A 132709-nucleotide genomic window follows, 5' to 3' on the forward strand; every position below is an offset into this window, starting at 1 on the left:
TTTAAACATCCACAAATCTCACCTCTTCCCATGAGATTTCGAGATAATTGAATCAAAATTTTATATGAAATCTCTACAAATCAACTAAACTCCACAAAAATCCATGAATTTATAAATCCATTAAAATCTTTCAAATTTTCAATTGAATACATCTCTTGCCTTGCTAAGAAAATATATGAGCATTATTATATGTATCTCATAACACAAACATCGCTGTCGTTGCAAGGGACCGCAGATATTATACAAGCATTATGTGAACCAAACATAAAAAAGGTTCATACGCCGACGTGGACTTAGCGACTTTAGCTACAGCGGATGTCTACGATGCACAAACACGGAGGATTACCCCCACACCCCGTATCTGACACGTGGGATACGATACGCGATGGATACGTAGTTAACTGCTGGGATACTTGTAGCAGACTGTTGGGATAAGAGTATCTGACTTTTCGGGTACGTAGTTGCACTTCATCCGGAGAAAGTAGGGATAATTGAGATATAACCGTGATATTGACCTAAAATTTGAAACGATTCCGTGTATAAAATTTGGGATCTACCTTTTTATTTCTTCACTCGAACTTCAGAAATCAGACTCTAGTTGAAGACCTTCATCCGTTCACCACCGTCTACAACTGCTTGTCGTTTGGTTTGCAACTGCTGGTGGGTAACTTGGTTTCGAATTCGACGCTTTCCTTTCTATGCTTTTCTTATTGCTCCCTTTGTTATATAAGTTATAATATACCGTATAAAGCCGGCAGAATAGTGATTTTTGGTGTCACAAACTTCATAAAAAATATAAATGGACATAAATGTCCCTCAAATAAAAAATTTCAAAAACAGCCCAAAATAATGCATCAAATCTTATGTATAAAGCAGGCAGGCTTTTGAATAGTGATTTTTGCTGTCAGTAGCTTCACAAAAAAATAAAAATAAAAAAAAAATTCACAAATTCACAAGATAAAAAGCAGCCATATTCCCGGGAAGCACGCGGTCACAAATTCACTTTTCGCATCGTGGAGGTTTCCTTTTTATGGCGACGCCAAGCTGCTTGCAAAGCATAAGCTGCCCTTGGTTTCCATTGCTCCACGTTAAAGCTAGTATTAAGGCTCGAGTGGCGGCGTTGCTCTTTGGTGAAAAGCCACCAGAATTTAGAGACTACCGTCTTCAACTGCTGCGCCCTTAGAACAAACACTTCAACTTCCGTTTGCGCCTTGATAGTTTCAGTTGACAAGGGGAAGTTAGATAAGCTGGCACAGTTGATCAGCACCCAATCGAAAAGCTCTTCTCCATAGAAGTCACCTTTGCCAAGAAATCTTACCCTAGCAGTAGCAGAGGCGGTGTAAGTCAATAGCTTACCGCGGGTGACGAAGAGCATCTCAGCAAGTGGCTCTCCCTCGTAAAAAATGATGCTGTTCTTCGCGTACTGCACCGGCGTGAGATATTTGCAGATGGCGAACAACAGTTGCTCGTCCATGGTTCGAAGTATTGGCACTTCTCTGAGTGGACCTGAGCAGAGATGCCATTTTATATCCTTACAAAGTTCAACGGGAAGAAGGTGAAGAAAATTCTCAACGCGTATGTTTTTTTTCAGTTTGTGTTTCATGGATTGCCAAATCCGCGCCTTAAGACTCCGGGGAAGTGAATGGTAATACATCCACAATTCTATTTCTTGTTCCTTCAATCTCAGTTCCTCCGATCTTGCAACTTTTGACAGCAAATATTTCTGTGTGACAAGTGATAACAAAAGGCTGCTCCTCACGTTTATATAAGTAAATTAGAATATCTGATAAACCAATGCGCAAACAGTCATTTGATAATTAGATAAAGAGCTAGGAGGGAATGGTTTAGCACCAACCTGCAGATTTCCAGCAAGAATTGCAATTAGCACCAAGCCAGATATCGAAACAACAAGTGAAAAGTATATCTCCCATACGTGGATTGTAGAGGGCTTGAGGCTTTGGCCGAGGGAACTGCATAACACGATACAACTAAACATATAAGAGGAGATTCTCAAAAATTGTTGAATCCAGAAGCGGTATAAAAGAGATTCGCTTAAAAGTAGGATAATTTGGATAAGCAAAACCTTAGATTTTGTATCCCCCACCAGAAGCAGTAAGAAATCCTTTTTACAAAAGGAGTTGAATCCAGAACTATAGAGTCAAGGGCATCAGTGTATATTCCAAAATTCGCTGTGTTTTTAGAGCAAGAGTCGTCTGCCAATGTTATAGCTCCAAATGTGTCATCGCAATATAAATAACAGTGCGCACAGGCTTCTCGCCAGCACGTTGCTATTCTTCCTAGTGAGAAAAAATACCAAAAGGCTCCAGTAACCTACGTACAGAACCAGCAAATTGGAATATAGAAGAACAAAAGCGTTTCAGAATGTTGAAGAACTGATTAGAAAGGAAAATGATAGGGAGACAATCTTTTTAGACCATATTTTGTAAAACACATGATGTGGCGGTTAATGATTGAATTCCTTCTATACATCAAAATGGTCTCTCTAGCATCACCCGGTTAGAAATGGTTATGGAACTTACATGACCAGCAAGCATAAAAAGAAAGAGATCAGGCCATGCAGATTCGGCGAAGATGCTAGAACCCCTTAGAGCTACTTTTAACAAAGAGCCGATTCGAAAAGCCCTTAGCAGATATTGAAACCCAAACATCAAGATCAATAGATTTGTTTCACCGGAAACCGTCGAGTTATTTCGTTTGGGAAAGACAGAAAAAACTAGCTCCTGGACAGATCAGAGCAAGCATATAAGTTAGCATACCTTGTAAATATTATAGCTTAACTATATATAAAACGGTTTTCCATACCTGTGGAAATGGAAGAATCATAAGCCCGTCGAGTAGTAGGTCTATCGCATATTTCCGTGCTCTTGCCCGAGTCTTTGCAACCGATTCGCCTCGTCGAGAGGCTTGAAAAGAATGAGCAGCAATGAATACACGGTATTGAAAAATGATATGAAATACATAAACGAAATCGATGCTGAAACGCAGAAGCGCAATTACGGTCCCCAATGTTTTGTCCAGGGTAAAGCATTTCTGCTCGTTGTTAACCGTAAGGAGGTAAAAGAACAAAGGATCAGTTGAGAGAGCGATAACACAGAAAACTAAAAGTATCTGATTCCACCTCTGCAGGACGAACTCCCATAAATCAAGAAGCTTTTTCTTGGGGAATTTTTTCGGTGCTTCCCTACTATTCTCCGGAAATTTTTCTGCAGCATTTTCTTCCAAGTCATAGTGATGTAGCCTGAGTACAACATATTACAAACAGAAATTGGCTTAGAACTTTTTCCCATAACTCCAAAATGGAAAACATAATAAGGACAGCATTCGCTTACCGTGGAATTGGAACCACCATTGCCATTTGCCAGTGCCACAAAATTTAACCTAGCAGATTATTTGCCGGGTTAAAGAAAGGAAAAGACTCGAAAACTAGGGATGAAGAAAGAAGCAAAAAGATCAAGTGTCAGAAAGGTTTCATGAAAATCGGGTGAGTTCCAAGAAATGCAATATGTTGGAAGTAAAGCAGCAGCAACGGCGACCCTAAGAAGTGCTAAAAAACCGACAAGTTCCTTCCAGTCAACAGAGCCATTCAAAGGCATGGATCCAGTTCACATAGATATTTTCAAAGAAACTTCGCGGAGATTTCATTCCTCACAAGTCAACAGATAAAGTCAACAAATAGAGTCAACAAATAAAGGCAACCGGTCTTCTGAGTCTAATGACATTAAATATTCAAATGTGGTTTCATCTGAAATTTTTTTGAATGAGTCTTATCTCATTGCCATTTGCCATTTTTTTGAATGTGGCAAACATAAAAAGGACAGCATTTGCTTACCGTGGAATTTGAACCTCCATTGCCATTTGCCAGCGCCACAAAATTTAACCTAGCAGATTATTTGCCGGGTTAAAGAAAGGAAAAGACTCGAAAACTAAGATGAAGAAAGAAACAAAAAGATCAAGTGTCAGAAATGTTTCATGAAAACCGGTTGAGTTCCAAGAAATGCAATATGTTGGAAGTAGGAAGCAGCAGCAACAGCGACCCTAAGAAGTGCTAAAACCGACAAGTTCCTTCCAGTCAACCGAGCCATTCAAGGTCATGGATCCTGTTCACACAGATATTCTCAAAGAAACTTCGCGGAGATTTCATTCCTCACAAGTCAACAAATAGAGTCAACCAGTCTCCTGAGTCTGATGACATTAATTATCGTTTAATTTTCAAATGTGGTTTCATCTGAAATTTTTTTGAATAAGTCTTATCTCACAAGAAGTTGATTAGTCTAAGGCATATTTCAGACGTTTGTTGTACGTTAAACAGTCTGTAGCTTTCTTTGCTTTTCTGTTTGTATTTTTGAATTTCGACATGTAAAAAGGGTTTTCAAATGCACAGCAGAAACTAGATCTTCTGCAAATGCACAGCAGCGGAAACCAGATCTTCTGCATATCATCTAAACATAAACCGGTCCACCAGCGGAAACCAGATCTTCTGCAAATGCACAGCAGAAATCGAAAATCACCAAAAGATGCCAATGTAACTAACAAAATTTCGAGTAAATCGATTAATCGAGCCTCTCCGATTGAGCTAAAGTTAATTCCATAAACAAGCAACAAGAAGATGAGAAATAAAAACAACATTTTCTAGTTTCTATCACTTTCCTCCTCAGCTTTCTCGGCAACCAAACGGGAAGTTAATTGACAAGCACCGAGTCGGATCGGATCGGCTTGAATAAACCGGGCGCAGACGGCGAGGATCCGAATCTAAAAGTGTGATCCAATCAGCTCCATGCGTGCACAGGTATGTTTAAAGTACAATTTTCTCGCTCTAAAAACCTGATAGAATATGGAACCCTAAAGAGAGAAAGTAAGAGAGAGACTAAGTAAGTGAGCGGGATTCAGGAAGTGGATACAGAGAGGAGAGAAAGAGAGACAGATGCTTTTTGTAGCTTGTCAGTGAATAGAGGTGGCTACGTCGTGGCTTTCATGCATCCATTTTAGAAGAAATTTTTAATTCTGACGGAACCCAAATAGTACAACATGACGTGGTGACCACGTGTTTTAATAAGAACGGAGAGAAATTTTATTTTTAAGTCATTAACTTTTGAGCATACATATCCCACCATTTGTTTATAGAAACATGATGTACCATCCCGTGTACCGGTTACATTGAAAAATCTCTCCCACTTTAGGAGTCATATGTTGCATCCGCATCCACGAGGGGTTTTGAGACTTGTAATACTAGTATGCCACGTGTTTTTCTACTTTGCTCTCCGGGTATGAAAGATTTTCCAATGTGATCGGTACACGTGATGATACATCATGACATGTCCCGACCCTGATATTGCTCAAATACCAGGATAAACATGTGCTGGCCGACACCCGATGATGACGAAGGCCATTAATTGATACAAAAGCTAAGAATGAGAAATAAATAAGGGTTATGAATTGAAATACAATGAATTAACAACTTAGGAACGTGTTCAGAGCATACAGCTAATTAGAACACTAAAAGAAATAATATAAAATTGAATGAATAAAGGAGTGGGTCCTACACCGAGAGGGCTCGAAGATGCCGATGCTGAAGTGCCTTGACACTGGGATTGTATGCCTCGATTCTAAGACCTGAATGGGGGCGCAAAACAAAGGTGAGTGGACCAGGTTCATATATACAATAATAATAAAACAGTTATCAAGATACTAACCCCCACAGTTTATATAAAGAAAACTACTAGCATAATAAGTGATAGGTTTGCTGAAAACCCTAGCATGCCAAAAACATCTCAAAAGACATATCGCAGAAAAACATCGCAGAAATCAAAATATCAATCGTCTCACAAATCGTCTCGTAAGCGCGGTGTGCTGCTAGTAAGATAACTGAATAAATATAACTCTTGGCCTTATGACAGCACCGTGGTCTCTGCACCCGTAGCCAGAGATTACCAACTCCCCGCCCAATGCTTGCTCCATGTCCCTCAGCTCGTAGCTAGGGATTATTTCTCCCGACCTAACTGCCAACACTAGATCCTCGCCCCAGGCGGCATAGTGTCCACTAGGTACATACAAATAGTTACGCCTCTCAAAAATAACCACTTCATAGTATAAAGTCATACATCATCTATACTATAAAGAGGGATTTCTAAAACATGTTCTAGCATCCTATCGTCATCCATCAGATAGTCTACTGGTTCATGGTTTTTATAGAATATACGATATATCAAACTATAGCTCAATGTAGGCTAATAATTAATTCCTCACAAAAAATGAGACAATAAACAACATATGCCATAAACATGCTTAACATAAAATTAGTTCATAAAACTCGTAAGGCATACTATTCATTTATGCAATTAAACTATGAAATCATGTAATTTTATATATGCTTGATCTGATGACTTGGTCTTATATATGCTTCTTCTTTGTACACCTCTCCTTAGTTGTCAATCGGTAACTGACCTCGATTGGATACTTCCGTTGGAAGGCGAATGCGGTTCAGATTTCAGAAAAAGATGTAAAAGGTACCCGGGAATGCTCTTATTTTTGTATAACCGATTAGAATGGATTCATACTAGGGGTTTTGGAACAAGTACATTTATGTCATTGATCCGTCAAAAAACATTGACATCTGATAACGGGTATTGTATTTGATGTTGTGGATTGTGATTAGAAATTGCAACCAACATTTGCCATATCCCATCTATACAGGGAAAATTATGCTGTTTTGATTAAAATTACAGCTTATTATCCTGGTTCATGAGTTTTTGTTTTGCAAAACAACGAGAGAAGTGTCATCTGAGCTTGAGTTTAAAAGGTAAAATAATAATCATGGAGTGTTTAAGTTGTGGATTGCTTTGGCGGATAAGAGATCAAAAAGGCCACCATTGCAGCAAACAATGCAATAACTTCGGTTAGAGCAAAGCCTAAAATGGCATAACCAAATGATTGTTAGCCAACGATGGTACAGAGCCTTAAAGAAAGATGGGGTGCTAAGTAAGCAGTTGTCAGACACCGCACGGAATGGATAATGAGCATAAAGTGAGCGACAAGACGAGTGGAAGTACGAAGATGTAAACGAGAAAAGTTGCAACAGAGAAGTGAGTGGAAGGGAAGGGTGATAAAGCATGCTTACAAGGTGTTGCAGCAGGGATCAGGATCCTCTCCTAATCTAAGGATGAGGATCCTCATGATCAATTGATGTGGACCGTTGGATGAAAATTCAATGGTTATAATTATTATAATTTTAAAGGGATCCTTTGTTTGTAACCGTTGGATTTTCATCCAACGGCCTACATCTCTTGGTCATGAGGATCCTCATCCTTAGATTATGAGAGGATCCTGGTCCTTGCGGAAGGAATAGCGGATCCTCACAACCAGGTGTTTTATCTTCGGTGTATTCAATTGAGATTTTGAAGGATTTTAATTCTTTTAATGAATCTAGCGGTATTCAATCAGAATTTTGAGTGATTCTCTGAAATTCAAGGTGTATTCAATTAGAATTTTTAAAAAGTTTATAACATTTAGGTGTATTCAATTAGAAATTAATTTTAAAGAATTTGAGAAAGTTGAGGAATTAGAGGGAATTTGAGAGATTTCGTAGTGTATTTTAAACATCCACAAATCTCATCTCTTCCCATGAGATTTCGAGATAATTGAATCAAAATTTTATACAGAATCTCTACAAATCAATTAAACTCCATAAAAATCTATAAATTTATAAATCTATTAAAGTCTCTCAAATTCTCAATTGAATACACTGCATCTCTTACCTTGCTGAGAAAATATATGAGCATTATTATATGTATCTCATGACACAAACATCGTTTTCGTTGCAAGGGACCGCAGATATTATACAAGCATTCTGTGAACCAAACATAAAAAAGGGTCATGCGCAGACGTGGACTTTGCCACTTTAGCTACAGCGGATGTCTACGATGCACAAACACGGAGGATTACCCCCACATCCCGTATCTGACACGCAGGATACGATACGCGATGGATACGTAGTTGACTGTTGGGATACTTGTAGCAGACTGTCGGGATACGAATATCTGACTTTCTAGGTACGTAGTTGCACTTAATCCGAAGAAAATAGGGATAATTGAGATATAACCGTGATATTGATAAAAAATTTGAAATGATTCCGTGTATAAAATTTGGGATCTACCTTTTTATTTCTTCACTCGAACTTCAGAAATCAGACTCTAGTTGAAGAACTTCATCCGTTCACCACCGTCTACAACTGCTCGTCGTCTGGTCTGCAGCTGCTGGCGGGTAACTTGGTTTCAAATTCGACGCTTTCCTTTCTATGCTTTTCTTGTTGCTCTCTTTGGTTATATAAGTTCTAATATACTGTATAAAGCCGGCAGAATAGTGATTTTTGATGTCACAAGCTTCATAAAAAAAAATAAACATAAATGTCCCTCAAATAAAAAATTATGTATAAAGCCAGCAGGCTTTTGAATAGTGATTTTTGCTGTCACAAGCTTCACAAAAAAATAAAAATAAAAAAAAATTTACAAATTCACAAGATAAAAAGCAGCCATATTCCCGGGAAGCACGCGGTCACAAATTCACTTTTCGCATCGTGGAGGTTTCCTTTTTATGGCGACGCCAAGCTGCTTGCAAAGCATAAGCTGCCCTTGGTTTCCATTGCTCCACGTTAAAGCTAGTATTAAGGCTCGAGTGGCTGCGTTGCTCCTTGGTGAAAAGCCACCAGAATTTAAAGACTACCGTCTTCAATTGCTGCGCCCTTAGAACAAACACTTCAACTTCCGTTTGCGCCTTGACAGTTTCAGTTGAAAAGGGGAAGTTAGATAAGCTGGCACAGTTGATCAGCACCCAATCGAAAAGCTCTTCTCCATAGAAGTCACCTTTGCCAAGAAATCTTACCCTAGCAGTAGCAGAGGCGGTGTAAGTCAATAGCTTACCGCGGGTGACGAAGAGCATCTCAGCAAGTGGCTCTCCCTCATGAAAAATGATGCTGTTCTTCGCGTACAGAACCGGCGTGAGATATTTGCAGATGGCGAACAACAGTTGCTCGTCCATGGTTCGAAGTATTGGCACTTCTCTGAGTGGACCTGAGCAGAGATGCCATTTTATATCCTTACAAAGTTCCACGGGAAGAAGGCGAAGAAAATTCTCAACGCGTATGTTTTTTTTCAGTTTGTGTTTCATGGATTGCCAAATCCGCGCCTTAAGACTCCGGGGAAGTGAATGGTAATACATCCACAATTCTATTTCTTGTTCCTTCAATCTCATTTCCTCCGATCTCGCAACTTTTGACAGCAAATATTTCTGTGTGACAAGTGTTAACAAAAGGCTGCTCATCACGTTTACATAAGCAAATTAGAATATCTGATAAACCAATGCGCAAACAGTCATTTGATAATTAGATAAAGAGCTAGGAGGGAATGGTTTAGCACCAACCTGCAGATTTCCAGCAACAATTGCAATTAGCACCAAGCCAGATATCGAAACAACAAGTGAAAAGTATATCTCCCATACGTGGATTGTAGAGGGCTTGAGGCTTTGGCCGATGGAACTACATAACACGATACAACTAAACATATAAGAGGAGATTCTCAAAAATTGTTGAATCCAGAAGCGGTATAAAAGAGATTCGCTCAAAAGTAGGATAATTTGGATAAGCAAAACCTTAGATTTTGTATCCCCCACCAGAAGCAGTAAGAAATCCTTTTTACAAAAGGAGTTGAATCCAGAACTATAGAGTCAAGGGCATCAGTGTATATTCCAAAATTCGTTGTGTTTTTAGAGCAAGAGTCGTCTACCAATGGTTTAGTTCCAAATGTGTCATCGCAATATAAATAACAGTGCGCACAGGCTTCTCGCCAGCATGTTGCTATTCTTCCTAGTGAGAAAAAATACCAAAAGGCTCCAGTAACCTACGTACAGAACCAGAAAATTGGAATATAGAAGAACAAAAGCGTTTCAGAATGTTGAAGAACTGATTAGAAAGGAAAATGATAGGGAGACAATCTTTTTAGACCATATTTTGTAAAACACATGATGTGGCGGTTGATGATTGAATTCCTTCTATACATCAAAATGGTCTCTCTAGCATCACCCGGTTAGAAATGGTTATGGAACTTACATGACCAGCGAGCATAAAAAGAAAGAGATCAGGCCATGCAGATTCGGCGAAGATGCTAGAACCCCTTAGAGCTACTTTTAACAAAGAGCCGATTCGAAAAGCCCTTAGCAGATATTGAAACACAAACATCAAGATCAATAGATTTGTTTCACCGGTAACCGTCGAGTTATTTCGTTTGGGAAAGACAGAAAAAACTAGCTCCTGGACAGATCAGAGCAAGCATATAAGTTAGCATACCTTGTAAATATTATAGCTTAACTATATATATAACGGTTTTCCATACCTGTGGAAATGGAAGAATCATAAGCCCGTCGAGTAGTAGGTCTATCGACAAATATTTCCGTGCTCTTGCCCGAGTCTCTGCAACCGATTCGCCTCGTCGAGAGGCTTGAAAAGAATGAGCAGCAATGCATACACGGTATTGAAAAATGATATTGAATACATAAAAGAAATCGATGCTGAAACGCAGAAGCGCAATTACGGTCCCCAATGTTTTGTCCAGGGTAAAGCATTTCTGCTCGTTGTTAACCGTAAGGAGGTAAAAGAACAAAGGATCAGTTGAGAGAGCGATAACACAGAAAACTAAAAGTATCTGATTCCACCTCTGCAGGACGAACTCCCATAAATCAAGAAGCTTTTTCTTGGGGAATTTTTTCGGTGCTTCCCTAATATTCTTCGGAAATGTTTCTGCAGCATTTTCTTCCAAGTCATAGTGATGTAGCCTGAGTACAACATATTACAAACAGAAATTGGCTTAGAACTTTTTCCCATAACTCCAAAATGGAAAACATAAAAAGGACAGCATTCGCTTACCGTGGAATTGGAACCACCATTGCCATTTGCCAGTGCCACAAAATTTAACCTAGCAGATTATTTGCCGGGTTAAAGAAAGGAAAAGACTCGAAAACTAGGGATGAAGAAAGAAGCAAAAAGATCAAGTGTCAGAAAGGTTTCATGAAAACCGGTTGAGTTCCAAGAAATGCAATATGTTGGAAGTAGGAAGCAACAGCAACGGCGACCCTAAGAAGTGCGAAAGCCGACAAGTTCCTTCCAGTCAACGGAGCCATTCAAGGGCATGGATTCAGTTTAAACAGATATTTTCAAAGAAACTTCGCGGAGATTTCATTCCTCACAAGTCAACAGATAAAGTCAACAAATAGAGTCAACAAATAAAGGCAACCGATCTTCTGAGTCTAATGACATTAAATATTCAAATGTGGTTTCATCTGAAATTTTTTTGAATGAGTCTAAGGCATATTTCAAACGTTTGTTGTACGTTAAACAGTCTGTAGCTTTCTTTGCTTTTCTGTTTGTATTTTTGAATTTCGACATGTAAAAAGGGTTTTCAAATGCACAGCAGAAACCAGAGCTTCTGCAAATGCACAGCAGCGGAAACCAGATCTTCTGCATATCATCTAAACATAAACCGGTCCACCAGCGGAAACCAGATCTTCTGCAAATGCACAGCAGCGGAAACCAGATCTTCTGCATATCATCTAAACATAAACCGGTCCACCAGCGGAAACCAGATCTTCTGCAAATGCACAGCAGAAATCGAAAATCACCAAAAGATGCCAATGTAACTAACAAAATTTAGACTAAATCGATTAATCCAGCCTCTCCGATTGAGCTAAAGTTAATTCCATGAACAAGCAACAAGAAGATGCGAAATAAAAACAACATTTTCTAGTTTCTATCACTTACCTCCTCAGCTTTCTCGGCAACCAAACAGGAAGTTAATTGACAAGTTCACAAACAGAAAACACATAACATCCACGGCCAACCAAATGCAGATCAAGAGCTAAATTCAATCAAATTTTGCGATGAAATTAAGGAGAAAACGTTGAATTGATTACAGAATTGCGGATTGGAAATCTTCGAGTTGGAGCACCAAGTCGGATCGGATCGGATTGAATAAACCGGGCGCAGACGGCGAGGATCCGAATCTAAAAGTGTGATCCAATCAGCTCCATGCAGAAGAGCCTTAGTCTATTGGAGCGCTAGCGCTTTACTAATATAATATCAAGTAAAGGGTATGTTTAAAGTACAATTTTCTCGCTCTAAAAATCTGATAGAATATGGAACCCTAAAGAGAGAAAGTAAGAGAGCGACGAAGTGAGCGAGATTCAGGAGGTGGATAGAGAGAGGAGAGAAAGAGAGACAGATGCATTTTGTAGCTTGTCAGTGAATAGAGGTGGCCACGTGGCGGCTTTCATGCATCCATTTTAGGAGAAATTTTTAATTCGGACAGGAACACAAGTAGTACATAATGTGGTGATCACGTGTTTTAATAAGAATGAAGAGAAATTTTATTTTTTAAGTTATTAACCTTTGAGCATACATATCCCACCATTTGTTTATTGACACATGATGTACCATCCGTGTACCGGTCACATTAAAAAATCTCTCCCACTTTAGGAGTCATATGTTGCTGCCTCATCCACGAGGGGTTTTGAGACCCGTAATACTAGTATGCCACGTGTTTTTCTACTTTGCTCTCCGGGTATGAAAGATTTTTCAATGTGATCGATACACGTGGTGATACATCATGTGTTACTGTATAAATGATTGGCTTATAACTTTTTCCCATAACTCCAAAATGGCAAACATAAAAAGGACAGCATTTACTTAGAGCACTTCCACCGTGTGCTCCAGCCCTAGGGACAGGCGCAGGAACAGGGCCAAAGAGCCTGAGTGATGAAGTCCAGCGTGTGCTGGTGCGCGAGCCCGAGCAGGCCCGAGCGAGAGGCCATGCAGGAATCGACAGCCCAAGAGCCTGAGGGCTGTGTGATGTGTGGCCGATGTACGGCATCGGTGCATGCGCCGACCTTGACATCCCCCCGTTCTCCTTCCCCCTCATTTGACTTGAATCTACACACCCAAACCCTCAATTCGAACGAAAAACATCAACTATGCAGAATCAATTTCAAAAAAATTAAATTAAACTAAATTTTCCAATAAAACTGCCGTTCTAAAACCACCGTATATGGGATCAAATTCGATCGGCAGTAAATAAATCAAACAAGAAATTTAAAAAAAAAAAAAAGAATCATCAGATTGAACTCACTATTCAGGAATCATGGCTAGGACTTAGAACGAGTCGCGAAAAATTAGGGAGAAATTCTAGTCCCGACAAGCAGTTGCCGCTATGTCACATCCCGACCCGGGCAAAACCGTTTCCTGGGCCCGCTCCACCACGTAGCACGATATTGTCAGCTTTGGGCCCTGACCACGCCCTCACGATTTTGTTTTTGGGAATTCACGAGTAACTTCCCAGTGGGTCACCCATCATGGGATTGCTTTAGCCCCCTTCTCGCTTAACTCTAACGGAACCCGAAGCCAGTGAGCTCCCAAAAGGCCTCGTGTTAGGTAGGGATGAGAATATACATATAAGGATCACTCCTCTGGACGATGTGGGATGTCACACGCTATGTGTAGAGAGAAGGGTAGTGGAAGAGGAAAGGAAAAGAATGAAAGCAGAGAAGAGGAGAGGAAGACGAAGATTAGGGAAGAAGGAGAAATCGAGGAGGGAGGAATGAAGCAGAGAAGAGGAGAGATGATGATAGTGGAATGAGGGAAAAAGGTAAACGAGGGGGAAAAAGGAAAGAGAGATAGAAATAAAAGAGAGAGATAGGAAGAAGAACCGGTCAAACAAAAAAAAAAGGGAAAGGGTGATGGGGATGTTTGATGGATTGGGTGAGAAAAAAATTAATATTTTATTACCTATTGCCAGAGCTATTCAAGTGCAACGGTGGAGATGCAAAAGACTATTACTGTTTATTAAGGGCAGTTATTGTTCACTAAGGGCAGTTACTATTCACTAGGTGGATTAAATAATGTATTGCCTAGGGGAGGGTTCCCACACTGGAACTGCTCTAACCATGAAATTTGAACCTCCATTGCCATTTGCCAGCGCCACAAAATTTAACCTAGCATTATTTGCCGGGTTAAAGAAAGGAAGAGACTCAGAAACTAGGATGAAGAAAGAAGCAAAAAGATCAAGTGTCAGAAAGGTTTCATGAAAACCGTTTGAGTTCCAAGAAATGCAACATGTTGTAAGTAGAAAGCAGCAGCAACGGCGACCCTAAAAAGTGCTAAGACCGACAAGTTCCTTCAAGTCAACAAAGCCATTAAAGGGCATGGATCCAATTCACACAGATATTCTCAAAGAAACTTCGAGGAGATTTCATTCCTCACAAGGCAACCAATAAAGTCAACCAGAGTCTGATGGCTTGAGCTTATGACATTAATTATCATTTAATTTTCAAAGGGTATTTATCATTTATAGTCAAAATTTAGCACAAAAATTCATTAATGTTAGTTTTTATAAAACAATTCAAAAATTCATTTGAATAGACCCAAATACCCTCAAAATTAAAGCTTAATTACACCTAAAACCAAAACCTAATTAAGCATCGTTGTTCCCCAGTAACATTGCCATATTGAGATCCAGAAGCAACAACATCAATTTTCTTAGACTTTGGATTTGAATCGTCATATATATGATTCTCCTCACGGAAGAAGCCAATCACCATAAAATCGATCTAAAATATTCTCATCTTCTAATGCACTTGTCTGGAGTGAATTTTGTAACATCCCACATCGCCCAGGGGAGTGATCCTTAAATGTATATTCTCATCCTACCTAGCACGAGGCCTTTTGGGAGCTCACTGGCTTCTGGTTCCATAAGAACTCCGAAGCTAAGCGAGAAGAGGGCTAGAGCAATCCCATGATAGGTAACCCACTGGGAAGTTGCTCGTAAATTTCCAAAAACAAAACCGTGAGGGAATGGTAAGCCCAAAGCGGACAATATCGTGCTACGGTGGTGGAGCGGGCCCAGGAAGTGGTCCCTTCCGGGCCGGGATGTGACAATTGGTATCAGAGCCTAACCCTAGCCGTGTGTGTGCCGACGAGGACGTCGGGCCCCTAAGGGGGGTGGACTGTAGCATCCCACATCGTCCAGGGGAGTGATCCTTAAATGTATATTCTCATCCCTACCTAGCACGAGGCCTTTTAGGAGCTCACTGACTTCGGGTTTCGTAGGAACTCCAAAGTTAAGCGAGAAGGAGGCTAGAGCAATCCCATGATCGGTGGTCCACTGGGAAGTTGCTCGTGAGTTCCCAAAAACAAAACCGTGAGGGAATGATAAGCCCAAAGCAGACAATATCGTGCTACGGTGGTGGAGCGGGCCGGGAAAGTGATCCGCTTCGGGCTGGGATGTGACAAATTTCCCTTAATTAAATGCCTAATTTGGGTAACCCTCTACTTAAAGAGATCATATGCAGAATGCATAAGAACATGTAATCGCAGTTTCATAAAAAAAAAAAAAAAATTACCTACCGAATACTATTTATAAAATATCCAGAAGTTAATAGTTCTAACAAAATTTTCTAAGAAATATCAATTAATTATCACACAAGAATATTCAAAATTTGTAGTTATGTGAAATTTTTATCATGATCTTCGTTGTAGGCTTGTAAATTAAGAAAGGAAATTTGATAATTTGATTGACTTAATTTCCATTAGAATAAATACCTCTTTATTAAATGTTTAATTTCATCAGGCTCCTCTTTCTATCTTTTTGGATTCGAATTGAGATATGAAAATAATTAAACCCTAAAATGAAAAAGAACACAAATAGATCTCTTTGGCGTTTGTTTTTCATTTTGAGGGTAATTTGGTATATTTGTGACAGGTCATGCCGAAATATTTGTATCGATGACGTGACGGCCAGCACGTCTTGATTTTAGTCGGGGTGTGTCAGTTTACGTGATGCCCAGCACGCCTTGATTTCGGTCGGGGTGTGTCAATATTGATGTGAGGTTTTGGTTATAAATGATAGTTTTTATAAAAGCACCTCACCAAACCAGTACTTCCTCTCTCTCTGTCTTTGTCCAAACGCTTGTCTCAAAGTCTATAATTTATTTAATCATGAGGAGGGTAGGCCGACGGAGTGTTCAAATCACTTGACTCGGAGACCCACCGACTCACTTATTGCCCTACGCATTTCCCAGAACCTTCGTCTTCTTCTTCTTCTTCCTCTTTAATCAATCTCTCTCTATGTCACTGATTGAATATCGAGCATTAAAAGCTATCTGGGTCTTGGAAGATAATCATAAGGAGAAGCTTCTGTTTGGGTTGTTCTGCCATGGACAATCTGCTCTCTTGGTCACTCTCAGACTTTATTGTTTGGTGAGTTATTGTATTTTCGCCGCTTTTGTTGTTGGGTTTTCTTCAATTTGTTGTTTCTGTTCCTTTTTTCTTTTGTTTCAATAACAAGGTTTTACCCAAGGTTTTAAAAAATGCTAGGCGTTAATCAGGCGTCAGGTTAGGGCCTAGTGTTTAGGCAGCTAGGCCGGTTCTAGGCAAATTTAAGTAAATCTGTTATATTTTTGGTAAATAAATATGAATATATATAATTAATTCATAAATTATAAAATAGAATTACTTGTATATTATGAAGTACTGAAACATAATGAAAATATGAGCAACAAACATATAATGTGTGTTCATTTAAGTATTCAATAAGTCTCTTACAATTTATTAAAAAAATGCGAAATTAAGTTATCTATTTTTTTTCTAAGTGAGTCACAACCTAGGCGGGTGTCTAGGTAGGTCTAGGCGGGCTAGGTGGGTGCTTAAGCGGGTGCCTCACTAGGTCTAGGCGCTCCTTTCTAAATTTTCAAATGCCTATGCATTAATCAGGATGGTGGTCAACCTGTCTAGTGTCTAGGCGGGGATTTTTAGAACGGTGGTTTTACCTCAAAGATTGGATTTTTAGTTTTTGAAATGTAAAAGATTTAGTTTTTCTGGTCTTTTTTGGAAAGGACTATGAAATTGGAAATCCAAAAATATCAATTATTTTTGTTGAAATTCGTTGGCTTTTGGTTCAAATTTTGAATGCAAGAGGTCCTGTTGTTCCATTTGTGACAATATTTTTTATTTACTTACTATATTTTGTTGTTAGCATTGATTTTATGAATGTATGAAAAAAATGGATGCTAAATTGGGGAGATATTACTCAAACGAAGATATTTTTGTATGGATATCCAGCGTTAGTGCGATTTCTGCTTTTTGAATTGGGGCAAACTGCAATTTGATATTGCTGTTGGACCCCAGATAAAGTTTCCTCTTTTATTAACGCATTTAGGAGAGTAATTCTACGAAACATCTTGTGAAATTACAGAAGTTTCTATGTTGAACTCATTTTGCTTCACTTTGAATCGTTGTCTAGGGACTACTTTTGGAAACTTGGTGCTGCACGAGGAAGCTCTTCGGGTTATTCAAACGTTTGGAGGTTAACTTTCCGTTTGAAGATTCTATCGAAAACAAATTGTAGTCATGAATTTTCAGCAAGAGAAGTACGTGAAGGGCCATTCCTTCAGAAGTGGAATAAGATATTTGTATTGGTATGTATTATTGCCGTCTCCCTTGATCCCTTGTTCTTTTACATCCCTGTGATCGATGATAAGAAAATGTGCCTTGGTTTGGACAGGAAGATGGAGATAACAGCTAGTGTTCTGCGTTCATTCGCAAATATATTTTGTATTGTTCACATAATTTTCCAGTTTTGTACTGGATTTATCGCTCCTTCTCGAGTGTTTGGAAGAGGTGTTTTAGTTGAAGATGCTTGGGCTATTGCAAGGAGGTATCACTCGTCATACTTCCTAATTGACATTCTTGCAGTCCTTCCTCTCCCACAAGTTAGCTAACCCTTCCGACTTTGCATGAGGTGCAATAATTTACTGTTCGGTTTCGATTTAGTGCTTTTCTTCCCACCCTTAAGCAGTGGTGATGTCACCCTTAGACGTTTGATCTAAAAGTATATCAAGATAAAAGCACATAAAAGATGATTCCAACCCCTCCCTTTCCACCCAAACAAAAAGTGATCAGCGTGTAGTAAATTAGGAGAGATCCATGTGCCGAAATACGAGTACATACATCATATATCAGTATACAAGCAGAAGCAAATAAGTACAACCTCGATAATTTAATATCTGATAAATTAATACCCGTTAAATCTTGGTTAACAAATATATAGAATTGTTAGTTTGTAAAGCGAAAAATTAATAAAAAATACAATATTTAAGAAAATAAGAAATACCTTGATAAATTCAATGTTTGCTAGATTAATAGATTTTCCATGGTTCCAAGGCTATTAATTTATGGAGGTTTAATTGTAGGCCTTTTTTTTTAGAATACATATATATTGAGTGGGGATGTAATATCCACACACCTTTTTTTACTTCTCACACACTCTTCTAATTTTCGACTGTCAGATCGGATAAATTGAAGAAGATTAATAGACAAAAATTAACAAATGGTGTGTGAGAAATAAAAAGGGATGTGTGGATAGCACATCCCTATTGAGTGTGACATGAATGCACATAACTCATTGCACCCAATATGTCTATAACAATACCATATTAGAATATGCATGATTATCTCCGGCACATTTGTTTCATGAAATAACGATTGAGATTTAACTTATTAAGATCTAGTTAAATCTTAACCGTTTCTTTTTGTCTTTTGATGCTTATGAGAGCAAAGTGTTGTGCCTCGTTACCTCACCAAGATATAGACCCACAGTTAAACAGAATAAAATACAAGAAATAAAGACACTGAGAAATTTACGAGGTTCGGCAAAAACCTGCCTATGTCGTCGGAGGGATATTGATCTTCACTATGAGAATAATGGTACAAGTACATATGAATTAAATTGACATAATCCAATCCCGAATCTCTTGTACACCCACTCATAGAATTTTTCCAAAAGCCTCACTCTACCCCTAAGAGTTCTTTCACCAGAGATCTTTCACTCTAACTCTCTTAATTTCTCTCAACCCATGTTCAACCTTTCCATGGGAGAGCCGGATGCTCACCCCCTTGGATACTTCCATGACGCTTACTCTCTCACTCGGCAAGCATGCCTAACACAAGCATTTCCTTGCATTAAATAAAGGACAAGGATTATCTGTCCTCTAACTTTCGGTGCCCTCTCGTACCCTCTTGTTTTGTGTGGTCACGGTTAAGCCACGTTAATATTTTATATTATTATTATTTTTTTATAAAGATAATAATACAAAAATGAATAGTAATATAAAATGTTGATATGACTTAACCGTGACCACACAAATAAAAAAATACAAAATGACACCGAAAGTGAAAAGGCCGACTCGTTGTCTTTAAATAAAGGCCAAGTCATCACATTTCTAACAAAATGCTCCCAAAGTCAAAAAGCAAACCTACTTTTGCTTTTCCTTTGTAGCACTTGTCACTTTCAATGCAGTCCACAGACATGTGATATTTCCACCAAAAGCAAACACACAAAGTCACAAATCATCCACTACCGAAAGCACACGGGTTAATTCATTGTTGCCAGCTCAAGATATGAGCCAATCACAACACAAAGTTCATTAAAATACATATGAGCATCCATTCTAAAATCAATTAGTGGTAAGAGGCACATGAAAAATAACGTTTTGAATAACCTTATTGCTACAATTTCTATTGAGTGTTCATCATCCTCTGGCTGTGGCGTCTATGGAGTACCTAAAGTTATACTTCTTACTTCTAAAGTTCGATGGGGCAAATTCTCAATGGTCTATCAAATGTTGACATATAATGAGAAGTGTGATTTGAGAGAAACCAACCTACAACACGGGAAGAGAGTTTCAAACACGAAACTTCGGGTGCTTGAGCGAATAACCAATGATTCTTTACTTAACCCTATATAGAAATAAAGTCTACTTGTTACAAAGTAGCAGTACAATGGAGAGCTTCTCAATAATTAACTTCTCCTTCGCACCTCGTTTCCTTTTTATGGCGACGCCAAGCTGCTTGCAAAGCATAAGCTGCCCTTGGTTTCCATTGCTCCACGTTAAAGCTAGTATTAAGGCTCGAGTGGCGGCGTTGCTCTTTGGTGAAAAGCCACCAGAATTTAGAGACTACCGTCTTCAACTGCTGCGCCCTTAGAACAAACACTTCAACTTCCGTTTGCGCCTTGATAGTTTCAGTTGACAAGGGGAAGTTAGATAAGTTGGCACAGTTGATCAGCACCCAATCGAAAAGCTCTTCTCCATAGAAGTCACCTTTGCCAAGAAATCTTACCCTAGCAGTAGCAGAGGCGGTGTAAGTCAATAGCTTACCGCGTGTGACGAAGAGCATCTCAGCAATTGGCTCTCCCTCATGAAAAATGATGCTGTTCTTTGCGTATAGCACCGGCGTGAGATGTTTGCAGATAGCTTCCAACAGCTGTTCGTCCATGGTTTGAAGTATTGGCACTTCTCTGAGTGGACCTGAGCAGAGATGCCATTTTATATCCTTACAAAGTTCGACGGGTAGAAGGTGAAGAAAATTCTCCACGTCAATGCGTATATTTTCTTTCAGTTTGTGTTTCACGGATTGCCAAATCCGTGCCTTTAGACTCCGAGGAAGTGAATGGAAATACATCCACATTTCTATTTCTGGTTTCTTCAATCTCATTTTCTCCGATCTTGCAATTTTTGACAGCACATATTCCTGTGTGACAAGTGATAACCAAAAGGCTGCTCATCAGGTTTACATAAGTAAATTAGATTATCTGATAAACCGATGCGCAATCAGTCATTTGATAATTAGATAAAGAACTAGGAGGGAATGGTTTAGCACCAACCTGCAGATTTCCAGCAAGAATTGCAAGTAGCACCAAGCCTGTTATCGAAACAGCAAGTGAAAAGTATATCTCCCATACGTAGATAGTTGTGGGTTTGAGGCTTTGGCCGAGGGAGCTGCAATAACACGATACAACTAAACATATAAGAGGATATTCTCAAAAGCGCTTAATCCAGAAGCAGTAAGAAATCCTTAGATTCTCTCAATAGTAGGATAATTTGGATAAGTAATAACCTTAGATTTTGTATCCCCCACCAGAAGCAGTAAGAAATCCTTTTTACAAAAGGAGTTGAATCCAGAACTATAGATTCAAGGGCATCATAGTATATTCCAAAATTCATTGTGTTTGCAGAGCAAGAGTTGTATACGGGTGCGTTAGCTGCAAATGAATAGCAGTGCGCACCTCCATGATATTCGCAGGCTTCTCCCCAGCACTTCGTTATTCTTTTTATAGAAAAAAAATACCAGAAGGCTCCAGTCACCTACGTACAGAACCAGAAAATTCGTATACAGAACAACAAAAGCGTTTCAGATGTCGAAGGACTGATTAGAAAGGAAAGTGACAGGAGACCATCTTTGTTTTAAACAATATTTTAAAAACCATATGATTGGCGGTTGATGGTTGGATTCCATCTTTATATCAAAATGGTCTCTCAAGCATCACCCGAATTAGAAATGGTTATGGAACTTACATGACCGGCGAGCATAAAAAGAAAGAGATCAGCCCATGCAGATTCGGCAAGGATGCTAGAACCCCTTAGAGCTACTTTTAACGAAAAGCCCATTCTAAAAAACCTTAGCAGATATTGAAGGACAAACATATTTCTCCATATACTTGCGACAAAGAAAGCCCTCGAATGTTTAATTTTTGAAATGACAGCAAAAATTAGCACCTGGACAGATCAGAGCAAGCTTATAAGCTAGCATACCTTGTAAATATTATAGTTCAACTATATATAAAATGGCTTTCCATACCTGTGGAAGTGGAAGAATTATAAGCATGTCGACCAGTAGGTACATCAACAAATATTTCCGTGCTCTTGCCCGAGTCTCTGCAGCCGATTCGCCTTGTCGGGAGGTTTGAAAAGAATGAGCAACATTGCTTGCACGGAATTGAAAAATGATATGAAATATATAAAAGAAATCGATGCTGAAACGCAGAAGCGCAGTTACGGTCGCCAATGTTTTGTCCAGGGTAAGGCAATTCTGTTCGTTGTTAACCGTAAGGAGGTACAAGAACAAAGGATCGGTTGAGAGTGCGATAACACAGAAAACTAAAACTATCTGATTCCACCTCTGCAGGACTAGCTCTGGTAAATCAAGAATCTTTTTCTTGGGCAATTTTTTCAGTGCTTCCCTAATATTCTTTGGGAATTTTTCTGCGGCATTTTCTTCTAAGTCACAGTGATGTAGCCTGAATTATACAACATTTACAAACAGCAATTGGCTTAGAACTTTTACCCTAAAAATTCAAAATGGCAAACATAAAAAGGATAGCTTTCGCTTACCGCGGAATTTGAACCTCCATGGCCATTTGCCAGTGCCTCAAATTCTAACCTAGCAGATTATTTGCCGGGATAAAGAAAAGAAACGACTCGAAAACTAGGGAAGAAGAAAAAGGAAAAATGATCAAGTGTCAGAAGAGTTCCAAGAAATGCAATAGTTGGAAGTCAAGGGAGCCGGCCAAGGCCATGGATCCAATTCATACACGCATTGTCAAAGAAATCTCCAGGAGCTTTCATTTTCACAAGTCAACCAATCAAGTCAACTAGGTAGGGTGGGCACAGTGCAGCTTAATCTAGCTTTACCCTAAAATTGGAACCAGAATCAGAAAATACCAACAATTCGGTTTGGTAAGGTTCTGTTTAAGTTTGTTACTAAAATAGCTCTGGTTTGGTTTACTACAGCTCTAATTCAGTTTATGTAGGTTTACGGTTCTAAATACTAAATCATTTGAATCTTGCAAACATACATTTAAAGCACATAAAAAAGTCGAAGAATTTTATGGTAAAATATAGTAATTGGATCACACAACGAAGAACATGCATGATTAATCATAAAGAATGGTGACCTACAATTGAAGGAGATTTAAAAGTTAAATGGCACCAAAACTTTAAGTTAATGAATATATTCATATCAACAATTCACAAAACAAAAACACATAACTAACAAATTTAGCTCACCAAACCTATTATGGTTTACTAATTTAACAATCTAGAAACGAAGACGGAAGCACTTTTATTAAGAAACACGATCAAACAGTTACAATTCAGAAAATTTTCAAATCCTAATTAATTATTTATATTCAAGGTTCGGTTCTAAGTGGTTCCGCGAATATGAAAACCGAAATCGGAACTGCATTGAACAGTTCGGTCTAGTTCTTGAACCTAAGTTAACTTTTTTTTGTCAACTCGATTCGATTTCTCGGTTCCACGATTTTTATACCCACCCCTACAACCTGTCTAATGATTCTGATGATTTGAGCTTATGCTTCTTCTTTCTATGCCCTCTTCTCGGTTGCCAATCGATGATTGACCTTGATTTGGCTACTTTGGTGGGACTGGGAGCGAGGTGATAGCGGGGACTGTATTTGATGTTGTCGATTGTGATTAGAAATTGCAACCGACAGTTGCCATGTCTCCCCTCATAATTTAGATAAATTTAGCACAAATTAGCTATCATTTGTCCAAAGATAAAAATTTTAAATTTAAATTTGCATAGCTCATGAGTATATAATTGAAAAAAGTGATCATCAAATTCATTTTCTTCTTAGAGCATCTCCAACTGATGCATTAAAACAACATTATTTCTTCCAACCGAAATGTTATAAGTTGACTTGGATTGGTTGCATTGGACATCAAATGCTTTTAATTCAAGTTATCCAATACACGTAGCATTTAACTATTACGTATCACCAAAGTAGGACTGCCAAAATCATATATAAATAATAATTAAAGAAAATGCTATTTAACAAGATTATAAAACTTGCTTAATACAGATTTTGGGCTTAACCAAATTAGCTACAGTGTACTTTTTCTTTTGCACCTAAACTAAGTTTTTGTTGGCCATATCAGTAATTAGTGAACTGCATTCTCTCTGGATCCCTTCCATCCGGATCCTCGAGATCCTTCAATTCTAGAGCTAGGAGAGTTGGAGAAGAGGGAAGAAAAAGGAAGAAGATGAACATTAGAAGGTGAAAGAAGATAAACATAGGACGATGAAGACAAAAGAAGATGAACAAGGGATTAATTCTTAGCCGTTTGATTTTCGATTGAATAGATGAGATTGAAAGATCCAAAGAATCCAGATGGAAGGGATTCGAAGAAAATCCTAATCCCATATTAGTCAATTGTGGCTCTCTCAAGGACAATTATCTATAATTCCAACCAAGACATGTTTATAATAACGACTAATCACCATTGCTCACGCAATACTCTCCAAGATGGATTTAAAATATAAAAAACTAGATTTTAATCTTTAAATAAGATGAAGTTAGAAAAATGTCTTATACACTATTTAATATAAAAAAAAATGAAATACCGAGACTAACTACTCTATGTACTACGAAATATGTAGATATAAAATCTGTTTGATATAAAGTAGCAGCAGAATGGAGTACTTCTCAATAATTAACGTCTCCTTCGCACAATCAAGGTTTTCTTTTTATGGCGACGCAATGCTGCTTGCAAAGCATAAGCTGCCCTTGGTTTCCATTGCTCCACGCTAAAGCTAGTATTAACGCTCGAGTGGCGGCGTAGCTCTTTGGTGAAAAGCCACCAGAATTTAAAGACCACCGTCTTCAATTGCTGCGACCTTAGAACAAACACTTCAACTTCCGTTTGCCCCTTGACAGTATCAGTTGACAAGGGGAAGTTAGATAAGCTGGCACAGTTGATCAGCACCCAATCGAAAAGCTCGTCTCCGTAGAAGTCACCTTTGCCAAGAAATCTTACCCTAGCAGTAGCAGAGGCGGTGTAAGTCAATAGCTTACCGCGCGTGACGAAGAGCATTTCAGCAAGTGGCTCTCCCTCATGAAAAATGATGCTGTTCTTGTGACAACCCCATTTCACTTGACATCAAATATGTCAAAAATCGACACGAACACTCAAAGATTAATGTTATGTAGGTAGTTATCAGTAAACACACAAGATTTTCCGCACCTAAAATGAACATCAGTCTCCCTCCCCGTATTTCCCCATCATCATCACACTCCCTTCACTAAATAAATGAATATGAGAGTACAGAAGAGCCAACTTCACTGGTGTTTCAAGGATTCATACAGTCGACCACAAATAGTGAGATAAGATTTTGTTGTTGTTGAGAACACAGAAGAAGAGTCGACATCGCACACCGTCTACAAAAAGATTTCTCCAATTTTTGTTATTGAAGAGCGCGAGCTGAAATTCTCCATGCTCAGAAACAATAATCCAAATCAATTCAGGCATCCAATGTACGTAGCACGAACCTCAAAACTCATATAAAATAATAATTTAAAAAAAATCTTAATGAAACACTTATGGTATTATTCATTTTTAACAAAAATGACATTTTTACCTTGAAAAATCATTTCTGATACTATTCATTTACATCTTTATTTTGTCATTTTCGTTATAACCTAAAATTTTTGAAGACTTTTCATTAGTTTTTCTTAAAAAAATGCTATTTAGGAAGATAATAAAAATTGCCTACGCAGATTTTGGGCTTAATCATATTACTACAACTGTATTCTGTATACTCTTTCTTTTGCGCTTGAACTATGATTCTTGCTGGCATTCCTCTCATTTGGATCTAGAAATAGAGTTGGAGAAGAGAGAAAAGAAAGAAGATAAACATGAAAATGTGAACATGAAAGAAGATGAACATGAAAAGGTGAAGATGGGAAAACATGAATAAGAAATTAATTCTTGGCCGTTCAATTTTAGGTTAAATGGGTTGGAAATTTTTTTTTTTCTTTCGTTCATGTCTTAATATAGGAATTTATACATCTTCCATAAAGGAGCCGAATGAAATCAAAGTTTCACGTTTAACTTTGAATTAGAGACGCTAAAAATGGTAAATTAACTTTGACTATTACCCCTAGCCTTCCAAGCTAACAATGCGGATTCGATTACTGCTACCCGCTTTTGCTTTATTTTTTATTAAATTAATAAGATAAGAAATAAGAAAATAATTAAAGGATTTGGAGAATCCAGATAAAAGAGATGCGAAGAGCATCCTAGTCCCATATTAGTGAGTTGTGGCTCTCTCTAATACAAATTATCGACAATTCCAACCAAAAAATGTTTATATATAATATCGACTACCATCATTACTCGCACAGTACTTTTCAAGTGGGATTTAAAATACTAAATATTTGTAATAATTGCCTAATAGAAAGACAATTTTTGATTCAAACGTACAAACCTGATTGAAAAGATATTATTCTGGTATAACCAAAAGAACAAAAAAAATATTCCAAGTGGGATTTTCTATTCCAATTTCAGAAATAGAAAGCCAGAAAATAATTGGGAGAGATTTGGAGTGCAAATTTATGATACTCCTACATTCTTACAAATTTTAAAAAGAATAATTTTGTTAGTGTGACGCTATCCACCCACCTATTTTATCCCTCACACACTCATTGTTAATTTATATCATTTGATATTCTTCAATTATTTGTTCCGAAGATTCAAAATCAAAAAATCCGTGTAGAATGTTAAAAAAAAAAAAATGTAAATATCACCACACTTTAATTAAATAAAGATAAATTAATAAAACAATCGAAAGAAAACAACCTCACCCAACGTAGATTTTTCAAATAAAAATAAAATATTTAAAATACCAATAATTTGAGAAAAAAAATTGTCACGTGCATTAGAGTTTGAGGAGAGGCTAGTAAAAAAATAAATTCTAAATTCCAAAAAAAAGAAAAAAAAAAAGAAGAAAACAACGGTTGAAACAGGAAATAAAAAAGGGACTTTTGGATCTACCTCCAAAAACATAGATAGTTTTTGGGACTGAGTCCAGTTATCTAATTACATATTTTGATATCAATTCTGCCCATTCAGATAAAAATATTTAATTTCTTTAAATTTTTTTTTATCATTTATTCAGTTTTTAAAATTTGAATATTTAAATACTCAAACTAAAATATTATCTAGTAACTACCTACTATTTATGAAGAAAACAAAACCGATATAATCTAATAACTACCTATTGTATTGGAAGAAAAATTATGGGAACCTACATGGCGGAACATAGAAATATAAGTATGATATAATATACCTCTATTAAAGGAATGAATTTGGAGGGAAGAACACAAAAATATTATCCATAAAAAAAAGACAAAAAAAGAGGAGGATTGATTCCATTGATCTAACGAAGGGAATTGCCTGGAAGAAGGAAATAAGAAGGGATGAGACTGGGGGTTGAGGTGATTGTATGGCTATAACTAATCCTACAATTAAGGGATTAGTTAAACCACAAATAATTATTGCACCTATTTCATTGAAGTTGACTAATCCTACTAATGACTGACAAAATTTGATGAATATCAAGTTATCCCAATAAAAAAAGATAAAAAGCAGCCATACTCCCGGGAAGCACGCGGGCACAAATTCACTTTTCGGTCATCGGCGAACGTACGCACCGTTGCGAATAGTAACCGCAGAGAGAGAGCACAAAATATTTTAGTTCACGGGAGTGGGACCCAGGCCACAAGACTTTGTTCGTCTGCCTAATCACAAACTTTGTTGGACTTCCTCTCTCTCCCCGTCTCTGTCCGAACGCCTGTCTCAAAATCTATAATTGAATCACGACGGAGTGGTCGAGTCACTTGACCCGGAGACCCACTGACTCACTTCCTACGCATTTCCGAGAACCTTCGTCTTCTTCTTCTTTTGCTTCTTCTTCCTCTCTAATCAGTTTCTCTCTCTCTCTCTCTCTCTCTCTCACTGATTGAATATTGAGCATTAAAGCACGAAAAGCTATCTGGGTATTGGGAGATAATCACAAGGAGAAGCTTTGGTTTGGGTTCTTCCGCCGTGGACAATCTGTTCTCTTAGTGGCTCTCAGACTTTATTGTTTGGTGAGTTCTTATATATCAGCAGTTTTTGTTGTTAGGCTTTCCTCAATTTGCTACTTTTGTTCCTTTTTTCTTTTGGTTTCAGTGGCATGGTTTTCCCTCCAAAGATTGAATTTTTAGTCTTTGGAATGTTAAAGATTTAGTTTTTTGGTCTTTTTTGGAAAGGATATGAAATTGGAAATCCAAAAATATCAGTTTTTTTTTGTTGAAATTCTTTGGCTTTTGGTTCAAATTTTGAATGCAAGAGGTCCCGTTGGTCCATTTGTGACCATATTTTTTATTTACTTGATTATATTTTGTTGTTAGCATTGAATTTATGAATGTATGAAAAAAAAAAATGGATGCTAAATTTAGGGAGATATTGTTCAAATGAAGGTATTTTTGTATGGATATTGAGCGTTAGTGCGATTTGTGCTTTTTGAATTGGGGCAAACAGCACTTTGATATTGCTCTTGGACCTCAGATAAAGTTCCCCCTTTTATTAACGCGTTTAGGCGAGTAATTCTACGAAACATCTTGTGAAATTACCGAAGTTTCTATGCTGAACTCATTTTGCTTCACTTTGAATCGTTGTCTAGGGACTGCTTTTGGGAACTTGGTGGTGCACGAGGAAGCTCTTCGGATTATTCAAACGTTCGGAGGTTAACTTTCGGTTTGGAGATTCTATCGAAAACAAGTTGTAGTCATGAATTTTCAGCAAGAGAGGTTCGTCAGGTTAGTTTGACGATTTGTACTATAACCTTACATACATGATATCATGTTGACTAGTTTGCAACTATACAGCAATTTCCTGGCTTTTGGATCCAAATAGGTCAGGACTTTGATGTTTGTTGTCCTGCTACTATGAAGTACTTGCCGGGAGTTTTATATCACGGTGGCGATGGGATGCTAATAATGTGCCACCACTGTTGCTAATATCACTTCTTTCACTGGTTCTGTCCGCACATTGGCACATAATTCCACCACCCTGTCCCTGTCCCTTCGTTCGGAATTATGTTTAACTGTTGTATGTAATGCTAGATGCTTGGAAATCTCCTTGCGTGTTATTTAAATTGGAAATATAATGTCTTGTTTCAGGTTTCAGGATTGGACTGCAGAGAAAAATGTTGAGCCATTATATTCTCCAGATGATGACATGCCACCAGGGAAGTTCAGAAGAACGATTAACTCGGTGTCAGTCAAATTCCAAAGAAGCTTGGAATCTGGTTCTGAGCGGATTAAGAAGTCATGGAATTCTTATTCAATTGACAGTGTTGTTGGCAACAGCTTTGGTAGTGGAATTCTTGATCCTCAAGGGCCATTCCTTCAGAAGTGGAATAAGATATTTGTATTGGCATGTATTATTGCCGTCTCCCTTGATCCCTTGTTCTTTTATATCCCTGTCATCGATGATAAGAAAAAGTGCCTTGGTTTGGACAGGAAGATGGAGATAACAGCTAGTGTTTTGCGTTCATTCACAGATATATTTTATATTGTTCACATAATTTTCCAGTTTCGTACTGGATTTATTGCTCCTTCTTCTCGAGTGTTTGGAAGAGGTGTTTTAGTTGAAGATGCTTGGGCTATTGCAAGGAGGTATCTCTCATCATACTTCCTAATTGACATTCTTGCAGTCCTTCCTCTCCCACAAGTAAGCTAACCCTTCCTAACTTTTATGAGGTGCATTAATTTACTGTTCAGTTACTCATCTAATATGGCGGGTTGAGGGGTATCTTTATGCACAATCTGTACTCTCTCTGCACATAATGTGTAATCATTTTGGCCCAATATTGTGTATACTTTTGGTGTTGCGTATATTACTTAATTGTATGTAGTATCTGCTACTTTAAATTCGGCATATAGTGTGGTTAGTGGTCGTTGACGCCTTGTTTAGATTAGAATGTTTGTGCATCATTTTGATTCCGCTTTGGACCCCTAATGATACTATGAAATATGTCCAGGTGGTTATTCTAATTTTCATTCCAAAATTGGGAGGCTCAAAAACGTTGAATACAAAGAATTTGTTGAAGTTTGTTGTTCTGTTCCAGTATTTTCCAAGGTTTATACGGATATATCCATTGTATAGAGAAGTCACAAGGGCTTCTGGTATACTTACCGAAACTGCTTGGGCAGGAGCTGCATTTAATCTTTTTCTTTACATGCTCGCCAGTCATGTAAGTTTGATCATGATATTCATAGCTACAATACAATTTTCCTTCTTCATTGAATCTTCTGATTTTCAAGTGATATGCTGCTCTTAGGTACTGGGAGCTTTTTGGTACTTGTTCTCTATAGAACGTGAAACCAAGTGCTGGAAAGCAGCATGTGGGAACAATACAACCATATGCTCGCTCAAGGATTTACACTGTGATACCGTGAGCTTCAATGCTTTTAGTAAGATCAAATTCTTAAATTCTTCCTGCCCGATACAAGATGAAGATAAAACACAGTTTGATTTTGGAATATTCCTTGATGCCCTTCAATCTGGTATTGTTGAGTCAAGCACAGATTTTCCTCAGAAATTCTTTTACTGCTTTTGGTGGGGCCTACGGAATTTGAGGTGTGCCTATACAACTTGTCTTTGTCTGCATTCTTAGGGTCTTCTGATGACGAGCTCAGTAGAGTTGACTTATAAAACGAGTATTTTATACTTGATACAGTATCTTTATTTCATATTGATTCTCGATATTTTCATTTTGCAGTTCACTTGGTCAGAACCTTGCAACCAGTACATATGTATGGGAAATCTGCTTTGCAGTCTTCATTTCTATCGCTGGGTTGGTGCTATTTTCATTTCTCATCGGAAATATGCAGGTTGGTACTTAATGTTGTGCCTGTAGTTTTACAGGATTGACATATCGTTTCTGTTTCTGTCGTGAGGTTCTGATGAACTTTAAATTTTTGAAACAGACATATTTGCAATCTACAACCACAAGATTGGAGGAAATGAGGGTGAAAAGGAGAGATGCAGAACAATGGATGTCCCACCGCTTGCTACCTGAGAATTTGAGAGAGCGCATCAGGCGGTATGAACAATATAAATGGCAAGAAACCAGAGGTGTTGATGAAGAGAATTTGATATGTAATCTTCCCAAGGATCTTAGAAGGGACATAAAGCGCCATCTCTGTTTGGCTCTGCTTATGAGAGTAAGTTTCTCCACCATTGTTGTTGTCATCTTAATGTGCATTTGAACCACTAGATATTGATTCTTACTCTTTCCTTGACTGCATTAAAGGTGCCAATGTTCGAGAAAATGGATGAACAACTGCTCGATGCAATGTGTGACCGTCTCAAGCCGGTACTATATACAGAGGAAAGCTATATCGTTAGGGAGGGAGACCCAGTGGATGAAATGCTCTTTATTATGCGGGGCAGGCTATTGACTATGACCACGAATGGTGGAAGAACCGGTTTCTTCAACTCTGAATATCTCAAGGCTGGTGACTTTTGCGGCGAAGAACTTTTGACATGGGCTCTTGATCCCCACACATCAGCTAATCTTCCAATCTCAACCAGAACTGTCCAAGCCCTTAGTGAAGTCGAAGCCTTTGCTTTAAAAGCGGATGACTTGAAGTTCGTAGCCTCTCAGTTCAGGCGACTCCACAGCAAGCAGCTCCGGCACACATTCAGGTTCTACTCACAGCAGTGGAGGACTTGGGCAGCTACTTTTATACAAGCAGCGTGGCGCCGTCATATGAAGAAGAAGCTAGAAGAGTCTCTGCAGGAAGAGGAGAATAGGCTGCAAGATGCACTGGCCAAGGCTGGGGTCAGCTCCCCAAGTCTAGGGGCCACCATTTATGCCTCACGTTTTGCTGCTAATATACTGCGTACTATACGGCGTAGTGGTACGCGGAAGGCAAGGGTGCCAGAGAGACTACCGGCGATGCTACTTCAGAAGCCGGCGGAGCCTGATTTTACTGCTGAAGAGCAGTAGTAGGTATATAGTGGTTTTGATTAAGTTATATGATCAGTCGTCTTCTTGTTGTAAAATGTAACCGAGAAACCGTTTTAAGCGTTAAAAAGGAAGGAAGAAAAGTGTAGCAGCATAATGGTAGAGAGCCACATTTTGTTGAGTGTACCAACAACTGTAAAATGTGTGTTGTATATGGCAATGTCCGATTCTATTTTTCTCATTTTACGGAATATGAGAGAAAGGATTACATTTTTCTTTCGTTTTATTGAAATTTTTTTACCTTTGGTCCGTCACTATTTATACTTGCTTAGCATCTAGGAGCAATTGGATGACGCCGCATCTGAGCCTCTCGATTTCTTTGTTCTGTAATCAAGAGCCTTCCCTTTCACCTTTTACATCCTTGTCTGAATTCTTAAGTCCCCTTCGTCCTTCCACCCGCATATCCGATCGCCTTCGATTATCGATTGGTAATCGAGGAGGGGTTTGCAAAGAGCCAAGAGGATAAGTCTTGGTACACAGGAGCTCAATATTGAAGGTTCCTGCACTAGTTGCATTTCTTGACTTGAAAGGCCGTTGCAGTTGACTTGAAGCCTTCGTCTTTCTCTCTCTCTCTCTCTCTCTCTCTCTCTCTCTCTATGGTTTGAGCTTTTTATCCACAAACTGTCGTCTCTCTTCCTGCGGATAATTTAGTATAATTATTCTATCATTGGGACGTGGGTTTGAAGAGGATATTGATGGATTATATTAGGGGAGCTGGAGAAACAATGACCGCTTACCATGAAGTTTTGGGTTCCAAGAGGAGTCGACTTGGCCCGCAGGAGATCCGAAGGTTGAATGATGTGTATCTAATTTTTTGTGTAATTGCGCTCTCACTGGATCCGTTATTCTGTTATATCCTTGTTTTTAATGTTCAGAAGAAGTGCCTTAGATTGGACACAACACTGGGGACTCCAGTCGTTGTTTTGCGGTTCCTCGTCGATTTCTTATATATAATCCATCTGGTTTTTCAATTCCGTGCTGCTATTCGTAGTCTTTCTTCTCAAGCTTCTGGAAGAGTTGAGTTGTTTAAAGAGATGCGGGCAATTGCATGGAGATATTTGATCTTCTACTTCCCGGCAGACGTATTTGTGATTCTTCCACTGCCACAGGTCAGGAATTTCATCTCCCTTCACCTTTAGGTATATTATATGACTGCATTTGTGGACTCATAAGCTTTGCATCAACGTGTTCAGGTCCTCATTTTTGCTATTGTTCCAAAACTAAATGCTTCAAGGGTTTTGGGTGCAACAAAATCATTGAACTTCATAGTTGTCTTTCAATATGTGCTGAGGCTCCTTCGCATCTGTTCCTTATTGAAAAAAGTTACCAGTAATTCGGGCATCCTCGCTGGAACTGCATGGGTTAATCTCTTTCTATACATGCTTGCTAGTCATGTAAGTCCCGTAACCATTTCCCATGTTTTCTTGCAGAATTTATGCTTTACCAATGTATTATTAGGAAATTTGTGCAGATTCTGACAATCCAGTGTGGTTTGTTGGCCCTGTAGGTTGTTGGAGCCTTTTGGTACCTGTTTTCTATAGAAAGGAACGTAAGTTGCTGGAGTGAAGCATGTCAAAATCATACCGGTGTACATTGTTCTTTATTTTGTGATGACACCTTCGGAGCTAGATCATTTCCAAACGACTCTTGCTCTACAAAGATACCAAGCTCCACACCTTTTAATTTTGGAATATACGCTGACGCCCTTGAATCCGGTGTTGTGAACGACTCAGCAGATTTCATAGAAAAGATTTCTTACTGCGTTTGGTGGGGACTGCAAAATTTGAGGTTCAACATTTCATCCTATCGCATTTGTTCGTTAAGGATTTTTGTCTGCACTATTTAGACTAGCTTCTCATATGTTTAAGCCTTATATTCTGCAGCTCCCTCGGTCAAGGCCTCAAAACGAGTACATATGTTTGGGAAGTCTACTACGCAGTTTTCGTTTCACTTTCTGGGTTGGTACTGTTGTCATCTCTAATTGGAAATATGCAGGTAGGTGGTATTTAGTCCATGTAATCGCTCTCAGTTATGTGGCATACATAATGTCCCTCCAATTCTTTAGTCTAATCTCTAACGACCAATTCGTCATGCATATATTGTTTGGATATACGTATAAACCAAACTTGTATGACACGTTTGTTTAACGTTGTTTAGGATATGATCGATTAATAAGTGTATCTTGTTGTGGATCACAGACATATTTGCAGTTGAAAACTGCAAGATTGGCGGATATGAGATCTAAGGAGGAAGAGAGAGAATATTGGATGGCCTCTTATGCTCTTCCCCCTCATCTCAAGAAGCGTATTCGGGAATACCAAAGAGACCAATGGCAAGACAACACAGGAGTTAGCATGGAGAATTTTTTTCTGAGTCTTCCCAGGGAACTCAGGAGTGATACAAAGCGCCATGTCTGTTTGCCTCTGCTTATGAGAGTGAGTTTCTTCACCATTATGTTATTGTCATCTTAGTATGTCTTTCAAACTACTAGATATGGATTCTTACTTTTTCCTTGACTGCATTAAAGGTGCCTATATTTGAGATTATGGATGAACGTGTAAGAACCTGTCCCGGGATTTACGTAAGAAAATGGGTATTTTTGTATTTTCACTAAGTTTGGGGGATACCTTTCCTTTTAAAATTGTTTTTGAACCTTAATTGGTGAGCCCAAGGGGCCCACCCCCTGTTTTTGTCCCCCGGTTCCTTTCCCTTTCCCTTTCTTTTGTTTTTTTCTGAAAAGTCTCTCTTCTCTCTTCTCTCTTCTCTCTTTCTTCCTCTGTGCTCTCTCCTTTCCCCCCCTCTCGGTCCGACAAGAACACACCCACACACACACACACACACACACACACACCCATGCCCACGCCTATAACTCTTTTCTAACCCCGTGGATGTGTTTTGGGACGTCAAACCACGAAGAAACCACCTCGGGAGACATTTCCCAGTTTTCCGGCGAGCACCGCCCCTTTTCGAGGCGATTTCCGGCCAAACCACGGCGAGTTGGCCCGCGTGCGAGGTATCAATCTCTTCGTCTCGCTGAGTACTACAACTTTCCTTTTTGTTTCACCTAATTTCATTGAGTATTGAAGAAGTTATGCTCATTTGAATCTTACCCAGTTTCCGGCGGACACCCGTGGCTTCCAAGCTGTTTTCCGGCCAACTCCGGCCACAATGACGGGAACCAAGGGTATATTTCGATTCCTTACCTTCGGGGCTTCAATTTGGTATATTGAATGACATGTTTTGGTTGAGTTTTGAGCTCCAACGGAGCTTGGGAATTCTCCGGCCGAAATCCGGCCTTCTCCCTCTTTGGACTCCGGCGAACACCCAAGGCCTTTGGGCCTTTCCTGCCAAGCCCAAGACCCTGGGCAGCCCAAACCCATTACCCTTTGTAATTAGGCCTTTGGGCCGTTTGTTTTAGGGCCTCTGGCCCGTTAACCCTAAACCCTTAGGCCCAACCCGGATCCAACCCAAGTCCAAATCCAATACCCAAACCCTAAAGCCTGACCCGTTGACCCATTGACCCGGACCCTGACCCGTTGACCCTGACCCGGACATGACCCGTTGACCGTTGACCCGGTCAACGGTCAACGTTGACTTTGACCTCGGGGGTTGACTTTTTGGGTTTTCTTGCGGGACCCCCCCTAGGCTAATTTCGACGTCCTGAACCCGTTTCCGATGTCCGTTTTCCCAAATTCAATCGTTTGAATAGAGTTTGACTAAATGTACCGTTTATGTGCTTAGGGGCAATTATCTGTGGCGTTTCCTTCTTCGCTAGATGACGTGGCTTTTCGACGGCTAAGTATTGTGAGTGGACCCCTTCTAAAAATGCATGTTTTAATAGTAGAACTGCATACATGAAAAGCATGACTTTACGATTATGTTTTATGAAACGTTTTACGAGATAACATGCTTACTGAGGCTAGTTTGAATTATTACTATTTTTCCTATAACCCATGTTCTTATAGAATATCTGATGGATGACGATATGATATTTAGAACATGTTTAGAACACCTCTTTATAGTATAGATGATGGATGACTTTATACTATGAAGTTGATTTTCAATATATGTATGTTCACTGGTTTTGTACTTACCTAGTGGTCCTTTCCGCTACGGGACGTAGGGATAGATCCGGTCCGTCCCGGGCGACGGTTTGGTGTTGGCATAGGGCCTGAAGTGTGTTTTCCTCTGACTGTCTGCTCAGAGACGGGGAGCCGGCAAGGGGCCTGAAGTGTATTTTCCTCTGACTGTGTGCTCAGAGACGGGGAGCCGGCATGGGGCCTGAAGTGTTATATCGGACATTCACTAGTGTTTATTAGTTATGCGATTTATGATTTGAAACAGTGCATGACATGCTAGGTTTAGGAAAACCTATGTTTATCATCATATATATGTGTTTTCATAAAACCTGGGGGTTAGTATGTTGATAACTGTTTTATTATATTATATATATCAACTTGGTCCACTCATGTTTGTTTTGCGCCCCCTTCAGGACTTAGAATCGAGGCATACAATCCCGACGTCCAGGCACATTCGCATCGGCATCTTCGAGTCCTCTTGGTGTAGGACCCACTCCTTGGTTTCATTCAATTTTATATTATTTTCTTTTAGTGTTTTAGATTAGCGGTGTGCTCTGAACACGGTCCTTATTTGCATATTCATTATTCTTTTATATTTATAAACCTTATTTATCCTTTATTTTCAGCATTTGCACTTAATAAATGGCTCTCGTCACCCTCGGGTGTCGGCCAGCACGTGCCTATCCTGGTATTCGGGGAATATCGGGGTCGGGGCGTGTCAGAACGACTGCTCAATGCAATGTGTGACCGTCTCAAGCCGGTACTATATACAGTGGCAACTCATATTGTTCGGGAGGGAGACCCAGTGGATGAAATGCTCTTCATTATGCGGGGCAGGCTATTGGCTATGACCGTAATTGGTGGAAGAACCGGTTTTTTCAACTCTGAATATCTCAAGGCCGGTGACTTTTGCGGCGAAGAACTTTTGACATGGGCTCTTGATCCCCACACATCAGTTAATCTTCCAACCTCGACCAGAACTGTCCAATCCCTTAGTGAAGTTGAAGCCTTTGCTTTAAAAGCGGATGACTTGAAGTTCGTAGCCTCTCAGTACAGGCGACTCCACAGCAAGCAGCTCCGGCACACATTCAGGTTCTACTCACAGCAGTGGAGGACTTGGGCAGCTACTTTTATACAAGCAGCGTGGCGCCGCCATATGAAGAAGAAGCTAGAAGAGTCTCTGCAGGAAGAGGAGAATAGGCTGCAAGATGCACTGGCCAAGGCTGGGGTCAGCTCCCCAAGTCTAGGGGCCACCATTTATGCCCCACGTTTTGCTGCTAATACACCGTGTAGTGGTACGCGGAAGGCAAGGGTGCCAGAGAGACTACCGGCCATACTACTTCAGAAGCCGGCAGAGCCTGATTTTACTGCTGAAGAGCAATAATAGGTATGTAGAGGTTTCGATTAAGTTATATGATCGGTCGTCGTCTTCTTGTAAAATGTAATCCAGAAACTGTTTTAATTGATAAAAAGGAAAAAAAGTGTAACAGCATAATGGTAGAGAGCCACATTTTGTTGAGTGTACCAACTTCTGTAAAATGTGTGTTGCATATGGCAATGTCCGATTCTTTTTTCTTTTTTCTTCTCATTTTATGGAATATGAGAGAAAGGATTACATTTTCCCTTCGTTTTACTGAAATTTTTTTTACCCTTGGTCGGTCAGATATCGGACTTGCTTAGCATCTAGCAGATATTGGATGACGCCGCATCTGAGCCTCTCGATTTCGTGGTTCTGTAAATAAGAATCTTCCCTTTCACCTTTTACATCCCTTTCTGAATTCTTTGTTAGAATGAGCATGAGATAGAGAAGTTTTAGGGACCGGCTTTTACATCCCTTTCTGAATTCTTTGTTAGAATGAGTATGAGATAGAGAAGTTTTAGGGACCGGCTTTTACATCCCTTTCTGAATTCTTTGTTAGAATGAGCATGAGATAGAGAAGTTTTAGGGACCGGCTATGGGTATTTAGTTTGGTAGAAAAGTATTATTGATAAGAGGATTGCTAGTCCTTAATGAAAAAAGGTTTTGCATAGCATTAGGATCAGTTCTTATGGAACAAGTAAAGCAAGTATTTGTTTTCTATAAGGATTTTAATAGGGAATTCTTTTCTGGTATGGAAAAGAATATATATATATATAGTGGCTTCTTCTCTCACAGGATACACGCTCATATTGAGACTTAAACCTATTGTAAGTTGAGTTCTTGATTTTCTGCAAGAGAGAAGAAGGTTCACTGAAAGCTTAGCTCTATGGCTTCTAGTTCGGGAACTTCTGCAGGTATGTTTTCTTCTTGGTTCACTCACACACAAATTCTGGTTAGTTCTTATTAGGTTGTTGTTCAAGTTTTAATCTTGGTTTGTGTGTTAATTCTTACATTCTCAAGTCGCCTTCGTCCTTCCACCCGTGCATTCAGTCGAGGTCGATTATCGATTGGTAATCGAGGAGAGCGGTTTACAAAGAACCAAGAGGAGAAGCCTTGGTCCACAGGAGCTCAGTATTGAAGGATCCTGCACTAATTACATTTATCGACTTGCAAGGCCGGTGCAGTTGACTTGAAGTCTTCGTCTTCTCTCCCTCTCTCTCTATGGTTTGAGCTTTTTATCCACAAACTGTCTTCTTTCTCCCTGCAGATAACTACTAGATTAAGATTTCTGGTAATGGCGGTCAGATGAATTTAGTATAACTATTCTATCGTTTGTAGCTAAAAAAGAATAGTTTCATAATATAGCTAGAGTTTTGGGACGTGGGTTTGAAGAGGATATTGATATTCTGAATCAGAAAGATTCATATCTGAAAGAGGTTGACAATAAGTTCTTTCAAAATTGACTATCTGTCCCTCTGTTAGAAGTGTTCCAGAAATGTTGGAGAACGAGTAAATAGCTCTACGAACAAATGGATCGGATCAAATTGGAAAATGTAAAGATTTGTACAAGTTATCCCTTTCATCACCATTTTATGGAAAATCGTTAGGTATGAATATGTTAGACACCTGTAGGGATTATATTAAGAGAGTTGGAGAAACAATGACCTCTTACCATGGAGTTTTGGGTTCCAAGAGGAGTCGACTTCTTCCGCAGGAGATCCGAAGGTTGAATGATGTATATCTAACTTTTTGTGTAATTGCGCTCTCACTGGATCCGTTGTTCTTTTATATCCTTGTTTTTAATGTTCAGAAGAAGTGCCTTAGATTGGACACAACACTGGGGACTCCAGTTGTTGTTTTGCGGTTCCTCGTTGACTTCTTTTATATAATCCATATGGTTTTTCAATTCCGTGCTGCTATTGTCAGTCTTTCTTCTCAAGCTTCTGGAAGAGTTGAGTTGTTTAAAGAGATGCGGGCAATTGCATGGAGATATTTGTTCTTCTACTTCCCGGCAGACGTATTTATGATTCTTCCACTCCCACAGGTCAGGAATTTCATCTCCCTTCACCTATAGTTATATTATATGACTGCATTTGTGGACTCCTTAGCTTTGCATCAATGTGTTCAGATCCTCTTTTTTGCTATTGTTCCAAAACTAAATTCTTCAAGGGTTTTGGGTGCAACAAAAACATTGAACTTCATAGTTGTCTTTCAATATGTGCTGAGGTTCCTTCGCATATGTTCCTTATTGAAAAAAAGCTACAAGTAATTCGGGCATCCTCGCTGGAACTGCATGGGTTAATCTCTTTCTATACATGCTCACTAGTCATGTAAGTCCCGTAACCATTTCCCATGTTTTCTTACAGAATTGATGCTTTACCAATGTATAATTAGGAAATTTGTGCAGATTCTGACGATCCTTTGTTGGCCCTGTAGGTTGTCGGAGCCTTTTGATATTTGTTTTCTATAGAAAGGAACGTAACTTGCTGGAGCGAAGCATGTAAAAATCATGCCAGTGTGATACGAAGCGATATGTTTGCATGGGTGCAATTCAAAGTGACCGATGGCAAGAAAACACAGGAGTTAGCATGGAGAATTTTTTTCTGAGTCTTCCCAGGGATCTCAGGAGTGATACGAAGCGATATGTTTGCATGGGTGCAATCCTTAAAGTGAGTTCTTTTCAATTGTCCAAATATGATCAGTTTTCATCCAGAATTTCCTAACTTACATTCCGAACAAAACAAAGGGACGTGAGCGTCATCGAGACTGAGTCTGTTTAGTGTAAGTGTTGGGTTAGATTTTGTGACTGTTTCTTGATTATATTTCATTTAACTTTGAAGGTGCCATTCTTTGAAAATATGGAGAAACGACTGTTGAATATACTGTATGACAGTCTGAAGCCAATTCTCTATTCGGAGGGAAGCTACATTGTTCGGGAAGGAGATCCAGTGGAATCGTTGGTGTTGATAATGCGAGGTACGGTATTGAGTTCCACCGTGAGTGATGGAAGACACTCCAGTTCTGCAGATCTCAAGGTTGGTGACTTCTGTTGAGAAGAACTTCTCACATGGTTTTTTGATCCCAGCGCATCATTGTTTAATCTTCCCAACTCCACACGAACTGCCCGTGCTAGTTGTGAAGTTGAAGCGTTTACTTTAAAAGCAGAGGACCTGAAGTTTGTAGCCAGCCAGTTCAGAAGGTCTGCTGGCAAGCGGGCACAGCACACATTTAGGTTTTATTCACGGCAGTGGCGGACTTGGGGAGCATGTTATATACAGGGAGCTTGGCGGCACTATTGCAAGAAAAAACTCAGAAAATTCTCTGCGGAAAGAGGAGAATAGGTTGCAAGATTCACTGGCCGAGGCTGGTGGTGGCTCCCCAGCTCTAGGTTCCGCCATTTATGCCTTTGCGTTTTGCGGCAAATGCACTTTCATGGACGTAATAGTGACCACCGCAGGCCCACGCTAGTTGAGAAGCCAGCTGATTTAAACGATTCCGAGTAAAAACAGCCAATAAGCTAGTTATGTGTGGAACAAATGAATCAACGACAGCCTCCGGCATTAGCATGGAGATATTGTTGAACGACTTACAAACATGGTACGGAAAATGTGTTAAGAGTAGCACTTATGCATTTTGTTGGAGTGCACCAACTTCTGTGAAGTGTTTTGTATACGGCAATGTCCGATTGTTATTCAATCTCCTTGGCCGGCCGGACTCAACAGTCGTTTGTCTAATTCCGTTCTTTGCGAAACCAGAAAAGTAAATGACTTGTTAAAGCATCTCGATCGGTCATGAATTCTGAACGTTCGTCGTGGATTTGTAAGTTTCTTCGCTGAAACGTTGTTCGGTTTGAAGCTCGGTCAGCATAGACTTTGCTTAAATTTGCTTGCATGGTTTTATAATTCATTTGGTATACTGTTGGTAACTGGATGGTACCTTCCTGGCGTTAGCTAGCAAGGAAATCAAAAGACCATTTTAAGAGGTAATACCTACATTTGGAGCTTTAGCAACCAAATTGTCATACTGATATTGTCTCCCAACGTGGACATTACATCTCTCAATCGGCAGATGTGGGGGTTTTAAACAAAAGGTTTGGACGTTATTAAAAGTGAAACCATACACTTACACTTGTTAGATCGACGTCCATGTCGTAGTGTGTCCATAGGCATCGTCTATGTCATGTCATTAATCAATGCATTCTGTTTGAACGACTTAGTTAAAATTTCTAATTTATGCATTCTTTTTTGTTCATAATATGAATTTAAAATTATATTACAATGATAATAATTAATTACCAATTACTAAGATATAAATTCTTACATACATATGAAAAGAATTCAAGTTTACGTATAGCATCCTTAATCTATAACGAACTTGAATCACATATGATGGTGTTAAGAGTTAGACCGAAATGAATCTTTGAGTCCTCTCAATCCCCAAAAATGGATTATCAGTGTGGCTTTATTCACACCCACTTCCTCTTTCTTTCTAGAATAATATGGAAAATTGTCTCTAATTTTTTTTTTAAAAAAAAAAACAATAATTATAAACAAGAGCGGGTGGTTAAATGAAAAATTAAAAGTTAAAAACCTCCAATTAATTAAATAACAGATGGTAACAATTAGAACCGTAATTAAGCACATTTTAATGTGAATTAATGTCCACTACATCGTTAATCGTTCAGTAGCCTCCTATCCTATCCTCTCGTCAAATTTTCTGGTTCTTTGGGCCATTCATGTTCGTACATTTATTGAGAGAATATTTTTTGCTTACCATCCTTAAGTGATGGTGATTTCACCGTTTTATTTATCACCATTTGATGAATTTAAATTTTGAGATCTGTAAAGTGGATAGACACAAATCTTAAAATTTAAACTAATTCAACGATGATAAGTAAGGTGATGAGCATTAACACCACTTGAGTATAGTGAACAAAATCGCACCCCATTTATTTATGCATGCATTGTTAAATCGCTATCCTATATGCCTCCGCATGCATACACGGTCCATCACCTCTGCCATAGGTATCCAAACGTATGTATCCACCTCATCTCCACGTTCGGTGTAAAACTCATTCACATTACTCACCATTCAGTATCAAAACCATCCACGTTACGTACACATTCGATATCAAAATCATTCCCATTACTAATATGCAACACTCAAATTCATAATTAAGCCATAACCAAGTCAATTATTCTTGAACATTATATTCATAATTAAGGCATGGTGCGGCCCCTTTTGTGATTGGTAATTGCTCACAAATAAAATTTCCCACTTAGTAAGTACCCCTTTTGAGAGCGTCTGCACGAACTTTAATTCTCATCCCATCTCTCCTTCCCGATTCAATCAAATTTATACTCTCTTCTCTCTTCTGGTTAGTTCTCCACTCTCTCTAGTGATTCTATAAGCTCTCCAAAACTCTCCAATGGCGGATTCCATTTTCTCCCAATATCTGGTTCTAAAAATTGAGACCGACCCACATGAGTTTAACTCCTCCATACCGTACTACCAGGACCCATGTCAGGATCAAAGGTAAGATGATCAAAACATATATACTTTTTTATTTTGCCTTTTGGTGTTCCATTTATTTGAAGAATGCCATATATATATGTGTGTGTGTGTGTTAATTTGTGTGTATGTATATGTTTTATGGTTATTAGAACATGGGTTATTTACTTTTTCAGTGCTGCGTTAGAAAGTCTACGGCTTGAAAATTTCAATCAGTTTACTTCACCCCCATTGCCGTTGCAATACAATCCCAACCAACTTCCACAAATGGGTTCTCAAGATTTTGAGGATTTAGGCATCTGGGACTATATTTTGGACGATGCTGCTCTTCCATCACCTTTTGATTACGAGGTGGTTGATGAAAATCCCCTGACAACAATGGAGGAATCCATCGTCTGTTCGAACAGTGTTTCGGGTGATTCGGGTGATGTTTTCAGGATGTTTGATTGGGGATGGAAAGTTGGGGGAAATACGATGGGGAAGGCATGAAAAAAAATGGGAGTTGCTCTAAGAGAATGTCTGCTGCTCCATTGGAATTGGACGAGATTCAGAAGTATTTCGACGTGCCGATAACTCAGGCGGCCAGGAATTGAAGGTGGGATTCAGAAGTCTTTTTTTAGAATTTCTTTCAAAATCTTCCTAGATCTTCCTCTATTCGTTCGATCTTGAATCATTGTCTCGTAATTCACATTCTTACAAATTTTAAAAAGAATAATTTTGTTAGTATGATTAGGCAGACGAACAAAGTCTTGTGGCCTGGGTCCCACTCCCGTGAACTAAAATATTTTGTGCTCTCTCTCTCTCTCTCTCTCTGCGGTTACTATTCGCAACGGTGCGTACGTTCGCCGATGACCGAAAAGTGAATTTGTGCCCGCGTGCTTCCCGGGAGTATGGCTGCTTTTTATCTTTTTTTATTGGGAGAACTTGACACATTTTTCTTTCGTTTTACTGAAATTTTTTTACCTTTGGTGCGTCAATATTGATACCTGCTTAGCATCTAGGAGCAATTGGATGACGCCGCATCTGAGCCTCTCGATTTCGTTGTTCTGTAAATACGAGCCTTCCCTTTCACCTTTTACATCCTTGTCTGAATTCTTAAGTCGCCTTCGTCCTTCCACCTGCATATCCGGTCGCCTCCGATTATCGATTGGTAATCGAGGAGGGGTTTACAAAGAGCCAAGAGGATAAGTCTTGATACCAAAATTGTCACACCCCAAAACTAGAGATGTGAGATTTAAAAAAAATAAATAAAAAAAATAAAAACAAAGTGGTTAATCAAGGATGTAAAACAATATCATCTTAAGATGATGTCAACGAAAATTTATATTTCACAATTCCATTTAATCAAACTAGAAAAATCCATTTAAAGAAATAGAGTTGAAGATCTCATGGTAATACAAACTACAAAAGTGACCTGAACCGTAAAATTCACCAAAAATACTCATTCAACCAAAACGAGTGAAAATTTCCAGATCCAAAGTAGACACATAAAACTAAGTTGTGTCAAAATTTCATTGATTTTCGAGTTCGGGAAGTAGAAAAAAATTTCTGTTTTCCTGTAAAAACAATTTCAGCAGCACCAAATTACTTTGTAAATAAAACTGTCTATATTCCAAAGAGTAAAATTCTGAACCTTGCCAAAAAGTCACCTACGTAGGATATACACACCCACGGTTTTAAGCATAACCAAGTTGATATTGGTTCTTCCATAGGAGCTCAATTGTTAGGACCACATTTTTTTAGGGCCTATTAGCTCTTTCTCTCAGCCCATACCCGTTAACCCACAACTATGTTTTGCTCAAGGCCCAGCCTGTTTGGAGCTAGGGTTTCCCTTTCAGTTGAATATAAATAATGTAATGTACGCTGTTAGGGCATGGATGAATGAAAATGTGTCTCCTTTCCTTTTAAATCTCATTTCTCTTTTACTATCCCTGCACTGTTCCTTCAATTTCTAGCTTTCTGCTATCTGAGACTAATTGGGCGTACTAATTGGTATCAGAGCCCGTCGATTTGATGGGCAAAAACACCCAAGTCGCTACCTCTTTCGATCCAAATGCGGTCGTTGCCGCTATGGATATGCGCCAGGAACTCCTTCGCACCCAGGTGGAGGGTCTCTCGGATTCCATTGAAGCCCTTGAAACACAACACCAGAACCTCCAAAAATCATTCAACCTCATGACCACCTCTAATGCAACCTTCCAAAACACAGTAACCTCCCAGTTTGCAGCGTTTCAAACCCTCATGCTTGACGAATTTCGTCTTCTCAAATCTGGGCTTCCTTCCCTCCACACCACCACTGCCGCACCCACCACAACCCCAACTCCTACCCCATCTCCACTGACTACTAGACCAACCACACCCATACCCACCACCTCTATCCGTTCCCTCTTTGCACCGCCGTCAATTACACACACAGGCTTGGGTCTTTCTAACCCCCTTCCCCAGCAATGCTCCGCCGCCCCCATACTTATTATCCACCTGCCCCACTCCGTCCCCCTCAACTATAACCAGTCAACCGGTTTTTTTCCCGGTAACCCTCCCCACCATCCTCTCTTTTTTTCCCAAAACCCTCTTTCCCCAATCCCATCTCAACCCCACTCATTCCAGGTTTTACCTTCACCAACGCCATTTAACTCCCACACTCAACCACACATCATACCCACCTCACATCACCAACCATCTCATTTTAAACCAATCAAAATGGAGTTACCACGTTTTAATGGGGATGACCCAAATGGGTGGTTGGCCATGGCTAAAAGATACCCTGACTATTATGAGGTTCCACCGAATCAGTGGGTTTTGGTGGTTGTTTGTAATTTTGGGGCGGACGCCTCGATTTGGATGCGAAGGTTCGAACAACGGTACGGATGAGAGAACTGGAGTCTCTTTGTCGACCTATTGCTTCAACGTTTTGGGGGTGGTGATCGAGCTAATATTGAATCACAGCTCACTCACATTCAACAAAAAGGCACCGTGGATGAAGGGGTCCGTTGTTTTTCGGCCGATACACTAACCAAGTGGTCCTTTCTTCTTCCATGGGCTGAGTGGTGGTATAACACAACTTTACAATCTGCCATCAAGATGTCACCATTTCAAGCTCTATACGGGGTTCCTCCTCCGGCCATTCACACCTATCTACCTGGAACCACTGCAATGCACTCAGTTGATGTGGCTTTACAAGACAGAGACAGGTTGCTTCGCCTTTTATGAACTAACTTGCAACTCGGTCAAAATCGCATGAAACAAATTTATGACAAGGGCTGAACAGAGCGTGAATTCATGGTGGGTGATTGGGTCTACCTAAAGTTGCAACCCTATCGTCGATAATATGTTGCTCCGTGCAAATCCAACAAACTTGCCCCCAAGTTTTATGGACCATTTCAAGTACGGGAACGTATTGGTTCTGTGGCTTACAAACTCGATCTCCCACATACTTCTAAGATACATCTGGTTTTTCACGTCTCCTTGCTTAAGAAGAAAATTGGTGATCATATTTCCCCAAACGCGACTTTACCACCACTTGACCCCTCGGGGCTTCTACATTGGCAACCAGAAAAAGTACTTGACGGAGGCATGTTCAAGAAGAAGAATGCTGCAATCACCAAATGGCTCATCAAATGGACAGGACTGCCCATCACTGATGCTACTTGGGAAGTCGCCGACGACATCATTGCTCGTTATCCTGATTTTCAGGCCTGAGGACATGCCTTTTCTCTAACCGCCCCGGGGGCGGGGGCGGGGGCGCCCGGGGGGGGGGGGGAGAGAAGTTGTTAGGACCACATTGTTTAGGGGCCTATTAGCTCTTTCTCTCAGCCCGTACATGTTAACCCGCAACTATGTTTTGCTCAAGGCCCAACCTGTTTGGAGCTAGGGTTTCCTTTTCAGTTGAATATAAATAATGTAATGTACGCTATTAGGGCATGGATGAATGAAAATGTGTCTCCTTTCCTTTTAAATCTCATTTCTGCACTATTTACATTTCTTGACTTGAAAGGCCGGTGCAGTTGACTTGAAGTCTTCGTCTTCTCTCTCTCTCTCTCTCTCTCTATGGTTTGAGCTTTTTATCCACAAACTGTCGTCTTTCTTCCTGCAGATAATTTAGTATAATTATTCTATCGTTTGTCCGAAAAAAGCTAAAAAAGAATAGTTCCATAACATAGCTAGAGTTTTGGGACATGGGTTTGAAGAGGATATTGATGGATTATATTAGGAGAGTTGGAGAAACAATGACCTCTTACCATGAAGTTTTGGGTTCCAAGGGGAGTCGACTTGGCCCGCAGGAGATCCGAAGGTTGAATGATGTGTATCTAATTTTTTGTGTAATTGCGCTCTCACTGGATCCGTTATTCTGTTATATCCTTGTTTTTAATGTTCAGAAGAAGTGCCTTAGATTGGACACAACACTGGGGACTCCAGTCGTTGTTTTGCGGTTCCTTGTCGATTTCTTATATATAATCCATATGGTTTTTCAATTCCGTGCTGCTATTGTTAGTCTTTCTTCTCAAGCTTCTGGAAGAGTTGAGTTGTTTAAAGAGATGCGGGCAATTGCATGGAGATATTTGTTCTTCTACTTCCCGGCAGACGTATTTGTGATTCTTCCACTGCCACAGGTCAGGAATTTCATCTCCCTTCACCTTTAGGTATATTATATGACTGCATTTGTGGACTCATAAGCTTTGCATCAACGTGTTCAGGTCCTCATTTTTGCTATTGTTCCAAAACTAAATGCTTCAAGGGTTTTGGGTGCAACAAAATCATTGAACTTCATAGTTGTCTTTCAATATGTGCTGAGGCTCCTTCGCATCTGTTCCTTATTGAAAAAAGTTACCAGTAATTCGGGCATCCTCGCTGGAACTGCATGGGTTAATCTCTTTCTATACATGCTTGCTAGTCATGTAAGTCCCGTAACCATTTCCCATGTTTTCTTGCAGAATTGATGCTTTACCAATGTATTATTAGGAAATTTGTGCAGATTCTGACAATCCAGTGTGGTTTGTTGGCCCTGTAGGTTGTTGGAGCCTTTTGGTACCTGTTTTCTATAGAAAGGAACGTAAGTTGCTGGAGTGAAGCATGTCAAAATCATACCGGTGTACATTGTTCTTTATTTTGTGATGACACCTTCGGAGCTAGATCATTTCCAAACGACTTTTGCTCTACAAAGATGCCAAGCTCCACACCTTTTAATTTTGGAATATACGCTGAAGCCCTTGAATCCGGTGTTGTGAACGACTCAGCAGATTTCATAGAAAAGATTTCTTACTGCTTTTGGTGGGGACTGCAAAATTTGAGGTTCAACATTTCATCCTATCGCATTTGTTCGTGAAGGATTTTTGTCTACACTATTTAGACTAGCTTCTCATATGTTTGAGCCTTATATTCTGCAGCTCCCTTGGTCAAGGCCTCAAAACGAGTACATATGTTTGGGAAGTCTACTACGCAGTTTTCGTTTCACTTTCTGGGTTAGTACTGTTGTCATCTCTAATTGGAAATATGCAGGTAGGTGGTATTTAGTCCATGTAATCGCTCTCAGTTATGTGGCATACATAATGTCCCTCCAATTCTTTAGTCTAATCTCTAACAACCAATTCGTCATGCATATATTGTTTGGATATACGTGCAAACTAAACTTGTATGACACATTTGTTTAACGTTGTTTAGGATATGATCGATTAATAAGTGTATCTTGTTGTGGATCACAGACATATTTGCAGTTGAAAACTGCAAGATTGGCGGATATGAGATCCAAGGAGCAAGAGAGAGAATATTGGATGGCCTTTTATACACTTCCCCCTCATCTCAAGAAGCGTATTCGGGAATACCAAACAGACCAATGGCAAGAAAACACAGGAGTTAGCATGGAGAATTTTTTTCTGAGTCTTCCCAGGGATCTCAGGAGTGATACGAAGCGCCAAGTCTGTTTGCCTCTGCTTAGGAGAGTGAGTTTCTTCACCATTATGTTATTGTCATCTTAGTATGTCTTTCAAACCACTAGATATGGATTCTTAATTTTTCCTTGACTGCATTAAAGGTGCCTATGTTTGAGAAAATGGATGAACGACTATTCTATGCAATGTGTGACCGTCTCAAGCCGATACTATATACAGTGGCAACTTATATTGTTCGGGAGGGAGACCCAGTGGATGAAATGCTCTTCATTATGCGGGGCAGACTATTGACTAAAACCATAATTGGTGGAAGAACATGTTTTTTCAACTCTGCATATCTCGAGGCCGGTGGCTCTTGATCCCCACACATCAGTTAATCTTCCAATCTCGACCAGAACTGTCCAATCCCTTAGTGACGTTGAAGCCTTTGCTTTAAAAGCAGATGACTTGAAGTTCGTAGCCTCCCAGTTCAGGCGACTTCACAGCAAGCAGCTCCGGCACACATTCAGGTTCTACTCACAGCAGTGGAGGACTTGGGCAGCTACTTTTATACAAGCAGCGTGGCACCGCCATATGAAGAAGAAGCTAGAAGAGTCTCTGCAGGAAGAGGAGAATAGGCTGCAAGATGCACTGGCCAAGGCTGTGGTCAGCTCCCCAAGTCTAGGGGCCACCATTTATGCCTCACGTTTTGCTGCTAATGTACTGCGTAATATACGGCGTAGTGGTACGCGGAAGGCAAGGATGCCAGAGAGACTACCGGCCATGCTACTTCAGAAGCCGGCGGAGCCTGATTTTACTGCTGAAGAGCAATAATAGGTATGTAGAGGTTTCGATTAAGTTATATGATTGGTCGTCGTCTTCTTGTAAAATGTAATCGAGAAACTGTTTTAATTGATAAAAAGGAAGAAAAGTGTAACAGCATAATGGTCAGGAGCCACATTTTGTTGAGTGTACCAACTTCTGTAAAATGTGTGTTGCATATGGCAATGTCCCATTCTTTTTTTTTTTTTTTTTTCTTCTTCTCATTTTACGGAATATGAGAGAAAGGATTACATTTTTCCTTCGTTTTACTGAATTTTTTTTACCCTTGGTCAGTCGATATCGGACTTGCTTAGCATCTAGCAGATATTGGATGACGCCGCATCTGAGCCTCTCGATGTCATGGTTCTGTAAATAAGAATCTTCCCTTTCACCTTTTACATCCCTTTCTGAATTCTTTGTTAGAATGAGTATGAGATAGAGAAGTTTTAGGGACCGGCTTTTACATCCCTTTCTGAATTCTTTGTTAGAATGAGTATGAGATAGAGAAGTTTTAGGGACCGGCTTTTACATCCCTATCTGAATTCTTTGTTAGAATGAGCATGAGATGGAGAAGTTTTAGGGACCGGCTATGGGTATTTAGTTTGGTAGAAAAGTATTATTGATAAGAGGATTGCTAGTCCTCAATGAAGAAAGGTTTTGCATAGCATTAGGATCAGTTCTTATGGAACAAGTAAAGCAAGTATTTGTTTTCTATAAGGATTTTAATAGGGAATTCTTTTCTGGTATGGAAAAGATTATATATATATAGTGGCCTCTTCTCTCACAGGATACACGCTCATATTGTAAGTTGAGTTCTTGATTTTCTGCAAGAGAGAAGAAGGTTCACTGAAAACTTAGCTCTATGGCTTCTAGTTCGGGAACTTCTGCAGGTATGTTTTCTTCTTGGTTCACTCACACACAAATTCTGGTTAGTTCTTATTAGCTTGTTGTTCAAGTTTTAATCTTGGTTTGTGTGTTAATTCTTACATTCTCAAGTCGCCTTCGTCCTTCCACCCGTGCATTCAGTCGAGGTCGATTATCGATTGGTAATCGAGGAGAGGGGTTTACAAAGAACCAAGAGGAGAAGCCTTGGTCCACAGGAGCTCAGTATTGAAGGATCCTGCACTAATTACATTTCTCGACTTGCAAGGCCGGTGCAGTTGACTTGAAGTCTTCGTCTTCTCTCCCTCTCTCTCTATGGTTTGAGCGTTTTATCCACAAACTGTCTTCTTTCTCCCTGCAGATAACTACTAGATTAAGATTTCTGGTAATGGCGGTCAGATGAATTTAGTATAACTATTCTATCGTTTGTCCGAAAAAAGCTAAAAAAGAATAGTTTCATAATATAGCTAGAGTTTTGGGACATGGGTTTGAAGAGGATATTGATATTCTGAATCAGAAAGATTCATATCTGAAAGAGGTTGACAATAAGTTCTTTCAAAATTGACTATCTGTCCCTCTGTTAGAAGTGTTCCAGAAATGTTGGAGAACGAGTAAATAGCTCTACGAACGAATGGATCGGATCAAATTGGAAAATGTAAAGATTTGTACAAGTTATCACTTTCATCACCATTTTATGGAAAATCGTTAGATATGAATATGTTAGACACCTGTAGGGATTATATTAAGAGAGTTGGAGAAACAATGACCTCTTACCATGGAGTTTTGGGTTCCAAGAGGAGTCGACTTGGCCCGCAGGAGATCCGAAGGTTGAATGATGTATATCTAACTTTTTGTGTAATTGCGCTCTCACTGGATCCGTTGTTCTTTTATATCCTTGTTTTTAATGTTCAGAAGAAGTGCCTTAGATTGGACACAACACTGGGGACTCCGGTCGTTGTTTTGCGGTTCCTCGTCGATCTGTTTTATATAATCCATATGGTTTTTCAATTCCGTGCTGCTATTGTCAGTCTTTCTTCTCAAGCTTCTGGAAGAGTTGAGTTGTTTAAAGAGATGCGGGCAATTGCATGGAGATATTTGTTCTTCTACTTCCCGGCAGACGTATTTATGATTCTTTCACTGCCACAGGTCAGGAATTTCATCCCCCTTCACCTTTAGTTATATTATATGACTGCATTTTAACAAAAATGATTAGTTACGCATATTCATAATTAAAATCAACATAATTGTATTAAACAAGAAAAAGAATGAAAACACTTTGTAGAATAAAATCTGAAAATCTCTAAACCTTGCCCAAAATCTTCTCTCCAGAAGTTGCATGCGTTCTACCCCGAAAAAATCCTAGGTTTGACAAAAGGCTTATTTATACAACTTTGATTAAAATCCTCCTAGTAAAAGGTCTTCGAATAAAATTAGGAAACCTAAAAACTTGAAATAAAATAGGAAACATAATCATAAATTAACTTGGTAAATTCGCCTAGAAATCTGCACAGCCACGTTTTGGACCCAAATCAGCTCCAAAACTGGCCCTAAATAGCTGGATTTAAAGTTTGAACTATTCCGAACACTTCTCCAAGAGGCCACGAACCCATCTGAAGTCATCTTGGGCTCTAAAAATGTAATTTAAGCCCAGAAACGTCACTTTCCAACAACGCACACTGCTCCTTCATTTAATCTCCAGAAAATAGCAGCTTGGTAGAAATTGCTGAGATTTTGACACGAACAAGCTAAGGAACACCCCAAACGCCCTCCAATTTGAATCACTCCAAAATTCGTCCGTTTGGTCACGTTTTACTCCAAAGAAAGTTGAATGTCCTATATTGAGAATATAAAGCAAAGTATCAAAATTCTACCAAAATAATTACCAAATTATACTAAAAATAGGGTGAAATATATAATATAATATTGACTCATCACATTTGTGGACTCATTAGCTTTGCATAAATGTGTTCAGGTCCTCTTTTTTGCTATTGTTCCAAAACTAAATGCTTCAAGGGTTTTGGGTGCAACAAAATCATTGAACTTCACAGTTGTCTTTCAATATGTGCTGAGGTTCCTTCGCATATGTTCCTTATTGAAAAAAACTACAAGCAATTCGGGCATCCTCGCTGGAACTGCATGGGTTAATCTCTTTCTATTCATGCTCGCTAGTCATGTAAGTCCCGTAACCATTTCCCATGTTTTCTTGCAGAATTGTTGCTTTACCAATGTATAATTAGGAAATTTGTGCAGATTCTGACGATCCTTTGTTGGCCCTGTAGCTTGTCGGAGCCTTTTGGTATTTGTTTTCTATAGAAAGGAACGTAACTTGCTGGAGTGAAGCATGTAAAAATCATGCCGGAGTGATACGAAGCGATATGTTTGCATGGGTGCAATCCAAAGTCACCGATGGCAAGAAAGCACGGGAGTTAGCATGGAGAATTTTTTTCTGACTCTTCCCAGGGATCTCAGGAGTGATACAAAGCGATATATTTGCATGGGTGCAATCCTTAAAGTGAGTTCTTTTCAATTGTCCCAATATGATCAGTTTTCATTCGGAATTTCCTAACTTACATTCCGAACAAAACATAGGGACGTGAGCATCATCGAGACTGAGTCTGTTTAGTGTAAGTGTTGGGTTAGATTTTGTGACTGTTTCTTGATTATATTTCATTTAATTTTGAAGGTGCCATTCTTTGAAAATATGGAGGAACGACTGTTGAATATACTGTATGACAGTCTGAAGCCAATTCTCTATTCCGAGGGAAGCTACATTGTTCGGGAAGGAGATCCAGTGGAATCGTTGGTATTGATAATGCGAGGTACGGTATTGAATACGACCGTGAGTGATGGAAGGCACTCCAGTTCTGCAGATCTCAAGGTTGGTGACTTCTGTTGCGAAGAACTTCTCATATGGTTTGTTGATCCCAGCGCATCCTTGTTTAATCTTCCCAACTCCACACGAACTTCCCGTGCTTGTTGTGAAGTGGAAGCGTTTACTTTAAAAGCAGAGGACCTGAAGTTTGTAGCCACCCCGTGTTGGAATTAAATGAAATTTGGTTTTGATCTAATGGTTGAGAAGTAAGGAACCAACAGTTAAGTGGATGCTTAGTCTCATAGGACAAGTGTATGCTTAGATTTCTGTTTTATGAATCAAGGGCTGATATAGCTTGCAAGGAAAGTGTTGTGTTGATATTTTAATGAAAATATCTGTGATTGCTCTCACAGAGAGCTCTGCACATTTTCTCTGAAACCCTTCTTCTCCTCTTTGAAGTTCCCCGAAAATACCAACTTCAAATTAAACACAGAATTTATCATGGCCTCAGAGCTTAGGTTCTGATCAATCTCAGAACTGGGCATTTTGTGTGCTTCGTACTTCTGAAAAGAAAAAAAAAAGGAGGGAAACTCAATCCCAAATTTTTTGAAAACCTCATCTGTTCTTACAAGGTCTCATATGGCTACTTCGAGCAGTAGAGGAGATCTGAGGGCTCCTATCTTTAACGGGTCCAACTACGATTTTTGGTCCATCAAGATGAAGACCATATTCAAATCATATGATCTCTGGAATTTGGTGGACAAGGGTATTGAAAGCGCAGAATCTGGAGATGAGTCTAGTGATGAAGATCAAAAGTCGGTGAAGAGCTCAGTGAAGATTAATGAAACCAGAGATGCAAAAGCTCTTGGTATCATTCAAGGGGCAGTGTCTGACGAGATCTTTCCTCGAATCTCAAACTTTGAAACCTCCAAGACTGCGTGGGATGTTCTTCAACAAGAATTTCGTGGTGACAAAAAGGTTAGATCTGTCAAACTACAATGTTTAAGGAGAGATTTTGAGTACACTAGGATGAATGATGGTGAAGCTCTATCTGCTTATTTAACAAGGATGATTGACATTGTGAATCAAATGAAAACTCTTGGTGAAGAACTATCAAACCAAAGATTAGTGCAGAAAATACTTATTAGCCTGCCTAAATCCTATGATTCCATCGCATCTATTATAGAAGAAACTAAGGACCTTGACTCTATTGAGGTTCAGGATGTGATTGGCACATTGAAAGGATATGAGCAGAGGTTAAACGTGCACTCTGAAAGCTTAGCTGAAAAGGCTTTTTCTAGCCTAAGTGTGACTGAGAGAGATAGCAGTTACAAGGCTCAGCGGAACAACTCAAATCAAAAGAAATTCTGGAAAGGAAAAGGGAAGAAATGGGACAACAAGCATACTCCACAATCAAAATCAGAAACTAGCAGTGATTCTACTTAAACCAAGTGTAAAATCTGTGACAAATTACACTATGGTGTTTGCTGGTTCAAGGGAAAACCCAAATGCACCAAGTGTGATAAGTTTGGTCATCTAGCAAAAGATTGTAATCCAAGAAGGAACCAAGCTGTCAACTATGCACATAGAGCAGAAGAAGAGGAAGTAAATGTCTTTTATGCTTGTAATGTTGCAAGAATTGAAAATAAGAGAGGAATCTGGTACGTTGACAGTGGATGCAGTAATCATATGACTGCATATGAATCCCTGTTAATCAACATTGACAGAAGCTTCAATTGCAGAGTTAAAATGGGGAATGGACAACTTGTGGAAGCCACTGGAAAAGGAACTCTTGTTCTAGAGACAAAGGGTGGAAGAAGATTCATCAAGGATGTGATATTTGTACCTGGCCTTGATGAAAATCTCCTTAGTGTGGGACAAATGATTGCTCATGGCTATTTCTTACTCTTTGGGGACGATATGATGGAGATATTTGACTACAGAAGTCTCCAAAACTTGGTAGCACAAGTTGGCATGACTGAAAACAAAAGTTTTCCACTTATGCTAGATTACAATGACTCAATTGCTCTAAAAGCAAGCGTTGCAGAAAATTCTTGGTTATGGCACAAGAGGTTTGGACATCTCAACTTTCACAGTTTAAAGAGATTGGAGAGATTACAAATGGTGACTGGTCTTCTTGAGTTACAAGAAACTAAAGAACCTTGTGAAGGTTGCATACTGGGGAAGCATCACAGGGACTCTTTCGAAACTGGAAATGCATGGAGAGCAAGCCAACCTCTAGAACTCATTCACACAGATGTGTGTGGTCCAATGAAAACACCTACACTCAGTGGGAATAGATACTTTCTGTTATTCATTGATGACTGCACCAGGATGGTTTGGGTATACTTTATGAGAAACAAGAGTGAAGTTTTTACAATCTTCAAGAAATTCAAAGTGATGGTTGAACTTCAGAGTGGTCTCAAGATCAAAAGACTAAGAAGTGACAGAGGTGGTGAGTTCACTTCAATTGAGTTCCAAGAATTCTGTGAAGGGGCAGGATTACAGAAGCAATTGATTGTGGCCTACACACCACAACAGAATGGTGTAGCTGAGAGGAAGAACAGAACTGAGGTTGAAATGACCAAGTCAATGCTGCATGATAAGAAAATGCCACTTTCCTTTTGGGGTGAGGCAGTCAATACATCTGTGTATCTTCTAAACAGGTGTCCAACTAAAGCACTTGAGAAGAAAACACCATTTGAGGCATTTAGTGGCAGAAAACCAAGTGTGAAGCACTTGAAGTGGTTCGGATCAATCTGCTATGCACAGATACCATCTCAGTTAAGACACAAGCTTGAAATCAATAGTATTAAGTGTGTCCTTGTAGGCTATGGAAGCTGTGAAAAGGGCTATAGGCTCTACAATATTGAGTCACATAAAGTAATTATCTCAAGAAATGTGGTGTTCAAAGAAAATGAAGCATGGAATTGGGAAACCAAGAACATTGACACCATCTCATTTCCATTAACAATGGAAAAAGCACAAGCTGATGTGCAAATTGAGAATGATCCTGTTATACAAGGTGGAAGACAAAACGATTTTTCAACACCAACACAAGGATCTCAGTCCACTACTTCAAATGCAGAAGGATAAGAACTGCAGGGTTCCTCCCCAAGAACAACTCCATTAAAAATAAAGAGTTTAGATGAGATCTATGCAATCTGTAACTACTGTATTGCTGAACCAGAGAGTTTTGAAGAAGCTGAAATGGATCAATCTTGGCAAAAAGCAATGAGTGAAGAAATTGCTATGATTGAGAAAAACTCTACCTGGAAATTAGTAAATAGACCAAGTGATAAACCTGTGATAGGTGTGAAATGGATCTACAAGACCAAACTGAATTTGGATGAATCTATAAAGAAGAACAAAACAAGATTGGTTGCCAAAGGCTACTCACAACAACCGGGGGTAAATTTCAATGAAACCTTTGCCCTAGTGGCAAGGTTAGACATCATCAGAATCTTGGTTGCTCTTGCTGCTCAAAAGGGATGGAAACTTCATCAATTAGATGTTAAATCAGCCTTTCTAAATGGCACTCTAGAAAAAGAAGTGTACATGGATCAACCACAAGGTTTTGAAGTTCCAAATGAAGAAAAAAAGTGTGTATAAGTAAACAAGGCTCTGTATGGACTCAAACAAGCCCCCAGGGCTTGGTACAGTGAGATAGACTTCTATTTCAACAACTGAGGATTTAACAAAAGTCCTAGTGAAGCCACCTTGTATAGAAAAACTGGTGAGAATTCTGATATGCTTATTGTGTCTATATATGTTGATGATGTGGTCCTTACTGGCAATTGTGAAGAAATGATTGAAGAATTCAGAAAAGACATGATGAGACAATATGAGATGATAGATCTTGGCTTGTTGCATCACTTATTGGGAATTGGAGTAATACAAGATGTTACTGGAATCTTCATACATCAACAGAAGTATGCACAATCATTGCTTGGAAGATTCAATCTGGAAGGATGCAAATCTATGGCAACACCATTGATCACAAATGAGAAACCTTGTAAAATGGATGGTTCTGAACCTGCTGATGAAAGCCTATACAGAAAAATGGTTGGGAGTCTACTTTACTTGACTGCCACAAGGCCTAACATTATGTATGCAACCAGTCTCTTATCAAGGTTCATGCACAATCTCACAAGAATTCACATGGGAACTGCTAAGAGAGTACTCATGTATATCTCAGGGACCTTGGATTATGGAATCAAGTATGAGAGGCAGAAGAAGCAATCCTAGTAGGCTTCTGTGACAATGATTGGGGTGGCAATGAAGATGACATGAGAAGTACTTCAGGATATGCATTTGCATTTGGTTTTGGAATATTTTCTTGGGCCTCTGTCAAGCAACAAAGTGTTGCACTGTTTACGGCTGAGGCAGAGTATGTGAGTGCTGCAATGGCTACCTCTCAAGCTATATGGTTGAGGTTTATGTTAAAGGATTTTGGTGAAATGCAAGCGGATGCTACACCACTTATGTGTGACAACACATCAGCAATAGCCATGACTAAGAATCCTATCTTTCACCAGAAAACTAAACATATCAAAAGGAAGTTTCATTTCATAAGGGAAGCATTGCAGGAGAATACCATTGAACTAATCTACTGCAAATCTCAGGATCAAATAGCAGACATCTTCACCACAGCTCTACCAAAAGAAAGATTTGTCTATCTCAGAGAAATGCTTGGGATCAAAACCAAAATTCATTTAAAGGGGAGTGTTGGAATTAAATGAAATTTGGTTTTGATCTAATGGTTGAGAAGGAAGGAACCAACAGTTAAGTGGATGCTTAGTCTCATAGGACAAGTGTATGCTTAAATTTCTGTTTTATGAATCAAGGGCTGATATAGCTTGTAAGGAAAGTGTTGTGTTGATATTTTAATGAAAATATCTGTGATTGCTCTCACAGAGAGCTCTGCACATTTTCTCTGAAACCCTTCTTCTCCTCTTTGAAGTTCCCCGAAAATACCAACTTCAAATTAAACACAGAATTTATCACCCCGTTCAGAAGGTCTGCTGGCAAGCGGGCACAGCACACATTTAGGTTTTATTCACGGCAGTGGAGGACTTGGGGAGCATGTTATATACAGGGAGCTTGGCGGCGCTATTGCAAGAAAAAACTCAGAAAAGTCTCTGCGGAAAGAGGAGAATAGGTTGCAAGATTCACTGGCCGAGGCTGGTGGTGGCTCCCCAGCTCTAGGTTCGGCCATTTATGCCTTGCGTTTTGCGGCTAATGCACTTAGTCATGTACGGAATAGTGACCACCGCAGGCCCAAGCTAGTTGAGAAGCCAGCTGATTTAAACGATTCCGAGTAAAAACAGCTAATAAGCTAGTTAGGTGTGGAACAAATGAATCAACGACAGCCTCCGGCATTAGCATGGAGATATTGTTGAACGACTTACAAACATGGTACGGAAAATGTGTTAAAGAGTTGCACTGTTGCATTTTGTTTAAGTGTACCAATTTCTGTTAAGTGTTTTGTATACGGCAATGTCCGATTGTTTTTCATTCTCCTTGATCGGCCGGACTCACGCAGTCCTTTGTCTATTTTCGTTCTTTGCGAAACCAGAAAATCAAATGACTTGTTAAAGCATCTCGATCGGTCATGAATTTTGAACGTTCGTCGTGGATTTGTAAGTTTCTCCGCTGAAACGTTGTTCGGTTTGAAGCTCGGTCAGCATAAACTTTGCTTAAATTTGGTTGCACGGTTTTATAATTCATTTGGTATAGTGTTGGTAACTGGATGGTACCTTCCTGGCGTTAGCTAGCAAGGAAATCAAAAGACCATTTTAAGAGGTAATACCTACATTTGGAGCTTTAGCAACCAAACTGTCATACCGATATTGTCTCCCAACGTGGACATTACATCTCTCAATCGGCAGATGTGAGGGTTTTAAACAAAAGGTTTGGATGTTATTAAAAGTGAAACCATACACTTACACTTGTTAGATCAACGTCTATGTCGTAGTGTGTCCATAGGCATCGTCTATGTCATGTCATTAATCAATGCATTCTGTTTGAACGACTTAGTTAAAATTTCTAATTTATGCATTCTTTTTTGTTCATAATATGAATTTTAAATTATAATACAATGATAATAATTAATTACCAATTACTAAGATATAAATTCTTACATACATATGGAAAGAATTCAAGTTTACGTATAGCATACTTAATCTATAACGAACTTGAATCACATATGATGGTGTTGAGAGTCAGACCGAAATGAACCTTTGAGTCTTCTCAATCCCTAAAAGTGGATTATCGGCATGGCTTTATCACACACACTCCCTCTTTCTTTCTAGAATAATATAGAAAATTGTCTCTAATTTAATAAATAAATAAAAAAACAATAATAATAAACAAGAGCGGGTGGTTAAATGAAAAATTAAAAGTAAAAAACCTCCAAGTAATTAATTAACAGATGGTAACAATTAGAACCGTAATTAAGCACATTTTAATGTGAATTAATGTCCACTACATCGTTAATCGTTCAGTAGCCTCCTATCCTATCCTCTCGTCAAATTTTCTGGTTCTTTGGGCCATTCATGTTCATACATTTATTGAGAGAATATTTTTTGCTTACCATCCTTAAGTGATGGTGATTTCACCGTTTTATTTATCACCATTTGATGAATTTAAATTTTGAGATTTGTAAAGTGGATAGACACAAATTTTAAAATTTAAACTAATTCAACAATGATAAGTAGGGTGATGAGCATTAACACCACTTAAGTATAGTGAACAAAAGCGCACCCCATTTATTTATGCATGCATTGTTAAATCGCTATCCTATATGCATCCGCATGCATACACGGTCCATCACCTCTGCCATAGGTATCCAAACGTATGTATCCACCTCATCTCCACGTTCGGTGTAAAACTCATTCACATTACTCACCATTCAGTATCAAAACCATCCACGTTACGTACACATTCGATATCAAAATCATTCCCATTACTAATATGCAACACTCAAATTCATAATTAAGCCATAACCAAGTCAATTATTCTTGAAAATTATATTCATAATTAAGGCATGGTGCGGCCCCTTATTTTGTGGTTGGTAATTGCTCGCAAATAAAATTTCCCATTTAGTAAGTACCCCTTTTGAGAGCGTCTGCACGAACTTTAATTCTCATCCCATCTCTCCTTCCCGATTCAATCAAATTTATACTCTCTTCTCTTCTGGTTAGTTCTCCACTCTCTCTAGTGATTCTATAAGCTCACCAAAACTCTCCAATGGCGGATTCCATTTTCTCCCAATATCTGGTTCCAAAAATTGAGACCGACCCACATGAGTTTAACTCCTCCATACCGTACTACCAGGACCCATGTCAGGATCAAAGGTAAGATGATCAAAACATATATACTTTTTTATTTTGCGTTTTGGTCTTCCATTTATTTGAAGAATGCCATATATATATATATATATATATATGTTTGTGTGTGTGTGTGTGTGTGTGTGTGTGTGTTAATTTGTGTGGATGTATATGTTTTATGGTTATTAGAACATGGGTTATTTACTTTTTCAGTGCTGCGTTAGAAAGTCTACGGCTTGAAAATTTCAATCAGTTTACTTCACCCCCATTGCCGTTGCAATACAATCCCAACCAACTTCCACAAATGGGTTCTCAAGATTTTGAGGATTTAGGCATCTGGGACTATATTTTGGACGATGCTGCTCTTCCATCACCTTTTGATTACGAGGTGGTTGATGAAAATCCCCTGACAACAATGGCGGAATCCATCGTCTGTTCGAACAGTGTTTCGGGTGATTCGGGTGATGTTTTCAGGATGCTTGATTGGGGGATGGAAAGTTGGGGGAAATACGATGGGGAAGGCATGACAAAAAATGGGAGTTGCTCTAAGAGAATGTCTGCTGCTCCATTGGAATTGGACGAGATTCAGAAGTATTTCGACGTGCCGGTAACTCAGGCGGCCAAGGAATTGAAGGTGGGATTAACGGTTTTGAAGAGGAGGTGCAGGGAACTGAATATCATGAGGTGGCCGCACAGAAAGCTCAGGAGCTTGAATGCTCTCATTGAAAATGTTAAGGTACGTTTGCATGTTCATGTTGTCAACTTGTCATATGATATTTAGTGCCTTTTCCTTCTAATTTATAGGAATTTTGTATTATATATGTCAAAATATTCTATGCTAATGATTGAAACTAAAGCCTTAGTTGTAGTTCATTTTTTGTCCAATGCTGCCGATTTCCCTCGAAACGGGAAGGACTTCGGTGTCATCGTAGTATAGTTTCATGTTAGTATATTTTACTTGTCATGAGACAAGAGATATACTGTAAAGGATTTTCCTCAATACATTTCTTTAAACGGTGACTAGGTTTCCATTGTTTCAATGATGCAATTGCGTGATTACTTAGTTTATGGACCAAATGTTAAAAGGGGGTTTGAAATTGCTTTTTTTAGGTCTTAAAAAATCTCCGATATATCCTACATATTAAGAAACATGTGATGCGATGAGAATGACTCAAAAAATAGATTTATGATGCTTGACCCGGACTGTGATGATAAGTTTCGTTTTGGGAAGTTATATTAGTGTAGGGATTGACTGTTGAAATGCATGATGCAGGGGATGGGATTGACGAATGAGCTGAGGATGCTGGAGGAGCACAAGATGATTTTAGAGCAGCTGCCGGACATGGAGTTGCCGGAGAGAGCCAAGAGGCTGAGGCAGGCTTGCTTCAAAGCCAACTACAAGAAGAAGAGGACTTTGTGTTTGACTGCCGGTCCATGATTTAGTCTAGCTTTAGCTTATATGCACAAAATTATAGAGTAGATGAGAAAATCAGGACATGTTATATGGGTAGAACATGTTGTGAGGATGAATCCCACCTCTTCGGGACAAGTGACGAGATCGGTATCTTTTCGATTCAAAAACGTCTAAAGCTTAATTTGTGTTGATGTGATCTTGAACTTTGTGTCTAGGTATTTTTTTTTTTTTTTTAAATTACTCGTTTCCTTGCTTGATGTTGGGACCTAGAAATTGCGTTTCATTCTTTTACTATTTTGATGTTGTGGTCAATCTAGCTCAGTTGAATGAGAGCATTTGTCTATGTACTTGAGGTACTATGTACGAATTCCCTTCACGTAACTTAGATAAATTTAGTGTAGATTATCCTATTGTTTATCAAAAAACAAAAAAACAAAAATCAATGCCACCTGCTAAACCACATAATTCTACCATACATCACTATAGTTTCTAACTGCCTTTGTACTGTTAGACGTGATGGATTTACCATTTCCTTTTAGGTGTAGAATGATAATTTCCGTTAGATGTAAAAACGCTTGACGTACACACTAATCTCCTGCGTTTGTTTAACCATATGTCGTTCATTCCTAAGTTTAAACTGAATTTCTCACCTAAAATATATCTGTCTTTAATTACTTATCTCTTGTTGCAGTATACCCTTTCTCTCTCTTATCATATGATTAGTCAAACATAAGCGTTAAAAGAAGTTTATCTCCTAAATAAGGAAATTTATGACGAGAAAAAGTTTAGTAATTAATTTAACAAAAAAAAAAATAGAGTAGATGCTCAGAAAATTTTGAAAAGGTGAGCAAATTGTTGGTGCACTGACAATTATAGAGAGTTATAGAAGACTGATGAAGCTTATGAATTTTAGACTATTTTCACTATTTTCAATTTTCTGATGTATTTACGCAAATTTTTCAACAAGTAGGAAATGGATCGCCGGATCGGGTTGATCGAACGGTTGCGAAGGGCTTTCTTTAGGAGACCATTTTTCTCATTTTTTCTTGCCTGCGTCTCCATGGGACCACCTGCTTAAAGCTTTCGCAAATGCTTGCCTGCAATTATAAAAAAAAAGTAATACTAATTAATTTTTTTAGGCAAAAATACTAATTAAATTTTGTGAGCTTAGCAATTATGAGTGACAAATAATCACATTTAGGTAACTGATTACAATATAATACCAAATGTGATTATTTTGTAATCAATTAAACGAATAAAGAAAAGTAACGAATTTTAAAATAATCATCATTACAAGTATTAATTTAGCAGAAAATGGGAAGATAATGCGCACAATGCTAATATTTGGAGAGATTTTTTATTGTATCGGAAATGCGGCGTGAAACACTAAGTGTTATAATTTAATTGATTGTAAACTAGAAAAAAAATTTCAACCAATTGTAATATGATACTTGGTGTTTTGGGTTGTATTTCTAGCACATGAAAAAAATTTCCAACATTTGACAAGCATTTTTAATCTTATGAAGAAATTAAAAATCAAAGAGTGTGACATCAAACATTTTGCCCACAAAGAGATGATTATTATATGGTAATACGTTATATTTTGACCTATTGATTTAATTTTTTTTTTTTTTGTTGATAACGATGCATAAGTTCCAAAAAAAAAATATATATATAGTATAGATAATATCATTTGTTAAGAAAAAAATATATATCAAGAGACCACGAAACTTTAGTTATATATACAACTAGCAATCGAGACTAGGAAAAAAACATTATATCAATATATTGTTTGTTAGTTTCTAACAACACTAGGAAAACTGACTCAAATTCATCATACGAATACTTGGTTACTTACCCACATACGTGACCTTGTGTTGGAATCATTCAAGAAACTGGCTCTCCTCCCAACTCTTGTGATATTCACCTTCGTTTCACCACCGCCACCGCCGCCACTAGCCGGAGGCAAAAAGTCAAAGCCGCCCTGGCCAACGACCTCCTTGCTCTTCCTAAAACTTCCCCACCTCATAGACCCAAAACCGCCGGCGCCCCTCCTACAACTCTCCTTGCTCAACCTCTTACTGATCCCAAAAGCATCAGGGCTCCTAACTCTGAACGAAAAAGACATAGTCCGCCCAACGTCAGGCCCGTCCAACACGGTGATCGGGGAGGGCATGTTGGTAGTTTTGGCCGCCTCGCTCAGCAACCTCGGAGGCAGCTCCAAGGATCTGGCGCACTTGGGTTTGGATTCTGCGCTGCCACCGCAGTTCCTCGGCTTTCCTGGAGCTTCCTCCCACTGGAATGGAATCGAGGCGGAGGTTTGGAGCGGCGGAGTTAGCATCCCCGGCGACTCCGGCGACTGGGAAGGAAGCGAGAACAGCGACAGCTTCGGTGTTATGCTTATTTCCGAGACCATATTGATACCTCTTATCGATTCTCTCTCAGAATTTTTTCTCAAAAACGATCTGTCTTCGATAAACAGAGACAGAGGATTCTCGAAAAACTCTGAGCTTCGTTTTCTATTAAGGTGGAGAGATGGGATGGGTGAGTTTATATATATGTGTGTGTATTGAGAGAGAGAGAGAGAGGGGGGGGAGGGGGGAGGGAGGTGTATGGAAAGACCTAAATACACCGTAGTCAGTGAGGTTTAGGGTCCCACCCTGGAAAATCTTGGTGTTTTGGATTGACGTGGATAACGACCATCAAAGTAAATAGGGTTCAAGTAAGTCGGTATGAATTTGGATGCAAAATAGGGTCGAATTTTGCATTTCATAGTTGAGTGATGTTTTTCTTAAATTCTAGGTTCGAATTTTGCGTATATCGAATTTAATAAATCATGCTAAAATTTTAAATTGAACAAATCTGAGTGGGAACTCCCTTCTCCTTTTAGTCAGTTTTGTGACGTGAAATTTGAAATATTTGGAAGAGAGCTCTTTATCAAGCTTTAGCCAGTCAAAAGGTACACAAAGGTGGCACAAATGCATGCCTTGAAACTTCATTTTCTAAAATATTGGGGCAGAGAAACACAAAAGGAAAAAAAAAAAAAAAAAAACAAGAAACAATACCGAAAACTATTATTAAGTAGCAAAAAAAAAAAAAAAAAAACACTTGTATCAGTATAGTCACGTGATAAGTGAGACAGTGACACGAAACTAAGAGAGATATGTGGCTTGATAAGTCGTACTCATTAATCAAGCTGCATGAGGCTTTTGCCACAATGACTGCATTTTTTTATTCAAAAAAAGAGACCATCTTGTAGTTTTGTCGTTGCAGTACTCCACCCTTCCGACAGTCAAAAAGACTTACATAGGTATTTTTCGCCTCTTCAGACCACCACTGCATTTATCTGCTCGTTTATACATTCCTGCCGACATATTATGGGGGTAAAAACATAACAGAAATATTGCATCTTGTTCCGACCAAAAAAAGGACGCATTGCAATTGACTTTTATTGTTCTTGTATACATATTTATTAGGTCACTTGTTCTGCCTTATTATTGGTTGAGAAAAGTAAATAATACTTGCTAGCTGGCTCTGAAGTTCTAGTAACAAGTTTTTTAAGAACACTTGTTTACCGTGTTGTTTTATGATTATTGAGCAGTAGTGATTTACGCACTCTCGTCTTATGTTCTTCTTCTACATTCGTTTTCTTGTTTTTATTCTTCAATTCATCTTTGATACATTCAATACAAAGGCTAAAAAGAGCAATGTGGGTGAGAAAATGAATGTGCAAAAGTTGTTTTCCTTTGTAGTTCTAGTTTCTCCCAGCAGGGAAGTGCCAGCAAGCAAAGAGTCATACTTAAACATGATGTTTTTTTAGTATGGAATAAGTGTTGGACTTTATTTTTAAATACATAGTTGTAGCTAATTTGAAGGGTGTGTTTATGATAGAGGGGAAGAAAAGCCAAGCCACTACCTGCGCATTAGGTCTTTAATTTCGTTTTTCTTTTTCCAATTGTCTAAGCATGTTTCTAATACTTCTACTTTATTAAATTGTATCTTTTCTTTTGCAGATGTAAATGAAGCCAAGTTAACTAAACTAAAATAATGTATTCCTTATTTGCATTAAAATTGAATCACTCACTTTATAATTTAGATTAAATAAGAATACCGCTCGAATACTTGTGCCCACCAAATAAATACAAACTACATTTTTCGTCTTTTTTATTTACTTTTATTAAGAGTAAGGGAAAAAATTCAATACTATTACAATAGTTTAGGAAATGACGCATGAGTAGAACTCAACACCCTATTCATTAGGATATTAAACCACATGTTTGCAGAGGTTTCTATACCTAGCAACTCAAATTATTGGCTCCCTAAACGACGAAACAACATGTGTTTACTATTTTGGAATAGAAAAATAATAAGCATCAAGAAAAAGATTGTTTTTGATGAATGATGAGGAGAGTACAATTCAACAGAGAGAGAGAGAGAGAGAGAGAGAGAGAGAGAGAGAGAAATAATGCAGGTCATTGACAAGAGAGCAACCTTCTCCTTCACAAGATAGGTTGATGATCAGCTGATGACCAAAGCTTTTAATCAGCAGAGCCCCAACACAACCACCCCAATTCAAAATTGTAGTGCAAATTGGGAACACATGTAGATGTTGATTCATTCGGCCTGACTGAGACATCCCCAAGCCCCATCCCACCCATTAATGGCTGCCTCTCTAACTTCTATAACTGAGTGAGAGCTGTGAGCATTTCACTTTTTATACATTAAAAACCATGGGATTGAAACCCCTAACAAGTTCACCTCAAAGCTTCATGAGGTATTGTTTGGGATTGAATTTGAAATGGTTGAAAACGCTTTTGAACCACCAACATAGTTTTATTAGTTGTAGAAACGCTTTCTGAAGAATCACCTGCACTTTCAAGGGATTTTTGACAAAGCACTTGGATGTTTAATAACAATTTCGACATGTTTCCCATGAAAGAACCTATATATGAGCAAAAAATTCCTACAATAGCAATCCCTTACCAGCACTTAATTAGTTGTGACAACTACCGATTTCTTGTAACGTGTTAGCTTCGCAGGACAAAGATCAGCAGGCATTGGATTCGGCTGATGCCGGAATAAATGAGCACAATGACCATAATTTGTTGCGACAAATAGTAGCAAACAGTACTATAGTAGCGTGAAAACCCAACAAAACTAGTCCAACAATTTGACATTTAACCAATTCGTTTTTTTTTTTAATAAAGGAAACGAAGCTCTTCAAGGTCCCCAGATTGAACTTGAAGGAGACAAGCTATGGAGTTTGGAGGATGATCAATGTTTTGTCAGGTTAATTAGTAAATTTAGACGAAAAATAGCCAGTTAATCATAGTTTAGTGGTAATAATCATATGTGTTTATCACTTTTTTACCCATCAAAAGCTTGATATGCAGAGATATTTGGTCAGTCAAAATCATAGTACAAGAAAGTTAAATTCCTAGCATTTCTTCTGCATTAAAATTATATATGTTGTTTGTCTATGAAGTAGAATTCTCTCTCGGAATAGAATTCTCTCTACTCCTCTTTTCTCACTTTTTTTTTTTCTTTTTCTTTCACTCTCTACAAAGAAGTCAACACAAGATGTTGACGTGACTTAATCGAAGTCCTTACGTTTTTTCATCACTACCTCCTCAAATGTATCATCCCATCACCAGCCAAGTTCCCCTCAAGATCTCCAGTAATTCGCGCTATTGAACTTCCTGGAAGAGAGTTCTAATGAAATCGGAAGCAGTTCATGTCGAAGCTTGCAGACGTATCTAGCTCTTCCGCAACACCGGCAAGTCCAGAAGAAATCTTGGGTTGGATTTTCCAGTGAAGCTAGTAACGATGTGCTAGTTTCAATATTCACTTCAGTTTTCGACCTTTTTGATCCCGTTTAGATCCTAAATTTTCACAGAACTACAACGAGATGGTATTGATGTTTAGTCGGAAACTGTTACGAATTCTTGCTGAACTTTCACTATCTCATGGTTAAAAGAAGAGTAATATTATTCATATCATATTTTTATACCATATTTTTATAATGTAGACATTCATCATTTGAAAAATTTGCAAAACCTAACAAAATGAAGGAGAAAGACTCATTGTGTACCACAATCACTATTTAATTAACTAATTTTTCTTAATTATTAGTTTCTTAAATAATGAACTAAATTTAAAAATCTGATTAATTCAAATGATGTGACCATCCACATCAAATGTCATCTAAGGTGATATGAAAATATGGTACAAAAATATAGTAAGAATAACATTTATGTTAAAAGAATGAATTGAAAATTAAAAATAATTTGTTACAAAACGACCTTGATGGTTCTATGAATGTCATGTTCATTTCATAACAACATGCATATTGAGTCTCTACGTGATCAATTTTCTAAGAAAGTTGTAGAGTGATATTATTCATACATTTATTTTTACCTCTTACATATTTTTAAATTTTCAACTGTCGAATCAAATGAGTTAAAATTTGTTTTGTTTGACCCGGAACTAGGCTTGAGATCCACTATAGACAACCCGTGCACCGCTCCACATCCAATTCAGCCCCACGCTAACTTACGCCGGAGGCGCGTATCTCTCACTATAAATTCCTCCCATCTCATTTCCCGAAATTTCTTAATTTTTCCATCTTCTTCTCCAGAATTCGATTCCCAAATCTGGAAACCCTATTTTTTCAAATTCGCGATTCAACCGCCCTAACATTTCTGGAAATTAGCAATTCGAAGCTTAAACTAAAACCACACCAGAAGAAGCCCCTATTCAAATTTCATGGGAAAGTTGAACATGGAGGACATGCCTCTGCCGGCACTTTTCGAGCAAGCTCGGAAGATCCACCTGGGGGCGACGGATTCCGGGGACGGTGTCGATCAGGTACACTTATCTACACCATAAGTTCATAGTCTCGCTCATTTTTTTCAAAAAGTTTTAATTTTCGTTTTTGTTTTGTAATTAATTTAATTGATTTGGGGATTACTGGTAGGAGGAGATTAGGAAGGGGTGCAGAGCTTTGGAGAAGTGCGATGAAATGATAAGCAATCTGGGTTTGTTCTCGGCCAATGAGACCAAGGAGGATATCAGCACCACCAATCTCAAATATCTTCTGGTAATTCTTTTGGGTATTTGTTTTTATAGTCGAAAACTTTGAATGATTGTGAAAAATCGGCATTTAGTAATCATCTGATGGAATAGTTTGGAAAGTTTGGATTTTTGGTTTGAATGTAATGAGCTCACTTGTGAGGGGTTTTGATCACAGGTGCCGTATTACCTCGGGGAGTTAATCGAAAAAGTTGCGCAGGATGACAGGATATCGATTCTTAAGGCTTCCCAGGCTAAGTTAAAGGTGAAGCATTTTCATTAGTTACTTGATGATAAAGCAATACTACATCGGGCATGTTTTGCTAGTCAATGTCTCTGTATGAGAATATGTGTTGATTGGTTGGTTTGAGATTTATGTTTCTGTTAAAACTAACTAGGATTGGTGTGTGTTGTAGGAGTTTATTTCAATTTGCGAGACAATGGAACTTGTTCCAAAAGAGGAGTTAGAAGCATCTGCAAAACATGGCCCAAATTCACATGTTGATCGAAGGGCTCTAAAGGTACTGTAGTTTTCTTGTCGTCTTTTTTTAGAAAGCATGAAAATCCTAGCTCAAATTTCATGGATACTCATGACTTTAATTATTGCATTTTGTTGTGCTGCCAACTGTTTCACATGTTGCGGGGCAGAAAATGTGAAAGTATAGATGTTGTAATTTGTTACTTACGCTACTTGCATCTGTATCCAGATTGCTCGATTTAAAAGGCAGAGAGCTGCAGAATCAAAATTGCTGGAAATTAAGGAGCGGAAAGAGCGAAGGGGGCGTTCAACTAAAGCATCTGCCTTGTCAACTCCTGTTGAGGCAGGAGAGGAAGATGTGCTGGATGATGACGGAGAGGAGGAGCGGGAGGTTTGTAGATTTCTTGTTAGATATCCTCTTTACTGAAATGTTAATTGGTTCTACATCAGAATGTTCTCAAAAGTTTAAAGTCTAATTACATCGGTTAAAAGAAAAAAAATAAAAAAACTCTCTAATTGGAACCCTTGTTTTTGTAGGCTTGGTTTACTACAATCTCTTTGGCAGTTAGTAAGGTTAGTTTACAGCTTAAAGTAATCCTCCTAAGGCAATTGTTTTTATTCACGTCAATTCATACTCATGTCTTTTTGCCATGCAATCATGTTCAGGCTTTTGATCTGTTGGAGATGCTAAAGAAAGAGGAAGAAATGCTTGTAGCTTTTAAGGAAAGGCAATCAAAGGTATTTAATATTAACACTCTAACTTAAGAACTTTTATTGTGTTATTATTAGTGTTGGTCTTTGAGTTTCATTATCCTTTCATGAATTTTCAATTTTTAGTCATAATTAGGAGAGATAAAAATTTCTGGAGCAGCGTGCTAAATGTTATAGAAAAAAGCTGCATGTCTCGCAACTAGACCTATTTCTTTACGTGGTAGATGGTTTGTCAGTAAACTTAACACTATTTAGTAAAAAAAGCTCTGTTCTAAAAGCTTTTGTTTTTGTCATGTATTTCAGGATGGTGGCAAGCAATTTTATCAAGATGTTCTTGATGATCGTGCCAAGAGGGCCGAAGCTTGGCATCGTGATGCTGCAACCCGCGTGCAGTATAGTAGACCGGCAGAGCCTATCACCTGTGCAACTTTTGCTCAAGACGTTCTAGAAGGCAGAGCCAGGGTTTCAGAGATGCATGAACACAAACATCAGCCACTAATATTTGGACCAGCAAGTCTTATAGGTGGAAACCCAACAAGTGAGAGGGAAAGGATGGCGGCTCAGGTTTTCCAGCCCAGTCATAGGTAAATCTCCATGTTCTGTTACTTTGATGTGCCAAGTCTAATTTATCACGAGCACAAATGATGGAAATATCTGGTTTTCGTGTTTGTGATTGCATCTTTCTTTGTGTTAAACAAAATTAAATCTACTGTGCGGCAAGGTTGCCGACCATGAGCATAGAGGAAGCCGGATTGAAGGAGATGGAGATAATGAATACGTGGCAAGAGAGGAACGCGAAACTCATGGAAGAAGCCAATTCTGCATGGTACAAGGAACCTATGAAACCAGGACCACCACCGGAGGGGGAAGATGAAGACGATGATGCCGCTCAAGACAGGGCGAGGGCTTGGGATGACTGGAAAGATGATAATCCTCGGGGTGCTGGCAACAAGAAGCTCACCCCTTGCGGATAAAATGGCACCTGCGGGATTCTAAGATTTTGATTCTCGCAAATTAGAAAGTTTTGTATTCGGTGTCGTTCTTGTTGTGACTAGATTTACGTTATGTATATTGATATCACCCAGATAATTTATTTGAATAAAATATAGGGAATTTTAATGAAAAGCTTTTGGTACTGTTCACTTCAACGAAAAATCATATTTTCATACTAAAAAATCAATCATGTTACTATTCATTTTGTCCTTCATTTTGTCTATATCGTAAAAATTCAAAGTTTTCAAGCTATTTTCATTAGTTTTTTTTAAAATATATTCTCATGATTGGTCTACAATTGGATTGTCAAAATCATATTTGGTTGTCCTAGCCACAGATTGAATTGTTGACGGAATGACGGGTTAGGGAATTACATTGACGAAATGATGGGTTAGGGAATTACATTGATAGATTTTTAAAATGATAGTTTCGGTCAATTTCATAACCATTTGCAATAAAAAAGCGAAAACCAAATTTAAATACTAGGCGAATGCTGTCCACACATCATTTTTCTCTCCTGCAAGCACTAGTTAATTTCTATTTGATTTTTTTCAATTTATTCGTAGCGACGTTCGAATTCGACGTTATAAAACGGAATCAAGCAAAGAAGATTTAGCTTCTTGGTCTTTTAGGCAAAGAATCAAATAAAGAGACAACTGTGGAGGAAGCGGAAATAAAATCCAGAAACAGAAACAACTTCCATTAAAGCTAACAAACAGTTTCTACTGTTAAAACCAAATATCCAGACATCTGAGAAATTACAACATCAACTGAAAACAATGGAAGGAAACCAAACACAATGCCAGCATAGTAACGATCTGTAAGTATACACAATTTGACGCAGTACTTGGAAACGCTTATCGCTAATTGTATAACACAAAATGTAGCTTAAGATACGTACAAGAAGCTCACCGGAAGGGCTAAGAAGACAGTTACCGGTACACAACCGAAGCAGAGCCTGCGCCTGCGAACGCATTGATTTCGCTAACTCATCCCTCCGAGTGCTTGTTTGTAATGTCACAGAATTGTCAACCATCTTCGAAGCACAAGCAGTCAAGCACAATACAACACGGAAACATCAAAACCTTTCGAAATCCCCCGAAATTCAACTGGCAATGCACTTGAATCCCCTGCAAACCCACAACCAAATCCCAAACAACACGGCGCAAACAAACAAGTCGAGCATCAAAACCACCCAAACATGCCTCCTCCAAACTTGCTTGGCCTTTTGGCGGTCGCCGGAATGCAAATGATCACTCTTTTGCGTTGGCAACGAAAAATCCCTAAACTCGCAGCCATTAGCATCGTCACATACATCCACCTTCTTCTCCATTGCAGTCACATCTTTGCAAAGATCGCCATTAACCTCTCCAGATAACCTCTTCTTCTTCTTCTTCAACCCTTCGTTCGGCTTGTTCCCAAGCAGTGGCGTCAGCACCATGTTCTTCCCTTTACTCGCACTCAAGCTCAGATTCCGACTGGCTGCCGGTGAATTGGGCAAGTCCGAGGCCATTATTTTCTGAATAATCGAATCAAACTGGACTTGCAAGCAACGAGGGGCAAAATTATCCCGAACCAAGATCGACCCACTTCCACTAACCTCCTCAAAATCCGATTTCAACCGGTTTAAGAACGAAAGCGCCTCGGATTGATCGAGATCAGCATCGTAGATAGCGAAATACACAAAAGGGTCATGAATTGAGAAAATGTAAGTTCTTTTTCTTACGGTGTGAGTGAACATGGAATGGTGAGGAGGGGCTATCTCCACGCATTGCTGCGCCAAGTCTCCGAGACCCGGCTCTTTCGAAAACTCGCCGAGAATCGTGACCTTGTGGGCAATGCAGGCGTAGAAAATCAGATTCGGATTCGAAATCATCGATTTGTCTTCCAACAAAGCCGAAAATTTTCAAGCTTTTCAATCGGAGATTCAATGGATGAAGAGAAAGATGGGATTTCGATTCGGAATCGAGTCCAAGAGGATTCGCATGCTAAATCTGAGTCGTTTCGTGTGTGTTCGATTCGGAAAGATCGAATCTTTCGAAACCCCCACGACTTCGAAACGTTTCTTATGAGTTTCTCTGCTACTTTCTCTCTCTAGACCATTTCCCGGAGGATTGGATTTTCTTTTGTTTCTTTCTCTCTGTGGAAATGCAGAAATCTCTGTGTGTGTACAATATCAAGGGTTTAGACTCCTCCGATTGAAGGGAGGAATCAACCGTTGGAATGCGTGGGAAGGCGAAGGGAAAAGGAAACGGAATAACGGTTTCTTTTTATCCAAGTGCCCTCGCTGGAAGGATTTATTAAGGATGTACCCTTCAAGTTGCAGCAACCATTCTTGCAACTCTTCCCTTACACAAGCTCTAACCCATGGGATAAAACTTTAAAATCCTCTCAAGCCATCTTCAACATTGGGCTAAAATAGGCTTTGGAAAGAAAATACATCTCTGGTCTAGATTTCCCTTAGAATTTAAGTCTGACTTAAATTATTTTAAACCCACAAAACTGTCATATTTCAAACATTTTTTTCGTTTTCTACATATAATGTAACGGTTGTGATCAAATAAAATCAAATCTAATGGTAAAAATAAAAAAGATTTGACAGTCTAAAACTAAATATAACGTCTAAAATAATTTAAGAAAATTATGTAAATCAAATTTAACTTAAAACTTTATAAATACCTATGTACTTCTATGATTTTTAATTACTTATTGGAAATTAAATATTTTTAGATTAAAATGTTCATAAAAATAAATTAGGATAATCGACATAAATGTTATTTTCAAAAAAGTTATTGAAAAAGAAAAATTAAGCTAAAATCATTATTTAATAATCTCATGCTAAAATTTTTAGCCATAAAGGTTGAAAGAAAAAAGCAGTTTCTGAGTTATGGTTTGAAATTTTATAACTTTATCCCCAAAGGTTGGATATGGTCTTAAACCTTCTCTTTTTTGTTTTTTTTGTTTTTTTTTTTTGTCTTTCTCATACATCGTAATGGAAGTAGGGACCAAGGTGGTCCCAAGACCACTTGAATTCTGGAAAATATATATGTTAAGGTCCTTTGAGGACCCTTCAAATATATAGTATGGGTCCTTTTTGTGTCGGCTAAATGTTTGATGTAATACATGTTAGGCATATTCCGATAGGTTGCATCGACAGCACTCAACAAATTCTCTCTATATCACTTGTGACTCATCAGATTGTTTTGACATATATCATTATCTGTTGACACGTGCACAACATGGTTTGGCTGCCGACAACAAGACTGCCAAGAGTTCGATGAAATGCCTAAGTGAATAAACTTTCTTTTTTAGCATGTTTTGCGCTATATTTCTATCTAAATAACTTGTATTTAATATCAAGACCTTCAAAGATTCAAATCCTGGATCGACCACTATATCATACAATGGTTTTTGCATTCTAGGTCATCTTTTATAAGTCAGCTCTGAAAAAACAATCATCAAATGCAAATCATGAACATTTAACTGTTTAATTGGTATGATAAAATTTGAGTATCCAAGTAAGAGACATAATTTGTCTATTCATTAAAAAACAACTAGATGGCTAAATAATTTTGAATTCATTAATTTTTTTTATATAGATATTCATTGAAAATGATAAAAAAAATAATAAACACTTCCAATCACCAGAAAACATTATAGTATGAGAAAGAAAAAAGAAGTAGTTCAAATTAGAAGGTTATTTATTTATTTTTATTTTTTCAGTACATCAATATTTTTACACTAAGAAGATGGAGAGTTTGGCCAAGCCATACAGTGGACAGCCTAATTTGATATCAAATTCGCTATCTACGAAATTCAAACCTAAGACCGCTCACTTCAGTGAAGAGGAATATCATCAAACCGTAGTATTGAGTGGCAAGGTTATTAGTACATATTTTTATTATTTTTCAATAAAGAAAGAAACTATTATATTATATTTTAGTTGAATGATATAATATAAAATAATATTGTTAAAAGAAAAGTTATTTTATATTGTGTAATGTGGAAAGTTCAGATCGGCGCTTGCTGGCCTGGTTGATGCAAGCATATGTTATCCATTGTTTATATTTTGTTGTGGGGCACGAGCTTGTATGCTTCGAATGGCTGCGCTGGGGGTGGGCACGGGCCGGGTCAGGCCCAAATTTGAAGGTATCGGAACGGACCCGGGTGCAAAGGAGATCGGCCGAGCCCAGTCGGGAATTACATTTTCTTATATAGGAACCGGACCTTACCCAGGCTGGATCCACGGGTCCTTGGTTTTTTTTTTTTTTTTTTTTGAAAAGAAAACAAAAAAAAACTGGAATTTGCACAAATTCACCAGTGCAGCAAATTATGCAATAGGAAACCCAGATAATGCAAGAGGAAAGATTTCGAAAATTTTCCAATTCCAAATGCACCTACTTCCTTATAAATTCTTGAGCACAAACATCTCCAAACAAAGCAGATCAATACTCACAACAGAAACTCAGATAATATAATCCACAAAAAATTGAAACGCATAGCGAAATTAACAAAGTTTAAATATTTAGCAGGTCATTAAGTATATAGGCATCACAAGAAATCCATGATAAATACGAACAGATCTCGATATGAAAGCCCTAATACAAAGCTAAGAGTGACCTAACACACATGGAGAGATCAGTACTATTCGGCCTTAGCATCCTCACTGGCGGCAGCAACGGTAGATTACACCACAGAGCTCGCAGTCTCGGACTCCATGGTGCCGTTTTGAGCTACGAAAGCAATGGCGTTCCTGGACTTGACGATGTTGAGCATGCGCTTACTGATCTCTTTGGAGTAAACCTGTAGGATCTGAATCTCATCCTTCTCGATGAGGGGAGGGAACGACACACTCGAGACGGCGAATGAGAGGTGACAAATTGAGAAGATGGTGGTGGGGTGGCTGGGTTCTGTAAGTTTGGGTCCCTGGGATGTCAAATTGAGACGGCGAGAGAGAGGTGACAAATCGAGAAGATGGTGGTCGCCTAGGCCGTCATGTTGTCGGGGTGGTGGAGGGAAGGGGATGATGCACTTGAGACGGCAAGAGAGACTCAATCAACAGAGTGAGAGTGACAATTGAATTCGATAGGTTTGAGGACGAGCAAACCTAAAACCAACGATTCAGATTGGATGAAGAAATGATCTCTTCAATCTCATCCGTCCATTCTAACTCCAAATAGGCTGGTCCGGTTACCTGCGGTTCCTATACTTCAGGAATCGGCCTGAACCGAAAATTTCAAAGGCCCACCCCGCCCCACCCCGTTTCTGTTTTTACAAAATAGGAACCGATCCATAACTGCCCCGAACCTTAATTACCTGTCCCGATCCGCGGTTCCTGTACCCGTTTGCCCACCCCTAGGCTGTCTTGTGAGTTGGCAAAGCATAAAATTGCATTGGTAAATGATTTCTATGTTTATTCGAAAAATAGTGTTACTAGAGAGAACATATATTCGAACTATATTTTATAAAATTATATTTTGTCGATTATATTGAGAATAAGAGTAACTGGAAGAAGATTAGCACATAGGATGCAACTCTCACTTTCTATGAATTTCCATGGCACTCGTGTTTATTTTTAACATTTGAATTGAAATCGGACGTGAATCAAATACGGAGCGTAAGACTTGGAGCCAAACTTATGGTCAAGAAGATGATGAAATGTTTCTGTGAGTCTTCCCAATCCCATAAATGATAGATAATCATGACTTGCCATCAGTTATCCTTTTTTTTTTATTTTTTTTTTAAATATGGAGTGTAAAAATGAGAGAAAGGATAACTGTTTCTCATAAAAATAAAAATAAATAAATAAAAAAGTTTTAATAAAACACTCCTGGTAGTGTTCACTTTTAACGTTAAAGAGATTTTTAGCCTAAAAAATCACTTCTAGTACTATTCACTTACACCTTTATTTTGTCATTTTATTTAAAACTAAAGTTTTTGAGAGCTTCTCATTCATTTTCCTTTAAAAATAGGGTGTTGAAAGTTGAACTTGATAGATAACATATGCTTGTACTGAGACCAAAAGTTTTATAATATAACTAAATGAATAATTATTCTTTTTCTCGAAGTATTTGAATAAAGAAAAACTAATGAAAATAACTTGAAAACTTTGAATTTTAAAGATACTAACAAAATAAAGAGTATAGTAAATAGTACTATAATTGACTTTTAATGTAAAAATATGATTTTTCGTTAAAATGAACAATACCGAAAGCTTTTCGTTAAAATTCCCTTTGAATAATCTATCTTTCTAGGGAAGAAGTCAACCTAGGGTTGACTAGGTTGACTTGCTTAATTTGCAGAAAGGATTCAGAACAGACAACTAATCCCATTTCTTATACCAATTAAAGTATAATATCATTTGAAAGTGCTTTTAAAATGACTAGAAACGTTTTTGATGCAAATGTTGTCAGAACCAACCTTCAATAAAAGTGCCAGTGAATTCCAGCATTTCAAGTGTTTTTACAACCCAATTTTTTTTTATTTTTCTAAAAGTACATTTTAAAAGTAATATCAAACGAGCCCAATGTCTACTAATCACGGCTCAAAAGAATGAAACTGCTTTTATCATATGTAATGGGGAGTGAAACTGCAGGATGCTTATTAATTTGCACTCAAATGAATCAGAATTAAAAGTTTTACGCATGTATTTACCTACCACGTCGACAACCGAAAAACAACGAACATGAAACGAAAAACTTATCTGTTGTAGCGTGTTTGATCTCTCAGCTGACGGATAACAAATAGATTACCCTATACATAGGACTGAAGCGCGAAATCTTTTGGTCGTTGTTCTTCATCTCTCGGTCTTTCTTTTGTTTTCGAGTCGTTTACTTGACGTAGGGTGGATCGATAAAGGCCCATCCGAAGACCTGCTCGTACTTGATTGCGGCACTTTCCCATGTGAAGTCTCTCTCCATGCCTCTCTTCATCAATCCCTCCCAGGAAGGCTTGTACTCTCTGAATGTCCTACAAGCAAGTTTTAGTACCTGCAATGGATTAACCGTGAGTCAGTACGGCAGAAAAGATTCTCAACATTAAGTTTAGGTTGAATAAACTCCGCGAGACTATATGAACATCCAACGTACTGGGTTCTTTGATATAGAACATTGTAATAATCGATGTTTGGGTTTAAAAAACGCAAACGGTGAGAGACGTAGCAGAAAAAACTTACCGCCAACATACTCTCTTTTGTTAATGGAGAAAAGGTCCACCTGCCAATGTAGTCCACAATGATGCCATAAGTAAGATTCTACGAAATTTTTGTAACAGGAAACTATCAAGGAAATGCGTTGAGCAATAGAGTCAAGTAATATACCCTGTCCCGTCACCCTTGCCTCCTTGAGCATATGGATTGAAATTCACTACTGTATCCTGGAACATAAGTAACAGAAAGCATCTAAGAAAGAAGCAACGTCATGAGGAACGTGATGAACCAGATTTCATTTTTCAAGTATTTAAACTCACTCTAAGTCCTCCTGTGCTATGAACCACTGGTACAGTTCCGTATCTCATTGCATACAATTGATTTAGTCCACAAGGCTCGAACCTTGACGGCATCAAGAGTATGTCACAGCTGGTAATTCCAGGATCAGGGTCAATACGATGCATGTATGTAGTAAAAGCCTAAACGATGAAACACAAAATCTTGAATTACCCTGCGGTTATTCTATGGGAAACTGGAACATTAAATCCAACCCAACCCCGGAATTTATCTTTGTAAGTTGCTTCTGCTGCTCTCATCCAATCTTCACACACTGGGTCCCCAGATCCCAGCATAACCTGAAACATATACATACCCTTAGTTGAAACTTGAAACAAAAGAGCATTTATGAGCCGTAGTATATGGTACAAAAGTTCTCAGTAAAAACTAAAAACGTTAATGTCGAAAGTTGGGAGCAAGCTACTTAAAATAACAATACCAAAATCAATGGAAAAGAGAAAAACTCACAAATTGCACGTCATCTTCCATAAGTAGTGGCATTCCTGACTGAATCAGGTCTATACCTTTCTGGTAGTCCAGTCGTCCAACGAATCCAATCTATAAATTTCAAACTCGGATCAATATTAGGAGCAGAGTATAAATCGTAACTGAAACTGAGCATAAGTAGACATTAACGTCTTAAGTCTTACCAATGGGCAATCCGGCCTAAGGGGAAGACCTAACTCCTTCTGCAAAGCAAGCTTGCACCGAACCTGCAGCCGGCACACAAGAACGGTAAGAGAATTATAGTATAATAACACCATAACGCCCCATCTTAAAATGGTAGATTTAGCCACCTTTCCGGAAAGATCATCAGCAGAATAGTGGGAAGCAGTGTGTACATCAGTAGATGGGTTCCATTCAACCACATCGACCCCATTGGTGATACCTGTCAGATGGTATTATTCCATTAATTGAGAGTTATTCTCCTTGAGCATGGCACACGGTAAGCTAGACAATGAAATATGAAGTTTAAGTGACATACCAGTAATAACACTCTTTCTACTGCTTAGTAGCTCATTTAGACCATATCCACCTTCAACGGTTGTTATTTCCCAGGAGTAGCCCTACAATTCGAAGGCATAATTTAAACATGAGATATAAGAAGAATAGCATGATGAAAAATATGGAGGCACATGTCTGTTTGGAAAGTTTTGAAAACGCTATAATCTTCATCATACAAGTGGCCTAAACATTTTGCAATCATTATTATACGAACAAGATGCAATAAGGTCGAAAAATCCAACAACAGGTCTTATTACCGATTGCCATAAAAACGTTTGATGCTTCATTAAATGAGACACAACAAAGACTATATATGGAATACAACTGACCTCGCTGACTGTCAGAATCCGATCAGATGTCACAATTGCACCCTTTAGGATGTTCACTGCTTCACCTTTGTCAAGAGCATGGGCCCTTGCCCATGTTGGAAACACCCATTCCAGTGCTCCGTACCACTCTGCAGGTAGCCCCAAATTCTTGTATGTTACTCCTGGTTCCACTCCCTTGCATATCAAAAGATGACGTTTAATAAAGCTGATCGGATATATGACTAAAGATTGATAATAAAACAAACAAACAAGAAGGAAGGAAAGAAAAAGCATCAACCTGATGTGCAAGGTTATGAATTACAAGAATACTTCGTGCATCCTTATAGACTCCATATGGACGATACTTGGCAGCCAAAAGCCTGAAACAGAGGGACATGTAATGATCAGAAGTCCACTATCAGTATGTTTACCTGAAAAAACGAAAAGACAGAGCAATATAGGAAAGATTTAAAACAAAATCATATATAGCTAATTCATTTAATTAGTTGAAACTACTTACAATGGCACAAGGCCAGCATGCCAGTCATTGACCATGAACAGGCTTTTCTCCCCATAGGTGAACCCTCCCAATGGAAGCACTAATGGTGCTTCACATGCTGCATGGCAAAGTAAAGTGAACCGAAACTGTAAAACCAAATGAGAATAAAACGTATCATTATTCGTGAATAAAACAGGATACTACTTAAATGATATATCCATTACGTTCAACTTTTCAGTTCAAAACTATACCTGATTGTCACCAAATGCACCCAAACTATCACCATATGGACTTCCAGGTCTGTGATAAGACGGATGGTCCACGAATACCTAATGAACATAGGAAAATAGGTCATCATTGGCAAAAATTCTATCAGTCTGCAGAAGGCCAAACTGTTTAAAAAGGGATCAACTAGAACACAAGAAGTATCCCCAATATCTTACCCAATCAACACCTGCCCTATATTCATGGTAGAAAGAAACTTCTTGCTCTCCACCAAAGCAATAAACCTTGACGCGGGTTTCCAAATCAACAGCACCAGAATATTTCTGGTCTGCAGCAGTACCATTTTGATATCTAGGAGAGACAACCATAACACGGTGTCCACGTGCTGCTAGAACAATAGGCAAAGAACCGCAAACATCTCCTAAGCCTCCTGTCTTCGAATAGGGCGCAGCTTCGGCACTAACAAACACAACATTGTACCTTACACTTGCTTTGGATGTTTCTTTGCCATCTATTTCCACTAATTCTTCCCCTCTAACATAACTTACATCTTCAGGCGAGTTGATGACATTGAGTTCACCTGCAGCAAAATATCAGATGGGCCCCACAACTAATTCACAAACAAAATTTAAAATATCTCAACACGCCAGGGTTTGGAAGTATTCCTCAAAAATTGCAGTATTCCTCAAAAATTGCAGTATTATTCGATTCAACCAATGAAAATGCAGCATTCGATCACGAACCAAACAATGTACATGCTATGAGGTCCAGATATGGGGACCAGAGTGGAAAATATACAATCTGAGGTGGAGACCACAAGAAATGAAAGGACCTGGAGTCCTCACATGCAAATTGATGTGGACATCCAAATCCAAGGATGCCTCACAAACAAGTGAAGATTCCATCAAGAACCACCCTACACTCAAAATAGCAAACTTCTGACACATCACAAATCGCTTATCGAACCAAACGCAATGATTTTCGGAAGAGACGTGGGTTGGATAGTTGGCCATGACAGTGTCCCTCCCCGTAAATCAGAGTTTAGAATATCGCTTTGCAAGACAAAAAAGCAATGATCTTTAGGAAACTGAAATGGGGCAAGCATCAAGTAAAATCTAAACCGCATTTACTCCATATTTACCAACCAATGCATCAAATAAAACATCTATCATCATTTCGAGGTTAGGTTGTGTCTCCATCAGCATGCCACAAAATGTAATCACACTAAAATCTATCTGGTAACAGCATTCAAATTTTTACTCAAATTTTCCAATTAAAAAAATAAATTCAGAATTTCGACTTCAACAAAAGGGAAACTCATCAATCATTAAAAATACTTCAAATTTCTCAAATAATCCACCAAACCAATCCAAAAACAATGAAAAAGCAGGAGAATTTATGAATAAATAATCAAAACCAAGCCTGAACATTTACCGTTGGGAGGAATCAAGTTAAACCCAATAACAGCGCCGGAACCATCTCTCTCGGCGCCCAAAAAAACACCCTTTTTGTCCTTCTGCTGGTCTTCCACCGCCGAAGCGCCGTCCTGCCCGCCGCCGCCACTTCCGCCTGCAACCGACGCTCTCAGCCGCAGACAAGCTGCTCCCCTCCTTTTCCACAGAGGAGCAAAACCCAGTTGCCCGATCGCCTCGTGATTCGCGTATTTAGTTGGAATCGGAATTAAAGACGACGATTTGCATGGGATCAAGCTAGTGAATTTCAGAGACCCCATCAAAGTCTGAGAGTTCTAGAGAGAGAAAGAGAGGAGAGGAGAGAGTGTAGAGACTGGGGAGAGAGAGCGAGGACCCGAGTCCGATATAGGACGGAAGGAATCGAGATTTACGTTTGACGGAATAAAGAAGAAAAAAGCAGGAAGAAAAATAAGGAAGTCACACACAAACAAGGAACCACGCACATCTGTTGGGATCAGATATGTGCGATCCAGAAAAAGCGCCAAACCCAGAAACTGATTCCCAGTTCTAAACCACGAGAAACTGGTTCGTATTTTAAAAAAATGAAGAGAAATTTTATTTTTTAAATTATTAATTTTTTAACATACATATTTTATGAATATATTTTTGCTTATCATCATGTGTATGATTACCATCATATTTATCATCATTAAATGAGTTTAAATTTTAAGATTTGTGCTTATCTATGTCACGAATTTCGAAATTCAAACTTATCAATCAATAATAAATAGATTAGTGAGCATACATCACACTAAATAGTAATAAGAAAAAAATACTCCCCATATTCTACTAGTCGTATAAAACTCTACCTTCAATAGGATGATGCCACGTGTTAGTAAATCAGAACTTGGTTTTTGTATGGTACGACGTGGCAAGATCGCGACTGGGGAGACGGTTTTTGATGTCGGCCAGTGACGTAAGTGATTGTGATTAAGCAGGTGGACGTGGCGTGGTCAGAAAGGAACACATGTAAAGAAGTAAATTGGTGATGAGAGACACATGATGCCAAAGGCAAAGTGAACCTAACTTGATGTCGGCCTGTAAGTATACTTGTTGAAGACTCGAACAATTTTGTCCTCCTCTCAGATCACATGAATTTATGTGTCGTGTGAAGATAATGATTTTCACACTTTCGTTTTTTTTTTCTTCACTTCTTTTATTTGTTTTGCCTCGATATTTCTCTTAATTATCTTAATTAATTTAAGATTTTTATTTAAAATTATCTATAAGATTGATATAACTATTTACTTTGATCTTTATGGTTTGAAATTAATAGAAGTGGTTCTTGAGATTATCTACGGTCAATCATTTTGATCATCGGTGACAAATCTCGGTTAAATTGAGGATATTTTGTCAAATCCACCCCTCATTTTTGATTACTGGTTTCTTCAATTTAACGGAGATTTTTTTCTAGAATGACCAAAATGTTTAATGATGGACAATCTCAAAAACCACTTTTATCGATTTTAAATTCATGGAACATGAGAAATTATGACAATCTCAAAGATAGTTTTGGCTAAATAGCCATTAAAACAAAAAAATCCAATGCAGATCACCTATGGACGCATATTAAATAGCCTTTGAACCGTTAGCTAAGAATTCATCTATGATGAATTTCGGTTCATGCTATGGCCCAATCCATACTAGACAAACATAGAAAAAGAAGAAATTTGTATAATATTTTCTCTCTTTTTTTTTTCCAAAAAAACATATCACCAGACACAATGACACAATTTTGTATAATATTTCACAATATATATATATATAATCATTACAAAACCTCGTGGATCCATGCCCATAAAATAAATAATACGATGTTTGTTCATATCATAAGCAAAAAATGTCTTGCAAATGGAAAATTTATGTCACACCATATTAACTTGCACCTAACCGAAATTATGTCTCCAACCATGAACACCAAGCGGCAGGCCCCAATCCTCACCAAGGGGTGAATCAGGCCCAAAGCCCACAGCCCCTCTAGCATGCCCACGCGGACCATTACTTTTCGGGCTTGGGCTACTTGGGATCAGGTAGTTTGCTGTCCCTCCACCCGAGCTTGACGAATCGCAGCCCGATCCAACAACCGACCCCTTCCTCATTGAAGGGTTCCATTGAGGAGTTGTCGGGCTGCGCTGCTTGCCCGAGCCTTGCCCCCGAACCTTGGCCTTGGCAGATTGGGTCGGGGACATGTAACTAGGCACGTTATTCGACCTTTGTTGGCGGTGTTGTCGGGTTGGATACGCATATGAATCAATCATGTCTGGATTGAGTGGGCTCATATTGATGTGAGGCGAGCTTGAAGGTGCGGTAGTGTCCATTTCAACTCTTTTCTCATACAAGTTATTCCTCGTAGTTGTAGTGTTGATGGGTGTTCTGTAAGAGGTATCTCGAGTGCTTGAGTGGTGGTCTTGATAGGGTTGTGATGACATCCACTGCTCGAGCCAATTCCATCCCCATTGGGCCTTCTCAGGCATATTGGATTCGAGCCCAAATCCAGGTCCATCTGAAATGGATTGTAGAAGTTGTTGTTGTCTCTGTTAGACAAAATCGACATTTTATCAAACACTATCACGCAAAATAAAAAGTAATTTTTCAATGTGATCGTCACAAAATCACTTACATGATAACCATAAGCATAAGCGAGAGCCCTCTCTCTTTTCACCACAGCATCATTTTCCTTGAAACTTTGATGCCTTTGATGCATGGTCCTATTCGTATTTTGCATTTCATATTTTCTCAGAGGACTCTCGAGCTTTTGCTCTTCCTCCTCCATTAATGCTCTTCTTTCTTCTTCTTCGTCGTAATCTTTCTGATCATGATCCTTCTTGTGATGCTTGTCTTTGGTTAATTCGAGTCTTCGAGCTCGTACTCTTGCTTGCACACGCACTAATGCCTGCATGCATCGCATTGTCATTTGCGCTTGCTTTCGTACGTTATACCCTCTCACCAATGCTTGCAACCTCACCAATCCCTTCAACGCACGTAGCGCGCGACGAGCCTAAAAAATAATTGATTTGTCACGAATTATCTCAGTAACAAGGTGAACATACAATTAGGGTATTGATGTCATATAGATCCTTGAAGTAGAATTTTAGAACAATGTACAAAAATATAGTAAAGATTAAGGTAAAGGGTAATTACTAGGTATCCCCTATAATATGACTGAATGAAGATTGCAGCTCTTTCTTCCCTAGAGTGACGCCCGTAACCGCTCAATCGGACAACTTTAGCGGCGGCCTGTGCTGCGGCAACAGCAGCTTCAGCAGCAGCAGCAGTTGCCACAGCAATAGCAATGGCATGGCTTCTATCTTGACGATCATTATTCAGAGGAGTTGACGACTCAATGGTTCTCTCATCGTTCGTGACGTCCGGTGAGCTCTTTGCCAGAAAATGCTCTAATGACACCACTTCTGCTGCATCGTCCTGGCATTTCTCACCGATTTCCTTCTGAGATTAAATCATATTACGTAACAAGTATCATAATTCACACTAAAACCAACACTTAATTAGCAAATAAGTTAACTAATATATATTGATGTGATGGGTTAGGTGGCATGACAATAATAAGTCACGTCGAGTCATGTGCCTAGCCAGGAAAGATATAAAGCTTATAGTTACAGTATTATGTATGCATATGATGATGGTGATAGGGGACCATATAGTGTTGGGGCATGCATCTTGGTTGCGTTCCTGGTCCTAAAAATGCCAGAGCCAAAAGGGTAGCTCATGCATCTTTAATGTGAGGCAAACCATTTCACTTCACCTCCAAACAAACAAAGGTCACGATCTTGATAGTTGATATGTGTTTTCTTCTATATATCCAACCCAAATCATTAAGTTAATCATTTGCTAGCTCATATTGGTTTGTAATAAGATTACTAGAAGCCATTAGTGATTCATGAACACAAATTATGCGTACAAATTCGAGTTATATAACAGCAAAACAATGTGTTCACCTCTCTGTATCTAAGATTGAATCATCTCCAACAACAATGAAAAAACTCGAATCCCTTTTTCAATAATTTATCTTAAATCATTATATCGCTTAAATAAAAAATGGATTAATTAGGTATAATAAATTGTATCATTGCTTGCCTTCTTGGTGTGATCATGATTAGTACAAAAACTTCACAGAAAATAAATTGAAAAGAAAAAATAATTTTGTGAAGAACAACTTTTTCTTTCGAATTAAGAAATTATATGAAAAACTATTTGAAAACTTGCCAAGAAAAATGAAAGAATGGAATTAAGAGAAAACCTTTTTGTCAGGCGAGTCCTTAGATTGTTTGAAAACTTTCTTGACGGAGGAGAACCAGCCGCTTCCTTTCTTCCCCATCTCCGTCCCGCCGGCCAAAAGATCAACTTCTTATTGCCGCCATCATATTGCTCTCATCTCACGGGAGCGCATACACACACACATACATATTATTCAGAGTTCAGACATATATATATATATATGTATGTATGTATGTATTTATGTCTATATGTGTATGTATATGTTTGTTGGGAAGTAGCCTCTCTCACAGACTGAGAAAATGAGCTGATAATATCAAGACTGAAGAGATCTAGAGAGTGAAAAATGTCAGAGAGAGAGAGAGAGGGCCGAATGGGGAAGGGAGGAGTAGTAGTTTTGTGAGGGTGCGCAATCGCCGTTACTATTTAACGATTTCACGTGTGAATCGATCTTGTAGAAATTTGTAGCTACTTGTCCAGTACTAGTTAGTTACTACCTACATACACTATGCATATGTATATATGATGCAGTTGGGGCTGACCCAATTTGGCGAGAAATTTTTTAATCCGGACACCTGTATGCTTTATACACAAAAAAAATCAGTTTGAAAGTGAAATTAAAATATAGATAAATAGATGTTATGTGCATGCCTTTAATGATAATATGATATGATCGTCTGTATTCAAGAATTTCTCTAATATTGGACTTCTACTGCATCATTTAGAGATGCGAAGTAAGGTATTTCTGATAGAGTGGTAAAGGTTTTGATGTATATTTACAAATGATTAAACCTTTTTTTTTATTCAATACACAAACTACCAAACTTGTACAAGAAGCAAAAACAAAAGACTTTCCCTATCAAGTACAATATTAATTTAAGTAGTTGAAACTTCAAAGCCATTTCCCCCCTACAAATACAAAAAGCAGAAAATAATTTCAAATAATTAAGGTGTTTTTAGTTGCAGAAAGAGAAGGACCATGGTAAGTGGTAAGCTGTGAGTCAACAGTGACCCAACAACACAAGACATCCTCTCAACATATTTGTCATGAGATTTGGTTTCTTTCTCTGTGAAATACTTTTCATTTCTTTTTTATTTTTTTTGAAGATACATTGTAGCGATATTTTAAATTAATTATATATTATATTTTAATTTTTTTCATACGTAACACATGATTAATTAATTAAAAATTACTACACGGTGTCATTATGTTGTATGAATTTTTTTCTCCTTCATCTCTGGTTGCAGCTCCGGCTCCGGCTCCGGCTTCGATTTTCATCAACCACCCTGGCGCTTTTGGCGTTGACCAAATTCTTTTTACAACACAACCCTCACACTTTAACAAAATTATACGCTTCCGACTTAGCCAAACCCAAACATACTAATTTGGGGAAAACTCCAACTCCCTTGTCAGTAGCCAACCATATTATTGTTTTTGTTATTTTCAACGAGAAATTATGATCGTGTTGGTGCCATGTTGTAAAACTTATCATTATTAAACGCATAGATTTAAAATATCATTCAACTACTTCCTTTTGGTTATTTAAATAAGGGCCAATTTGGTATTGTAATACTTTTAAAAAAAAAAAACTGTTTCTACTGTGTTGTGAGAATACGCTTATTTTTTATGTTTCACGTTTTTTGTTTTTTTTTTTTTCACCCAAAACTATGAAAATAAGCTGTTTTTAAGTGTTTACTAAACACCTTTTTGAGCTCAGCTTTTTTTGATACCCACTTTTTATAAAAGCACCTCAGTACTAAGTGTGCTTTACCATTGGGTGTTACTCGTGAGGGAGGAGAAAGACCTAGTTAGAGCCAATGAGGGCTGGCTCAGTTGGTAAGGTTTTTGTATGTGTCGCCCCATCAAAGTTTGATTGTTACTAACAGCAATTGATGTTGGTGTGCGATCTATAAACTTTTACGTAAATCTATACCTGCGTCAGCTGGTAGTTTGGTGCAACGTGTAAGTCCTTCCGGCTTGAGATTGTGGGTATGTCTTGACGTTGGTGAATATAGTAACCAATCTTCTCCTCCCAAACTTTTTACAACCCACAAAAAGACTTCATTAGATGTCATTCACAATAATAGTATCTCAAGTCAATATGAACTACCGCATGAAAAAGTTAGACATTTGGCACTACGTGATGTTTGGATACAGCTACAATGATATTCACATGCAAGTAATTTTTCTTGATGCATGATATACCAAGCCAATACAAACTGCCATGTAAAAAGGTTAAATATACAATGGTGCGTAATTTATTTAAAATATTGTCACAATAATATTTTTTTATTGTACTCTCAAAAGAATAGATTAGATTTGTCTGTTTTGATGAATTAAGAAACATGCAGTGTAACCTCCTTCAGTCATTTGCTGAGCTGTGAAGTTATATTAGACCAGAGTCCTGCGCAGAACCAAGCTTGAGGTAGTATTGGTTGTGGTTGAGACTTTAAAATCGAAAAATAAAAGAGTTTAATTAAGGTAGATATGACCTGATACTTGCATTTAAAGGGACATTCAAGCAAGATATAAAGAAAATGCTTCATTAGAAAGGAGAAAGACGAGTCCCACAATCTCACCTTTTAGCCCTACTTTTGATGGATTAAATTATGATTGGTGAAAAGCACCTTTCAATATAGTTAGTACTAGTTTGGTACTGAGGTGCTTTTATAAAAAATGGGTATAAAAAAAAGCTAAGCTCAAAAAGGTGTTCGGTAAACATTTAAAAACAACTTATTTTCATAGTTTTGAGAGAAAAAAAGCCGTGAAGCAGCAAAAATGAGCTTATTCTCACAACACAGCAGAAACTGTTTTTTTTTCAAAACACAGCAATACCAAACCAGCCCTAGTCATATTAATATAATCACTCAGCTTCAAATGAGAAATTTCTTAAATAAACTTATTTAACTGACATGGGGCTCATTTCATATTATATTTCAACTAAACCGTCCAGCTTTAAAGTTTTGTCCAAATCGGTAACCATGACGTATTAGTATCTCTTTTGTTGTGTGATAGGTATATATTCTCATATTAATTAGTATATCTTTCAACTCGTAATTCATATCATGTAATAAGAGAGATATTGTTACATACGAGAGAATCCCTCATTTGCACAGATGAACCACAAAAACTCATATATGGCTTTAGACTAGTTGGTATGGTGCTTCCAAAGTAGGACCATGCACTAATTGGTCTCTCCACGTAATTATCATTATAGTCAAGCAATAATGTATCTTATCCAAGTTACCTAATGCAAGTTGATGGAATGAGATGGTGGTGTTCAACCACCTAAACTAAGAGGTCTCAACTACTACTAATTGTTATCATCATGTATTTACCTTCCTTTAATTCTAATTAAGATTTGGTAAACTGAATTTCTTGTTGAATCTTTACTTTTCAAGTAGTTAATCTCTTTTATTTCATTTTTTAGTTAATAACTAAACAACAACGGATAATTACTTACTTGTGTTTGTCGCATTTGGTTATGACTCAATATCTTGCATCGGAAGAATAACATATTTTATAGTAGTTATGAGGACCCTTCCTTTACAAGTAGTTTAAGACGTAATTGGGGTCGACCATTTATAGATTAATGAGAGTGTGTTCGAAATACGGAATGACACTACTTGTTATTATATAAATAGTGAGATACTTATGTTAAAAAATTAATAACTTAAACAGTAAAACATCTCCCATTAATATAATGACATCCAGTGTACCACCCGTATTTCGAACACAATGAAGAACTTCTAATGGATTAACATGTTAATTGCATATCTTAGAGTGGTTTGAGAGCTTTAAACGGGTAGCACCGCAGCTTTATCGGGTTAGGTTACGTGGCTGCTACCCCGAAGTTTGTATGGTCTGTTTTTGGAGAGATTTTTTTCAAGTTCAGGGTACTAAGCAGTATTACATAGGGGTGGGCACGAGTCGAATCACAAGAAAGCGTCGAAGAAGGCCAGGAAGAAATTGAAGAAGCAACAGAAGCTGATAACAAAGATGGCGGAGGAGTTTCAAAAGAAAATGACTGCAGTATAGATTACAGTCGAGAAATGAAGAGTCTCTTCTTACTTCTCCAGTTACTTGTTCATAGGTTCTTACGTTTCGGGTCCGATAACACGGTTGTTTTGTGCACACAGGAAGTGCTACAAGTAGTGTGTATATATTTGTCGTCGTAGGAATCACTGATGACCTGTAATTAGTTTTGCAGCACTGACATTGGCATCATGTTCTTCTGAGTTATATATATATATATGTGTGTGTGTGTGTGTGTGTGTGTGTGTGTGTGTGTACATATATATAGTTGCAGTGGTTGGAGTTTATGATGTTATGCAAAATATCAAATTCATTATCCTTTTGATTTACTGTCGTTTGATTCTCTTTTAGTTCATAGGATACTGAAAAATCATAATATTTCGATTTATCTTATAAGAGAGAAACTTTAGAAAGAGGATCCCGCTCTACTGTTTATGTTGAAGTGGGATACTTGATAGGTTGTAGTATGTCATCCCAATAACTGCTACAGTATCATTGTGTGCGGATATGAGATGTTGATATCAATGTCAAATTGTCAAATTGTCAATAATGCTTCAATATGGATGTTAACATGTTATTGATATATAGTAATAGTGTAAAAAAAGTCTTGATATATTGTTGATGGATTTGCAGCGGTTTATGATGCACTGCAACTTATGTGTACGAACACATATTTTTGGAAAATAAGAAGAAGAGAGAGAGAGAATGTGGGGGGAGTAAGAGATTTTTGTTTTTTTTAATATTGGAGGTATTTTAACATCACATGTAGGTGAGTACTTCAATAAAAAACAGTAAAATTTGAACCTGTGAAATTACATTATTGCCCATCAATTTTTTTTGTGTGATAGAAGACTAAATAGTCTTTTCACCCTCTTTTAATTGACAAAGAGAATTTCATTAATTAATAGAGATAATATGTCGTCCAACACCCTTGCCCAAAGTATGGATTTCAATGTATCCTTTGATTTTTGAAAAAAAAAAAAAATACATCCTTTGATTTACTGTCTTCCAAAATATCACTAAAAATAATTTTTCAATTCTTTAAATTAACTAATTTTCACTCCAACTAACTGAGAATTAAGATCAAAACTCGTTACCAAATTTAATTTTGATTGACATTTTTTTTAAATCACAAAATGTTGATTATATTAATATTAATATGAAAATTTTTTGTGACCTCAAATAAATTAAATTTCGATAGCATTTAAATGAAAAAGATTTTGTATTTTGAATTAATGTTTTTTTTTTCAAAATTGCTTTTGCTATGTCCTGAGAATAAATAACTGTGAAAAGAGCAATTAAAAGTAGTTAAATGTTTAGTAAACTATAGTGCTAAAAGTGATTTTAGCACAAAAAAAAAAGTAATGATTGTTAATATAAAAATTTCATTACTTGATATTGTTCGCTTACTCTAGATGAAAAAAACGTTTTTTTTAGAAACATGTGAATAATTGAGAAATATGTGAAGAATTGCTTCTGCTTCCTGTTGTTTTGGACTCATTAAAAAAAAAAAATCTATTTTGCAACACAATTAAGGTCTCAACTTTTCTAACAAACTGCTTTTAAAAAAATTTAAACAACCCCAAAACCAGCCTAAAGACAATTAAAAAAGCTATGGAATTCCACTTTATTCGTAAGTGATCAAGTTACGGCCCTTGGATCATATGGGCCCAACTATACCGGTGAATCCAATTTGATCCAACGGTCCTCTATTCAGCCGCGGAGAATAAGGCCCAACTTTATAACTCAGAAAATCACAGAGACAGTTGCAGCTGGAGAAAGAGGGAGTGACTCGGTGAGCGAGAGCCACCGGCGAGGACACTGAGTCAACTCGGAAGATGTTCCAACCCAGCAACCAGGTGAGAACCCTCTAAATTTTCATTCTCCGCCCTCTGTTTGGCAGCCGAGAAAATGCAAGAAAACAACTGGATACCTCTCTTAGGTTGTAAAGTTTCAAAATTTTCTCTGCTTTTCTCCTCTCTGGAAGCATTTTACCAGCCAGTCAAACGCCCAGCATAGAATTAGCTGTGGTAATTCAAATGCATGTCGTTATTCTCTTCGCCATTGATTTTTCCTGCTTCGAATGCCAAAAAATTAAACCTCAATTCGGTGCTCAATGCCATTCTTTGATTTTTAAGAGCTTTTTGGTAACTGAGTTTAGTTAATTTCTCAAGTTTTTAGCTTTCGAATTAAATTTTACGGTACTGTAAGTTTCCACGAGGAAGAAGAAAGAATGGAAAATCAGCATGCATCTTTGCATTTTCGTTATGGGGAATGTGGTGCTTATAAATTGCTTGAATTAAGTTTTCGAATTGACCCTTTAGAGGCGTTTGCGATTTGTAGTCCGAAACTGCGGTCATGAATTGCGTGAATTCTTTCGTGGCATGAGGCGTTAGTGTTCTAAAACAATTTTCCGGTTGATTTAGTTTTCGCTGTAGACACTGCCGTTAATTTAAGAACTTGAGGCATAGAAATGTGTATGTGCCTTGCTGCACTGGTGAGTGGTGACTGGATATTGTTTGCAGGCTTTTCTTGTTGGTAAAGAAACATATTGAGCATTTAAGTTGTGCTCATTTGTACTTCCATGAACTTATTAGCGAGCGGAGATCACTTCTAAGTTGTGCTCATTTTTTTTCGTGCCCAACGTCAAACTTAATGAACAGTCTGCGTAGTCTGTGTACGTGCATTTTGGTTTCTGTCTGTACTATTTATGCTATTTAATCATTCTTTTGCAGGTTCCAGGTCAGCCGACGCCATTGTCTGTTCAAGATCCTGCAGCTTTGATGCAAGTAGATAAAAAAGAAGCTAGTGTAGTTGTGCAGGATGAAGTCAAAACTGGAGGCTTCTCGCAAGCAGAATCCATCATCTATTACACTAAGGTCGTACAAGAACCTATTCTCGAGACCCTTTATATTTTGATATACCATGCATTTTGGTAAATATATAGTTGATATTTCACCTTGCATTTCATTCGAGGTAATAAATTAATCATAACAAAATTGTAGCATTTCAATGTTTTTGTTATTCATGATTAATGAAATTATTGTGGAGGATCCTTTTTTGAGCAAGGATGGATCAAACTACCTGACTTTCAAAGAGCTAATCTATGCAGAAACTTCAAGATGATTTACAAATGATGGGAATGAAAATTAAACAACATGAGGACAACATAAAACTGCTAAAGTCTCAGAAGCACAAACTAGATGACTCTATTCTCGATTTGCAAGGTATAATATCTTCTTTTTCTTCTTCCTCCACCATCTACATTTCATTAGTGATGTAATGAATCTAGTTCAAACAAGTGAACTAAAAAGTTAATAAATACACAGTTATACTTTGTTGGGCACTTTTTTCTTTGTTTCCATAATTTCTCTACTGAAGCATTTCCTTTCAGTTATTCTAGGCAAGTATCACACCTCAACCACTCCTAAAATCGAAGACGATGGCCATTCCCGCCGTAAAAGTGAGGAGGAAACTACTGAAAAGATTCTTCAGCATGAGAAGTCTGCCGCAGGCATTTTATGGCAGTTGAAAACTCGTCATGGTACTCAGGCTGCCCTTCTTTCCCCGATCAAGGATGTCGTGGGTATTGTTGGTATGCTTGGCAAAGTAGAGGATGATAATCTTAGCAGGTCAAAGTTCCCATATTGTTTGTTGTTACTTATTTCTCAAGTTGTGAAATTGTGCTCTAGTCATATGACCACATTAGTAGTTGTGTCTGTGCTTTTCCGTGCATTTCACTACTAGTCCTTTGATTTTGGATCGTGAGGGGTGAGTTTAGGCGCCATAGTCCTGCAATAGATATGTTTGTTGTAATAGAGATGGAATTTTACTGACCAGGTGTAAACGGATCCATTAGTTTAGGGGCGGTGTAGAATGAGCACATTGATAACACCTGGCCATGAAAATGTTTCTAATTGGCCCCCTCTCCAGCTCTCCCCTTCCCACTGTATCTATCTAGGCCAATAACTATACCGAACCTAGTTTTCATTCCACTTATTTGGAATATGCAGGATTTTTTCAGAGTACTTAGGGATCGAGACTATGTTGTCAATTGTCTGTAAGACTTATGAGGGTGTTAAAGCTCTAGAAGTGTATGAGAATGAAGGCTGCATAAAGAAATCTGCTGGTCTTCATGGACTTGGTTCATCCATTGGTAGGACATTGGAAGGCCGATTTCAGGTCATTTGCCTTGAAAATTTAAGGTATGTGTCCTATATACTGTCATACCTCAAGCAGTCTGAACAAGTATTGATTTGTAAACTTCATTGTATCGACTATGAAGGCAAATTCTTTTATTTTTCTTTTTCTGCAGACCATATGCTGGTGCATCTGTGCCCGATGACCCACAGATGAGGCTTGATATTATAAAGCCTAGGTTAGCCAATGGGCAGTGTCCACCTGGATTTCTTGGTTATGCTGTAAATATGATTAATGTGGATAGCGCTAACTTATATTGTCTCACAGCCACTGGGCATGGCCTAAGAGCGACTTTATTTTATAGCCTCTTTGGTCGCTTGCAAGTATATAAAACAAGGGCAGATATGGTTCCTGCTCTTCCTTGTATTAGTGATGGAGCCATTTCTTTAGATGGCGGGATGATTAGGTCAACTGGTGTGTTTTCTCTTGGCAACCGGTAAGAAGCTCTGCCAATAAATGAAATCAAAAACTAATTTTAACCCCATATTATATTGAAGTAGTTTTGTCACACCGTCTTTTGAAACCATTTTTGAAAATTTTAACGTGCAAACAATTTAAGATATATATAACTTTTGAAATGTCTAGATATTGTGGTCATTTGTTAATGCTAACAAGGATTTTGTTTGCTGCTAACGTCTTAGTTTTTAAACATATCTGATGTCAGGGAAGATGTAGATGTGAGATTCCCCAAACTGTCAGCAACATCAGGCCTACCCGAAAACTATCTCGAGTCTGAAAGACAAATCAACGAGTTGAAGTGGAAAAAAGACAAACTGCAGGAAGATATGAAGAGTGAACAATCATTATTGGACAACGCAAAGTTCAATTTTGACAGAAAGAAGCAAGATTTTCTCAAGTTCCTGGCTGATAGCTCATCATATGTAACGCAGGTAACACCCGTAACATATCTTAACTAACAATAAAGTGCAGTACAGTCGTAAAAGTAACCTGCCATGTGCCTTCAGTTGCAGGCACCAACCCGATAAAAAGAAATTATTAGACTAGTGCTGGATTCTAGGACCCTTTTTCATTCAGTCCGTCGGCTGTGTTAAATACGTTTTCATCCATTATTGTGGGAAATTAGGGAATATGGATAGTTATATAAATCGTGGATACTGAAGTAAATCATTTCAAACTTGCTATTGCACTAGACAGGAGCCCGTATTGAGTAGTTTATCATCTGTGTAGTTTTGCTTTATTTTCCTTCCTTCGTCAATGAGTTTTAATTGCGGCCTTTATCATTGCAGCATCAACTTTATGCACCGCAAAGCAGAATGACCCCGAGGTGACAACTGACATACATTGAAGGAACGAGGCACCGTCGAACCAAACAGAAGGGAGAGCCTTCAGATCTTTGTCCAGTTGAGTGTCTGGCGGAGGATCACGTTTTCATCTATGTTTTAGAAAGCCACAAAAGCCTAGTGGGAAAATGCATATTCTTTTAGTCAAGTGGGGGGCTCGTTTGTTGAAGTTTAGGGCCTCGTAGAACTAGAATTAGGTAGAGGAATTTTTCTATTTGTTTGTCCTCTCAAATGCTTGTGACTTTGTGATAAAAATGTATGCACCATTTTTCCATACGAAGACGACCTATCTACTAGGATAGAAACTTAACACCCTATCTGATAGAATATCGAGCTAAAATTCGAAGGGAAGTTCTCCTTGCAGGAGAGGACTGGCCATATGACCCGGCGAGGAAAGAAATGAAAACCAAGAGGAAAGGGCACACGGTTGACAGGATGGCCAAGGAGAAACGGGAGAACACTGAGAGGCTGATGGCGAAGATGCCGCAAATGCTGGCCGATTTCAAGAAGCGCAGGTGGGAAAAGAAGATGAAGGAGGAAGAGAAAGCCAAGGACTGATCTTGTCTGAGATGATGATGCTGTTGTAGTTTTGCCTGCGTGTTGAATGCCTGCGTATTGAATGCTTGCTAGAACTACTTAGAAGATAGATGTGTTCGGATCATCGATGTATAAATACCGACATTTCGTTCTGTTGGCTATTGTTTTTCTTTTAGGACCTCATTGATCAAAAGTGTGCATTGCAGAGCAAGAATATGCTAGACGTTATCTAAAAAAAGTAAAAAAGAAAATAAGGTTGCGTGAAAGGATCTATCAAGACTTGAACCCAGGTTATAGGATCCGGGGTCCAGTGTCCTAACCACCAGACCACAAAACCTTGCTGTTGACATCTCCTGGTAGTTTCGTATTTAACAGTTTCAAGGGACTGCTGAAGGTTAACGACAGGTCTTATGAAGTCAAAGATTCCAGTCCGAGGAAATCACGACGAATAAAAAGCTGACTTGTCAGACTCAAAAAAAAATAAAAAAATGAAACTCTTATCAGATGTGGCCGCCCTAGTGGACTGAGGGAAAGGAATCCTCGGATCCTTTCATCTTAATCTAGTAAGTTCGGATATTCAAATCATTGAAATTTGATCCAATGATTATAAATAAAGTTTACTTTAAAGTTATAATAATTTTAGCCGTTAGATCAAATTTTAATAACCCGAATCCTCAGACTTGGTATATTAGGTGGAAGGGATTCGGAGAGGATCTCTATCCTGGAATGAGGATCCTTTCCGGATCCTCAAATCATGTCCGTTCATCTTACATAATGTGATCAAAAATTATTTTAAATACTTTTATTTTAAATTAAATATAAATAGTATCTGATGAAAACTGACCGTACAATATACAATAATTTAAGGATCTTTAGAATCCTCGTAAGGGGAATCCAAAGATGATCTCCTGGACACTAGTGTAACATGAGATCACATAGATTTTAGTTGTGTCAGTTCACTTCCGGTTATGCCACTATTGTCTTGTCAAAATAGTCACGTTTTATTGGAAAAAATTATAAATATAAATGACGTTTTTTTTTTTTTTTTTTTCACGCCCGTAATTGTAAAAGTGTTCCAAATTTTAAATATTTTAACTTTTTCACATGTCATGATACAATTGATTTCAACGTTAATTCATTTTTATTTAATTTTAAGTGAGAGTTTTATCGTTTCTTAAAATAAAAAATTAGAAATCAAATTATAACTGACGTCATTTTCCCAAGTCATTTTCCTCCACCTCTTGCCAACAAAATAAGATCACATGGACAGTTTAACAGAGAAATTTTTTAATAGGTCAAGGACATGATATGGTACTTTAAGTGTCATAAAATTTGGTGTCACGAAATTTATTAGCGGCACACTGAAAAATCTCTGGGTTCCAATCCACCACCTATCCATGAAAACGACGTCGCCCAAAGTCACACATGGGTGTTGTCTGTCCCTTCCATCTGAAAAAAAAGCCAGAAAAGATGGTTCGAATGCCGAGGGACTTCTCGGTGTCTGTTCGGCCCAACAACATTTAATGTCCCAAAACAATAGTAATTACGAGTAACAGGAAACACAAAACAGTAGGCAGTTTCGTTTCGTTTTCCGAGGTGGTTTTTTGAATGTTTGATCATTTTCATGTTGTAAGAACTTGGAATTCTGTGAGCTGAAGCGGTATGTCTGGTTGCAGCTGAGGAGTGAGCGGTCAAAGGAGGATGGAGAAGGTGGTGGAAGAAGTGGAGAGGAAGAGGAAAGCTCAGGAGGAGGTTGGGAATGGTGAAAATGGCGGGGGAGCTGAGGGCGGTGAACAGAGGCAGAAGAGAAATAGGCAGGGAAGTGGTGAAATTTTGGGAAATGGGGATCTGGGTGTTGCAGGGGAGGTAGCTGAAGGGTGGTTCGGCGGTGGAAACGGCGGCGGGCTGAGTGTTGGGGATGAAATTGCGCGCCTTTTTGGTGAAGTGAGTGGCGGCGGCCTTGGGATTGATGGTGAAGGTGTGAGCTTTTGGGGTGGTGGTGGTGGAGATGTATGTAAATTTGGCGGTCAAGGTTTTGGAATTGAAGAATTTCGAGGTGGCTTCGGCGGAGCTGGTTCTGGAAATGGAGGTAAGATTTTGGGTTGTGAGAATTTTGGATTTGGGTTTGTTGGAAATAAGGACCCTGGTGGCTGTTTGGGTCTTGACGGTGGCGGCGGAGGCATTGGGTTTTGGGGTGGTGAGCATTCTTGTAGCGGACTTGGCGGTGGTGTGGGAAATCAAGTTGTTGGGTGTGATCTGTATGCTTGTGAAAATGCCGGTGAGGGAATTCAAGGCCTGTTTGGTGGTGGAGTCAGAGGCGGAGCCGCCGGGCTTTTAGGCGGTGAGAGTGGTTTGTTATGGGGTGGTGAAAGAGATCAGGGCTGCTTGAGTGGAAATGCGTCTGGAAATGGAGGTGGAATGGTGGAGAGTCGAGGTGAATGTGGCGAAGATAGACGTGGAAAAACTGCTAAAGAAGAGGGGGTTGGGTCGAAAGGGAGGCGTGGGAGGCCGAAAGGATCAAAGAACAAGAAGAAAGTTGTTGGTGCTGAAGAGGGTGTTGTGCAATCGAGTGGAATTGCTGGAGAAAATGTGGGTGAAGGCGAGATTGTGAGGCCAAAGAGCAGGCAAGGTCGACCGAAGGGGTCCAAGAACAAGAAAAAGGAGAACCTTGCAGATGATGAAAATGAGGGTATGCCTAGCGGAAATGTGGGTGGAGAAGGGACTGTGAAGCCACAGAGTAAGCAAGCTCGACGAAAGGGTTTCAAAATTAGAAAGAAGGCTATTGTGAATGATAAAATTGAGGCTTTGGCGCCCGTTGTGGGTGACGAAACTAAGGAATTGATTGCCATAGCCACCACCAGCAATGAAGTTGGGAATGAGATCGTTCGGCCAAAGAAAAAGGTTGGTCTACCAAAGGGTTCAAAGACTAAGAAAAATCTTATAGGAGAGGAAAATCATGGCATGTCAATATTAGGGGCTGAGGGCATTGACATATCTGCTCCGCCTGTCGGTTTGAAGAAAGAAATGCTTGATCTCATGGGTGAACAAAGCGAGAAAATGGAAGTTAAAGTGTGCAGTGGTTATGAAGTTGGAGATGGGATTGTGCGGTTGAAGGCAAAGCGTGGTCGGCCTAAGGGTTCAAAGAATAAGAAGAAAAATGTTGGTAATGATAGTAAGATTGAGGTTGTCTGTTCGACAGGGCTGGAGGATGAGATCATTATTGGAGAAGAAATGGGGAGATTGCCAAGTGGAGCCACTTCTGAGGATGTTCAGATGAAGAAGAAGCGTGGTCGGCCAAAGGGTTCAAAGACTAGGAAGAAAAATATTGTAGGTGAGCCAATTCAGGAAGCGCCTGGTGATATAGTAGTTGGCAATCACGGTAATGGTGAAGATGCTTCCGTGACGGGTTTGGAGAATGAGATGCCTATTCTTTTGGGTGAGGAATATAAGCGAATGCCTGTGGAAGCCTCTGGTAATAATGAAGGAGGAAATGAGGACGCCCAACAAAAAGATAGGCATGGTCGATCGAAGGGTACAAAAACCAAGAGACTAAATGCTGCTGCTAGAAAACACCGAAGGCAGGAAGGGGAAAACGTTGAAAAAGTTGATGGTGGAGATGAGAGATCAGAGAAAAAGCGCGGCCGACCTAAGGGTTCAAAGAAAAAGAGACAAATTCTTATTGCTGAAGCTTGGAGTAAGATTGCAGCACTGCAGCATCAAAGTTCAGCATCTGCATTGGAGGTAGAACATCAGAAAGAAAAGGATTTGAAGGAGGACTTCGGTTTCCCTGTGGAGCAATTGAAAAACTCTCATATGGAAAAACATTATCATAAGAGGCCTAGAGGGAGACCCCGGAAGTACTTCGGTTTCCCTGTGGAGCAGTTGAAAAACTCTGATGGTATAGAAAACAATTGCCATAAGAGGCCTAGAGGGAGACCCCGGAAGTTCAACAACCAGCATCCGATTGCCACTGAGTTTAACAGGGGAAAATCTACTGATATGTCGGTGAGTTGTCCTACATTCAATATTTCCTAACTTGATTAACTATCTGAACAAGCTTGTTAGGATGTTACTCATTTGAACAAGCCACTTCTCTTTGTACAAATATCCTCTGTGTCTTTTCCCTACATATAGAATATATACCTTTACAAGTTAATTCAAATCGTATATTGCAATGCATTTTAACAGTTTTTTTTTCTTCTTTTAGGATGATAAAAGGGAGAGTTTAATGTGCCACCAGTGCTTGAAGAATGGCAGAAAAGGTGTCGTTGTTTGTTTAAACTGCAGAAGGAAACGCTATTGCTACGCTTGCCTTGCAAAGTGGTAATTCCAATTCAATGATCATTTGCTTGTCACAATGTAAACTTTTCTGTTAATTGTCAATTAATATGAATGTTCTTTCTTATCGCTGATATGAATGAGTCTCATCAAATGTTTCTGATGGTATGTTCATTCAAATGAATAGGTATCCAGACAAGACAAAACAGGACATAGAGATTGCTTGTCCATATTGTCGTGGTAACTGCAACTGCAGAATATGCCTCAAGGAGGATTTAGTTGTGGTGGTGTGAGCCGTACCTTGATTTTCTTCTTCTTTTCGTCTCGTTTCTTCCTGCCCTAGGAAAGCAATTTTTTCCTTTTTATACCAAACAAAGTACTTGTTTTACAGGCTGGGAATGAAGAAACAGATGCAAATGTTAAGTTGCAAAAGTTGCTTTACTTGCTATGCAAGACACTTCCTCTCCTTCGGCATATCCAACAGGAGCAGAAGTCTGAGTTAGATGTGGAATGCTGTTTGCGGGGTATTGTAATATGATTTGTTTTCCTTTTTAACTTTCATTTTATATGCTAGATTGATGGTTCAGAAATGTTTAAGGACAGGTTTTCCGTACTTGTTTTTATAGGCGTCCAATTGACAGAGGAGGACTTCACGAGGTCCATACTAGAGGATGATGATCGAGTGTATTGGTATCATCTTATTCGCCCTTATGATTGAAGTTGAAATACTAGTTATCTATGAAGTTACTTTTTCAGGAATTTCATAAATGTGTACGTTAATGTAATCAGTTATGTTGATAAATAAAATGGTTACTCTGTTACCGTCTTACTAGGTAGGTTTGGACTTGACCAATCACATAGTTTTCTAGGGGGTTACTTACCAATAAGTACTGGTGTTCATGAATATCCTACGATTTGAGTCAAATGTATTTTAGTTTCATTCATATGGTACAAGTTTGTGACCGTGAACAAATTCTACAGTGACAATTGCAACACATCCATTGTCAATTTCCACAGAAGCTGCCCCAATCCTGATTGTTCTTACGATCTCTGTCTCACTTGTTGCTCGGAACTAAGGGAAGGATGCCAGCCTGGAGGTGGTGAAGCAGAATCATCTTGTCAGCAGTCTTTTCAAAGAGTATATGGTAAAGGCACGGTCACAAATGGCCAGATTCCTGCTAATGGGAATGTATCGCAGAGTGAAATGGCTGTACCATTAAATGGGTGCACAAGTGACATGTCATCTGATTTTCCTGATTGGATAGCGGAGGCTGATGGTAGGATTCCTTGTCCTCCTAAAGCACGGGGAGGTTGTGGTGCCCAGTTACTTGAACTGAGACGTATCTTTGAAGCTAATTGGGTTGAAAAACTAATTTTGAGTTCCGAGTACCTCACTATCAATTATCAGGCACCAGATATTGATTTTTCTCGAGGATGTTCTTTGTGCCATTCTATCAGTTCTGCTGGAGATGGAGTAAAAGCTTCTGAAGTAAGGCAGGCGGCTTATAGGGAGCACTCCCATGATAACTTTCTCTACTGCCCAAATTCTGTTCATCTGGGGGACAATGATATTGAGCATTTCCAGTTACACTGGACGAGAGGCGAACCTGTTGTAGTTAGGAATGTACTAAAAAAGGCTGCTGGCCTGAGCTGGGAACCAATGGTTATGTGGAGGGCTTTTATTGGGGCGAAAAAAGTATTGAAAGAGGAGGCTGTCAGGGTCAAAGCCATTGATTGCCTTGATTGGTGTGAGGTACGCGGTGGACTTTCAACATGTTGAATGCAGATTTCATCTCCCCTATATTTGTTTAACTGTCTTTCAATTTGGCACTGCAGGTTGAGATTAATATTTTTCAGTTCTTTAAGGGCTATATAGAGGGCCGTAAGTATAGTACTGGGTGGCCAGAGATGTTGAAGCTGAAGGATTGGCCCGCATCAAATTCCTTTGACGAGTGTTTACCAAGGCATTTTGCTGAATGTATTGCCATGCTTCCATTTTGTGACTATACCCATCCCAAATCGGGAGTTCTAAATCTTGCGACTAAGCTTCCTGTTGCCTTAAAGCCAGACTTGGGACCAAAGACGTACATCGCTTATGGAACAATGGAGGAGCTTGGTAGAGGTGATTCAGTAACAAAACTGCACTGTGACATTTCTGATGCGGTACACAATTAATCAATTTTAGATTTGTTCTTTATTAGCTATTGTTGCCTGTCATTCTCATTTTTCTATGCAATTCCACTGCTACTTCAACCGTTTTTCACAATTTCTGTTTAGGTTAATGTGCTGACACACACAACGGAAGTAAAGATTCCTCCACGACAGCGGAAAATCATCAACCAATTACAGAAGCAATATGAAGCTGAAAATGAAATAATTGAAAGGAATTCATGTAACGAATATCTTGAGCCTTCTAATTTGACAGAAGACATGAAGTTTGTCAATGCCCTGGAGTCCAGTTCAATTCCAACTAGAAATGCTCGAAGTAATGATACTTCAGAGGTTGTATATGGAGGTGCTGTGTGGGACATTTTCCGTCGCCAAGATGTACCCAAGTTAAAAGAGTACCTACAGAAGCATCACAAAGAATTCTACCACATCAGTAATTCCCCCGTGAATTCTGTACGTATCATGGCTTATCCCATTTGCAAATATTACTTGAATTAAGTCGTTTCTAAGTTGATGTGCTGCACTTGAATTTGATTCAGGTTATTCATCCTATTCATGACCAGACTCTTTATCTTAATGAGAAGCATAAAAAGAAGTTGAAGGAAGAGTTTGGTAAGGAGTTGCGTGCATTTAGCGAGTCATTCTTCTTAACCAGAATTATAACCGAGTAATTCTTGCTTGACGAGTTATTAACTGTGAATGTGAATTACTTTCAGATGTTGAGCCTTGGACATTTGAGCAACACCTCGGCGAGGCTGTTTTCATTCCTGCTGGATGCCCACATCAAGTGCGAAATAGGAAGGTGAGATTTCCTCCCATTGATTTGCCAATTTATCACGACTTACTTTCTTTAGCAGCGCTAGATTATCAATATTCATGTAATGTATCAAGTTTGACACTGTCTTCATTTTCTCTTCTCTCAGTCATGCATTAAAGTGGCCCTCGATTTTGTTTCCCCCGAAAATATTCAAGAATGCATCCGACTAACAGAGGAGTTTCGCTTGCTTCCGGAAAAACATAGATCCAAGGAAGATAAATTGGAGGTAGTGTTAATTCGGATTGGTCCTGGAGCTCATCGTTAGGTGGTTTTGCATCCTGAATAATCTGATCGTAATAGGTTGAACTATTAGTTTTGCATCAAGGCAGCACTACGATTATATGATTTTCGTGTTATGTCTGGTTACAGTGAAAATGCTACGGGCTTAATCTTATATTGTCTCCGTACAATGTATACGATACAAGGCAAGAATGCGGCATGTCTGGAGTTGTCTCTTGGGCTTAACGATTTTGCTGTTTTCAGGTGAAGAAGATGGCGCTATTCGCAGCGAGTGATGCTATAAATGAAGCCAAAAATCTGATGTCAAAAAAAGAGTGAGTGATCTTTCTCTGAAGCTCATTATCCAATGCCAAAAAATAACAATCTCATGATGAAAGTTCTCGTGTCTGTTCACAGATTCTGATTGTTTTCGGGGACCCTGCAGTTCATTAAACGGAGCGTGGGAGCTTAGGAGGAGCAGCCATTCCGATTGAAAGTGCCGGTCGGAGATATCGGTTTAACGTTGTAGAGTTGAGGATTATGAAAGCTTTGCTTGTAGAGAAGTGATCTTTCACCTTCTTAGCTTGCATTGTAACTATTTCATGTAAAGATGTAAATGATAATGTTTAGATTTCTTCGTAAATAAGCCCCTTTTTTCCAAAAAGGGGACCAGCTAGCGTCACGGCAGTCCACCCTTCATTCGTTAATAAGCCCCTATTTTGATGTGTTCATTTGTCACTTTTTTGATAATTCACAAGTTTAGGCAATCTCGAATGGAGAGGGTTAAAGATCTAAAAGCTTAAAAATCGCTTGAAAATTCCTCTCTAATTGATGGCTGGTTATAAGCCTATAATTATATGGAGCTTATTAGATCATTAATTGTCTAAAAGGCATTAGTCTGACCAAATGTAACCTCTCATTGGCCTTTTTTGGGATCCATTTGAACAACTAGATTTGAAAACGTCTAAATTAAATTAATCAATAAATTTAAAGTTAAAACTAATAAATCATTACGGGTTACGTTCAACCCTTTGGTTGAAGATTGTATATGAGTATGGGTTGACTTATTTCAAAATAACTTCTTGGAAAATGAGTAAATGAGTTGTTCTATGATTTCTTATAGCAAGTGACATAAAGTAATCATACTCATGCACTAAGATAGAAGTTCGATTTTTACTGATTTTCTTTCATCTAATAACTAACCATTTAATCCAGTAATGCTATACTTCTACTGAAAAGAAAAAAGATGAGCACTGAGTTGCTCTAAGTCCGGACTCATCTCAAACCTGCTTGTTTTTTCTCATTTCAAGTAAGTAAACATATACGGATAGGGATGCGATATCCGTACACCCCTTTTTACTTCTCTCACATCCTTTTAATTTTCGATCGTCGGATCAGATGAATTGAAGAAGATCAAAAGACATAAATTAACAAAGGGTGTGTGGGAGAAGTAAAAAGGGTTGTGTGGATAATACCCCGTACGGATATAATTCTGATCAAGTTAAATGACATTTTTATCCTTGCGGAAGTCTTCAAACGAGACGTTGGTGAAATAGATAATCGATCAAACCTCAAGCCCTGTTCTGTAAATTCAGATATTTCCATTGTCTTTCTTGCAAGTTATTACAACAAACAATCGAGCTCAAATATCTCTGCTTTCCTTTGTACTCTTCTTCCAAATTTCAATTTCCAACTCCACCATCAAAATTCAACCACCATACACACACTTCCCAAAATCTTAGATAAACCCAGTTGAATTCAACCCCAAATTTCCCAAACCCCTCTCCAAGTTTTCATTTTTTCACCCAAAAATCCATGTTTCGATCCTAATTTTCCCTCGTTTTCCTTCGTTTTCCTTCATTTTCCCGGAAAATTCCTTACGCCCCCAATGGCCGCGGCGCTCAGATCCAAGCCCTCCAGAGACACGGCGTCGTCCGCCGTCTCCCAATTCAGGTACTTTGTCTTGAACTACATGCACGCCAGCAGGGTGGCCAGCTCTCACTATGCCCACCGCACCAAAAGCGAGGACTTGTTCATGAACACTCCCTACCACTTCACTTCCTTCAACCCGGTGTTGCTCGGCGGCAAATTTGTTGGAAAGGGTTCGCAGATTTTCAATCACCCGCGAGCTTCCCAGAGAGTTAGCAAGAATAGTGATAAGAATTGGGGACGGAAATTGAGCAGCAGCAGGTGTAACACTGTTGTGTCGTCTCAGGGGGACCCGCCGGAGGTGTGGTCCGGTGATGGAATTGTGGTTCGGACTGCTCCCGGCTCGAATTTGGTTCGTGGAGGAGGCGGTGGAGGCGGTCCGAGCCCTGGCTCGGGAGGTGGTTTCGATTCGAATTCGAAGGATGATAATTGGGGTGGTTCCAATTTGGGGAATAATTTTCCTACTCCGAAGGAAATTTGTCAGGGGCTTGACAAGTTTGTAATTGGGCAAGAGAAGGCCAAGAAGGTGAGTTTTTGCTTTGGTTTTTTTGTGCCTTTTGGAGTTCCATATAGGAGAAGTTTATGTTTCTGTAATTCTTATAAAATATATATTTTTTTTTATGCAGGTGCTATCTGTTGCTGTTTACAATCACTATAAGAGGATATATCATGAGTCCCTGCAGAAGTGGTCAGCTCCATATCCATATACATAACTTGTTTGACTCTATGTTTTATGTCAAGAAGAATCATTTCGAGGCTCGCGTCGTAGATTGAAGGCATTTGTACTAATTATATCTCATAGCTTTAACTATAAGTCATGAAAAGTGAAATTCAGTTTAGTTTTGGTGTCTACTCAAAACCCGACTGGACTGACTGATGCTGACTCCTACTTTCTAACATGCTGCTTCTTGGGAAATTAGGTCCACAGGAGATTCAAGTAACGGGAAAGTAGATGCAACGGATGACGATAGAGTGGAGCTTGAAAAAAGTAACATTCTTTTAATGGGGCCAACAGGCTCAGGTAATTTAGAATTATCCTTGAAAACTTTGAACTACATTTTCACTATGTATTAAACTGTTCAATTGCTGCTTGGATTCGCCTGGCATCTTAGTTTCATTGGATGTTGCATGTATTTGCATTATAGCTGGAAATTTGTATCTTTAATGCTTTCTTGTTTGGATGCCTTTTAACAGTTTGCTTTTGAAGTGTTCATTAGTCTGTTGCTTTGGTTACTGGTCTCATTTGTTCTCTTTGATGCTCTTTCAAGGACAGGGAAGACACTACTCGCCAAAACCTTGGCACGGTTTGTGAATGTTCCATTTGTTATTGCAGATGCAACAACATTAACTCAAGTAAGTTTTGTTGTTCTTCGTTGTTGTTTTGTAATTGAAGTTCTTTTGTAATAGAAAGTGGTTCTTCCTTTACCATTAAATTTGGGGTCACTATGCTCTAGGCAAGGGTCAACCTTGGATGTTTTTTGAAAACGCTGGCCATCATGGTCCCTAGAATATTCATCGTACATGCATGGTTTATTATTTAGGTTCTTTTCCAAATTTCTATTGCTATGTAATGAGAACTGTAAGAGATTAATATGGATTACAATGGCATTGTTCTCGTCAGTATGGTGGTCATGACCCAATGTTGTTACTTGCAGGCAGGATATGTAGGGGAAGATGTGGAGTCAATTTTATACAAACTCCTTACGGTAAATTTTCTTGAACATATTTTATTTTTGTCCGTCTGAATCCGTGTGTTGATACTCTATGCTCAATAGCAAGGGCTCCCTTTGGTCCTACATGTGCATCGCATTGTTAATTGTTTTCCGCTTATTGTGATTAGTTTTGGAATTGGCAACAAGAATCCTATTATTGAAACATCTTTTATGCTTACGGTTTCATTCTTATCTTATATTTACGTCTATAAGAAGCACAAACCTGTTTTAATTGTTTTATGCCATAATTCTGTGGGGAAATTTGAAAGTTGTTTTTTTGCCATAAACTTTTGTTATCATTACCTACCGAGTTCCCACTTATCATGAATTTTTTCTTGAAATGTGCACTTATATGCTTATAGTGCTTAGTAATCCCAAGTTCATCTATGTGCTTCTGTATTCAATGCCAGGTTGCCGATTATAATGTAACAGCTGCACAGCAGGGAATTGTTTATATTGATGAAGTTGACAAGATTACCAAAAAGGTGCGTTTTTATGTTCATCTTTCTCTCTTTGTGGAAGAAGCTTTCAACTCTTTTATGTGTACCGACCTCTGCTCCTATTTTGCAGGCTGAGAGCCTAAATATTAGTAGGGATGTATCTGGAGAGGGAGTTCAACAGGCTTTACTTAAGATGCTGGAAGGGACCGTAAGTGCACATTTTACCTACTATGTTAGTACTAATGCTAGCGGGCATCGTGGAGATGGCATGTTGGTTAAGGCTGTGTCAAGGGCCTAAAGGCCCATCTCAGGATATTCTTGTACGCAGTCATAGATGTCTCATTTATGACTTGGATTCATTTAAACAATTTTAACCTGTGTGGGTTTAATTCATTGTATTCTGATCTTTTGATTTCTTATGATCTAGGTTGTCAATGTTCCTGAGAAGGGAGCTCGAAAGCACCCTAGAGGTGAAAACATTCAGGTATATCAGTGGCTGAAGATACATGTCTGAGTTATCTACACATTATATTAAACTGCATTAGCTCATGGATACAATTAGATATTGATCATAGTCATAAAAATAAGCTTATTCTGCTATTCTTTACAATTTAACTAGTATTTAGCCTAGTAAATATCTTTGTGTGTTATGGTTGACTGATTTTTGGTTGGGTAGATCATTGAAAATGAGTTCGTAAGTTTACTCTTTTTTCCCCCATGTTTCTTCACAGATTGACACAAAGGATATTCTCTTCATATGTGGTGGTGCCTTTATTGACTTAGAGAAGACAATCTCAGAAAGGTACTTCTATACCCCCAACACTGAAATTATGTAATCTTCTTGTTCTCTCTCTCTTTAAAGTACTTCTTTGCCTTTTGCTTGTCCTACAGACGCCAAGATTCTTCTATTGGGTTTGGTGCCCCCGTTAGGGCAAATATGAGGACTGGCGGTGTTACAGATGCTGCTGTTACATCATCCTTATTGGAGATTGTAAGTTCCCATCAGTTTTGAATCAACAAGTAGCAGTTTATATAACCTTCCTTCTATTTTTATCTCTTCTTTAGAAATTTATAAATATGTGAGAACTGGTTTTGTTGACAGGTTGAAAGTAGTGATCTTATACGATATGGGTTGATACCAGAATTTGTTGGCCGGTTTCCCATCCTTGTCAGCTTGTCAGCACTAACCGAAAATCAATTGGTTGAGGTAATACATTGCATTCTTTTTGTTTCTGTAGAAACAGCTCAGGCATCTATGTCATTTACTCGACCATTTTTAATCTCAGAAAGTCTTTATGGATTGATGGCTAATTATTCATTACTAAGCTTTTGAACAAGTCCTTACTGATCCGTCCAGTAATTTGAAATTTTTTTTCCCCTTTGAGAGGAAATACGTCTGGTACGACTAATTTTAATCGACATGGTGGTCTACTTATTCTTGTCGTGCTCAAAGCTTTTACAAGTATTGTTTTTCTTGTTTGGGTTTTTTTTTAACGTTATTTGTTAAATGTACTGTCCCATGTGTTTCTTACCGGCAACTATGTATTGTAGGTCTTGACAGAACCAAAAAATGCCCTCGGGAAGCAATACAAGAAGATGTTCCGAATGAATGGAGTAAGTAATTCTTAACTATCAACGTGCTGGTTTTGTGCACTTCTATTGAAATCTTTGCTTGTTATGTCCGACTTACATAGTCCGTTGTTGCAATTCTCTCACTTCCATGGTTCAAGACACAATTGGTTTTTAGCTAGATCGTTTATGCTTCACTTCTCTCAGGTCAAACTGCATTTCACAGAAAGTGCATTGAGATTAATTGCTACAAGGGCAATATCAAAAAACACTGGGGCTCGTGGCTTACGAGCAATTTTAGAAAATATATTGATGGACGCCATGTATGAGGTACTCCCACTTATCCTTGTATCTTTTGCATCTTTGGGAGTCATCTGATATATCGTAGATGATTTAATTCTCTTGGTATCTTTTGCAGATACCTGAAGTTAGAACAGGCGATGACATAATAGACGCAGTTGTAATTGATGAAGAAGCCGTTGGATTGGACGGCAAGGGTTGTGGAGCTAAAATCCTTTATGGCAAGGGTGCATTGGATCGCTATCATTCGCAGAATAAGGCGAAGGATGCAGAGGTGCGTATTTCTCGTATTCGTCAATAAAGTCCTGCTTTCAGTTTACCACCCTCATGTTTTTATCTGCTAACGCCGTATTCTCGTCTAGCAGATTGCAACACCGGAGGGCACCGATGGAGAGCCGGAGGCGGAAACAGAGCTTTCTTCCGTTGTTGCTAGCATGTAAACTTGGCTTTTGTTGGACCTTATTTGTATCCCTAAATCCCAATCTTGTACATAATAAACATTAATTTAATAAATCAGATAAGCGTCATGTATAATTTTTTTTAATGATACAAAGCGTTATGTAGCCGATTCCACGTAGCGGGATAAGGCTTGGTTGTTGTTTTGATACAACGCGTTTTGTATATTTCTCACAAGGGTTTTGGTTCAGTCCTGTTCAGCAGCAGGATGCTTTACTTCTCGGTAGAAATTTGTGAGCTTGACTTTCTGCTTTACCCAGAACCTTGGAAATATGCAAATAACTTTTAATCAGAAATAGAACTTGAGGATGCTAAACAGACAATAATAAAAAATTTATGTTATCTTAGGATTTAAATTAGAGTGATAGGAATCTTTTCGTTCTATATTTAGATTATTTTTCACATAATTGGTTTTGAAATATTAATATCGAGAGACTCATCCACCGAAGACTTTATCGCACCCTTATATCTCCATCTCTTGAGTCGAGGTCAATCTTTGGCAGGGGGTTTTTTTTTTTTTTTTAATTGTTTTTTTAATTTTTTTATTTTGGGTAAGTAGGATTCAAAAGGATCGCCAACGAGGAACTTTTATTAAAACAAACACACACTTGCAAACCAAACAAAGACCCAAATTATTCTTAGAAACAAACAAAGAACGGGGCTTAAAAACAAAGAAAACACATAAAATGAGCCCAACAACAGTGAAGCCCAAACAAAAACGAACTATCGAGAACCACCCATTGTGTTCTCCACCCCCCAATCCGAGAATTAGCCAGCCGTCCAATCCACTTCCACCGTAGATCATCACCTCCACAGGCGCCACCTGCACACAACCATCAACAAGAGATAGTTGGCGAGAGAGAAGCCAACCATCGGAAAGAAGCTCCGGGAAATTCCCGAGCAACACCACCAGAAATAGCAGGCAACAAGGATAACGTGGTGGTGTGGCAGACACCTGAGCTGGATACAACACTGAAACTCTACACCCGAACTCAACAGAAAATCGCTACAAAACGAAGAAAGGAAGCAGGGGCGGGCCCAGGCCCAGTGCGGGCAAGGCAGCCGTCTGGGGCCCAAAAAACTTGGGAGCACCAAAATTATTAGAGTGGTATATTTATATATGTTTTTATAAGAGTATAAATTTATAAAATTTGGTTTAGTGACTAAGAAATTTAACCAGAACTGATGATTTTGTTGTTTAAAATTAATGAAATGAGAAGGTCTTAGGTTCAAAACACCCTGGGTGCTTATTTACATTCCAATTTTTACAAATTCATCTTCATAACTGTATAAATTTATAAAATTTGGCTAAATGATCAAGAAGTTTAATTAGAAGTAATGGTTTTTGTTGTTTAAAATTAACAAGAGGTCCTAAGTTTGAAATGCTATGTGCATGTTTATTTTTTTCAATTTTTACAAATTTTTGTTTGGTTGTTAATTTATTTACTAGCTAGTAGTTATGTAGGTTGCTATGTTTAAACATCTGTTCCAATTCAAGTCTAATCTTCAACAAAGAGTAACGCATATACTAAATTTTTAGACTAAATTTGCAAATAATATTACATGTCATCAAAAGGTTTAACTTAGTGTTCATTCATTACTTATACATATCCTTAAAGACTCGAAAACATTATTATTTTTTTAGTCTTATATTGACGAGGTTAGTAAATAATTAAAAATACCTCACAATTTATACAAAAACATTTTAAAAGTTTAGATAGAAAACAAAACTCATAATCTATTTACTTGTAAGCCCGAAGTTTTTTAGTTTCCTTCTCTCGATACAAAATAAATTAGTTATTCCGTGTTTCTAAAGTATTGAGTTTGAAGTGTTTTTCTAAATATAATTTTATCGATGTCTTACGTGTGAAAACAAAATTTTTTTTTATATGAAGTGAGGGCACATTTTTTGGCGTTGCCCTAGGCCTCAAAGATCTCTGGACCAGCCCTGCAAGGAAAGCCATGAAAGGGATACCCGCTGGGGTTGAGGAATTGGAAAGGCCATAGAGGAAAATTGGAAGAACCATCAGCAGATGGAAGGGGAGAAGAAAGAAAAAACAAAAAACAAAAAACCACCCACCGATCCCAGCCACAACTAGGATCGGCGACACCAAATGAAAACACGATCGGGAAATCACTCACACTAGATGGTGAGAAGCACCCTCAAACAGAGGGAAGGACTCTCACAGGGAGAGAAAAGAGGAAAGTATTCTTACTACACTTTCCTTTGGCAGGTATTGTTTGGCCCGGAGTGCGGTGCGTCATTTTGGATGATGAACCCATGTTTGAAGATGAGCTGAACGATAATCTAATCTAAGAAGGAAAACGCCTAGAACTAGAAAATAAGCGATTTCAATCGTTGTACAACATCAATAAGAATAGAAGGTAAATAAGAAAGAAATGGAAAATAAAAAAATGAGACAACTAATGAAAATGATTTGAAAACTTTGAGTTTTAACGATAAGGGAAAAATAAAAGATAAAGTAAATAGTATCATAATTGACTTCTTAGTATAAAAATATGATTGTTTGTTAGAATGTAGTATCAGGGCTTTTCGTTAAAATTCTCTAAAAAAATTTCATGTTTCACGTGTGGTATAAAGCGTAAACCAAACGGTAATGACGTATGTGCGGCACTAAGACATTCTCTAATCAAATCATAAACGAATTGTCCTAAAACCTTTTGGCTTAGGACAATAAACTGGATTAAACAATTAACTCAATCCACAATAGCCGTCCGATTTCAATCCCACTCTCAATTACTTTTCGAATCAACGGCCACCGTTGTCCCTCTCTTTTTCTCTCTCCTCACTCAGAGAGAGAGAGAGGGGCGGAAAAGAAAAGAACCTTCTTTTCACAGAAGAGGGGGTTGGAATCCCACCAATCCATCTTCTCCCTCCTTCGCTCCCTCCTTTTTCTTCCACTTTCTGAAATTTTCCCGGAAAATAATAGGGAAAAGGGAAGGTCCGAGAGAAACCCAGCAGCTCCGAGCAATCGGTTCTTCGATTTGTGGGTTCGCTTCTGGATTTTGATTAGTGGGTTTTGGATAATTTTCCTTTTTTGCAATTGGGTTTGGTGAAAAATTCGATCTTTTGGGGGTGGTCGAGGGGGAGAGCGATGGACTTGGAAAGCATCGAGTGTGTGTCGTCCTCAGATGGACTCGATGAGGACGAGATCCATCCCCACCACAACACTCTGCACCCGCATCCTCATCCTCATCAGCACCACCATGAATTTTCCAAGCCCAGAAGCAATGTCACCACCAACGTCACCATCAACGGGCCCACCGCCATTGCTCCCGCCACCAGCGTCCACGAGCTGCTCGAATGCCCCGTCTGCACCAATTCCATGTACCCGCCAATCCATCAGGTCATTTTTCTCTCTATTTTTCCTGCATTTGGTTTTAATTTTATTGAATTGGGGTTTTGTTTGGGTATTGGTAATTTTGTTGCTTGCATTTCTGTTTATTGGGTGCAATGGAAACTTGGGTTTTTGAATGAATTGATTAATGTGACGTATTTGTGGTTCTCTTCTATTGGAAATTGGCCCTTTTGATTGGATTTGTGGAACTAGGCTTTGGGTAGAGTTTGGCTTTAGGATTTTGGATAGATGATATATGGTTCTACTGAAAGCCGACTGGGGTTTGATTGTATGAACGAGCGATGTTAACTAGATTACGGATCTTTCGGGTCCGCGGATGATTCAGATGGATGATCCAAGTGCTGCTGATTTAATATTTGGAGTCATGGAATGTTCTCACTAAGAATGTAAAAAGTTAGTCAACTGTGTCAAATACAAGCTCATGACTCTGCAAGAAGGGCATGTTCCGGGCACCGTTGAAACTTTCAATCACTTCTGGTTGTTCTTGTGAAAACTATAGTACATTAACTGTTGTTGCAGTCCAACGAAACACGGGTTCCTTACCGAGGATGTACAATTTACCATTTTAAGTAGCTGGAACTTTTCTTCCCAATACCTCCTTGGCATGCATATGCTTGTTTCCGTTGGTGTGAACCGTAGTTTTGCATTGCCGTGAGTGTGGTGCGTCGTGCAGAAAGTTTTCTTGTTATTGAAAGATGGATACTGATGGTTATTTATTGTAATTCTTATGAACTAATCTCCTTGTCTGTAATAAAATTTGCTTATCTGCAGTGCCACAATGGCCACACACTGTGTTCCACTTGTAAATCGAGGGTACACAATCGCTGCCCCACTTGTAGACAGGAGCTTGGAGATATTAGGTGTTTAGCGCTGGAGAAGGTGGCCGAGTCACTTGAGTTACCCTGCAAGTATTACGCCTTGGGATGCCCAGAGATATTCCCGTACTACAGCAAACTAAAGCATGAATCGGTGTGCAACTTCAGACCGTACAATTGCCCTTATGCTGGATCGGAGTGCTCTGTTGTCGGAGACATCCCTTTCCTGGTTGCCCATCTAAGGGATGATCACAAGGTGGACATGCACACAGGATACACATTCAACCATCGTTATGTGAAGTCAAATCCGCGGGAAGTAGAGAACGCCACATGGATGCTAACAGTAAGTGGCATGGAATTTAACTATAATGCAAATTTCTGTGGTTTGTTTATTGTTTGTCCCTCTTAACGCCTTCGGCGATGATTACTGCTCTATTGAGAATGGGTCGGAAGATTGTTATTTTGGTTGAAGAACAATCAAGTTGAAATTGCTCCTAATGTTAAGGGTTGCATGCGGTTGATCGCGTTTTCTGTTTTCTGCAAGCTAGGCTTCATTCTCAATGTACTTACCCTGAATTGTCTTCTTTTCCTGTCAGGTCTTCCATTGTTTTGGTCAATACTTCTGCCTTCATTTTGAAGCCTTCCAGCTCGGCATGGCTCCTGTTTATATGGCATTCCTACGTTTTATGGGTGACGAGAATGAGGCCCGGAACTACAGCTACAGCTTAGAGGTTGGAGCGAATGGCAGGAAACTCATATGGGAGGGGACACCACGAAGTGTCCGTGATAGCCACCGAAAGGTCAGGGATAGCCACGATGGTCTCATTATCCAACGAAACATGGCTCTGTTCTTCTCCGGAGGCGACAGGAAGGAGCTGAAGCTGAGAGTTACCGGGAGGATATGGAAGGAACAGCAAAATCAAGATTCTGGGGTGTGCATACCAAACCTGTGTAGCTAAGACAAATGATTTTGAAAGTTTTAATGTTTGTTACTTGAGACACTCGTGTGTTGTTGTACCTGTGCCAGCTTCTTCCTGGTACGTTGTTGTAACGAACCCGGTTTCTTGAGTTTGGGAAGTTTTCAGCTTTAATAAAATTGTATAATAAGCAGGCGTTTTCTTCATTTTCAATTTGCTTGGTAACAATACAACTCGCATGCTTTTGAATCAAGACAATTCCAATAAGCCTCAATCCCATAAACCCACTAATTCCAACTGAGAAAAACGTTCTATCACAAATTTTCACCAGTTACCTAAATTCAAACCGATACCTGCTCAGTTGCACCGTCACTTTTGGACTCTATCTCAGCTGAACCTTGGCCTTCTTCTCCGCTACGTTCCTCCTGACCAGTCTCTGCAGCTTCACTCGCTGAGGCAGCTTCACTTGCATTTTCAGTGGCCTCCGTAGAGCCTGCCTCGGGTTCCTTATTGCCGAACAACTTGGATGGAAGTAAGGAGGAGACAGCAGCTCTTGCACTTCTCTTTGCTGCTTCTGCTGCCTCGAGCTCCTTAGCCTTAGCTTCAGCTTTCTGCCTTTCTTTCTCCTCCATAAGCTTCCCCACTTCGTCCTCTCTCCCTTCCTTTCTCAGCAACCCTTTAACAAACTCCTGCACCTCCTCATCGAATTCAACCCCATCGTCATCCAGCATTGTATCTACCACATTAAGAACCTCATCAAGTTTCCCGGCATCACTCAACGTCTTCATTATAAACTGATAGCTCGGAATATCCATCTTGAGCTTCTTCACCATCAAATCAAAAAACGATTTTGCCTCGTCAATTTTTCCTACCTTAACCAATCCATCAGCCAACTTATTATAAACTGCCAAGTTCGGCCTCAGCTTGGCATCAACCATTTTTCTGAAGTACTCAGCTGCATCATCGGGCCTATTCTCCTCGAAACAAATATCCATCAACAAAACGTATGTAAACTCATCCGGATTCACTCCCTTGTCGGGCATTTCTCCATAAAGCTCCTCAGCTTCACTCAGCATCCCATTCTTACACAATTGCTCAATCAAATTATTGAATGACAATGCATCCGGACTACACCTATAGTCTCCCATCTTCCTGAAAACCTCAATGGCATCCTTAAACCTCCCCTCTGCGCAATACCCGTTTGCCATCACATTAAAGCTTCCCAAATTCACAGCCAAACGCCTCGGCGGGTTATGCTCCTGGATCATCCTATCAAACAATCTCAATGCCTCATCAAACTTGCCATTCTTGCTCAAGGCATCCAAAACCGAATTATAAGCCACGGCGCTCATCTTCACCTTGGAACTCTCTCCCACAGCCTCCTCATAACAATCCATGGCCTCCTTCTCCATCTCCCTCATGAAAAACCCCTTCATCAAGTTCCCATACACAACCCCATCTTCCACAGCCCCTCCCAGCTTCTCCTTCAACTCCTCATAAAGCTTGAAAACCCCATCCGAATCCGAATTCTTCACACATCCCTGCATCAAGTAATGGTAAACAACCGGGTCCGGTGCGAAACCCTTGACACCAATTTCCTCCTTGAGCTCCATAGCCCTGTCCAATTTGTTGTTATCCACCAACCCCTTGATCAAAATCCGATAAGTAGTGGGGGAAGGGTTGAAGGGGGCGTCATTGATCAGCTGCTTGTAGTGTTCCATGGCGGTATCGGGCTTGCGACAATCCATATAAGTCTGGAAGATGAGATTGTGAGTGATGATATTGGGGGCAACGCCGGCCTGAGTGATGAAGCGGTGGAGGGTGAGGAGGTCGGAGTACTTGGACTGGCGGAGCTGAGCGGTGAGCACGGCGTTGACGGTGAAAATGGTGGGTCGGCAGTTGGAGTAGATGGAGTGGCGGGTGTAGAGAGCGGCCTCCTCGAGATCATTCTGGCGGACGAGGGTGAGAATGCGGTTGTGGAGGTTGAGGCGGTTGCCGGAGAGGGCCGAAACGGGTTCGGGAAGCTTGGGGGCGTTAGGGTTTATTTGGGGTTTTGGGGACTGTTGCTGTTGTTGCTGCTGGTTGCGGTGGAGGGAGGAAAGAGGGGGTTCGAGGCGGAGGCGGCGCTTGCGCTGGCGTCGTTCCGCGGCGGCTTCTTCGGGGGTGGCGAAGGAGAGAAAACGGAGGGAGATGAAAGAGGGTGGCGCTAAACGGCGGCGAATTGTGGGCTTTGCTAGGGTTTTGAGGTGGGTAAGGAAGGTGGGTTTGGAGAGAGCCATTGATTTGGTTCAGAGTGTCAGAGATTTGGGGTTCTGAGAGGGGTTTAGAAAATCTGATTTGGAAGAAGGGATTTCACTGAATTTTGATAAACTGGATTTTGTGGTAAAAGTTGGGCCTTCAACTTAGAGTTTGACATAGGCCCATTATGTTCTATGCTCTCATTTTTTATTCATTTAACCTCCACCGCTAACAAGTTAGTAAGTTCTCTGTCAAATCAAATAGTATGTCAATACGACTTTAATCATTCTTTTTTAATTACTCCAACATATTCAGATAATTTGCCCGAATTTTAGGTCATAACTGAAAGATGATGATTGTTGTTAGATCCCACATCGTCCAAGAGAGTGGATCATCTATGCCTTATATGTACATGCCCACCTTCATATAGCGCGAGACCTTTTGGGAGCTCACTGGCTTCAGAGTTCATCGGAACTCCGAAGTTAAGCGAGTTCGGGCGAGAGCATTCCCAGGATGGATGATCCACTGGGAAGTTCTCGTGTGAGTTTTTAGAAACAAAACCGTGAAGGCATGGTCGGGGCCCAAAGCGGATAATATCGTGCTACGGCGGAGTCATGCCCGAGATGTGGTGGAGCTCGGATCAGGATGTGACAATTGTAACTAGGTGATTGGAAGTGGAGGATTAATTATAGATTGGCATGGTAACTGGATCATTGGTTTATTGATAAAAAAGAAGTTGGAGAAGTTTTCATGTTGAGCTTTGGGCTTTGTTTTACGGGTTGAGATAGCTAAAGCTAGAAATTTCTCATCTTATTATGGAGGCTGATTCTACTTTGGTGGTCTTTCTCATTTATGGTTCTCCTAGCTGTAATCATCCTTTCTATGGTCTTGTCTCAGAGTGCAGAAGTTTGATCAAAGAGAACTAGAGTTGCAATGTGCTAATTTTGCATCTTATGGGTTAGTCAAGTTGGGTTTAAATAGAGAGATGGATTTCTGACGTACATTTTGTTTTGTGACACACTAATGAAAATTTAAGTAGGTTACACATTAAGATTAGCTATATCGAGCCCAATTTCATTCAAATATCGTTATTAAGAGAACAACTTATGCAGACGAGTCTCACCATAACACCCCCCCCCCCCCAACTCCTGGTGGGGGTCATGATTTTGTATAAAAGTGACCACCTTTCATTCATAGGAAAAAGTAACTTACATAAAACAAATTCATCCGTTTTAACTATTTAGCTTGCTTGTTTTTGTTTTCTTGCACCTCTGGGCTCTATAAATTACTCCTTTCTAACCAACTTCTATGGAAATGGAATGCCTAGCTAGCTAACGTGCACTCAATTGTAAGAAAAATTTTATTAGTCACATCTCCTTCAACAAGACTTTGTGTGCGTTGCAATTTTGTTAATAGAGGTGACTCGATCAATGAATGACTTCACATAAAACTTTCGGGCACGCAACATTAGCACATTTGTTGACACACTTTCTAATAGAGCTGAGCTGTATTATTATGCGCGAGTTGATAGGCTAAGCCCGCCAAATCAAATTCCAAAGAGTTCTCTCATCACATCCAATCCATTATCAGTTGATGCTTATATTCAGTTTGAATCATTCAAAGACTTTAGGGGTTTGAATTTTTGAATTTATGTGTTATTTTTTAGAAGAGTTTGATCTTATTTCAAACTCACTCTTGTAAACCATATATAATTGACGTGAAATACGCAGAAAGCTAAATTATCTAGCCAAACTACAATCAAAGTTTCTTATACAAGTATCAAAAGTCAAAAATGTATTAACAAATGCATATACTGTTAGTTGTTGTGTGTCCAAATAACATACCCATAACTTAACGCAACTATCGCAAATACGGTAAGCAAAAGAGATTTTGCATTTATCAAATGGAAATTTCATTAACAATTTAAGCCGAAATGGTTTAGGACGGTGCTATTCACAGACTCATTTACTATCCACATGCTTCTCTCAATTTTTCGTCCGTCAGATTGAATGAATTGAATAACATAAATAACATAAGGTATATAGGAAGTAAAAAAAAATGTGTGGATATCACTATCCAAAATTAATACATACTTCAAGAAGTGACTTGATGAATGAAATAAATTAAACGTGTGGTTGTTGACAAGTATGTGGCGGACGTGTGTTTATGCTAATAGGGATTAGTAAGTTTAATTATATGTTAATCCCATTGATGTTGTTCCTCATTGAAGGGTGTGTGTGTGAATTGTCAACCGTGAATTAGGCATGTTTTTGTACTCATATTATTATATTAATCTGTGTTGATCTTTTTCTGTCTATTTCTATTAGTTGGAAAACGATCTTCGTCGGATCCTTTTTCTGAGAATTTCGTAAGCGTATTCGTAATTGTAATCGTAATTATTCATCATATATCGTGTGGTCAGAAATCATTTTTCATTTTTCATTTAAAATTAAATATAAATAGTACCTAACGAAAACTGACTGCACAATATACGATTAACAGTTATGATCACGAGATCCCTAGGAAAAGGATCCGGCGAGGATCCCTTTCCCTACTGACTTCACAAGTGCTGCACGCGCGAGAGACATTTTTTTCATTCACGCATTTATCTACACTGGACAATTTATGTTATACCGTTTTGTGCACCCCCTTCGTAATGTATTTTAACAGTTCAAATCGTCTATCTTTTAGAACATTATTCATAGATCATCATTGCAAAAAATTAGACAAGTCCAAAACCATTAAGACATTCATCTATAAAGAAAATAGACAAATACGGTTCTCCAAAGAAGCCATAATCCTTCAATCCAACGGTCATATGGTTTCAGATTGGGGTGATTTTTAGTAAATATGATTTTTAAAAGAATACCTAAAAGATAGAAAGTTAGGATCATTAAACTACATTATGAAGTGAGCTCTACAAAAAAAAAAAAAAAAAAAAACAAAACAAAACGTGTCAAAAGTTAAGTAATAACCAACAGGATCCTTTCGGGATCTTTTTGGTGAGGATCCTGGAGATCCATAAATCGTGTTCGTTTATCGTAGCGGTCAATTGTTGTCAGGTAATGTTTGTATTTAAAATAATTTTTTATTACACGATATACGATAAACGGATATAATTCACAGATCTCCAGATCCTCACAAAAAGGATCCGGCAAGAATCCAGATTCATGTAATAATGTTGATAGCTAAATGAACGTGACCCATATCTGCAACACCAATGTTTTTTTGTTTTTCTTATTTGGATTTTGGAGCAATATAGCTTAATGAATGTGACTCGTATCTAGAAGACGAGTGGTTTTATTTTTTATTAAGCTAGATGATAGTTGTTTTATTGATATTTAAGCGTGACAATCTTTAATAATACATCACAAATAGTATCCGGAGGACGATTAAGCAAAAGAAAACTCTCAGCATGTTTTCAAGTAGATTAGCTATTAATCAATCATTATGACTCCTTTTTTTTTCGACAGTGAAAGGTCTCAATGTTGTTAGATTTTCCCTCTCAACACAATCTTGTTTTGAAAAACCAGTAAAAATTATCAACAATTGACTAATTATTATTATAAACACAGCTTGTGGCCTTGAAATAAAAAACATATAATTTCAATAGTACGAGGCTACGAGCTCCTGTACATATACACATACATATTTTGACGGTAGCATATTGACTAAAGTCATGGAGAGGGGACGCTACTTCATTTCAAATCCAGGATATATTACAAGTTTCTTTGAGAATTTACAGAGAGATCTTAACTTTTTATTTTTTATTTTTACAGATCGCCTACTAAAAAAATTATAGACAATAAGACTCAAATCTATGTCTTGTCTAGTAAAAAGAACGATTATTATTAACTCAATCGATAGTCATTGGCTCACAATTACCAGGTTTCGATTAGATCATTTGATACCATTTACACTCCAATGTAGTCGCTTTCTTCCTAATTTTTTTAAAATTACTTATTAATTGATAAGAATGTAAAAACTACAGTTCAAATTACCAAAAAATGGAGAATATTATTGAGCTCAGACAGTGGGCCAAGAAATTTTTTTTTTCTTTCTTCTGAAAAATTGTCAATAAATAATTGTGTGACAGGCTGTTTTGTCAACAAATTATAAACTTTTCTTTTGGTCGGCAAATTGCGATCACGAACACCATGTAGAACGAACACCATTTCTACATGGTGTTCTTTCACGTGTACTGTCGCCATTGCCTAGTCCATAAGTTCTGTGTAACTTTAGGGTGCTTTCTTGCCTTTCAAATGTCATTCAAGCTCACTGTTGGATATAACTGGAATATTTTATGGATTTTTTTCTTCTTCAATGGCGGATAAGGTATTACGTCTTCCTCTGCTGTTGGCTGTGAAGGATGACAAGTTTATATGGAATAGATTCACTGTCACCGTCATATTTTATTTAAATAAAACATAACATGTGTAAGTTTTTAACACATATCATTGATTAATTATAATTATACAATGTGTAATGGTAAACACATTTCATATCAATTGGTCTCATGAGAAGAATAAAGATTATAAATAATGATGCAATGTCATGATACAAAACGTGCAAAAATGAAAGGTACTGATACAAAAAGTACCATCAAATAATTGGTAGGGTGTACAAATTGACCCATATTATTACAATTATTAGATCATCTCTAATGGTGACCTAAAACTTAAAAATATTTAGCCCAGAAAATTTAGGTTTTAGCCCAGAAACAGTTTTTCTACTCCAACCATTCTGGCCTAAAATTTTAGCCCCAGATTATCAAAGAATGAATTAAGGCTAATTTTTTTTTAAATTAACTTTTTAAAAAAAAATAAAATTATGTAGACTATCTTAAATTAATTTTATGAACATTTTAACCTAAAAATATTTAAATTCCGATAAATTTTGAAAAATCACTAAATCAATACATGAAAATCATGATAAACCACATAAACTTAAAAAAAAAAAAAAAAAAAAAAGAAAGAAAAAGAAGACAATTAATAAACCACATAAACTTAATACAATCGAAAACTCATAGACTATATAAATTTAATAATGATATCCATCATCTTGACTTGGTGATGGACTTGGGTGATAGTCTTGAGATGAATCATCATCTTGAAATATACTCCTTGTGGCATTCCTTCGTAAAATTTCCTTTTGTTTACCACGTAAGTATTTCTTCCTCTCTGGAGTGTATTTGTCGCGGTCCTCCATTATCAAATTAGTTTCATACCTTTCTTGCTCCCTATCCCCTTCTTCCTTCATAGTCAAAAATATTTGGGCCGATTCTTCTTGCCGACGGCACTGGTTTTCGTTCATTCTTGCCATTTCGCTAGCAAATTGTGCACGTATCGGATCTTGGGACTTCCCTTTTCTCTTTGCTTCCTTTTACTTATCTCTACCTGGGGGCCTTGGAAAAGAAAAAGTTGGACTCATTTGGTCGACACCTTCATTGTCGGCAAAATTCACACCTTCATTGACATCATTTGGGGGTGGGGCTTCATTATGAAATAATCTTCCACATTGTTGATTCGCATCGGTTCCCCACCTCGAACAATCCTTGAGGATGTTCCAAGCATGATGCAACTTAAAAACTTGATTTTTTGGTGTAGTTCTTGTCTTGTAAATTACCATTGCTTTGTCACCCCATGCAACAAATACATAAAAACAATTAGTTGCAAAATACTATTATGTACATGACAACTAAAATATCAACAAAGAAACTCACAATTTATGAGGCGCCCCTTCCACTAGGCATGTCAACCATGGCTCTCTCCAAGCTTCCATTCCACAAAGTGCACGCTTTGTTGATAATCTTTCACCGATCATAAACACCACCAACTTCCCTTCGACCGGCGTTAGAGTTTTCATGGAACTTATCAACGATTTTACCCCACAAAACCTTTCTATTTTGATTGGTGCCGACGGCATCATCTTCGCTAACAGAAATCCATGCCAAACATAAAGCAATATCTTCGTCAAAGGTCCAATTACGACCTCTAACATGCTCTTTTGCCTTCTCAAAAATTTTGGAAATGAGAAGAAATGGTAGAAAGAAAAATTGGAAGAATTGTAGGAGAAAAGTGAGTTTTGTGTGGATGTTTGAACAAATACATAGGTATTTATAGAGTTTTTGGTTGAATTTTAAGTTAAATAATTTTTTTAAATTATTTTAGCTGTTGGATTTAAATTTGGACCGTTAGATCTTTTTTTTTTACCGTTAGATTTGATTATATTCGATCTAAGCCGTTAAATTCAATAAATATATAAATATAAAACTTAAAAAAAATAATTTGAACCTAGACCGTTGGATTAACCAACGGCCCATTTAGATGGAGCCGTTGGATGAAGAAAAGTAGCCGTTGGGCTACAGTGAAACTGGCAGCAGATGGGACAGCCCACGTGGGTGGGCTTCAGCTGCACTGTTCATCCCTGTTTGGCAGATTGGGTTTTGGGTTTTGGGGTTTTGGGGTGTGGGTCCCACTTCAATTTGTGGGCTAAATTTGTGACTGGTATTTGGGTTCATTTTAAGTTTGAGGTTTTAGGTTTGGTTTAGGTTTTGGGTTGGAGTGGATTTTGGGGGGGGGGGGGGGGGAAGGGAAATTTAGGTTATAAGCCACCATTGGAGATGGTCTTAGTAGGTGTGATTTGTTTAAAGTCGAGTTACTGAATGAGGATCATCTTCTCTTTATGAGGATTTCGGAGATTTTGTTCGTTCATTGTACATTGTGTGATCAGTTTTCATCAGATATTATTCATGCTTAATTTTAAATAAAAATATTTAAAATAATTTTTGACTACACGATATACGATGAAAGGATACGATTTGAAAATTCTTAGGATCCTCACAAATAGGATCTGAAGAGAATCCTCATTCGCCAAGCATATCCCATCAAATAGTTTTCTACCATAAGCCCACTTCTTTTCTTTTTAAGCAAAGAGTGGTACTTGTTTAGGGAGTATGAGAACTCATGTCATGTCCAACTGAAGGAAGGTCAGATGACTCTCTCTAGCCCTATAGCCCTTCAAGAAATTATATTTTAATAAATATCAAGCCATATTTCATACAATCTCCAACCGAATGGGCCAAAGGGTTATAGGCCAAATATAGTCATGTGACAAAAAACATCTCCAATCGAGGAGGCTAAAGGGCCGTATACCAAACATAATTTATTCTTTTAATTGAATTAATATAGTTAATTTAATTAAATTACCATATTAAAATAAATTTTTCGGACATAGGAAGATTATAAGAAATGAGGTAAGATAATATGGAATGGTGAAAAGTATGTGAGAAATAGTGTTGGAAAAAAATTAGAATTAAAAAAAAAAAAAAAAAAAAAAAAAGTGGGCTCGCTGGAGATGGCCAACCCACTGCCCTGATTTGGTGCTTTTAGCCCGGTGGGGCCCACAAGCCCTTTGGTCTAACCCTCGGTTGGAAGCGGTTTTCGTGTCATTTCAGGCTATTTTCTACCCTATGACCTTTTGGTCGGATCGGTTGAAGATGATCTCATATACAAAGAGTGCTGCTTTTTTAAAGCAATGACTATTATTATTACCTCTTTCGCAATTATGTCACCAACACCGGTTGACCATAACCACTATTTTACTTCCACAATAACTAGTGTCACCATTGCCGTCACCACTATCACTCCTATAAGCATCACCATCAACCCTATTATGACTACCACCATCACCATGACCGTTGCATTTACCATCGTCATCACCACCCCATCACCTCTGCCCTCATCCCTTCTCCACCACCCCAACAACCCTTCACCACCACAATCACTACTCCTATTATTTTTGTCAACACTAAAGATGCTAATTTTATTACCACCATCTTGTTGACAATCACCATGCGACCTCTAAGACTAATTTGTCATGGTCATCATCACCAATTTAATAGCAAAAACTTAAGAATATAAGCTTATTAGTAAATTGCTCGTTAAAAATATATAACAATCCATTGAATTTTAAAGAATTCTAAGATTGAACTCTCTAAAATTCTGCAAAAATCAACCATTTAACTCATTTTATTTTTCACAAAAATATATTATCAAAAGTCTATGAAATTTTATAAAATTTAAAATAGTCAGTAAAAATTTACTTAGATATGTGAAAATCCACTAGCAAAACTCCCTAAAAATCTTGATACACTATAGTGACTTGTATATGTTAAGGGTGGCAAAGCAAAAGTATCATATCCATATCTTATCATTTAACACAAAAATAAAAACAAAATAAACTCACACACATCACAAACGTTATTGTGACAGTTGCCTACTTGCACATGGAAGACTATCTCTAAAATAGTGCTAACATTGAAGACCACAAATTAATGTCCCCCAACTCCAAAGTTGTTGAGAAGGTAGGATAGCTACATCTCTCTAATTTGGTACCGATCATATCACCCCATCTCAGTTGGGATATCACCAAGGATGGTGCATTGGTGCTAAATTTCCATCCACTCCGACATGGGACATTTAAGGAAGACACATCTAAAGTTCATGTTATTCACGTCGGCCTCGCTAGTTTTTATTTGCTAATTATTATATATTAATTCGAGCTATTTTGTATAAATCAATAAAAATTATAACATTAATAACATTTATGTTAATTATAAATAGGTTAATTATGTATTATAGTTGTGATACTTAAATGCATTTAAAAAAAACTACAAAATTTGTTACTACAGCTGGGACTCACTTCAACTGACACATCATTTCTCATATTTTTATTTTCTTTTATATTTTAGAATAAGTCAATAAATATTCAAACATTGTTCATTTCTTGGTTTTGTTTTTTACATTTGGAGTCAGACACTGGTTTGTAATGCTTGTTTCATCATTATGTTTTTCTATTAATAACACTCTTCCTATGCTTCACACTTCGCAATCGCATGATTTTTTTTTTTCTTAAATTAAGAAATTGCAACTCTATGTCCTTTTTTTGGCTATGTTTTTTACATTTGCTGCGTTGTAGTGTCTGTTTCTTGGTTCTTCAGCAGCTGATGTACGCATGCGATCACTCTTTCCCAAACCCTGCAGCCACTATCCGCTTCATAATCTCAGGGAGCCATGAAGGTCATTGATGGCTTTGGAAGTAATTGTATCAATCATGATGTAGCAGTCGTTGATCGCCTGAGCCATTGGGAACTGGTGCTCCTCGTTGTGACCAATTATCTCTTTTTCTTCATCAGAGAGAAAGATGGAGAAAAAGAAAGAGAGTCTGAAGAGAGAGAATGAAGAGAAAATTGTGATAAAAGAGAGTAGATACAGGCAAGAGAGGGAATGAGATAAGGAAATGAATAAAGTGAAGACAAAATGATTTAGTAACTATTTTCTATCGGAATTGGATCCCATCCGGATCCCCTATATCTTAACCATTAATCGTATATCGTGCGATTATGAATTTTTTAACATTTTTATTTAAAATTAACACAAATAGTATCTGATGAAAACTGATTGCACGCCACAAAATGGATCCGGAGATGATCCTTTTCCATTTTCTATCTAGCTTAAACTCATATGGCATGCTTCATTAACCTATGTACAATTATTATAAATATTTCATTGATTATGTCAAAAAGATTAACCATTAACATATGAATTATTATAGATTTTATTGACCTTTTGCTAAACACTCTCATTACTTGTAATGAATCGTGAATTATTGGTTCTTTTTAAACTCATTGTACAATACATGTTTCATTTATTTTTAGGGGTGTGATATCTACACATCTCTTATTAATTTATATTTGTTAATTTTCTTCAATTCATCCGATTCGACAGTCGAAAATTAGAAGGATGTGTGACTATCACATCCCTATTTTTATAACACTTTTTTCTAATAATGCATATAATAATTCAAATATTTATACATAATAAACTGCAGCACACTAACACGTGTCCATTAGACATTGCTTGAGCTTCCAATAAAAGGAGGCGGATTCTCTACCCTCCTAATCTCTTTACCCTTCTATGCCCTTCTATTTGAACAGTCATGATTAAGCCACGTCAACAACTTATATTGATTTAGGAGGGAATGAAAAGGGATGGAAATAGAAGAGTAGAGAATCCTCTTCACCAATAAAATAATCACTATTATTAAGTCCACTTAGCCGACTGAAAGTCCTCTTTCAATGTTGGACTTTCGGCCATCAAAGCTCGAAGATGGCGATCCCTAAGTTTGAATTGGAGAAATAAAAAACTTTGAAGTAACATATTCTATTTAAAAACTTCTTCATTTGGCACGATATATTCTTAATCGCACGAAAACTAAAAGCAGTGTGAGAATCACTGACTTATATATATAATTTTTTTTTTAAATGTTAAAGTAAATGTAGAAATATAGAGAATAATCCGAATGATGATTTTGAGGTACGATTTGAATCGTTTCTTTAAATTGTTATTTGCCCCCATTCGAATGAGTTTGCTAAAGAGTTATTGGCAAATCACTTCCAGGATACAATAAAATATGAAATATTCGATTAGCAAAATCAAATTATATTCCCTTAGAAATAACTAGAAAGAAATTGTATGAATGTGATGGAGAAAGAAGAGAGCAAGGAATGTAGAAACAAATTTTTGAAATTTTGTGTGAAACATTATGCCACAATAGGTATTTATAGGCATTAAAGCACCCGTTCATCGAGTTCTTTCATTTTAATTCAAGATATATAACCATTCTTAATAGTATTGACCCAAAAGACATGTTTTCTATTTAGAATTTTCAATTTGACTAATTATATCTTTAATTCAATTCATATAATTTGAGTAAGCATCATGTCTTTTAACTAAAAATTATAATCATTCAATAAGATATACAAAAGATTGAATGAAACCCAACCTTTTATAAAGGTTGCCGACGATAACTTGCTGCGCTCTGCAGCACCACACACATGCTGCACAAGGCAGCACCAAATCATATATATTATATTCATATAATATAGATTATATATATATATATATATATATATATATATATATTCTTGAAATATTCAACAAAAAACCAATTAGTTGTCTATATGCATGACTAATGTCCATAGACATTTGAGCCTATGAGATTTTTAAAGATCACTTACACTATGTTTGGATGATGAAACTAAACTTGGAATTTGGATAAAAGTTAGAATTTATAAATTGACATGCACCAATTTTTTTATTTGGATTCATAAACATAGAAATTTAGAATTTCCGCGTAGAAAAGAAACTTGGAATTTGGCACCTCCAATTCTCAAGTTTAAATTACATGTAAATAAGTGTCATTTCTCAATTTCTATGATTGAGAGTTTAAAAATAACAAATTCCGTAACCAAACAAAAAAATTCACAAATTCTAAAATTCCGTCATTTCAATTTCCCTCATTCTAATTCCCATAGTAATCTTAAATTTATTCATTCAACCACAGTGTTAGTCACCTAATATGCATGAGTACTTTTCATAGAGTTTATTTAGCATGAAATATGTTAAGAGAACTTCTTCAAAAGTGAGACTTTCATTAATTCTCCTTCACCTCATAGTTCAACGTTAATTTTCGTTCATTATTATAAAATATTAAGCAAAAAACATGAGGTAACTGAGAGTCTAGAGCTTTACTTTTGAGAGATTCCTCATGGTGTTTATCTTTCAGCATATGAGATTTCTTTATTAAAGAAGTGAACCAAACCCTTAAAAGTGCCGAGTCATTCTTATCGCTGCATGCTGTATAAAGGAGAAGTTTTTTTTATGAAAAATCAAAGTGAACCAAACTAGTGATGGAGTTAGAATTTTTAAATAATAGGATCACATTTTCGACAAAAAAAAACATATGTCAACAACTACTATGATCACTAGAGGCTTGTCGAGACTCGAGAGCAATTGTAGGAAACTGTCGAAGACTGCTAAGGCTTGTCAATTAAGGCATATCATCAAGCACTTAGTTCGCACAACAGAATCACATACAAGAAGAGAGGAAAAGCAAACATGGATAATAAAAGAAAACAAAATAAGAAGAAGGAGGAACTTATGATTTAGTTTGCCATAAGTTTTTTATAGGGGTCAAATACAAATACACAACCAAATATACCTAGGAATTTTGACGATGTTAGGATCATGGGCAAACAATAGTCTTATGTTGGCTCCACCACGGTCGGCTTGAAATTTTGGAGGCTCTGTGCAACACTCACAAAGGCCCTTATAAAATCTAAAATTGTGATTGCTATATTTTTTGTTTGTGTATAAATTGGTATACGCAAACGAAAATAAATAAAAATGATGCATTGTGTGGTGGCTAGGTATCTGAGTTACATATAAGAAGCGAGACTATGAGAGAACACTTACACTAAAAGCTTAATTTTGTTATTCACCCTTAAATATATATACTTTATATACAGGTAAAATAAAATCATAAATTGACGACCCTTTTAAACTAAGAGTCTTGTATAGCAACACCACTTACACACCCTTAAAGCTGGCTCTGCGCTCCGCCCTTGAATCAAACCATCTAACTGCTTCTATATTTTTGTAAAAATCAAAGTGAATCAAACAATCTAACTACTTTTATTAAAGTGCTGAGTCATTACTACAGCTGCATACAGTCTTGAGATTGTATGAGAAAAGACATTAGTTTGTCACTAATCTCAACAACTACTATGATTAGTAGAGGCTTTTCGAGGGTAGTTAGGAAATTGTTGAGTAATGTTAAAGACTGTCAATACTTGTCAATTAAGACATTTCATCGAGCATTTAGTGCACTCAATAGAGCCGCAACAAAAGAAGAGAGAAAATGAAGACATGGATGATAAAAAAACAAAATTAAAAAAAAGAGGAAGTTATGATTTGGTTTGCCATAATTATTTATATGGATCAAATACAAATACAAAACCAAATATACACTATTAGAGTTATGGACAACCAATAATCTCATGTTGGCTTCACAATTGAATCAAACCATCTAATTACTTTTATAAAAATTGCTGATTACTGCTGCATGCAATAAAAAGGAAGAGAGTAGGATTCTCTCCCTTCTTTTTTTCCTTCCCCTTTCCTCCCCTCCTATTTGAACGGTCACGATTAAACCACGTCAACATCTTATGTTAATTTTTTGGATTAATTACAAAAAACTACCTCAAGTATGGGTCAAATGACACTTTCATACCTCATCTTTTAAAATTGACAATGTCATACCTCATCTTACGAATTTGTGTCAATGTTATACCTTCCGTTAGTTTGGCCGTTTATTTCTCAGTTAAATGCTGACGTGGCTTGATCCGGGACCCATTTTTATTAAAAAATTAATAAAAAAATTATTAAAAACAAAAAAAATCATTTAATATTATTTAAATATTAAAATAATAATAAAAAGTACATAAAAAAAATTAAAAACATTAAACATCATCTTCCTCTCCTTTCGTGCATCTCCCCCCTCTCTCTTCCCATCATCTTCCTGCAACCCAGCAACCCAGCAACCCAGAAAAGAAGAAGGAGAAAGAAGAAAAAGAAGAAGAGAAAAAAAAAAAAAAAAAACCCAAACCAAACCAAACCCAGTTCATCCCCCCTCCCCCCACCACAAACTCAACCCCCTGCAACCTAGAAAGGAGCAGGAAGAAGAAGGAAACAAAAAAAAAAAAAAAAAAAAAAAAAAAAAAAGGAAACCCAGTTCGTCCCTTGCAGAAGAAGAAGAAGAGGGAAGAAGAGGGAGGAAGAAGAAGAGAGAAGGGAAAAAAAAAAAGAAAAAAAAAGCAGCAAACCCTCCCACCCAACCCCACCCCCCCCCAACCTAACCCGCAGAAGAAGAGGGAAGCAGAAGAAAGAGAAGAAGAAGAAGAAAAAAAAAAAAAAAAAAAAACCCAGTTCGTCCCCCTGCAGAAGAAGAAAAAGAAGAAGAAGAAGAAGAAGAAGAGGGAAGAAGAGGGAAAGAAGAAGAGGGAAGAAAAGAAAAAAAAAAAAAAAAAAAAAAAAAAAACAACCCAGTTCGCCGCCTGCAGAAGAAGAAGAAGAAGAAGAAGAAGAGGGAAGAAAAAAAAAAAAAAAAAAAAAAAAAACCCAATTCGCCCCCTGCAGAAGAAGAAGAAGAGAGAAGAAAAAGAAAGAAAAAAAAAAATCGAGTTCGTCCCCTGCAGAAGAGGGAAGAAGAAGAGGGAAGAAGAGAGAAGAAAAAGAAAAGAAAAAAAAAAAAAAAACCCACTTCGTCCCCCTGCAGAAGTAGAAGAAGAAGAAGAAGAAGAAGAAGAGGGAAGAAGAGGGAAGAAGAAGAAGAGGGAAGAAGAAGAAGAAGAGAGAAGAACAAAAAAAAAAAAACAAAAAAAAAAAAAAAAAAAAAAAGCCCACGCCAAGTTCGTCTGCAGAAGAAGAAGAAGAAGAAGAAGAAGAAGAAGAAGAAGAAGAGGGAAGAAGAGGGAAGAAGAAGAAGAGAGAAGAAAAAAAAAGGGTTTTTATTATTTTAATATTTAAATAATATTAAATGATTTTTTTTGTTTTTAATAATTTTTTTATTAATTTTTTAATAAAAATGGGTCCCGGATCAAGCCACGTCAGCATTTAACTGAGAAATAAACGGCCAAGCTAACGGAAGGTATAACATTGACACAAATTCGTAAGATGAGGTATGACATTGTCAATTTTAAAAGATGAGGTATTAAAGTGTCATTTGACCCAAACTTGAGGTAGTTTTTTGTCATTAACCCTAATTTTTTTAATAACAAGAGAAAAACAAAATAAGAGAATGTGAGATAAGAGGATGAAAGAGGATGGAAATATGATGTGAGATAATCATAGTCCAAAAGGGAGAAGCTTTTTTACCAAAAACCAAGGTGAATCTAACAATCTAAATACTTTTATAAAAGTGATGAGTCATTGCTACAGATGCATGCAATATCGAGCCTGTATGAGAAGGAGTATGATTCTCTCATTTCCTAATTTCTCTCTTTTTTTATTTGAAAGTTATAGTTAAGTCACGTCAACGGTTTGCGTTAATTTTTTAATAGCCAAAAGAAGACAAAAAACAATATGTGAGAGAAAAAGAGGGAATGAAATGAAAATAAAAAAGGAGAGAATCCTACTTTGTATGAAAAAGGAGATTAGTCATGTACATGCACGAGAA

General features: G+C 38.3%; 17 protein-coding genes and 2 pseudogenes across 29 annotated transcripts; 13 read left to right on the plus strand and 6 right to left on the minus strand.

The window, feature by feature from the left end:
* Positions 1-847: 847 nt before the first annotated feature.
* Positions 848-22441, minus strand: LOC103943450 (cyclic nucleotide-gated ion channel 1). Of its 8 annotated transcripts, none has more exons than XM_048571108.1 (7): positions 22279-22440; positions 21746-22184; positions 21463-21663; positions 21005-21252; positions 20772-20886; positions 19934-20638; positions 8422-8601 (listed from the first exon to the last, which is right to left on the minus strand). In XM_048571108.1, exons 1-7 carry the CDS (start codon positions 22302-22304, stop codon positions 8569-8571), a joined length of 1767 nt encoding a protein of 588 aa, XP_048427065.1. In that variant the 5' UTR covers positions 22305-22440; the 3' UTR covers positions 8422-8568. The 8 variants fall into 8 exon arrangements, with proteins under 8 accessions (XP_048427067.1, XP_048427071.1, XP_048427065.1 ...); XM_048571115.1 differs by lacking the exons at positions 19934-20638; positions 20772-20886; positions 21005-21252; ... (1 more) ...; positions 21746-22184; positions 22279-22440 and adding exons at positions 9433-9547; positions 9661-9908; positions 10118-10318; ... (1 more) ...; positions 10720-10839; positions 10931-11363 and having other exon boundaries at positions 8422-9300; XM_048571110.1 differs by lacking the exons at positions 8422-8601; positions 19934-20638; positions 20772-20886; ... (2 more) ...; positions 21746-22184; positions 22279-22440 and adding exons at positions 848-1723; positions 1856-1970; positions 2084-2331; ... (1 more) ...; positions 2824-3259; positions 3351-3580.
* Positions 16004-17880, plus strand: LOC125471117 (cyclic nucleotide-gated ion channel 1-like). Of its 2 annotated transcripts, XM_048571117.1 has the most exons (3): positions 16006-16309; positions 17352-17526; positions 17613-17880. In XM_048571117.1, exons 1-3 carry the CDS (start codon positions 16266-16268, stop codon positions 17631-17633), a joined length of 240 nt encoding a protein of 79 aa, XP_048427074.1. In that variant the 5' UTR covers positions 16006-16265; the 3' UTR covers positions 17634-17880. The 2 variants fall into 2 exon arrangements, with proteins under 2 accessions (XP_048427073.1, XP_048427074.1); XM_048571116.1 differs by having other exon boundaries at positions 16004-16309; positions 17352-17880.
* A 5242-nt stretch (positions 22442-27683) lies between the features above and the next one.
* Positions 27684-31984, plus strand: LOC103943447 (cyclic nucleotide-gated ion channel 1). Its single transcript, XM_018646513.2, has 8 exons — positions 27684-27836; positions 28412-28547; positions 28911-29463; positions 29774-29986; positions 30074-30372; positions 30515-30626; positions 30723-30959; positions 31049-31984. The coding sequence occupies exons 2-8, from the start codon at positions 28519-28521 to the stop codon at positions 31745-31747; spliced, it is 2142 nt and encodes a 713-aa protein (XP_018502029.2). The 5' UTR covers positions 27684-27836; positions 28412-28518; the 3' UTR covers positions 31748-31984.
* A 135-nt stretch (positions 31985-32119) lies between these two features.
* Positions 32120-37730, plus strand: LOC125471110 (annotated as a pseudogene).
* A 273-nt stretch (positions 37731-38003) lies between these two features.
* Positions 38004-41214, plus strand: LOC125471111 (annotated as a pseudogene).
* A 1136-nt stretch (positions 41215-42350) lies between these two features.
* Positions 42351-43416, plus strand: LOC125471112. Its single transcript, XM_048571072.1, has 2 exons — positions 42351-42739; positions 42892-43416. Exons 1-2 carry the CDS (start codon positions 42633-42635, stop codon positions 43202-43204), a joined length of 420 nt encoding a protein of 139 aa, XP_048427029.1. The 5' UTR covers positions 42351-42632; the 3' UTR covers positions 43205-43416.
* A 3270-nt stretch (positions 43417-46686) lies between these two features.
* On the plus strand, positions 46687-50266 carry LOC108865317 (cyclic nucleotide-gated ion channel 1). Its single transcript, XM_048571070.1, is given in 9 exon segments — positions 46687-47325; positions 47410-47610; positions 47724-48004; positions 48100-48211; positions 48415-48651; positions 48744-48949; positions 48951-49353; positions 49355-49416; positions 50233-50266. Coding segments are annotated over 9 exon segments (1956 nt in total). The 5' UTR covers positions 46687-46890; the 3' UTR covers positions 50252-50266.
* A 6-nt stretch (positions 50267-50272) lies between these two features.
* Positions 50273-58612, plus strand: LOC103943448 (cyclic nucleotide-gated ion channel 1-like). Its single transcript, XM_048571071.1, has 6 exons — positions 50273-50291; positions 51312-51429; positions 52256-52456; positions 52563-52795; positions 52967-53312; positions 58103-58612. The coding sequence occupies exons 4-6, from the start codon at positions 52667-52669 to the stop codon at positions 58417-58419; spliced, it is 792 nt and encodes a 263-aa protein (XP_048427028.1). The 5' UTR covers positions 50273-50291; positions 51312-51429; positions 52256-52456; positions 52563-52666; the 3' UTR covers positions 58420-58612.
* A 1542-nt stretch (positions 58613-60154) lies between these two features.
* LOC103943445 (protein RKD4-like) lies at positions 60155-62614 on the plus strand. Its single transcript, XM_009353760.3, has 3 exons — positions 60155-60453; positions 60640-61162; positions 61700-62614. The coding sequence occupies exons 1-3, from the start codon at positions 60347-60349 to the stop codon at positions 61862-61864; spliced, it is 795 nt and encodes a 264-aa protein (XP_009352035.2). The 5' UTR covers positions 60155-60346; the 3' UTR covers positions 61865-62614.
* Positions 62615-62734: 120 nt separating this feature from the next.
* LOC103943444 (uncharacterized protein At4g00950-like) lies at positions 62735-64417 on the minus strand. Its single transcript, XM_009353759.3, has 2 exons — positions 63699-64417; positions 62735-62937 (listed from the first exon to the last, which is right to left on the minus strand). The coding sequence occupies exons 1-2, from the start codon at positions 64254-64256 to the stop codon at positions 62860-62862; spliced, it is 636 nt and encodes a 211-aa protein (XP_009352034.2). The 5' UTR covers positions 64257-64417; the 3' UTR covers positions 62735-62859.
* A 4097-nt stretch (positions 64418-68514) lies between these two features.
* LOC103943443 (PP2A regulatory subunit TAP46) lies at positions 68515-71225 on the plus strand. The gene is made up of 9 exons (XM_009353758.3): positions 68515-68707; positions 68817-68939; positions 69090-69176; positions 69328-69432; positions 69619-69780; positions 69927-69962; positions 70056-70127; positions 70404-70684; positions 70822-71225. The coding sequence occupies exons 1-9, from the start codon at positions 68606-68608 to the stop codon at positions 71072-71074; spliced, it is 1221 nt and encodes a 406-aa protein (XP_009352033.2). The 5' UTR covers positions 68515-68605; the 3' UTR covers positions 71075-71225.
* Positions 71226-71795: 570 nt separating this feature from the next.
* Positions 71796-73703, minus strand: LOC103943442 (phytolongin Phyl2.2-like). The gene has a single exon (XM_009353757.3). It carries the CDS (start codon positions 72967-72969, stop codon positions 72199-72201), a length of 771 nt encoding a protein of 256 aa, XP_009352032.2. The 5' UTR covers positions 72970-73703; the 3' UTR covers positions 71796-72198.
* A 3967-nt stretch (positions 73704-77670) lies between these two features.
* On the minus strand, positions 77671-82356 carry LOC103943441 (starch synthase 1, chloroplastic/amyloplastic). The gene is made up of 15 exons (XM_009353756.3): positions 82048-82356; positions 80832-81193; positions 80640-80717; positions 80410-80534; positions 80188-80269; positions 79911-80084; positions 79562-79643; positions 79374-79465; positions 79227-79289; positions 79045-79134; positions 78751-78875; positions 78561-78669; positions 78412-78467; positions 78268-78307; positions 77671-78082 (listed from the first exon to the last, which is right to left on the minus strand). Exons 1-15 carry the CDS (start codon positions 82343-82345, stop codon positions 77924-77926), a joined length of 1935 nt encoding a protein of 644 aa, XP_009352031.2. The 5' UTR covers positions 82346-82356; the 3' UTR covers positions 77671-77923.
* Positions 82357-83810: 1454 nt separating this feature from the next.
* LOC103943440 (protein IQ-DOMAIN 21-like) lies at positions 83811-86836 on the minus strand. Of its 3 annotated transcripts, none has more exons than XM_048570996.1 (4): positions 86344-86836; positions 85227-85508; positions 84706-85083; positions 83811-84619 (listed from the first exon to the last, which is right to left on the minus strand). In XM_048570996.1, exons 1-4 carry the CDS (start codon positions 86419-86421, stop codon positions 83972-83974), a joined length of 1386 nt encoding a protein of 461 aa, XP_048426953.1. In that variant the 5' UTR covers positions 86422-86836; the 3' UTR covers positions 83811-83971. The 3 variants fall into 3 exon arrangements, with proteins under 3 accessions (XP_048426953.1, XP_048426952.1, XP_009352030.1); XM_048570995.1 differs by having other exon boundaries at positions 85227-85529; XM_009353755.3 differs by having other exon boundaries at positions 85227-85532; positions 86344-86831.
* A 5249-nt stretch (positions 86837-92085) lies between these two features.
* LOC103941478 (protein DEFECTIVE IN MERISTEM SILENCING 3-like) lies at positions 92086-96544 on the plus strand. 2 transcript variants are annotated; one of them, XM_048571216.1, is made up of 9 exons: positions 92086-92213; positions 93090-93233; positions 93467-93581; positions 93749-93986; positions 94368-94559; positions 94670-94732; positions 94859-94990; positions 95219-95444; positions 95802-96544. In XM_048571216.1, exons 1-9 carry the CDS (start codon positions 92193-92195, stop codon positions 95841-95843), a joined length of 1173 nt encoding a protein of 390 aa, XP_048427173.1. In that variant the 5' UTR covers positions 92086-92192; the 3' UTR covers positions 95844-96544. The 2 variants fall into 2 exon arrangements, with proteins under 2 accessions (XP_048427173.1, XP_009349948.2); XM_009351673.3 differs by having other exon boundaries at positions 92087-92213; positions 94670-94990.
* A 1549-nt stretch (positions 96545-98093) lies between these two features.
* LOC103943437 lies at positions 98094-104606 on the plus strand. Its single transcript, XM_009353750.3, has 13 exons — positions 98094-100397; positions 100600-100715; positions 100858-100957; positions 101062-101194; positions 101297-101360; positions 101652-102423; positions 102507-102833; positions 102948-103292; positions 103379-103451; positions 103556-103641; positions 103763-103882; positions 104140-104210; positions 104321-104606. The coding sequence occupies exons 1-13, from the start codon at positions 98094-98096 to the stop codon at positions 104367-104369; spliced, it is 4560 nt and encodes a 1519-aa protein (XP_009352025.2). The 3' UTR covers positions 104370-104606.
* A 944-nt stretch (positions 104607-105550) lies between these two features.
* Positions 105551-110369, plus strand: LOC103943436 (CLP protease regulatory subunit CLPX1, mitochondrial). 2 transcript variants are annotated; one of them, XM_009353748.3, is made up of 15 exons: positions 105551-106330; positions 106431-106492; positions 106725-106825; positions 107078-107157; positions 107460-107510; positions 107927-108001; positions 108087-108164; positions 108384-108440; positions 108688-108758; positions 108848-108947; positions 109059-109163; positions 109508-109570; positions 109733-109855; positions 109944-110099; positions 110188-110369. In XM_009353748.3, exons 1-15 carry the CDS (start codon positions 105764-105766, stop codon positions 110263-110265), a joined length of 1767 nt encoding a protein of 588 aa, XP_009352023.1. In that variant the 5' UTR covers positions 105551-105763; the 3' UTR covers positions 110266-110369. The 2 variants fall into 2 exon arrangements, with proteins under 2 accessions (XP_009352023.1, XP_009352024.1); XM_009353749.3 differs by having other exon boundaries at positions 110191-110369.
* Positions 110370-113265: 2896 nt separating this feature from the next.
* On the plus strand, positions 113266-115599 carry LOC103943434 (E3 ubiquitin-protein ligase SINAT5). Its single transcript, XM_009353746.3, has 3 exons — positions 113266-113649; positions 114433-114819; positions 115073-115599. Exons 1-3 carry the CDS (start codon positions 113398-113400, stop codon positions 115433-115435), a joined length of 1002 nt encoding a protein of 333 aa, XP_009352021.1. The 5' UTR covers positions 113266-113397; the 3' UTR covers positions 115436-115599.
* LOC103941481 (pentatricopeptide repeat-containing protein At3g49240, mitochondrial-like) lies at positions 115573-117687 on the minus strand. The gene has a single exon (XM_009351678.3). The coding sequence runs from the start codon at positions 117670-117672 to the stop codon at positions 115735-115737; it is 1938 nt and encodes a 645-aa protein (XP_009349953.2). The 5' UTR covers positions 117673-117687; the 3' UTR covers positions 115573-115734.
* Positions 117688-132709: the final 15022 nt, after the last annotated feature.

Source organism: the organism of the source record quoted next, unplaced genomic scaffold (genome assembly GCF_019419815.1).
Source record: "Pyrus x bretschneideri cultivar Hongxiangsu unplaced genomic scaffold, Pyrus_bretschneideri_v1 Contig57, whole genome shotgun sequence".
Lineage (NCBI taxonomy): Eukaryota > Viridiplantae > Streptophyta > Magnoliopsida > Rosales > Rosaceae > Pyrus > Pyrus x bretschneideri.

Coding starts and splice junctions, on each gene's coding strand:
- LOC125471117 (XM_048571116.1), top strand. CDS start 16,266: ATGGACAATCTGCTCTCTTGGTCACTCTCAGACTTTATTGTTTG. Junction 16,310..17,351: donor CTCTCAGACTTTATTGTTTG/GTGAGTTATTGT, acceptor ATCGTTGTCTAG/GGACTACTTTTGGAAACTTG.
- LOC103943450 (XM_048571108.1), bottom strand. CDS start 22,304: ATGGCCATGGAGGTTCAAATTCCGCG. Junction 20,887..21,004: donor TGGGGGATACAAAATCTAAG/GTTATTACTTAT, acceptor GTGTTATTGCAG/CTCCCTCGGCCAAAGCCTCA. Junction 8,602..19,933: donor CTTGGCGTCGCCATAAAAAG/GAAACGAGGTGC, acceptor CGCCATAAAAAG/GAAACCTCCACGATGCGAAA.
- LOC103943447 (XM_018646513.2), top strand. CDS start 28,519: ATGAATTTTCAGCAAGAGAGGTTCGTCAG. Junction 29,987..30,073: donor TTTACATGCTCGCCAGTCAT/GTAAGTTTGATC, acceptor TGCTGCTCTTAG/GTACTGGGAGCTTTTTGGTA. Junction 30,627..30,722: donor TTCTCATCGGAAATATGCAG/GTTGGTACTTAA, acceptor TTTTTGAAACAG/ACATATTTGCAATCTACAAC.
- LOC125471112 (XM_048571072.1), top strand. CDS start 42,633: ATGGCGGATTCCATTTTCTCCCAATATCTGGTTCTAAAAATTGAGACC. Junction 42,740..42,891: donor GACCCATGTCAGGATCAAAG/GTAAGATGATCA, acceptor TTACTTTTTCAG/TGCTGCGTTAGAAAGTCTAC.
- LOC103943448 (XM_048571071.1), top strand. CDS start 52,667: ATGGGTGCAATCCAAAGTCACCGATGGCAAGAAAGCACGGGAGTTAGC. Junction 52,796..52,966: donor GCATGGGTGCAATCCTTAAA/GTGAGTTCTTTT, acceptor TTAATTTTGAAG/GTGCCATTCTTTGAAAATAT. Junction 53,313..58,102: donor GGACCTGAAGTTTGTAGCCA/CCCCGTGTTGGA, acceptor AGAATTTATCAC/CCCGTTCAGAAGGTCTGCTG.
- LOC103943445 (XM_009353760.3), top strand. CDS start 60,347: ATGGCGGATTCCATTTTCTCCCAATATCTGGTTCCAAAAATTGAGACC. Junction 60,454..60,639: donor GACCCATGTCAGGATCAAAG/GTAAGATGATCA, acceptor TTACTTTTTCAG/TGCTGCGTTAGAAAGTCTAC. Junction 61,163..61,699: donor CTCTCATTGAAAATGTTAAG/GTACGTTTGCAT, acceptor TGCATGATGCAG/GGGATGGGATTGACGAATGA.
- LOC103943444 (XM_009353759.3), bottom strand. CDS start 64,256: ATGGTCTCGGAAATAAGCATAACACCGAAGCTGTCGCTGTTCTCGCTT. Junction 62,938..63,698: donor ACACAAGGTCACGTATGTGG/GTAAGTAACCAA, acceptor TTATAATTGCAG/GCAAGCATTTGCGAAAGCTT.
- LOC103943443 (XM_009353758.3), top strand. CDS start 68,606: ATGGGAAAGTTGAACATGGAGGACATGCCTCTGCCGGCACTTTTCGAG. Junction 69,963..70,055: donor TCTCTTTGGCAGTTAGTAAG/GTTAGTTTACAG, acceptor AATCATGTTCAG/GCTTTTGATCTGTTGGAGAT. Junction 70,128..70,403: donor TTAAGGAAAGGCAATCAAAG/GTATTTAATATT, acceptor CATGTATTTCAG/GATGGTGGCAAGCAATTTTA.
- LOC103943442 (XM_009353757.3), bottom strand. CDS start 72,969: ATGATTTCGAATCCGAATCTGATTTTCTACGCCTGCATTGCCCACAAG.
- LOC103943441 (XM_009353756.3), bottom strand. CDS start 82,345: ATGGGGTCTCTGAAATTCACTAGCTTGATCCCATGCAAATCGTCGTCT. Junction 80,718..80,831: donor ATAGGGCAGGTGTTGATTGG/GTAAGATATTGG, acceptor TATGTTCATTAG/GTATTCGTGGACCATCCGTC. Junction 80,535..80,639: donor GTGCATTTGGTGACAATCAG/GTATAGTTTTGA, acceptor TTGGTTTTACAG/TTTCGGTTCACTTTACTTTG.
- LOC103943440 (XM_009353755.3), bottom strand. CDS start 86,421: ATGGGGAAGAAAGGAAGCGGCTGGTTCTCCTCCGTCAAGAAAGTTTTC. Junction 85,084..85,226: donor CATATTATAGGGGATACCTA/GTAATTACCCTT, acceptor ATTATTTTTTAG/GCTCGTCGCGCGCTACGTGC. Junction 84,620..84,705: donor CTTATGCTTATGGTTATCAT/GTAAGTGATTTT, acceptor TTTGTCTAACAG/AGACAACAACAACTTCTACA.
- LOC103941478 (XM_009351673.3), top strand. CDS start 92,193: ATGTTCCAACCCAGCAACCAG. Junction 93,234..93,466: donor CCATCATCTATTACACTAAG/GTCGTACAAGAA, acceptor TAATCTATGCAG/AAACTTCAAGATGATTTACA. Junction 95,445..95,801: donor GCTCATCATATGTAACGCAG/GTAACACCCGTA, acceptor TTATCATTGCAG/CATCAACTTTATGCACCGCA.
- LOC103943437 (XM_009353750.3), top strand. CDS start 98,094: ATGGAGAAGGTGGTGGAAGAAGTGGAGAGGAAGAGGAAAGCTCAGGAG. Junction 102,424..102,506: donor ATTGCCTTGATTGGTGTGAG/GTACGCGGTGGA, acceptor TTGGCACTGCAG/GTTGAGATTAATATTTTTCA. Junction 104,211..104,320: donor AATCTGATGTCAAAAAAAGA/GTGAGTGATCTT, acceptor GGGACCCTGCAG/TTCATTAAACGGAGCGTGGG.
- LOC103943436 (XM_009353748.3), top strand. CDS start 105,764: ATGGCCGCGGCGCTCAGATCCAAGCCCTCCAGAGACACGGCGTCGTCC. Junction 108,165..108,383: donor TTAAGATGCTGGAAGGGACC/GTAAGTGCACAT, acceptor CTTATGATCTAG/GTTGTCAATGTTCCTGAGAA. Junction 108,948..109,058: donor CATCATCCTTATTGGAGATT/GTAAGTTCCCAT, acceptor TTTTGTTGACAG/GTTGAAAGTAGTGATCTTAT.
- LOC103943434 (XM_009353746.3), top strand. CDS start 113,398: ATGGACTTGGAAAGCATCGAGTGTGTGTCGTCCTCAGATGGACTCGAT. Junction 113,650..114,432: donor TGTACCCGCCAATCCATCAG/GTCATTTTTCTC, acceptor GCTTATCTGCAG/TGCCACAATGGCCACACACT. Junction 114,820..115,072: donor ACGCCACATGGATGCTAACA/GTAAGTGGCATG, acceptor TTTTCCTGTCAG/GTCTTCCATTGTTTTGGTCA.
- LOC103941481 (XM_009351678.3), bottom strand. CDS start 117,672: ATGGCTCTCTCCAAACCCACCTTCCTTACCCACCTCAAAACCCTAGCA.